This window comes from Mya arenaria, chromosome 17, assembly GCF_026914265.1.
Source record: "Mya arenaria isolate MELC-2E11 chromosome 17, ASM2691426v1".
Taxonomy (NCBI): Eukaryota; Metazoa; Mollusca; class Bivalvia; order Myida; family Myidae; genus Mya; species Mya arenaria.
This window is the reverse complement of record NC_069138.1, coordinates 45,675,032-45,819,210: the sequence shown is the minus strand read 5'-3', so window position 1 is coordinate 45,819,210 and position 144,179 is coordinate 45,675,032. Positions and strand designations below refer to the sequence as shown.

General features: G+C 35.4%; 5 protein-coding genes and 3 long non-coding RNA genes across 13 annotated transcripts in view; 5 read left to right on the top strand and 3 right to left on the bottom strand.

Moving 5' to 3' along the window:
• LOC128223781 (uncharacterized) overlaps positions 1 to 3,689 on the bottom strand; it is a 7,705-nt gene extending 4,016 nt beyond the window's left edge. Inside the window, exons 1-3 of one of the 4 annotated variants that reach the window (XR_008259353.1) lie at positions 3,595 to 3,689; positions 474 to 585; positions 54 to 177 (exon numbers count right to left, since the gene is read on the bottom strand). This is a non-coding gene — a long non-coding RNA (uncharacterized LOC128223781). Of the gene's footprint in view, positions 1 to 53; positions 178 to 473; positions 586 to 3,547 lie in introns of all 4 variants that reach the window. The other 3 variants (XR_008259354.1, XR_008259355.1, XR_008259356.1) reach the window with 3 other exon arrangements.
• A 45-nt stretch (positions 3,690 to 3,734) lies between these two features.
• Positions 3,735 to 10,028, top strand: LOC128223779 (uncharacterized). Of its 2 annotated transcripts, none has more exons than XR_008259352.1 (5): positions 3,735 to 3,864; positions 4,961 to 5,037; positions 5,371 to 5,452; positions 6,230 to 6,360; positions 7,442 to 10,028. It is a non-coding gene; the product is annotated as an uncharacterized LOC128223779 (long non-coding RNA). The 2 variants fall into 2 exon arrangements; XR_008259351.1 differs by having other exon boundaries at positions 3,736 to 3,871.
• Positions 10,029 to 22,154: 12,126 nt separating this feature from the next.
• Positions 22,155 to 46,542, top strand: LOC128223778 (epidermal growth factor-like protein 7). 2 transcript variants are annotated; one of them, XM_052933156.1, is made up of 10 exons: positions 22,155 to 22,310; positions 22,516 to 22,686; positions 38,509 to 38,637; positions 39,704 to 39,822; positions 42,095 to 42,190; positions 43,171 to 43,293; positions 43,813 to 43,901; positions 44,725 to 44,808; positions 45,122 to 45,446; positions 45,831 to 46,542. In XM_052933156.1, the coding sequence occupies exons 2-10, from the start codon at positions 22,532 to 22,534 to the stop codon at positions 45,860 to 45,862; spliced, it is 1,152 nt and encodes a 383-aa protein (XP_052789116.1). In that variant the 5' UTR covers positions 22,155 to 22,310; positions 22,516 to 22,531; the 3' UTR covers positions 45,863 to 46,542. The 2 variants fall into 2 exon arrangements, with proteins under 2 accessions (XP_052789116.1, XP_052789115.1); XM_052933155.1 differs by lacking the exon at positions 22,155 to 22,310 and having other exon boundaries at positions 22,317 to 22,686.
• Positions 46,543 to 73,897: 27,355 nt separating this feature from the next.
• On the bottom strand, positions 73,898 to 75,939 carry LOC128223544 (probable serine/threonine-protein kinase clkA). Its single transcript, XM_052932820.1, has 4 exons — positions 75,914 to 75,939; positions 74,912 to 75,340; positions 74,368 to 74,535; positions 73,898 to 74,030 (listed from the first exon to the last, which is right to left on the bottom strand). The coding sequence occupies exons 1-3, from the start codon at positions 75,937 to 75,939 to the stop codon at positions 74,484 to 74,486; spliced, it is 507 nt and encodes a 168-aa protein (XP_052788780.1). The 3' UTR covers positions 73,898 to 74,030; positions 74,368 to 74,483.
• Positions 75,940 to 80,271: 4,332 nt separating this feature from the next.
• LOC128222925 (uncharacterized) lies at positions 80,272 to 85,692 on the bottom strand. Its single transcript, XR_008259254.1, has 4 exons — positions 85,644 to 85,692; positions 83,242 to 83,280; positions 81,961 to 82,049; positions 80,272 to 80,337 (listed from the first exon to the last, which is right to left on the bottom strand). It is a non-coding gene; the product is annotated as an uncharacterized LOC128222925 (long non-coding RNA).
• Positions 85,693 to 90,335: 4,643 nt separating this feature from the next.
• On the top strand, positions 90,336 to 102,344 carry LOC128223543 (tyramine beta-hydroxylase-like). Its single transcript, XM_052932819.1, has 11 exons — positions 90,336 to 90,358; positions 90,562 to 90,757; positions 91,023 to 91,158; positions 91,603 to 91,698; positions 91,854 to 92,033; positions 92,338 to 92,504; positions 93,360 to 93,603; positions 93,754 to 93,850; positions 94,344 to 94,558; positions 101,586 to 101,842; positions 102,165 to 102,344. Exons 1-11 carry the CDS (start codon positions 90,336 to 90,338, stop codon positions 102,342 to 102,344), a joined length of 1,791 nt encoding a protein of 596 aa, XP_052788779.1.
• Positions 102,345 to 106,791: 4,447 nt separating this feature from the next.
• On the top strand, positions 106,792 to 108,063 carry LOC128224813 (lactose-binding lectin l-2-like). Its single transcript, XM_052934875.1, has 2 exons — positions 106,792 to 107,098; positions 107,556 to 108,063. The coding sequence occupies exons 1-2, from the start codon at positions 106,799 to 106,801 to the stop codon at positions 107,943 to 107,945; spliced, it is 690 nt and encodes a 229-aa protein (XP_052790835.1). The 5' UTR covers positions 106,792 to 106,798; the 3' UTR covers positions 107,946 to 108,063.
• A 15,525-nt stretch (positions 108,064 to 123,588) lies between these two features.
• Positions 123,589 to 126,417, top strand: LOC128223541 (uncharacterized). The gene is made up of 3 exons (XM_052932818.1): positions 123,589 to 123,596; positions 124,317 to 124,993; positions 125,126 to 126,417. The coding sequence occupies exons 1-3, from the start codon at positions 123,589 to 123,591 to the stop codon at positions 126,415 to 126,417; spliced, it is 1,977 nt and encodes a 658-aa protein (XP_052788778.1).
• Positions 126,418 to 144,179: the final 17,762 nt, after the last annotated feature.

The following is a 144,179-nucleotide window of genomic DNA, read 5'->3' as shown; positions in this document are numbered from 1 at the left end:
ACTTTATTTGTGGGTAGGTCACTTAAATATTCATTGAGGTGAAAAGAAATTACCATATGATGTATTGCATATGTTTAACCGCTGTTGCACAATCATCATTTCCAAGTGACTGTCTTCATGTCCAGTACTAGCTTACAAAATCCCTTTCTAGATAGTCAAAGACTTCATCTGATGCATCTTAAAAAGGAAGAATACAACACAATCATGAACACAATAAATGCAAATAATGTTGGGTATGCTTTAAACATGATTCAAATGCAAAACATCTTGGCAATTATTTCTAGAGCAATCTAAATGTCCTACATGAGATTTATTCTCTTATGAAAAAGTGATGTTTATGTACAAGCCAAATATACTAGAAATGTGTCAAGTGGACATTAAGTCTTGTGTTGCTTGGTGAATTGCATATACTGTGAATGAAGATAATTAACAAAAAAACAGGGATTTCTCATAATATGACAAAGTTTTTTTACCAAGTTTGGTAAAGATTATTGAGCCATACAATGTTTTTATCTGGACTGCATCGTCTTTTATTCTGGGCAGCATAATATGGAAATCCAGGCCATGTATACATCTGGGTTTTATCTGTAATGGACCACATTTTCCAAAATGTATGTAGGCAAATGAGTTACATGGAAATAAAAACTATCTATACATAATAATAAGTGATTTGTATACATGTGTTTACCTTGGTATTATATACCCATAGATATATTATATGACATAATATTGGGTTAATACAAAAAAAATGAAAGAATATATAATTAGGTTAATGATAAATCAAGCAAATTTAAACTAACACAAACAATTATAAATATGTATATATTTACATTATTTCACAGTAAAATATAATAGAAATTTATAAACATTGGCATAATGCTTAAATCAGGTATCTATTTCAAGGCAGTTGTCATTAAATCATAAAATTTAAAGCTGCACTCTCACAGATATACCATTTTTACAAATTTTTTGTCTTGGAAAGAGCAAATTTTTGCATAAATATCTGCAAACCAATGATATATGATTGCTGCCAAAAAATCAGATCGTAGATTTCTATATTTCCGTTGGAAATTAATGTTTTATGGCTTAAACCGTTACTAATGGTTTAAGAAAAATGCATAAAACATTACTTTTTAAACTTAAATATAAAAATCTGCTATCTAATTTTTTGTCAGCTGTCTTAAATAACTGGTTTCCATGGATTTTCGCAAAAATTGCCTCATTCCAAGACAAAAAAATTGTCAAAACGTTCAATCTGTGAGAGTGCACCTTTAAGGTCAAAACTAGAAAATGAAACTTTAAACAATAAACTTAAAAACCATGACTTATGGTACAAGTATTTCCACATCGGAGCGGCTGGTTCTTACACACTGACAGTGACACACAATACACTCCACTCCTCTCCATTAACCCTTTATATATATATTACAGTCGAAACTCGTTGGCTCGATATCTCATGGCTCGATATCCTCGTTGGCTTGAACCAGATTAAAAGAACCGATTTTGTTTAACTCTTTGTTCATATAAAATTTGATCGGATGGCTCGATATATTGAGGGTCGATATTTCTCCACGCTCGAAGTCATTTTCGCGGTTCCAAGTAAGAATTTCACAATTTTGTTTGCTTGGGTCGATGTCATTTTCGCGGGTTCAGGTAAGAACCTCACACCTTGATTTGTTTTGTTGGCTTCATTTAGCACACGGCGCTAATCGATAAAAATTAATTCAATTTATTATAATTATTATCAAATTTGAATGACTTAACAGTTTGAATAAACATGCCATCACTTTATCTAAGTTCTTTCCCTAATTGTTATACATGTATAAATTTCAATGCATCCTTATATAACTAATAAGCTATGTTTTTGTTACCCACTGTTTAAAATTACTTGTTTGTTGTTTTCGCATAATTTTTATAATTAATAAAAAACAATCAAATAATATTTTCTAAGTATCGAATAAGTGATGTTACGAACTTTAAGACGTGTAACTATGCCCAATTAATACTCTTCTTTCGCGGAGATAGCATAGCCAATAACAAACGAGGTAAACAAGACTTTTTGTAACGAATAATAAAAAAAATAACATTCTGTAAGCAATCCCGCTTGGCTCGATATTCTCGAGGCTCGAAGTATTTTGGCTGGTCCCTAGAATATCGAGCCATCGAGTTTCGACTGTAGTTTAAAGCTGACGGAGGCACTCCTGCCATGTACCGCTGCCACCATTTAAGTAAACCTGGGAGGAGAAGTGCCCCAGTGTGGAGCTTGAACCAACAACAACTGCTGGAACACTATCATGGCGCTGTAACCAACTGAGCTAACTGAACGGCTGGTTCTCATCGACACGATCTACATCTACAATAACTTTACAATGTACATGAATACATAAATAACTTAAGTATGAATGCAATGTATTCATGTACATTGTAAAGTTGATGTCTACTGTACTACTTTAAAAGACACATGCATGTACCCCAAAATTAGTTTTGACAGGCATGACTCACTAATGCCAGTTGTGAGCTTGTTCCTAGCTTCGATCAAGATATTTCTTCTGAAAATGACATTGAATACACTCTAAAGCCTAAAAGGCTGTAAAATATGCATTCAACATCTTGATAAGCAACTATCTTAAATAAATTAAAATATTAGGATACAGAATGATGTGAAAGAGACTTTAAAAATATCGCTGCATTGTTGGATGTTGGTGCTGTCATCTGATGATCGGTCAGCGGCAATGATTGAGGCAAGCATCAAGTATATTTAAATAAACATTGCACTTTAACAGATTAAATGTTTTGACAACTGTTTTATTTTTTGTCTTTATACAAGCCAATAAATGCATAAGTGCAAGAAAAACAGTGACACAAGACTGCTTAAAAAACATTGGATTGCATATATATTTTAGTTAAAGCTTCACTATCACAGATATACCATTTTTACAACTTTTTTATTTTTTGTCTTGGAAAGAGCAAATTTTTGTATAAATATCTGCAAACCAATGATATAGGATTGCTTACAAAAAACCAGATCATAGATTTTCATATTTCCGTTTGAAAATTAATGTTTTATGGCTAAAACCGTTAATAAACGTTTTAGAAAAATGAACAAAACATCAATTTTTGAACTGGTATATATAAAAATCTGCGATCTATATTTGTCAGCAGTCTTATATAACTGGTTTCCATGGATTTTCGCCAAAATTAGTACATTCCAAGATAAAACATAAAAAAAGTTGGCAAAATGTTCAATCTGTGAGAGTGCAGCTTTAAGAAAATGATGTTTTATGCATTTTTCTTCCAACTGTTAGTAGCACTTTTTGCCATAAAACATTTTTTTTAACGGAATATGTCAGCATGCTTATATCACTTATTTGCATATATTAATTTACACAGAAACTGGCTCATTCAAACTCCAAGACAAAAATAAAAAATAACAAAGTTGTCAAAATACATGTATGTGAGAGTGCAGCTTTAAGGAGTACTTCGTTATATCAATAAAATATACTCGTTAAACTGTCAATTGTTTACGTATCTACATAAATTCAATTACCTTTTGAACTAGAAAGTGTTATATTTTCAAAGAAAATAGCCATATACCTCTGTTCAGTGTCGGTCAAATTCGATGTTTTGAACCCGTTTGAACCTCTCTCGCGCGTGCTAAATACTAAATGACGCAATGTTTTGGACTGGTCTTCATTTTCTTCGATACAGGCACAACCGAGCGTAAATATTAAGCGAGAAAGTCTAGTGGAACGATGCAGGGTTCATTGGGTTTGTTTACAAAAATTCAAGCATCCGGTTAAGAAGACGACAAATAAGAATGGTATTAAGTTGGTAGAATGGAACTCCTTCCTGATTCCTGCACATGTAAGTTGTAAGTATTGACTATATCGGGATACCATACAGGACACTCAAGTGTTATTTTATATTTTCTTAGTTATCATGCAAATGAAAATAATCACTATCATTTAAAAGTTATTCAGGGATAGTTGCAAATGGTTTGTTTACATTAATTAGTTTTATGAATTTAATTGAATACACAAATTTTTATTAGAGCTTTGCACCAAATTAAATTCAGTTCATTTTACGGGAGTAACCCACACTAGCGGATCCAGAAAAGGGGTGGGACCCCCCCCCCCAAAAAAAAAAATAATAATATTCTGTAAAGAATCTCAGGACAATTATTCAAAAAATCTTTTGATCTTTGATATCATAATGGTAAATTTGTTTTACCAAAATGCAAAATGTAAAAAAAAAATATCAAGTCAGAGAATGTGTTGGAACCGGTGTAGCCAAAATTGCAGTCCAGTGTTGTATCCACTGTGCTATGAAGGCTTATCCTAAACAGTTGGAATATTTAATCTTTATACCTAACTTGTAATATATTGGCGATTTTTTTTTATTGTAAATTATGTGGTACTTCAGTTAGTAAGTTTTAATGCATTGTACACATAGATACCAAGTTTATGTCAGTTTTCGTCAATTTTCTTTTTTTCCGCTATTTCATTAAACAGATTACAGCCCCTTTTAAACAAGTCTTTGGGAGGAACTGTTGGGGATTGTTATTAAAGCTGCATTTTCACAGATTTACCATTCTGACAACTTTTTTTTTCATCATGGAATGAATCATGCAATGTTAGTGCATAAATTATGTCCGCGAACCATGATTTAAAACTGCTGAAAAAATATCAGATAGCTGTTTTTCATATGTACGTTCATAATTGTTGTTCTGTGACTTAAATTTGAACACTTTCAGAAAAATGAAATAATAAGCAGATTTCTCAATACATGACTTCTGTTTTATTGTTAGCAATTAAAGGCATTGATTCTCTGAGATAATAATAATGTTAAAACAGTCAATCTGTGAGAGTGCAGCTTTAAGATTCATTTTTCCTAAGATCAGCCAAGTTAGTATTATAGCTAATTTTAGCTTAAAAGTAGGTGAATTTTATATTTATTTCAGACCAGATACTCTTGAGGGACCAATTTAAGGGCAAACAGACAAACGTTTTGATGCAAAGAAAGCATTGGATTTGAAAGGTAGATTTTTAACACATATTTACATGTACTCAATGTCATTTACTAGTATAACATAATGTATTCAAGTATAAGATATTTCAAGTATTTGGTCAGGTTGTTAGGTTTAATGGAAACTGTTAAGCAAATAAATGAAAGTCCATGCAATTTTGCATGCACATGTTTGTTGCATGCAGATTTTACTCAGATGGCATAGGGTACAGTTACTCTTGTAACTTGCTTAAAATAAATGCAAATGATTCTGCATGTGTCTGAAGTCATGTTTTATTTTTCTCTACAAATTGTTTTAAAAAATGCAATTGTTTGATTTCCTTTCTTATGTGTTATGCATTGCAGTTCCCATGGAGAAGAAAAATGGAGAGATTCTAAAAGTATGAAGATACTCCTGTGTATAATGAGGAAATCTTGTCAGTGAATGGTAAGTTCTCTTTGGATTAATTCTATGTATAACAATATAAATATGAGGTAAGCCAAGAAATGAGAATTAACATAATTATTCTGTTCAAACATACATTGACATATTAAATATAAAGACATATGTATGATTTGTCTCTGCTATTATACTCCTACCACTTGATGGTTAGGGTTCATTTGGACAAGTCTTCTATTATCCATAATTCCAAAGGCTTCTGAGATTTCTAACACATATTAAATATGTTGAGGAGAAGTGCTGTGCAAAAAACATTTTTGTTTATGGTATTTTAGAGTTATTGGTCTTTGATTATTTTTCTTTCACTTTTCTATGTTTTTGAGGTATTAACTTCAAACTTCATGCACATATTGGACGTGATAAGAAAAATAGCTGTGCATATGAATCATTAAATTGTGTATGGTAGTCAAAGAATTGTAAACCTTTGATTATTATCTTTATATTTTTTTTATTTTTTTTCTTCTCTTCATAACTTTTTTTCATTTTTTACTTTAATTTAACAAAACACTATTCTGTTTTTGGTATATTAAGGATTATTTTCTTATGTTTATTTTGTGCTTGGCAGTTTTAAAATTATTGCCTAATTGGTTACTGTATGCTTAAAAGCAAACATCACTCTCAGTGAAACCTCTTATTACAATAGGTGATAGCTGTAGTTTTTCATGGAAACAAGTGTTTGACAGTATGAGTCATTTTTTAGTAGCAATATATTATGTACATTTAAGGTATAAGTTCTCTTTTGCTAATTGTTCAGTTGTTTTTCAGTTGTTGCAATTGTGGACCAGGCCAGAGTTGTACTAAACCAACTAAGACACAATGAGATACAGGAATGACACAATGAGAAACAGGAAACAGGAAAGTGATGACTGATCGCCACCTGTTACAAATTCATCTAGGTACAGTTTTTTATTCCAGATTTGATACAACTGTAAACTGTTTTATGCATGCTATGATTATGTTCATCATGTTTGTTTAAGACCCTGATGATGAGGACTAAACTATTGATTATCCCTTGCCAAAAGGCAAAGTGGATACAGTAATTGTGTAATTGTGCACGTGTGTGTGCGTGTGCACGGAATGTAATCTTGAGCATAAATCCCCCAGGTATTAACTTCAAACTTCATATACAGATAGATCCCTATTGAGAAGAAGTGCAGTGTTAAGGGACCATAACTCTGTTTACAGTTCTTTTTGTAATAACCCTTTGTTATATTTCATACTGAGTTTTTGTCTGCAGCAGAACTTGAAAAGTCTTTGAGGTGTTGATCTCAAACTTCAAATATGTACAGATAGATCTTATTTAGCAGAAGTGCAGTGCACAGAAACCATAACTCAAGTTTTTTTTTGTAGTAGTTGCCCTTTGTTAGTTTTCAATGTTATCCTTTGTTGTAATGCACAGTTGTGATCATGCTCAAATATGCTCATTCACATTAAAATTAATTGTCCAGGTTCAAATCCTGTAATAGAAACAATTATTTTCTTTCTGTGTTTAGCAAAGTTTATATGAACTATCTATCAATGTAAAATAAACTAAGATTTGTGTGTTTTTATCGTTTCTTATTTATTTGTATATTTTTTGTTACATATTTTTATGTGCATATATATAAAATCTATATCACAAAAAGTGTGGCTAATTTGTAATATTAAGATATAATATGTATAAGAACTATCATATTTCAAAATCAACCATAGAGCTTTTGCAAGATAGATAATAACTTAATGTATCTGATGAACAATAATGTGATTTTGGGATGCCAGCAATAACTTTTCAAGGTGAAAATATGTTCTTGTCATTGATTTTACATATAAGTAATCAGTATGCAAAGCCCTTTCAAATGATACTTATATGGGGTAACTATCTAATTTTAACATTGAAGCCAATGGCACAAATGAATGAAAAGCTCCTTAATAGTTCAATATTTGAAGCCAACAATGGAACTGTGTTTATGTATTGCTTAATGTTCCTTTTTCTTTCAGAAAACTCCCCACATCCAACAAGAGACAGTCTGACTTCAAAATCTTCATTGAAGGCAACTTAATGGACAAGACATCCGTCACATAAAGATTCACTAAAATTGGAATGATATACCAATTTTAACTTTTAACAGACAAATACATTATAGATTTGAAAATAGATTACCCTTAGATAAGTTGGATGATTAACATTTACCTCAACACAGTACAAAGTGCTCATGTTGAACTATTGTGATTGATCATAGTCTGTCCTTCATTTTTATTAACAGTTTCATACAGTGTTAACACTTTAGTATGGGGACTCATTTTTAGCTCAACTTCGTAGAATATGGAGAGCTATACTACTCACCCAAGCGTCGGCGTCGGTGTCACCCCTTGGTTAAGGGTTTGCGTGCAAGCACACATAGGTTAATATCTCAGCAACTACTTGAGGTATTGCATTGAGACTTTATACAATGGTACTCAACCATCCAACCTACTTATTTAAACAAGTAAGATAACTCTAGTTTGCATTTAATGTAAATAATAGGCCTTTATTATTTGACTTAGAAATTCTGGTTAAGGTTTTGCATGCAAGCACACATTATATCTAAGGTTAATATCTCAGCAACTGCTTGAGGTATTGCATTGAGACTTGATACAATGGTACTCAACCATCCAACCTACTTAATTTTCCAAGTTATATAACTATAGTTTGCATTTAATGCAAATACTTGCGTTTATTATTTCACTCAGAAATTCTGGTTAAGGTTTTGCATGTAAGCACACATAGGTTAATATCTCAGCAACTACTGGATGAATTGCATTGAGACTTTATACAACCACCCAACCTAATTGAATAATCAAGTTAGATAAAAATTCTGGTTAAAATTTTGCATGTAACCACATTTATGTTAATATCTCAGCACATCATGTATTGCATTGAAATCTAATCTAACAGTGATCCATGCATGTTTCGCCAAAACTTTTCAATCCTTTCACTGAAAAGCAGCGGAATAGTCGAGAGCGCTGTCTCTGTGACAGCTCTTGTCTCTTTGGTCTTTATTCATACTGGCCAGAATATGTTTACCAAAAAAATCTTAGTAGAGATTGATAACTGTTCAGGTTGGACAAAAAGCATGTAGGTTGTTTGTTCTAATAATATAAACTGTAAATGCTTCAGAAACTATATATATAATTTTCATGATATTTGTCAGTATTTATTCTCGTCAACATTTAAATAATATTAGGTGAAACTTGTTTATTGGTCAAAATGTGTTTGATTAGAGTGGCCTCAAGTTCCACTTTATATGAATGAAATTTGGTCAAGTTTTAGAAAAAAACTATGTTCTAGTTTTATAGGCCATATTCTCTTCCCAAGCCCTCCTTAAAGAATGAATGTAGGTAAGATGAAACAGGAGTCACTAAATCAAGTATTAAAAGCCTTAAAAATTGCTATTCATAGAGGTATTGTTTCCTCATCATAAATCACAACTTAGCCAGCAAGACTTTACAACAAATAAGGCATAACATGTAAAAAGTTAATAATTAGGCACATATTTTAGTGAATAAAATCTTGTGAACATATTATTGAAACAAATAATGTGTCTGGTTCTGAGGTGAGCAATAAAGCACATTGCTTAGTAACAATTGAGCTAGCTCATTATTAAAAGTTTGTTTTAAACATGAATTAAATGAATGCAAATCATATATTATTATTTTTAATCTATATTTTTTTTAGTTACCTTGTTCTGTTGTTAATTTCCATACTGACTTGGTCAATTATGGCTAATTGTCTAATTATATTTTAACTTCTAACCTAAATGTTTCATTGTACTTTTGAGTGTTCTGTTAACTATATTGCACATTATCCTATATGACAGTATAAATTCAATAAAACCATGGTTATTAAGTTCCATACATATTGGAGCACATGGTAAGCCTCTAGAAATGTCACTTCTTAAACCTAGATTCTTGATCTGTTCGCCACATTGTTTTGTTAATTTTTTGTTTATAAAAACAAATGATTGTTTAATGTCAAGGAAACCTTTTTAAAGTTAAAATGTAGATGTACATAGATAACTGTCAAATATTATTTACCATTTAATAACTGTCTAAAGGCAAAATTTCCCTTCATTTTTATATTTGATTTGGGTCCCTAGGGTCATGGTCACTGTAACTAAAAATAGAAAAATGCTTGGTACTGAATAACTTCAGTTTTAATACATTTAAAACTGAATCTCACAATAAAGGCTGAAGTTCTTGTTGCATTGCAGCATTTCTAGTTAACTTTTTAATTTGACTCTTTTTATTGCTTTCGACAGGCACATATTACATCATTATTGTATTCATTTTTAAGACAAAGCCTCATTTAATTGAGCGTGCTGTCCAAAGACAGCTCTTGTTGACATAATTATAAGACACCTTATGTTATGGTTTATATGAACAATAGCTGTTTCTGTGTATGTTTTAGAAGAAACTTCCATTTCTTATCATATTGATGGACATAGATATACATACATGTATGGGATTATTGACATCAGATTCTTAGGATTAAATTTACTAATGTTCTGTTCATGTTCAAAATAGATACAGTTATGGTAAATGCATAGTCTTGTTTGTTTATAACATAGACAACCATGTCTTTTGGTTGTCCTGGTCTCCTGTCCTGTTATGTGAATTGGGTTTTATGGACATCTTCGATATTGTAGGTCCAATTCTAGTGTCTAGCTGGAAAAGTATTTAGCCTAGGGAGACCTTAGTTTGGGTTATCATGTTGGATATGTCTAAATGTTGGCATGTCGGGAAATGACAATTTTAGGCTATGACAATTTAAAAATGTAGACGTTGCTGGGCAAGGCTCTACACCCAAGTGACTGTCGCATTATATTCTTGAAAAAATGCCTTGGGCTTTTGGTTTGTTATGAATTTTGCGAGTCTGGCAAATATCTGCATTATAAAATTCATCGACATACAGGTGACAGAGAAAAAGGTCAATTTTCAATGATTTCAAAAGATTTATTAACTAAAAGGGGATCATCATAAATGAATACAGAGAACAAGGTTAATTGATTTGACAGAGGATTGATGCAGAGCTTCAAAAATTAAGGAGACAATTTCAGAAAAATGCACATAAATGATTTTTGTTTATTTGTGTTGTTTGATAACTGCTGTGTGTCGATTTTTATTTAATTTCATTTTACCCCCCAAATCACACTTCACACAATACATGGTTTCTACACTTTAGGTTTGTTATACTGTATTATAGTATCTATTGAATACAGTAAAATTTCTGGTCATTGTATTGCAAAATTTGTGCTAATAATTTGCAATTTCAGAAATTCTCATTTTTATTTAATTTTTCAAACATTTTCCCCAAAATTCACATTTCACAAAATTACATAGTTTCTTTACTTTTGATATATTAAACTGTAATATTTATGAAATACAGTAATTCTGGTCATTCTATTGCAATATTTGAAAAAGTTATTGGCAAATTCCAGAAATTCTCATTTCCATTTAATTTTTCATACATTTTACCCCGAAAATCATAGTTTAAAAAAAACTGTGTTTCTATATAATATATAATAATGTTAAATGATATATATTAGCTGCAGTAGTTCTGGTGTTTTTATTGCAAAATTAGGCAGAGTTATTGGCAAAATTCATAAATTGTCATTTTCATTTAATTTTTCCAACATTTTACCCCAAAAATCATTTTTTGCGCCATATAATTGTTCTATGATTTAAGTATATTAAATATGTTGCCTGATATGACATAAATTCATCAAAATTATTTTTGTGCAGTTTTCTTCATTTTTTGTTCAAAAATCTCCGTTTGTATACATTGAATAGAGAACAGAGGTGTTGAAGCACTGCTTCAACACCTCTGAGAATGAGTATAGTATAGTGCACGCTACCACAATGTATATAGACTATAACACAGGTTCAAATTTACAGATAGAGAATAGTGCACGCCACCACAATGTATATAGACTATAACAGAGGAATTGATGTAAAGTTTCAAAATCTCTGGTTGATACATTGCATAGAGAACAGGGGTGTTGAAGCACTGCTTCAACACCTCTAAGAATGAATAGAGTATAGTGCACGCTTCCACAATGTATATAGACTATAACAGAGGAGTTGAAGTAAATCTTCAAAATCTCTGGCTGTATACATTGTATAGAGAACAGGGGTGTTGAAGCAGTGCTTCAACACCTCTTGACAATGAATAGAGTATAGTGCACGCTTCCACAATGTATATAGACTAACAAATCTTCAAAATCTCTGGCTGTATACATTGTATAGAGAACAGGGGTGTTGAAGCACTGCTTCAACACCTCTTGACAATGAATAGAGTATAGTGCACGCTTCCACAATGTATATAGACTATAACAGAGGAGTTGAAGTAAATCTTCAAAATCTCTGGCTGTATACATTGTATAGAGAACAGGGGTGTTGAAGCACTGCTTCAACACCTCTGAGAATGAATAGAATATATACCGTGCACAGTATATACTGGTATAGAATATAACGCCAGTGTATGTACTGTCACGGTGTATCGTGCATATCCATATAGTGTATAGAGTCTATGCACTGTGTTGATATAAGATATCAATCTCAACTTGGTCTAAGCATTCTAGATTTAATATTTTTTTCTAGATTCAAATAATTCACTGTTATAGATATAATCCCATGGTATTTAATTTAATAAGTTGTTATTTTATTCAAAAAGATCGCTGAAATCTTGTCTGGTATTTGAATGCCATATCTTGTCTAGTAAGTGTAAGCCATCTCACTGAAAACAAAACTACTTTTCTGTTAAGACAAAGGATTAAAGATATTCAGTAAAACATCTTATAATTCTCAATTTCTTCTATTTTTAAAGCAAAAATGTATTATTTGCACATTGAACATTTCCAAGAGGGGCCTGTCCAGGTGCGGATTAGCCTTCTAAATTCCAGGCAGTTTTTGGAGCACCTTGTTACCCTTGGAAGGCTGTTTCAGCCTTGACTGGCTTCAAAGCGGAACGAGTTTTTCCTTTATTTAGTTGTTCTTAATGATGGCACATCTACACAGTATGTACAAATGTAATGTTTGCAATTGAACTCTGTGAAGAAGATATTGGTAAGTTGAGGTATACTCATTAAAAACAATTTTTAAAGCTCTGTATTGAATCTTTTCCAATTTTTCTGTGTTGGTCTTGCTTTAAAAATGCCAATCGACAGGACAGTATTTGAAATTGAATCTGATAAAAGATTTAAAAATAATAAGCTTAGTATCGGTTGTCAAGAATTTGCTTAGTCTTTGAAGAATATTCACTTGCTAAATAGCTGCTTTTTTGCACATTTTAGAAATCTCGGCATCAAAATTTAATAAACTATCTACCTCAACACCTAACAGTTTTACTTGATCTTCATAAACAATGGTGTGATTAAGTATATCGAATTGTTTTATTTTAACAGACTTTGAGCCAACTAAAATTGCTTGGAATTTGTCAGGGTTAGCCTGCAATTGATTGGAAGTAAACCAGTTTATCAAAATGTTACTTCCTTCTTCAAGAGTGGTCTAACAACGTCAGGACACACAGAAAGAGTATTGTCATCTGCATAATTATACAAAACTGCATTATTGATAAAATAGAAGATGTTATTTAGGAAGATGTTGAAAACTAAAGGTCCTAATATTGATCCTTGTGGATCCTTTCAGGATGGAGTCCCACTCACTGGTAATTTGACCAAGTTTGACACGTTACTTCCTTTTTGTCAGAGAGCTGTGCATAAGTTAACATGCTGGCATGGGGCTGAGAGACCATATGCGTTAAGCTTATCTAAGGTGAGATCATAAGGCATGCAGTCGAATGCTTTTGAGAGGTCCATTAGAATTGCGTTTACCTTACTAATGTATCTAAAACTAATCCTATCTAATCCGGCAGACCTGCTAGCAACGCTGGAAACAGTAGACCGGCATAGGACTGGAAGGGTCCGGTGACCCAATCATGTTGTGATAGGTCTTTCTTTAACTTAGGTTGCCTGAATGTATGTGGTCTAAAACAGAGGTCAAATTATCCAGAATTTGAAGGATTGTTAAAAGATTATGACATATTTTTTTGTACTGAAACCATGTTAGCAAATTATGATGTTATAGATGTACCTAATTATAGTTTTGTATCACAGGCAAGAAAACAAAAGTTTATTAAACGATCCGGTGGAATCGGAGTATTTTGTAAGAGCCATTTATCTAAATCTGTTTCTGTTGTGGAAACTGAATCTGATTATGTTCTGTGGATTCATATAAAATGAGATATATTATTAACTTTTTGAAACTGAAATTATTGATATGTGTAGCACATATAAAAATGTTATATTATGTGGAAACACAAACGGGCAAACATCAAATATGTGTGATTTTTTAGAAGCCGATGAATTTATTTCTGAATACTTCGATTTTGATGAGGAAGTTTTGGAATACTTCAACCAAGTAAAGAAATTAGATAATGAATTATTTTCTAAAAGACGCGTGTCTGTCGATACAAAAGTCAATAATATTGGAAAAAAGATTATTGATATTTGTAAGAATAATAACCTTTTTGTTTTAAATGGGCGATTTGGTGGGGATAAATCAATCGGGGCTCGACTTTTAAAGAAAATTCCGTAATTGATTATTTCATATGTTCTGCAAATATGTTACGAAATTTAAGCATGTTTGAAATTATACACCTAAATTCACTGTACTCGGACGGTCATGCTATCTTAAAGTTAGAGATATTAAACCAAATTGTCAGACCAAAGCCAGTAGAAAATAATTGTCACGTACATTATAAACATAAATGGGAGGACCAAAATGCCAAACAATTTACCGAAAATATCAACTTAGAGAAAGTTGCCGAAATGGAAAATCTTCTCCGTACCTTAGTTAAAAACCAAGAAAATATTGATAAAATTGCAGACATTTTATCGGATATATTTAACGAATCCGCACAAAAAAGTTTCAAACCTAAGCCAATGTTTAATTCCCAGAACATATGCACCAATCGTAATAAAAGTAATAAGCCCTGGTATGGGCCTCAGTGCAGAAATAAACGGATAATTTATAACCAGGCTAGGAAGAGATATTATATAAACAAATCGCAAATTAATAAAAACTTACTCAACCGTGCGAGTCACGATTATAAACGTACTATGAAATACTATATTAGGCAATTTAAGTTCAATAAATCGTCCCGCTTGCGTGATTGACATACAAACAACCCGAAATCATATTGGTCAAGCAAAACCGCTGATTTGAATGATTTTTACGGTTTTTTTAAGAATAGTACGATGGTGATGATGGTGGGGAAACGGAGAACCTGGACAATATAAATATAAATTTGCTAAATAATGAGGAAACATTAAATTCACTAAGGAAGAAATAGAGAAAATGATCGATAAATGCAATAACGGCAAGGCTTCAAGCCCATCTGATAGCATCTGTAACGAGCATATAAAATCAACGAAACACTTCCTCCTACCGTTTTATTCCAACTTTTTTAACTACATTCTAGATACAGGAACATACCCAAAGTGTTGGTCGGAAGGCTACATTGTGCCAATATATAAGCAAAAGGGTAACTTCATGCTACCCTAAAACTATAGACCAATTACTATTCTTAGTTGCCTAGGCAAACTGTTCACATCAGTACTTAACCAAAGATTGACACTATTCTCAAATAAATATAAAGTAATACTTGAAAATCAAGCCGGATTTAGAAAAAAACCGTTCAACCGTTGACCATATATTTACATTACATTTCCTAACCGAGCTTCTTAAGTCAAGCAAACAAAAATTGTTCGTCGGATACGTTGATTTTAAGCGGTGTTTTGACCTTATTTCGAGATTTGAGCTTTTAAATAAACTAATTTCATTAGGGATTGACGGCAAAATACTAAAAATAGTCCGTAACATGTACTCAAATGTAAAGTCTTGCGTTCAATCTTGTGGGGAAACGTCCTACTACTTTGTGAGTAACCTTGGTTTAAGGCAGGGAGAGAGCTTATCACCGATTCTTTTTTCCTACTACTTAAATGATTTACTGGATTTCTTAAAATCAAAACATAATGAGGTGTTAAAATTGAATATTTTGTAGACGACTTAATTCACTACTTTGATATCCTGGTTTTGTTATTCGCAGACGACACCATCTTGGTTGCTAGGTCAGCGAATGAATTTCAGAAATGCTTGAATGACTTCGAAGAATATTGTAAAACATGGAAACTCCACATCAATATAAATAAAACAAAGGTTATGATATTCGGCACCAACAGAAGAACATGGAGAAACTACTCATTTAAGATTAACGATGAATTATTAGAAATAGTAGATAATTATCAATATCTCGGTATTGCATTTAGCCCAACAAGAAAGTTCAATAAAGCGAAAGACCATTTATTTCAACAAGCAAAAAAGCGCTCCACTTATTATATAGAAGAATATATAATCTCGATCTGCCAATAGATTTACAACTTAAGCTATTTGACCACACAATTTTACCAATCCTTACATATGGTTGTGAAGTAATCGGCTTTGAAAATACTGATGGATATGAAAAAATTCATTTGGATATCTTACGAAAAATTACAAATTCTGGAAAAAGTACTCCAGCGTGTATGCTTTACGGAGAATTAGGCCGATATACTATTAAAATGACTATCAATAAACGAATTATTAATTTCTGGAACAAACTAGTCATTGAAAAGGATTCATATGCAGCACTGGTGTATAGAACAATGGCTCAAAGTGGCTTAAATTTCAATTGGTTAATTATGTAAAGTCGTTGTTGAACAACACTGGATTTACCTATCTATATGATAACCAAGATACGTTGACCAGCACAAATGTCTCTATTATAGTAACACTAACCCTAAACGACCAAAATGAGCAAGTCTGGCGAGAGAAAATGAACGAATCGCACAAAGGAGTATTATACAGTAGTTTTAAAGAAGAAATTAAGCTTGAGAGCTATTTACTGAAGCCCTGATCCCGAGATATTATAGACAAAATCCAAATATAATTAAATTCGCAGAGCTTCTTAATAACATAAATAACACGGTCTTAAATGATCTAGGCAAATTTGCTATTCTTCTGATTAAAAATGTAATTGCCTAACCAACAATAAAAAATAAGGCTCAAACCTACCTGCTGTTAGTATATCCACGCTGGAATGTCATTCACTCTAAAGTTTAAATAAACACATCCATTCACAAATGTATATTGCACGTGGTTTACATGGTGTACTATAGAAATAATATTCCGTGAATGACCCGCACTTCATATCTGTGCCAGATTACACTATTCTTAAAGCGTCATGTTTTCATAGCAGTATTTATAATGAACAATGCATGTATAATTATCTGTTGACGTTGTGTTTTTAATAAGACAACTATTTACTTGCTGAAAAAACCCCAACTAATACCATAAAAATTCTACATTTCCTCTCCAAAGTATTTTACTTCAAAATGTTAAGACAAGTTGTTTAACTAACTTTACCCATGTCACTGAACCCGCAAATACGTTTATAAAGCTTTATTTTAGTTGTACATGTTAACATTATTATATTTCGTAATAATTTTACTTCGATACCATCTTGTTTACCGATGCTTTATTGAATGTTTTAGTCTGTTGTAACAAATGTTACCATGACAAATAAAGGTAATTGTTGTTGTTGTTGTTGCTAAAACTGGTTGCAACTGTCAGTTGCCGATGATCCTGGTCCATCTCGTCGCTGGGGTGTTATTTTCTCTGGTGTGGGGGATAAAAAATGAGTCTGAAAATTTGCTCATGATTGTTTGACCAAATTTAGTTTTCCCGTAAACACTTATTTTTTCATTATTTTACTCTGTGATATTGAAATTGCAGATAAAAATGTAATTATGGTATAGAAAAGGTATTATTGTTTTAGTGGGGTGCGATCCCATGTCGGTAAAGTCAAGAAAAAAAGAAGAAAACAGACGCTTAACGACTAGGTCACCAAGACTTATACAAAAGAAATGGATTTTTTCACCTTTTAGCAATATATTGATACATCACGTAATAACGTCATTCAACCAATCACGTAACAACGATTCGCTCATAGCAATTATTAACGCTTTTAAAAATAGTTGCCTTCAACAAGCAACATTTGCTGATGGGTTCCAGCATTTTGGTATCTTTGTTTCAACACTCCAGATGATTTATCACAATTTATTTCGTAATGTCATACAAAAAGGTTCATTTTACAATAAACATGAGCGGGTCCATTTAAACACAAGTGCTTCAAATATCCGATAAGGGGGGTTCTTAAATTATCATCCTTTTAATCAAAGGCATGTGGTTGAAACGCTGAACAGAACAGGTCTGTCCTGTTGAAACGCTGATATAGTAGACGAAGAAAAAAAAATAAGGATGTAAAGTATGAAGGCACAAAACTTAAATATATTGTATTACTAAAAGTTATGATAAAGAATGTACTAGTCATTTTGACAACCATAATTATAATTTAAAACAAGAAAGTGAAATGTTTTGATATTATCGCTCAGGACAATGATTCATGTGTTATACAGATAACTGTGCATACAATGAAGGCACGTACTGCATTCATATGAAATCTTATCAATCTTATCTTCTTTTCTTACAGGTATCAGATTAACGTAGTTCAAAAATGAGTTTTAAAAATTGTTTCGTAGAATTATTAAATATCACTTATCAACGGACAGGTGCAATATACGGACATCGAATTATGTGGCAGCGAAATATTTTGGTTAATCATAACATGGTTCATATTCTTGATAAAAACTATTATTCATATACCAGCCCCAATAAAAAAAAACATTTTTTGGGTCAAGAAAAATTGAAAAACGACCTGAAACGCGCGACATTTATTTCAATAAATACGTTCTACAAATACGATTGAAATAAACAAAGAAAACATGTGCTTGTACACAGTATACAACCACCAAATAATTAGCAGCATCAACCAAAGCACAGATTATTATCCATTAAATGTATCTGATAATATTTTATTAATCAGAACAGAACAGAAGTTTATTTCGAATTAATATGCAACAAAGGATCTCGTAAAACAAATATATACTAGTAAACACAATATTCTTTCATTGGATCATCATTACAAGGTAACTTATATCAATAACAATTGAAGTATAGCTTTAGAAGTATGAATACTGTTCATGATCATCATTATTGTGAATAATAATGGATATAAACAGCTGTAGAGCTAGTTACTTAGAAATATTATGGAAATGCAGGTGGGTAATGATTACCACAGTTATTATACGATCCAAACATTAACAATATCATTTATTAATAAGTTTCTTCTATAATATGCCTGTGCCAAGAATTTACATACATTGACACTAGTTGGTTTGTATTTAACAACTAACTAGTAAAGTAAATGCTAGGTTTTAATTCTTTTTTAATAAAATTTGATCGGAGGTCATCGAATGGCATAATATACATAATCTTTCATTTTATTTGCCAGTCTATTTTGTCCGTACCTACCATTATAATACGTAGTCTGTGCGCTGATACAAGTTATTGGGTAGGATATTTTCTATTGTTTTGTTATATAAAATATCTAGATATCCAGCCATACAAAACGTACTTTGCAAGTGCAAGTACATTTATATAACATTAAGTTTCGCACTGTTGGTAATATTAGCACGCCACTTTTGTAAAGAACTAGCAATGAAACATTGTTTAAAAACTTGAGAAAATATGTTGACATTTTAATTCCCAGGAATTATCCAGACGTCTAAACTCCATTCTCTTCAAGTAAACGTTTGCATTAGATGCCCAAGTTGTGATGCCTTCCTCGCGTAAATCCACGGATTTACGGTATAAAAATACATGAAGTAAAATATTATTAGACTGCTGATAGGATAGCGCCCTAATTCTCCGTATACAGCAGCTGTACATGTACTTTGCTTAACTCCTAGAAGCAGTTTGCAAAATTAAAGGTGAATCCTTTCGATGTATTTTGATTTTGAAAACCCCCAAGCTAGCATAACTGAAGATCAAACCTACAAATGAGTCAATCAATTGAAGCGCAATTTTTGGAGGTAAGTCACATGATTTTTCTTTGTTACATTCATAGCATTTAGAGGCTTACCGACTACATACTGATTTTTGCCTATATTGAACTCGAATCCCCACGTTTACAATAATTGAAAAGATGGTTTAATTTCTCATTTATCATCTGCAAAAAGCAATATCATAATACATAAATCGTATAGGCTAATACCACAGTCAAAGTTATGTTGAAGAAACAGCTCTAAATATTTTAAGGAGTTTTACATTCAGTCCCATTTTGAAAAAAAGATGTACCACAGAGCATTCCCATAAACAGAATCAAATGCCCTTTTGTGGTCTACAAATGCTCATGCTCATGGTAATCGTAACTTGTTAAAAATGGCATTTCCAATAGCAATATGTAAAACGAAAATTGCATCTGCTGTGCTAGATTCCGTCCAAAAACTAAATGCAAAAATATAATTTAACTGAATTAGAACCGTTTAATTACGGCCGAGATCAGTACTGCAATGGAAACCTCGCAAGCTAATCAGCCAACGTGTAACAACGAGTTTGTTTAAAAACACAAGGATCCTAGACGACTTAAAGGATCAATAAAACTACGAGCGTGGGAGTCCGTAAAGGTTTTATTTGTGGGTAAAAGTCATATATTCAAATGAAACACATGATAACTATCAATTGCATAATTTAGATATGCAATTCTGCAAATGGTCAATGTATCCACGATTTGTCAATACGAAAAATGTTTAAATCTGTTTGAAAACAAATTGACCACTATATAACTAAATCTGATCCAAGGGAAACAACAATTCCTTGTCCAGTTGAAGGCCGTAGGCAAGTTATTACTTCATCAATTTGGTTTTAAAATTTGTGCGGAGTGTAAACCGTTTTCTTGATTTAACTTCTAGTATACCATTTAGACTGTTGAGTGACAATTTGTTAAACTATGTTAAAATTGGCATTCACCACGTCATGATTCGAAAAGAATGATACAGCAACAACATTCTGATACATTTCCAGATTAATGGTGCTTCTTTTTCAATACGCAATACCACATCCACTTAAAGTTGATTCCAGCACATTTTTTATCATCTAATAGCGTCATAGCTTCGACCAACACATTGTATCTAAATCAAACATGTGTGCCATCTGTTTTTTTTCGAAAGCTGTTGCGACTACAAGTAGGTTAATGTTTTTGTGGTTTAGCGTAGTAAAACGTTATGATTTGTACGATTCGAATGTACTTTAAGTCTTTCAAGCGTTGATAACTGTTTAATTTTGCATGTTTGAAACAATTTTGAAGAGCTTCATATTTTATGTAATTGTTTTCCACATAAACGACATTAACATATCGGAATGAGTGTGTTTTTACCACATTCACGGATCATCTTGTCACCCGAGTGCAATAACTCAATTACTGCATATAGAAATAGAAGCAGGTATTGAGTTTTTGCACTAAGGTGACGATCTAATGATCGGGTATTTCCGTATTTATTTTCATTCGTATTTGGACCTTTGAAATTTCGGTCAATTGACCTCCCAGCATTCAAGCCCAAAATAACTTTTACTTATAATTAATTATCAATACTCACTGATTAGATAAAAAAAAACATCACAAGTATTTCAATAAACAAGAAGAATTTTGATGCAAGACATCCAAGACACAGCTTATTATCTTCAAGGGTAAATTTACATTTTTTTATCATAATTTGAATGAGTTAATGGATTGTGAAAAGTTGAAAGAAATGTGTTATTGATAAGTATTCACTTTTCTTACATAAAAAATATCCATCAACCATTGTCCATTGAAAAATTGTAAACATGTATCCTTTAAGACGCGGCCTTCGGTACCATTACAAGTTATCTGTTTCTCTTTCTCCTACGCAGTAATCATGTACATCGCAGTAATCTCTATTTGGCGAGCAGCAAAAAAACAACAACTACAATTTGCTTGGTTGTTTGTTTTGCTACAAAAGAATTAAGTCCAGGGGATTTTAGGGATGCATAATAATTTTTCCCATTTACTTACTCATTGCAGTATAATGTGTTTCAAATACATGTTTACTAAATATTATATCACTGAATTACGCAAACACATATCATTTCATCTAGATGCATGTTTATTTCTTCTAGTTTTATCGCACCGACTTGATGCTGTGCATTAATGTTCTTCTTGCTGTTTATTTGACTCATACGCAGTTCAATCCAATGATACGACTTCTTCAACCCCAAAAAGGTCATCAGCTAATCTGCCTGTATTATTAAATCTATCGCAAGGTTATCGGCAGCATTCACGCCTGTGAGATAAATCGGGGAAAATCGGGGTGAAATCTTAACAGTGACAGTCTCGGTACAATCTTAACATATTTCTTTTCTGCATATAAAACTCGTTCAAAAGCTACACTGACATATAACTAACGTTCGGATCTCCTCGGCCATTTTTATCGAAAACAACCTCGGATGTATGCCGGTACATCAGTTGAAGTATTTCATACGTTTTTGAATTATATCATTTATTAAATCATGTGTTTTATTTATCTAAGTTTTAATTGATTGCAAGTGAAGTATATTATTGCTAACGAAGTTAAGATTCCCAAGAGTTAAGTCATAAAGTTTAACTGCTAAATAAATTTAGGTTGTTTTCGATAACAATGGACGAGAAGCTCCGAATGGATTACTAAAGATCGCCAGGCAACCTTCAGTCACGTGGTTGTGTATCGAATACCTTACCAACGAATAGCTTCGTTTAAAATACGGAGTAGCATGCAGAGTTGCATAGACGGTTAAGAGAGTCACTTGACTCGCTGCATCCGTTGTAGTGAGATAGGTATTTAACGACAATGCACTCTCTGTTTTAATAAATTTGTTTGCGATAAAACAACGTTTAATCGATGGCATTTTATTGCTTGAGTTAAATTTGTAACTATGTGTATTTACAAATCTCGGATAAATAATTAATTGCCAATTGTATATACTGATAATACAACTGCATTGTTAAGATACAGCGTTTACTCTTGATTGTTAAATTACAGTGTGATATTGAGGAATATGCTTAACAAAGCAGTGACAGTGTTTGCGGTGGCGTGCCTTTGCGCCTATGCGTCTGTTTGTCTTTCCGCCTGTGCGCCCGGGGCCGCGTGTCCGGGGGCTGTCGTCGACCTCACCCAGGCTATTGTGGGCACTAACGTTCGGGTTCGGCCAGGGTAAGCGGGACCTTTGGAATAGTGTTTTCATTATTTTTGTTTGTTTTGACTCATTTTTTAGAAATGCTTCGACAGATTGCCCTAACTATAGTATACATTCTTTCCTGTACATACATTTGGTAGTTTGGTTAGGTTTTATTGATTTGTCCTTGAATTATAAGGTTGATTTTATGTGATATCAATGTTTTCAAAGTTTATTGACAAATATATAAAATATATAGCAATACCTTTAGCCATTAAACATATTTAACATTCATTGAGTTTCTAGTGTTCCGTAAAGAATGTAAGAAATTTGTAAAATATTTATCATAATTGCATTATTTATTTTATTAAAAATATTAGATTTCCATAAAAATATATATTTGCTAAACCTTAGGCAAGAGAATGTCTTTGGTACACTAATATCTCCAGGAATATGTTGGGTAGGTAGGCAGAACTTTTTTGGAGAACCTGGACTCTATATAAAACCTATGACATATCATAGGAGACGTTCTCACTTCGAGTGAAAACGGCCAATAAAGTGTATCGTCTTAAAGGGACTAGACCAGATAATACTATTGCAAGAAAACTGTCAAAAACTTACTTAAATATCGTTGTGTACGCATTGAATCTTATACTTACTTATTTATCGCTTTCGACACATGTATCTTTGACATTTTTTGTATATGTTTCCAAATGCGAATTTACTGGGTTTGCTTACCGTATATTCCAGAAAATTTTCAAATAGCGTCGGTATATATTTTTGTATTAATCACGAGATCATCACATGCTAAATATACACTATATATGTCTGTAAACTTAGAAAGCCGAATGAGAATTTTTTTAAACGGGTAATCTCAGCAGCGACTGCGATAAAATATTTTTATATCATGTAAAATAATGTAATATCGGCCTCATACTAGCTCGAAGTGATAATCCAGGTGTCAAGTCCCTTTAAAGTAATGCACTAGTCAATTGTAACCCCCCCCCCCCCCCCCCCCACACACACACACTGGTCCGGGGAATTTGACTTTCTCTTTGACCCGCTTTGTTCGGCGCGAAACCAAAACCATAGCGTTCACTCGGCACGGCGGGGCCACGTGGACGGTAAAAACTCGGCCCATCCCCCCGATATCAGGCTATCCCCGGTATACCCCCGGACCGGGGGCCGTGGTTGCAATTGACTGGTGCCTACTTACTTTGTAGTATATGTAAGCGACAGGAAGAAAACGCTTTTCCACTTTATGCTTGTCAAATTCCTCACATGTTTGGTAATAGTAAAACCTCAAAAAACTATGCAATGGGAAAATACTAATTGGTTGTTGTTGACAGTTCAAAAAGAAAATGTAATGGTTATGTTGGGTTTAAGTTAATACTTTGACATTGGAAATAAGATCTGTGACTTGCATTATTTAATTTTGCTGTATGTTAGAAGCACTCATACGTTGTTGTTATTTCTCATGAAATTGAAACCCGGGTCACTGGTGTGCCAGTCCATCATCGGTACTTCTAAACCGGGGTCGATCCCTGGCCTCGGCGGCTCATTCTTCACTGCGAATAGGCCAGGTATAATATATTATGTAAACATTTATTACGCGTCGCGGGAAAACATGTCTGTTTGACGTAACGCAAACATAGGCAAAACTACGTGATTTCAAATTAATAAATGCAAGTCAGTCAGCAAGTGTCTAATAGTGAAAGCAATATAAATCGTGTAATTGATGCCGATAGGGTTAAGCGTGCAAGCTGCCCATTTAGGCAGTTAATATCAGAACATGGTGTTTGTAACACAACTGTAGTGTATCAATGATAGGTTTAGCATATCAAACAGCTTACATAAAGGTATAAAACTTTCAACAGCAGTTTAATATTTCATCACAATTAAAATGAGACATAAAAACGCCTTTGTGTGAATTTCGCATATTTCGTAAAATTGATTCAAGTCATGCATATGATCTGTAATTATGTACGTTGTGGTGAATTAGCTATTCAAACGATATTGCATGTGCATAGTATCACGGCAGAATGGTACCCTTTTGCATATATTAGCAATTAACTAACCGTGTGAAAAGTGTGGATGTAAAGCTCATTTCAACTGTTACAGATGCACTCCTAAGTTGATTGTTGAGAAGTCTTAATATTAGCTCTAAGCTATCTCTTTCATCCTTTACCCTGTATACTTGTAATATGTTGATATATTTACAACATATGAATAAATACAGTTTAAACCAAGTTAATTGTTTAAGTTTGTAATTGAAATCTTAACTCCTTTTTAAATGAATTTAATCTTAAAGATGCACTCTTACTCCAAAAAAAGATTTATCACTATTTATGCAATTGTTTTAGTATACCAAAACAGATGAATAAATGTCGAAAATGTAGGTTCTTATGAAGGATACCGAGTTTAATTTGAAAGAAAAGTGCAGAAAACACGGTAGTTCTACCTTATAAAACGATAGTAGAGCACAGTAAATCTTTTAGCACTCACCAAACATTTAATATTTTTGCGTTTTAAATACACGGTAACAATCTTCTTATCAGTAAATAATATTTTCCATAAATACATTATAAGAAGTTGAACGTTTATCACTAAAAAATATGTTTTTTGTACATTAGTATGTATTGATTCTGAATAATAGTGTCACTTTAAACAATGCTGTTTGTATAAATTGTATGCAGCGTCCGACAAATCTACAAATCGAAAAAGCTAGAATAATTGTTCTTATGTTTGAACATATAAAACATATATTGGCCAAAATGTCGATATTTTGTATTATATGGATTGTAGGAACAATTGAAAGTTGCAATCCTTAGCATCGTGTTGAATTTGATTTTTCCTTCTGAATCAATAGTATTTTCGAGATATAGCCGAACATACGTTGCATTTAAACCAGTATAGCTTTCGCTCCTGTCGGCAATTGTTTCAATTACGTTTAACCAATTTAATATCTTGAAACGTTTTTAGAATTTAAACCCTCGTAAAGATAAGGAATTCGTATTTTTTTACGTCGGTTTTAATAAACATTCCATCATTAACTATTGAAGTTATTTTTCGGCAATCAAGATTATCGCATAGCAGAAATATTTAACAATTTAAATGACAATACGCACATAAATGGAGCGGTATGCATAAGATAATACGTAACATGCACTTCAATAAAGGACAGTTATTTGGCTTGAAGCCCCATGTTCTAGGTTTTGATGTAATAAAATGTAAAATATTTTCTGAAATGTTGCGAGCATTTATTGTAAGCATTGAAATAAAATTTATATATCTAACCTACTTGACAAATAGTGGAGTAACACAGCATGATTTAAACTAGATATATATATGGGGTTGGGTATTATTTTACTTTGGGTTTTTAATGGCATGTTAACAAATGTCTTGTTACGTCAATCTTCTTCCTTTAATTGATTGTTTAGAAACATGGTTCATAAGGTCCCTGCTCAACCAGAATTGTCTACCACGAACACACAAACATAGCAAACAAACGCGAAAAAACGTACGTTATATTTTAAAATTTATGTATATATTATAGAATTTGCAGCAAAACTGTTTCATTCAGTAGATTTAATTTAATGATACACTGCACAGTTTTGTGTTTACTTTTTCCGACTAAAAATTAAACATTTCAACGGCAGTCTCCAAACTTTCCGAACTTTCATCTTAAGTGCACAAAAATAAACCACATGGACAGCAAATAAATTTCTACACCATATGGACGGTAACACACATGTCTACACCACATGGACGGCAACACACTTGTCTACAACACACGGACTGCAAACAAATGTCTACACCACATGGACAGCAAACAAATGTCTACACCAAACGGACGGCAGACACATGGCTAAACCACATGGACAGCAAACAAATGTCTACACCACATGGACGTCAAACAAATGTCTACACCACATGGACGTCAAACAAATGTCTACACAACACGGACAGCAAAAACTGTCTACAACACACGGACAGCAAACGAATATCTTCACCACACGAAAGGCAAATTAATGTCTACACCACACGAACGGAAATAAATGTCCACACCACACGGACAGCAAATAAATGTCTCCACAATACCGATAGCAAATAAATGTCTACAACACACGGACTGCAAACAAATGTCTACACCACATGGACAGCAAACAAATGTCTACACCACATGGACGTCAAACAAATGTCTACACAACACGGACAGCAAAAACTGTCTACAACACACGGACAGCAAACGAATATCTTCACCACACGAAAGGCAAATTAATGTCTACACCACACGAACGGAAATAAATGTCCACACCACACGGACAGCAAATAAATGTCTCCACAATACCGATAGCAAATAAATGTCTACAACACACGGACTGCAAACAAATGTCTACACCACATGGACAGCAAACAAATGTCTACACCAAACGGACGGCAGACACATGGCTAAACCACACGGACAGCAAACAAATGTCTACACCACATGGACGTCAAACAAATGTCTACACAACACGGACAGCAACAACTGTCTACAACACACGGACAGCAAACGAATATCTTCACCACACGAAAGGCAAATTAATGTCTACACCACACGGACAGCAAATAAATGTCTCCACAATACCGATAGCAAATAAATGTCTACACTACAAGGATGGCAAAACAAATGTCTACTTAGGCGGACGGCAAATAAATGTCTACACAATATGGACAGCAAAAATGTCTACACCACACGAACGGCAAACAAATGTCTACACCACACGAACGGCAAACAAATATCTACACGACACGAACGGCAAATCAATGTCTACACCACACGAACGGCAAATAAATGTCTACACCACACGAACGGCAAACAAATATCTACACCACACGAACGGCAAATAAATGTCTACACCACACGAACGGCAAATAAATGTCTACACTACACGGACAGCAAACAAATGTCTACACCACACATACAGCAAACAAATGTCTACACTACAAGGACGGCAAAACAAATGCCTACACCAGACGGACGGCAAATAAATGTATACACAATACGGACGGCAAACATATGTCTACACTACACAGACAGCATAGCAAATGTCTACACCACACGGACGGCAAATAAATATCTACACAATACGAACGGCAAACATATGTCTACACCACTCGGAAAGCAAACAAATGTCTACACTACAAGGACGGTAAAACAAATGTCTAAACCAGACGGACGGTAAATAAATGCCTACACAATACGGACGGCAAACATATGTTTACACTACACGGACAGCAAACAAATGTCTACACTACAAGAACGGCAATTAAATATCTACACAATACGAACGGCAAACATATGTCTACACCATTCGGACAGCAAACAAGTGTCTACGGCACGCGGACGGCAAACAAATGTCTACACCAAATGGACGGCAAACAAATATCTACACCACACGGACGGCAAACAAATGTCTACACTACAAGGACGGCAAATAACTATCTACACAATACGAACGGCAAACATATGTTTACACCACTCGTACAGCAAACAAATGTCTACGGCACGCGGACGGCAAACAAATGCCTACACAATACGGACGGCAAACATATGTCTACATTACACAGACAGCATAGCAAATGTCTACACCACACAGACGGAATATAAATATCTACACAATACGAACGGCACACATATGTCTACACCACTCGTACAGCAAACAAATGTCTACGGCACGCGGACGGCAAACAAATGCCTACACAATACGGACGGCAAACATATGTCTACATTACACAGACAGCATAGCAAATGTCTACACCACACAGACGGAATATAAATATCTACACAATACGAACGGCAAACATATGTCTACACCACTCGCACAGCAAACAAATGTCTACGGCACGCGGACGGCAAACAAATGCCTACACAATACGGACGGCAAACATATGTCTACATTACACAGACAGCATAGCAAATGTCTACACCACATAGACGGAATATAAATATCTACACAATACGAACGGCAAACATATGTCTACACCACTCGAAAAGCAAAGAAAATGTCTACACTACAAGGACGGTAAAACAAATGTCTACACCAGACGGACGCCAAATAAATGTCTACACAATACGGACGGCAAACATATGTTTACACTACACGGAAAACATAGCAAATGTCTACACCACACGGACGGCAAATAAATATCTACACAATACGAACGGCAAACATATGTCTACACCACTCGGAAAGCAAACAAATGTCTACACCACACGGACAGCAAACGAATGTATACACCACACGCACGGCAAATAAATGTCTACACCACACGGACGGCAAACAAATGTCTACACCACACGGACGGCAAAAAATATCTACACAATACGAACGGCAAACAACATATGTCTACACCACTCAGACAGCAAACAAATGTCTACGGCACGCGGATGGCTAACAAATGTCTACACCACATGGACGGCACACAAATATCTACACCGCATAGACAGTAAACAAATGTCTACACCACACGGACAGCAAAAAATGTATACACCACACGAACGGCAAATAAATGTCTACACCACACGGACGGCAAAAAATGTCTACAACACATGGACAACAAACAAATGTCTTCACCACACGGATCATACAAATGTCTACACCACACGGACAGCAAATAAATGTATACATCACACGGACGACAAACAAATGTTTACACCACACAGACAGCAAACAAATGTTTACATCACACGGACGGCAAATAAATGTCTACACAATACGAATGGCAAACAAATGTAATACCATATGGACGGCAAACACATGAAAACAATATACAGCAGCGTAAAGCCCATTAGGGTCACGGTTATTCAAAATACTAAACGAGCAACAGAAACATCACAAGGGAGATTACTGCATAGGAGGTTTACAAACATAAGGATATTGTAATAGTACCGTGTAACCTTCATCTATTTTGGGCGGAAGTTGATATCAATTGGAACACCTCGGCCTGTATCTGACTCGGAGATGGCCGAGTTGTTATGATTGAGTTGGCATTTAAAATCAAAATTTTCAAAATGGTAAGCAGGGCTATTATAATTTAAGGTTTCATCATCAATTAAAGTGTACAGTTTTATAAAACAAACTAAACTTCATATTTTATCATGCAAGGTTTTAACTATTGAAAACATTGTTTTGCAATTTATGAACTAGTCCCTAAGTTGGAATATTTCTAAAGTAATATCAAATACAGTCGGCGCCCAATAAGACAGCAAGTATATGTACACGAGGGGGTCATAATCATAATGATAATCAGTGAAAAGTACATGAGACCTCACTGCGGGTTTAAATTACCTCCTGGATGATCAACATCGCAATCGTCTCAAAATGTATTGAGTATAAATTGTAAAGATTATACGGTAACAAAAACAAGACGTCACAAGCATACACTACAAAGGACAACAGAACAATACAACTGTAAGGCATCACAAATAAATGCTCGGGCAACTACTGTAAATAAAGCAGGCTTTGTTACTGAATAAACATCCTGATATCATAAACAAAGCCATTGCACTTCGGGTTGCATGTTGAAAAGATTTTTGAAAAATCATGTGGTCTCATGACGTTGGGGGGAAACATGAAACACTTATATCCGGCTTGGCGACCACAAACTAAATGTATACGCGGTTTGGCAAGTATCGAAAGCTTTGTCTGGAGATATTATATCCACAATATTGTATTCCTTTCCGAAGAAATTATTTAAAGAGGATTGTATTTAACAAAACAAGGGTTAATAGGAAGCAATAATTTCCGTACTCAAGATTGATAAAAATATTTTAATCTCAAGAAAAAAACTTTTATTTTTATCTATCTTAGCGACTTATATAACGGCTAAAACTTGATGGTTTCATAATTTCCCCGGCATAAGTCCAACAGTTAAATGAAAAATCAGGCCAATGTCCATAGCAAATGGAAAATCAGGAGTGTGTTGTTAAAGAATAGTCTGAACCAAATGGTAATGGTTTCTGTAACTATTCCAATATTTTTTTGTTTTACATAAGATGGCAGAGTTCATTTAAAGCGGATCACACAATTTCGACAAACGCCCATAGAAAGAGACAATTGAAGATTGCTAGCAAAGATGTTCAGCCTACTTCAGGAAGTTTGTCTCTATATACCTTGAACTGCCGCTCAATCAAAAACAAAACACTTTCTATATATGATTTCATAGTAAATAAAAACATTGACTTGCTTGTTCTGACTGAAACCTGGTTAGGAACTGCTGTCGACAATAGTGTAATATCAGAGATCCTCCCAGATGGGTACAACTTTTGTCATGTCTCTAGATCAGAGAGGAGGGGTGGTGGTGTAGGACTTGTATACCAAAATACCATCAATGTTAAGTCTGTACAATCGTTTACACAGGCAACACATTTTGAGCATATGGAATGCGACATCAGTACCAATAGCTCACATTTTATCTTGTGTTCGTTATACAGACCTCCTGTGTCAAAGGGCAACAACTTTCACATTGCAACATTCTTCGAGGAGTGGTCATCATATTTAGATGAACTAGCTTTGAGCCCAGATGAAGTCATCTTAACAGGTGATCTAAACTTTTATCTCGATGACTCTACCAACGTTGACAGTCAGAAGTTCCTTGAGACTCTTGAAGTACATGGGTTTTCCCAACATGTAGTTGGTGCAACTCACAATCGTGGTCACACTCTGGATGTACTCATAACCAGACAAAGTAGCTCTCTACTCCAAGAAACTCCCGTGATAGAGAATCCAGGCCTATTTGACTCTAAAGGCTGCCCATCTGGTGATCATCTTGCCATATGCACCCATCTACAAACTCAAAAGCCAAAAAGAGAACATAAAATTGTATCTTTTCGTGCCGTCCGTGATGTATCTATTGACGATCTTGTAACAGATATCACCAATTCACAAACGCTGCAGTCCATAGAGGGTACGACTGAGGAACTTGTAGAGAGGTATAATACAGGCCTCCAGGAGCTGTTAGATAAACATGCCCCATTACAAACCAAAGTGATAACCATCAGGCCAAACACACCATGGTATAATGATAGTCTCCGTGCTGCTAAGAGGAACCGTCGTAAGGCTGAGAGAAAGATGCGAAAATCTAATTTGACAGTTCATACAGAGATATACAAAGAAGCTTTTATTATCTATAATAAACTTATGCTACAGACCAAAAAGGATTACTATTCATCCAAAATTGAAGAAAACAGTAACTTGGAAAAATTGGAAAAATTATCAGTATCCGTAACAAGTTGAGTGAGAATCAGACTGACAATGATGTCCTTCGGGCTGATGTTAAGTTCATTGGAGAGCGCATGGAAGCCCTGGCTCCTGTTACCCATGAAGAGGTTAGGAAAACCATCATACATGCATCTGCAAAGTCTTGTGAACTGGACCCCATTCCAACATCTCTGTTGAAGCCCTGTCTAGATAGTCTCCTCCCAATCATCACAGCTATAATGAATCAATCATTGTTGAACTCTGAAGTACCTACTCAATTTAAGCAGGCCATTGTACGACCCTTACTAAAGAAACCTGGGTTGGATCATGATACATTTAGTAATTATAGACCTGTATCAAACCTCCCTTTTCTGTCTAAAGTGCTTGAAAAAGTGGTAGCAAGAAGGCTGGAGGATCACTTGGACACTAATACATTACATGACAATTTACAATCTGCGTACCGTGCACGACATTCCACAGAGACAGCACTTCTGCGAGTCCACCAAGACATAGCGACCGCACTTGACAATAACTCATGTGTGGTTTTGATAATGTTAGATCTATCTGCCGCCTTTGATGTCATCGACCATCCTATTCTACTTAACCGTTTGGAACATGCCTATGGAATATCTGGCTCTGCCCTGCTGTGGTTTCACTCTTATCTGAGTAATAGGTCTCAACGCGTTGCAGTTCGGTCGGCTGTTTCTGACGAAACCTCTTTACATTTTAGCGTTCCTCAGGGCTCGGTACTGGGACCGAGAAAATACTGTATGTTCTCTAGACCAATAGGGGATATATGTAAGAACCACAACATGCTACACCATGGTTATGCTGATGATACGCAATGCTACCTTGTCATTAAACCAAAAGACAGTTGGACTAGTGTAGTACCAGCAATTGAAGCGTGCTTGTCGGACATCAGTTCCTGGATGCACCTGAACATGCTTAAGATCAACCAGGACAAAACTGAACTCATCATCTTTGCACCAAAACATCAAGTAAAGAATTTTTCTGGCTGAAAATTACAATTTGACGGAACAATTGTTCATGAATCATCATTTGTGAAAAACTTAGGGGCCTTCTTTGATAAAACTTTAAGCATGGACAAACAGGCTTATGCAATTTCAAAATCCTGTTTTTTCCATCTGCGTAATATTGGGCGGATTAGGCCATTCATTACCATAAATGCCTGTAAAACACTTGTAAATTCTCTCGTGACCTCTCGGCTGGACTATGCCAATGTTTTGCTATGTGGTGCAAACTGCAAAGTAATTGACAAACTGCAGCGCATCCAGAACACTGCCGCTCGTTTAATCACGCTTACAAAGAAGCGTGACCACATAACCCCGGTTCTATATTCTCTACACTGGCTCCCGGTTCCGTACAGAGTACAGTACAAAGTCATACTGTACTCTTTCAAAATCAGGCATGAACTTGCTCCTGTATACATAAACAATCTAATTAGTGAATACCAGCCAATACGACTTCTGAGATCAGACTCTGCTAAGCTACTGAACGTTCCACGTACAAAAACTAAAACATATGGTGAAAAGAGATTTGATAAATGTGCAGCCAATCTTTGGAACAGCCTGCCAGTAGAAATTAAACACATTGACTCCCTGGCAGTTTTCAAAAAGGCTTTAAAAACTCACCTATTTAAATTGGCGTATCAGTGAAATGATGTGGACTTTTTAACCTGTTAATTCGCGTGTGCAGCGCTTAGAGACTTGTTTTATAATGCGCTATACAAATATTTACATTCATTCATTCATTTCATGTCAAGGTCAAGACATACCGTTACTTCGCTGCATCTCCTATGTTTTGAATATCTGCCGAAACAACATTGACCCGAGTGGCAGTATTTACCCACCGTCTGCAGACACCTGCTCCTTTATCAGAATGAATTGCAAACATTTACGCTAAAATCGGATGATTGATACATCATATAAACATATTTGTTGAATCACGCTTGGTGTATGTTAAATTCTTAGTGATAAGAACTTTCAGTAATAAAGTTGTCATCACACACGTGAATAATTGCATTTGAAAACATGACCAGTATAATATGTTTTATAACTCTTTCCGGTAGTTAATAGAGTTAATAACATTTTGACATTTTTCAAGGTTATGAAATTTTAGCCACATCTCAATTTCAAATCAAACGTCAGGGCGAACAGAGCTGGAATACAATTTCAACGACGTAATTTCTGCAATAACGCAGATTCCCATTTGGAACTCCTCAGCCATTTTCCACCGAAAAACCTCGGATGTATATAAACGGTTTACAATGTCAATTTTGTTACAACTTAACTACCCTGCAAGTAATTCGCGTAGTGATGTCAATTTAGCAGTTAAACTTTATGACTTTTCTCCTGGTTATCTTTATTAACGAATATTTCACTTCACTGGCAACCATTTTATACTTAGGTAAACAAAATACACTTTAAAACACTACAGATTATTAACACTACTATTTATTTTTTACGGACTACTTCTTCTGATGTACCGGCATACATCCGAGGTTGTTTTCGGTGGAAAATGGCCGAGGAGTTCCGATTGTATGTTTGCATATACTGTAGCGCCCTTTTCTGGAAAACGATTAAATGTCAATTTATATCATTTTTATACTATATTAAAAAGAAAAAAATGTTTTTTTAGTGTAAGATCGCAATATAGTTCATGAACGCCAAAAGTTAGCCACGCCACTCGCGAAACATTACTGTCGGTGTTCACACGATGAAATATATTGCACTGAAACAAACAATTATCATGTTCATGACTATTTTATATTCAAGAAAGTTTCCTTCAAAATTTGAATAATCTTTTAGGGATATTAAGGTTTGGGGATATTTTTGGGTTAAAAATCGTAAGAACTGAAAAGGGTCTAGCACCAAAATGGTTTAAAGTATAAAGGGTTCTATAAAAATTGTAATGTAACAAATCAAATCTATATATGTATGCCTTTCACTCGTTTGCCTTTGTGATATTTATTATATGATATTACCTCATTTATCCATGTTTGTATTAGAATGAGTGAAATAAAGGAAACTTGACTTGACTTGACTTATAACCATGTTAAATAGATGATATGTTATATTTAATCGATATTCTATTATGTTACATGTTGACTTGCCTGATTGATACGCGAACTTGTCTAACTGACATGTTATTATGTCCAATTAACATGGTATTGAGAGCTTGAAATACTTGAAAATTGCCATGTTTCCAGACTCTTGATTGATTGAAACACTTAGAGGAAGGATTTTGTTTGTTATTTTGAAGGCTCTGCACTTTTTGGGACTCGATACTATATGAGTGTATTAAGCTTTACGTATTATAAACGATTGACTTTTCTCATGACCTGGCCCCAATATCACGAAAATACTTAAGTCAAATCTCAAACTCAGTCTCAACTCATTTTACTACATAGCATCAAAAATTGTCAAAAATCGTATTTATATTTTACACCTTTTAAAAGCGCATTCTATCATAGAGTATGTTGATTGACGCCTTTGATCAAATTCCAAGGGAAAGATATTCTACAGCCAAAAATGTATTTGAGCACTATTCTTTGTTCTTAAAATATACTCAAGCATATTTTTACGCTAGAATAAGACTTTTATTGAAATATTGACAAAATCTTTTTATCTAAACATTCGATGAGAAAATACGTTTTTAAAAAGTATAAAAACATGCAAGATTTTGAATCATACTATGCTTTTATGTGGTAAATTGAGTTGAGATTGAAATTGAAATTAGATTTGAGTATTTTTGTGATATTGGGGCCTGGTATCAATATACAGTTTTTTCTTCAAAATAAATACATTTTATCTACACTTTCAACCTTCAGTTAAGATTCTTATTTCATAGTTGTGATTCAAAATGAGTTTTTGAAAATGGCTGCATTGGACTGGGTTTATATCGCAATGGCTTTTAAAAGCTTCGCGCAGGAAAAACAAAACAACAACATTAGAAATGTTATGACGCGTAGGATTCGAAAAGATGATATACTATTCAAAATATGTTTGATATCAGATATTCATGAAAATGCTACTGTGCAGGTGGACAATTGTGTGAGAAATTTGTACGAATATTTGACATACCAATGCAATATATGTTTCCTGTCCCGATCTGTTTCATCTCCAATGATAGCGTTTGATCAAGCTCGACATAATTGAAAGGGTTTAAGGTTTAACAGTTTCAACACATCTGTGATCAGTTTAGTTCTGATCTATTGACATCATTTGAACTTGCTCTGCTATTGTCGTCTAAGGATGACTTTAACACTCAAAACAAACGCCTTAAACAGCCAATATAATCAGTAGAAAAAAACATGAACAACGCAGACACTAACGACGACGAAAGGAAACGCTTGGAGGTGGAAGTACCTTGAGCCAGAGCACTAACACAGGAACACTTCAGATCTGTGGTCTACCTTAACGATCTCGGATTTGATTTGTTTTATCTTGTATAGTTTTCATCGTCAAGACTATATAGATAGCTATATATCATATGTCATAATCCGTTCGACGATGGCGATGACAATTAGTGTTTAATTACTTCGAAATGGTGATTAACGCTGGTAACACAAGGAATAGGTCTCCTGGTTTCTTCTTTCCCTAGCGTGGTGCAATTGCAGATGTGCAGTTGATAACATCAATTCATTTGTCCTTGACACGTGGTTGGTACAGTTTTCGTGTAAACATATCTAGGCTGTTATCAGCTGGCGTCATCATAGATTAGTTATTTATTATGTCATTGGAGACAGAGCACATCTGTTTCCGGTTTACTGTACGAAATGAAGTGTTCGTCTATTTAAAAAATTATCACAATACGTATCTACACAGTTCGCTTGTTCTTTGGGATGTGTGCTTAAGTGCCGAAAAGGCAACTTTAAAGGGGCACAACATAGCATTTTTTATTTTATTTTAATTTTAAATGTACTATCATAAATATCTCATCTTACTTTTACGATAAAATAAAAAAGCAACTCTGATGTATAGATAAAAACATAAGCCTTTATAAATGTTTTTGTTCTAATTAATAGCTTAAATTACCCAGTTAAACCATTTACCCAGATTAATGTATAGATAAAATCATAAGCGTTTATAAATGTTTTGTTCTAATTAATAGCCAGTTGGTCACGAATTACCCAGTTAAAAACGCATCAAAACATACCTAATATCTCGTTATCTGTACCTAAATTATAAGCATTTTTGTTTTGATTATTAAAGTTAAATGAGTTAAACACGGTAATGCATTAAAATGAAACCTGTTTTTGCAATAACCTGCATTGTGTGGGTTTTATGTAATTCATGCATGTGTGTAGCCAGCGATTTGGACCGACTGCTGATGATGGTTTTGGGGGCGTTGTGTTGGTCGTACATGGCAAACATGTTTCTTTATTGAATGTCAGCTAAAACCGTTTAAATTTAACCCCTCGAAATTCTCATAAGAAAATACTACACTATGTTAATGCGTTACACTATGGCGTTCGACGTACCTTAATCACTTTGTAGGTAAACTTCACCGTGGGACATTTACTTCTACAGTTTTGAGTTAAAACAGAAAGTAACTGCCATTATAAACAATTAAAATCAAAGTGTTGGAACCTCTCTATGATGCATGTTCTGAATCGTATGCGCAGACAAAGATGTAACGTGTGGGAAAATGCCCTTAGTATGTTAACAAGCAGATACACTGTAATTGTTTAAACACCTGCTATCCCATACAATGTATTGGCAGATTTAATTGCAAATTTATGACCACATACAAATATACAAATAGATTTATACTCCCAGACACCGCATGGACACAGGGGTGGTGATATGTCTCGTTTTGAATAAAGTATATAAAATGTAAAACAAACCCTTCGAGTTAAATTTCATAATTGAAGTTGTAAGATAGATACGTGGCTATTATTACTTAACCATGGGTCATAACTGTTGTTGGAGCGAATAGAGTGACAACCAAACCCCCGTAGCACAACTCCCCATGCTTTCCAATATGTAAAAGTAGATGCAGCACGTTTGGAGCTACATGCGACACAATACTTATTACCAACTGTGACGCGACGCGTTGTTGCCAATGCATCTTAGCTATCTGTGTTTTCTGTCTTTCAATAACATCTGTATATTCCAGAGTAAGTGAATACGGGGTCCGTCCGTATAATACCCGAAATAACAATTTTAATTCAGGCTATACGTACACATCGACTCGGAAGATATGGTGTCGAGGCTCGGCAAATTACAAGTAATGGAATCACAGAAGGGAGCAGTCTGTAAAAATCAAGTAAATTATGACCTCGAGGGAGCCATAAGGTTTTGTGCATGATTTGTGTACTTGGGATCGACTATTGTGCTCGACTCCTCGACATATTTAGGTTTCGATGCAGCGTGGGTATGTTTTATATGAAACTAGAAGGAAAAATGTTCGGGATCAAGCTCTGACCTCGAGAGACCGCCCGTTTCTCGAATGACAGCTTGTTCGAACGACCGCAGTTTTACTGTACTGTTATTTCAACTTTTGCAGACGACTCGAGGCACGTTCCTGTGCTAGAACAGGTGCATGCTAAATACTCTGTAATCACATAAAGTTCATTTCCATATATTTCAGACGACACGTGTGCACGTCAGAGCAGGTGGTATCGAGGCCCGTCAAGGTCCAGGAAACTTACAGGAGACCCATCTACACACCTCGATCTCGGGATTGTAATAACTCTCCAACCAACTGTCCACAATTTGAGTATGTGACGTTTCCTTAGATAGATTCCTTATACACAATATATTATATGTACGGAACATAATTTTGCTGATCGCATAAAGGCAAAAAACTAAACATTATATCTTTGAAGTTGAGATTAATTGAAAAATGCTACTGTAAATATTGTGTCTTGTTTTTTTTCGTGTGTGTTTGTTATATGACCTGTTACCTTTGTGCCAACAAGAGTACAAGAGGAGATCAGCTTCTTACCTTTCTTATTTATTCAGTTTGTATTACAATATTAGACAGTCAATTTCCTGTAGAAAAGAATGGTAAAGGAGCACTAGCATGTTCTAATGGCTATTACAATAATATGTGCTTTACATTATGCACCAAATATTCTCTTTGAAACAAAGTCAAGCGGTTCCAAGAGTTGAATAAAGCAATTATATTATTAAAGAGTTAGACAATAAGTCTAAGGAGGATATAAATCTATCATCAAACCCCTTGAAGCTGATCGCACAATCGCACAGTAAGCATTAACTGGGGTTGCAAAGGCTCCAGTTGACTTCATTTATCTTGATCGGTGGTTGACTGCATTTTACAATTACAAAAACTGTAATGACAAGTCTATTCAAATTAAATCAGGATAACTATGACATACAATCTTGGGTAAGTAATTTGTGAGAAAAAAATATGAGTATAGTTTACACAAACACGAACCGGCTTCATTTATGTAGATACAATAGCATACGTCTACAATTTGTTTCAGTTGGTCATATACTGTTCTGCTTACACGTTGTACTAAAAGCTCTTTTCGTTCGAGTTTTTATTTTTCAAAGCAATATCATATAAGTTAATTATGGGAAAAGCGCCTTGGCATTTATACATTTATATAGTAATACTATTTTGCTACATTTCTTTGGACTCGTTTTATAACAGATTCCAGTCAAGGTTGAAACTGTCTTAGTGTCAAAATTTCTATATTTGGCATACATTTGTGATCTTCTTAAGTATGTAAGATTTTTAAAGCCAAAACTAAGATCCTTTATTAGAACGGAGCCCAGTCCCTGCCGTGTCATCATTATTTAGCTGATACTCATTTTAGTGTGGCGTACGAAATGGCAAACAGGACGGTCCTAAAGTTACAGAGGAGTTCTAGCTTCACCCACAGCTGTTGTCCGGGTTGGGGTCAGAACCAGCAACAACGCAAGGGATGCATGGCACGTGAGTTAACTCCTTTTCCCCTCAGAATCTTTTAACAACGTTAAAGTGAACATTCATTTTCACTTGGACAGCGTAACATTTAACAATGATGGTAAGCGTTAAACCTTAATGTGAGCTTTAAACAACCGGGTCAAGATGTGATTTGTCATCCACCGCTGTTGTCCGGGGTTACATCTACAGGGGCTCCAGGTTGTGAGGGGAACTACTGCATGGCCCATGAGTTGTCTCCGCGTTACATAAAAAATTAAAATACAAAATATCACCCACAGCTTTTGTTTATGTTTGGACCTACAGGAGTAAAGGGAAGGGATGCATGGCACGTGAGTTAATTCATGATTGCCTATACGTGTTAAGTTGTGTGTCCGTTTCTGGTGCTATAATTGTCTTGCTACCATTTAAGTAGTCACTAGTAAGGGTATTTTCAACCTAATATATCCGCACAGATTCAATTGGAATAAAATCAACAAATATGCTTGATAACCATGGAATGTTCTTTTTTACAGAAGAACTTCTATCTGGAAATCTGTGTGATTTTAATAACTACTGCGTATGACGTTGCTTTTTAGCTATTTATTAGACAGGTTTTAGACTGAATGAAAGTATCATGGTTATAATATCCTGAAAGAATGTACAGATATTTGAAATATTAGTTTATTTAACTTTCTCAGATTTCAAAAGAGAGAGATCTCTTGTCGATAAATCATGAAACGCATTACACGGTTAGTTTACCGATATTTGAGCCTGCAAATTGGGTAATCGTAAACACATGAGACCCGCTGCTGGATGGAGATGAAAGAAATATTCAAAAACGTCCGGTATCAAAGAGGCACTTTAACACTTGATACAGTGTTATACGATGATATATAGTCAATATCCAAACCTTCACATAGGTGATTAGTCGAAAAACATGAATCTCAAAATGAATAAAATGCACTGTTTATTACTTCAATGCCATTTAATGTAAATTAATTCAATACAAATGTTTATAAATAAAAACCGAACCAAATGAAAAAGAGAATAACCAGTGGGATTTTCTTCGTATTGAATTTGACGGGTGCAATATGCTCAATGAAACTCATGTTTAAAGGGATATCGTATGTTTACGCCGTAAATTAGGGCGTCCACATGACTGAATTGCATTTTGGTACATTAACTGATATACAAATAAAAGGCCCGGTTAGCGTTTAAAATCAGAATTGCTGTTAGTTTACACGCATTTCTCTTTTGCACGATTGTGACGAAAGTAGAATCACTCTCTGTGTAGACACCCACCCCGGGTACTATCAGGGTCTATGAGAAAATACCCCTATGGGGATCGACACGAGAACTTCTTAGGTTAGAGGCGGGCACCTACACCACTAGACCACTCTCTCCCTCTCCCCCTATACATTGTTGTTTGCTTTTATTAGTCCATATGGACATAGTTAATTTACCAATCATAATTAGCAGTTGGACTAACCCATGCGTGAATAAAAAATTATGCCTATATATGTATAAAGCTTGAAATCTTGCAACTGATTACTAATAAAGATGATAAATAACTTTCTTTCCATTATCCAGGGAAATTGACATAGTGAACTAACTGAGCTCTTCAATCCATGTCTAATTATTTCGAAATTGACCAATCTTTATCAGTTATTGGCATTTAAATAGTTTGAATTTAAAACAACTTTATCAAAAAGCAATTCCATCGGGGCAACGGAGCTTGTGCATCTTAAAGTGACAATTATGTATGCCCTGTTTTCGTTATATATAGAAGAATTCCAATCTGGGTGGGATTTCCCTTTAAGATTGGAATAGGTGTTTTTTATTTGTATATCAGAAGATATTATAACAAAATACGGATTAAATACCTTGAACATGACAAACTGGCAGCTGCCTTGGTGGTAGCGATAACCTCCATCAACAATGATGGCTTAGATAAGTACAGTGAAGTAAACATAGAGCCATATTTCTCCTTAATCATTCATCATAAAAATAATTGTGATGCATTATTTTGGCCATTAGGCATATATTTGCTGATATTGCCATTAAACTGAAACTGAAACTGATTATCGAATTCCTTGAAAGATTATAATTCAAATACAACACACTAATTGTTTAACAAAGGTCAGCAATTGTTCATGTAATACAGGGTTGTCTTACCACTATCATATTATTGCGTTCAGGAGTATTAGAAGGGTCATCTGCCATAATATGTTTTAACTGTATGTTTAATGAGTTTTCTTTCTATTCGACTGATATCAGAAATGCTTTCCCGTTTACATTCCAGCCATCTGCACGAATGGTTGTGGGCAGTTTGGTGTTTGCCTGAAACCGGAAATGTGCTCGTGTCGCCAAGGTTACACTGGAAGTATGTGCGACACAGGTAAAACATTAACGCATACTAATAATAGAAACAAAATAATTATAACAGTGAAGAATTTATAACAGCCTTCTGAATAAATGAGACGTTGATTTCGTTTTTAAAATCCAACAACAAGTGCTATTTATCTGCACGACTGCAGCATAAGAAAGTCTAGCATATTTGCCAAATGAACTTTTCCAGGGAAACTATTCGACGTTAATGACTTGGTTTTTAAGATCGCGAGGTATCAACACTGGCGTAAACGACCCCCAAAAACCATTACTGCCACTTTAACAAATTACAAGCTGTTATATCTGCAAATGATGTATTTCGGAGGAACTCTATGTTGCACTATGTGAGGTGCATTAAATCTTCACTGCGCACTCAGCGTTTACCCATAGATTATGAGGATGTTTAAATTGAATTTCAATTACCATTAAATTAAATATTGTCAATGGATTTGTTTGGGGAACAATCTAAATCACGTTGTTTTTTCTGTGTTTTTGTTGTTATTTTTAATAGAATAAAGACGTGTTTGTGTCAACGTCCTTGTCGTGGGCGTCGGAATGATGTTTCTTGCTCCTCGTTTACTATATATGAAATTGAAATATGTTATTACTACAAGTTTCATTCATAAATAAATTCATAAAACGTTATTTTAAGTGGATCTTCGTTATTACCGCGTTAAACATATTCGTTAAAGATGGGAAACAACGCGAGCAAACGGTTAAATATAAAAGGTTTTTTTTTGGCATATTACAAAATCAGTTTGTCAAACAAAACGTTGTGAGCATGCCTTGTCGCCAAACAAAGGTCGTCTAGGCATGACCTATAACGGATAATATTATAGTTCGTGGCGAACTGCATGCGGTGCCGATTTGTATGCAGCACTACATAGCATTTACTCTTGACATTATTTGAAAATATTTGATAACCTACTGACCACTGGCAGAAGGTCGGTCCACAGAAAACATACTCGTGTAACCATTTATTCCGCTCAGATATTGACGAGTGTCAGAGCGCGGACAACGGATGCCATCAGATATGTAAGAATACAGCCGGAAGTTACATGTGCGCGTGCCAACAAGGATTCATTCTGCAGGCGGACGGCAGAACATGCACATGTAAGCGCGTTCACATAATTCATGTAACAGATAAGTCTTTAACAGCAGCCCTTTTGATTAAGTATATGAAGGCAGTACGTTAATGTCTAGGCCCTTAATCACAATACTTCTAACACGTTCCCTTAGAAATGCCTCAGTGATCACATTCAGTGTGTTCGCAAGCCATTTATACAGTCCAATTATACTCTTTAAATAAAGTTAAAGTCTCAATTGGTTTTAAATACGGCCCATAACTTAACAATTGGCATGTGTCCTGAACTTTAGATGCAAAGTATAACGTCACAAGTGCGCTGATGTGCACTTAGTCTTCTCAAAGCTTTGATTTACTGACACAGGTTGAAAACTTATAAAACATTAAAACTCGTGTTTGTGGTGAAATTGTGCAACTGTAGGTTAATTATAAAGTCGTAACGCAATTACGTAAATTACTACACTTCAGAATGTAACACAGTTTAATATCTCGGCGTACGAGTTTCTATTAATCTCTCTCGTGGTAAGCTGTTGCCTGCTGTGTTTCAGACTGTTTCACGTGTCAGCAGGAATACCAGGCTCTGTTGTCTAGCGTGGCCCTCCTACAACAAGAGTTCAAGGCAAACGTTCACACGCAGGTAAACAACATCAAATCATATTACATTGACACCATGTTAACGAGGTGCAGGTGATATATTATGAATTCGAGCCCCGGCAGAGACTTTTCCCTCAAACGTATGATAATAGACTCTGTTACCGGTTTCTATCCAAGAAACAGACCCCCGTGTGATCGGGAAGCTACCATGCCTCGTCTCAATGAAGCTATCGATCCACAATATTGTTTAAAAGTAATGTATGATTCCACAGAATTCTTTTATTAAAGTGACACTCGTGTTTACAATCAGTACATACACATTTATGACAAACATATATTTTGACTAATAAACCATTCACTACTTACTAGATAGTGAATTTATTGAAAATATTAATTACTGGTAACAGTATTGTAAACGTGTATTTAATGGCTAAAAACGTACAAATATTAAATGATTGGTAAGTGCTAAAAGATTTACAGTGATCAACTATCGTCTCATGAGGTAGAAATACCGTATTTCCTGCACCTTTCTTTCAAATTCAACACGGTATCCCTCATACGAACCATTGTTTTAGATATTTATTTATCCTTAACGGTAAATTAAAAACAACTGTTTAAATTGTGATGTAACTTATTTGGTGGTAAGAGTGCATCTTTAATATATGTATGGCTTCACATTTCCTACATAATTTAATATAACACTCTACTCACGTACCGGCTATCAATCCGTTCAACTTCGTCAATAAACTGGATCAATGAATCAGAGAAATAAATATTCATATAACGCACAAAGTCCTTTATGAAGAACAGAAACTACGTTCTAATAAAGAATCAGAACGCGTTTTTTTTTTTCAAAAAACTTTCAGACAGAGTTGTTGGCCAACCAGTCAGTGCTCTCGGAAGAGATCGCCTCCCTGAAAGATGACCTCGACAATGTTACAGCAGAAAATGTACGAAATTCAGTAACGTTTTATTGAATGTCTTAACGCGTTAAACATAATATGAATAGATATAGATTTTGGATATTGGTGTTATTATGGAGTCTTGTGTGTTTGTCAAGTTGGCTTTGAGATCAACAAAAAAGTTCATTGTAATTTCTGGCTACTGCCAGTCTTGAACTATCCTTGTAGATTGAATCACATTTTTGTGAAGCCTTTGTCGTAAATTAATAAGGCTTTAAGGGCAACATTTTCATACGTTTTGCTATGAAACCTTGATAACATAATATATTTATTTTAACACTGTGCTCTCTCTTTGTTTCAGTTGATTTTGAAATCCCAGCTCGAGGATTTGCAATCAAACTATAATGAAACACTTCTGGAGTTAGAACGACTTCAAAACATTACATCAGAAATAGCTACTTCAAAATCAGACAAAACTTCGCAAAAACCACAAACTTCAACATATTTTACATCTCTTAGCACTACTACAAAAACAACAACTTTACCACCACCAACAACAACATCATCACCACAAACAACAACACCAATGCAGACCACAGAAGAGCCAGGACTGCAGTTTGATATTTCAAACATTATTTACTCGCTTAGCAACCAGATCGGTATGCTGGAAGAAAAACTAGAATTGTGTAAGTGCGCACGCGCCAAATCTTAGTTCATGACGTAATAATTTTATGACGTATTTACTCATAATCATAATTTGCGTTTAGATCTTTCAACTTTGTAACGTTAAACAGTGGCTTCTTTACAGGTAAAAAATATAGGCTTTTATAAATTGGATTTTCAATTAATTTCTACGTGACCACAAATTGGCTAGTTTTAAAAGCGCCAAAAATAGCATATATATTCTATCAGTACAGACATTATATGTTTTTTTATCATATGGAAGTTGAATGAATTAAACACAATCATGCATTAATATTGAAACGTTTTTATAAGCTTGTACCTTTAAGAATGCATATGTCTGACATGCATTTCGTTTTAGAATATTGATTAAACTTTTATCGTTGCAGGCAAGTGTTACCCCCCGGAACCCTACGGATGAGAATTGGACGATTACAGGGAAATGTTAAATGTTTTAAGTTCTGCTTATATCTATTATTATATTGCTCTAATGGGTTAGATTGGTATTCATTTAACGGTCGAGGTATATAGCTTACTATATTGTATCGAACAATAAATGTGTCAACATATAGCTACTCTGACATTGTTGCCAGAGTTGGATTTTCCATGTTTGTAAAGGAACATTCCTAATCGAACTGTGACTGCTATTTATATACATTTATATACATTGGATGTGTTGTGTGCTTCCGATAGGAACTATATTTAGAATCTGGAAAAATAAGGAAACGGAAAGCAAATCAACGATTTATCAACCCTCTTGTGAAGCTTCAACTGACACGGCCTAACTGTATATGCTTATATAACAATGTGTCATTTAATAAACGACGCAAATCACATTTAAACGTGCCTACTCAATTCGATATGCAATAATTTTAATCGTGTCTGTGTAGAAAAATGCAAGTTTTGATACGAACGCTTCTATATTGTACCCAAAATATAAAAAAATAACAAAAAAACTTTTTTTTGAAGCTATGTTGCCTTAAACGACGCAAACACCTGTACTTATGTGTCTCTGACCTCTCCCGGGCGACTGATACAGTTATAATTAATAAAAATCCGTTGTCGTTTTTGCTTTAACGAAAAATTAAATTTCGATTTATAGATCTGTTTTGCGCGCTCGTTCCTTTTTTCCGCCCGTTATTTGTAGAAGAAGAAAAACCAAATGTGTGTGGCCTTAATTACTGTTTCCAGCAATGATTCTTCCATCCGTGTAATGAAACAATGGAAATATATTCTAAAAATAAACCAAAAGCTTGATTAAAGGCACTATGATCAATACCAAAAAACATCAACCAATAGACAATATGCTACAAGGCAACAACAGAAATGTTACAACTATCAAATGTCATCATTGGTCCATGTCTGGCTACACTATGAAGTTTCGTTGTGGTTTTTGTGGAATATTCCAGTTCCAGTATTGCAATGGAAACTACAGGTACAAGCCCAAACTAAATTACTGTTCATAAGAACATTGCAAGGACACATGGGACACTCAACGAGACACATACAGCGTAACCGTATCACAGACAGACCTAACATGTTTCAAAATAGCTAATTGTTATTATTTTATTATACACTGAAAAAGCAGCGAGAAACTTCAAGCCAAACACGATCACATCTCGACATGAACAAGTCTAAACGCTTTACATTCACTGAACGGGACGCACACAATGTCACCGATTTAATAATAACAAACAATACAAAAACACTGAAACTTGTGGCCACTGGTTATAATATCTCAACATTACACTTATCCTAACGTTTTTCGAGAAGAGAAAACGGCCTAATAATGTTTTCATTTTAAAATGAATTAATGTAGTCGAAACAACAAGGAACCATACACTCAAACAAAGCACTATGGAGATACGCTTGACTTAATAAGCGACGGTTTTAGCTTATAATCATTGATTATTTTTGCATGGTTCTAATGCTGTAGCGACTCGTAGTAAGTGACGTTGTCCGATCTTGCGCCCAAAATTGTATATACATGCGCATCTGGCTGTGCTGCATCTGATACTGTTGGAGCCTCCGTTTTCATACACAGAGGCGCCTTCTTCAAACGTAACTCAAACTTTCATACATAACGATAGCAAATTATTTAATAAAGTATACTTTTACAGGTAAACATGTTATATAGCATAAGTAAAGATTTTTAAACTTAAAAGGACAAATTTCGGCTATGCTCGTAAGTTTCGTTTAAACACTACGGAGCTAGATGTAGTGCCCATAAAGTTGGATGTGGGCCGGGTTTGAAGAAAAATTGTGTCACCTATTTTCGTGATCCCTAATTGCGCACGCCAGTGCTCCGGCGACCGTATCTCCGGGGTCCTAGCGGCTTAGCGAGTGCACCGAGACACCGTTGGAAAGGTACTATCCAGACCTTTTCGGCGCTTCCTCGATAGTCCAAATCTGCCTACGGGCGGCTGAGATATGGCCGCTAAAATTATCTAACCGAGCGGCCATTGCAATCATTTAGAAGACAATTTGTAGCGTATAGGTGTTTGTTTGTTAATGCAAATTCTTGTCCCCTGACAAGCAAAGAGATTTCTTTAAAGTTAAATCACATTGATTGTAAAATGGAGTTATAACTAGAATAACATTTCGGAAAGGTGTTACATATGGATACATCAGGGACGCAAGAAATTAATCCGTCAAATGATTTAGCCATGTTTAACTCTCAACTTACGACGAATGTATACTTAACTTTTGCACCCTCTTCAATGTCCATATGTTGTAACATTTTAATAACACATTGTTTCGTTTACCGACGTCATTTAAACATTGCCTTTTGATACTTGTTACGACATGATGCGAGCTTCTGAATGTGTTTATTCTGCTGACGTCACGTATTGAATATGACCAAATATGTTTTTGCAAAATATATTGTTTGCAGATTTGTTATTAATAAGTGATTCTTTAAAACCATTTTGCGATCATACCATAAACACAATCATAAAAGTAACAACTTATGTATTATCTGTGTCATTCAAATTACACGAAACAGTATCATGTTTAAACTATAATTCGAACGGAACGGATATCAAAGTGACCAGCACGAACAGCGACATTACCTTTTTAGAACGAACAGAAGTACGAGCCCGATGATACCGAAGAAAGCAACTGCACCGACAACACTAGATACAATAGCAACGTTTGAAGTTGTACTTAACTCGTTCTCTGAATCGGGTCCTAAAAGGGAAGTATATTTACTGAATGATGTGATCAGATATAAATCATCTCAAAACATAAATTTGGCAAAATGTCATGCTTATACAGTCTTAAAATCCTACAAGAAATACTTTTATTGTATATTAGTGTAGCATTCCGACCATTTGCTTACATGTATCGGCAGTTCAATGTGCATTAAACGACAACGTGAATAACACTTAGATCGAATAATGTTTATCGTAGTTATTTATAATGGCATGTAGTGTCATTAAATTGAATATATGTCTGTATAATAAGACGTACAATTATCATATTGTAACACAATTACGTAATCTTATTAAGATGATACTGTTAACCGATACTTTAAGTCTTACCTAAGATACAAGTTGGCCCATTATTTTGAAAACCTGAGATACAGCCGTTCAAGCATTCTCCGGAAATTTTGTCACAGCTATTGTTAACACATTTATCGTCACACTCAGATAGACAGTCATGCCCAAAGAAGCCCTTTACACAATTACCAATACACGTTCCGCTATCATTACAATAGTGAAGGTTACTTTCATCCGTTTAAAACATGTATCAGGACAGCGTTTGTCACAAAAAGCACCATACATATTATAATTAGATTTACAACCGTTTACACAAATTCCAGTTTGTTGGTAGCATATGTTGTCAACACGTTTTATACTGCAGCTGTGATTGCACGACACCTCACCATGAACGTCTATACCAAAATATCCTACGGAACACTGATCACATATTACGCAAGAAAACCTGGGCTTACATCCTAAGAGGCATGCACCAGTTATTCCAAAACATTCATTGGAAACACAACTCCCTGGACATGTTAAGTTACAATGGACACTATAATACCCCGGCGTACATTTGTCGCAAGTTGGGCAATTGAAATTGTGTTTACAACCGTAAATGCATTCTCCCGTTTTAGGAAAACATAGTCCATGTACACAATTGTTGTTCTCGCAAGTGGTTTCCAAACATCGTCCAGTTATATGATCACAACTGACTTAGCACTTTTTGTCACATAATTATAACACAGGGCAAAAACCAGAACAGCCTATTCCATACCAACCGTCCGTACATGCAACATGACATCTACCATCAGTCTTGCGACATATTGCGTCACAACATTTATGCGAAAAGCTACAGAAACAAGCTAAGTAGCAAATAGTTTAAACATAAACCCGGTTTAATGGCACTGGGTAAACGTCAAAGACATAAAATCACAAACAAGAAACATGGAAGAAGAGCACAAAACCCCACAAACAGCAGAGTGCATACATACTATATATATAAAAAATAGGTATGTTTATCAAGAATTGTTAGGTACCGCCTTGGAACGGTCGGTAAAATGTAAATTTACTACAAACAACCCTTTCAGCAGGTAATTCTGCACTTCGAACCGAAATAACCGTCAATACATTCCACGGGCAATTACCATTATTATCGCATTCGACGGGACAACCGCCGTAGCTTTTCGAATGACAATCGACGCCATGATAACCATGTATGTGCTCATAAAGACAGGATCCATCGGTTTTCCTACATGTCCCTGGACATCCGCGCCCACACGAATAGCATATAGAGCCATAATAACCGTCTTTACATTCACTCCTACAATATCTATTTCTTCGATCGCATGCTCCTTCACAACCTGACGCACAGTATTGTGAGCATTCATCGCCCAGTACCCATTTTTACAATCCACATGACAAGTACCGTTGGATTTATCACAAATCTCAGGACACCCTTTCAGACAGCGACCGAAACATGTATATTCTGGAGGATTAAATTCTGAACTATAACGTCCGTTTTTACATTCACATTATCCTGTAATTGAATTACATGTACCATTACAGCCATCACTACATTGACCTCCACATGCCATGCCAAAATATCCATCCTTGCACGGGCATTCACCTGTTATTGAGTTGCGGCTATCAGAGCAACCACTTGCACATTCAGTTGTGCATGACCCCAGTAGCGCAACCTGCAGATACATTGTACTGCAATTCTTAGTTAGTATAGTATTCGGAATTTCGGATGGAAAATTGTTATTTTTTAGAAATGTTTTAATAATTCAGTGGATATAACATACGTATCCATTGCCCGGGCCTACGTAATGCATCAATTTCTAAAGTACCCATTATACAGTTATGCGATTTTGGACCACATATTATTGTGTTATCGTATAAAAGTGCTTTCTGCATAAGGAAAGATTACACAAAATGATTTATAGCAAAACAACTAATATACACATATTCGTTGGCATCGAAATATTGATAGATAGACAATTTCACTTCAGATTAAAAATGATATGTAGAATGGAAATAGAAACTTTATGATTTTGTTTGCAATAATTTTTCGGTAATTTGATTTACGTATTACTTATAAGCAATTTTGTAACATGACAATCTTTTTTATCATTGGATACCATAAAAACAAGTTCAGCCTTTAGCGCCTCATAGATTTTCAAACTCGCTATCAAGTGTTCATACTGCACTCACGCATTTTTAATCATTCCTTTATAACCGTGAACGTCATTATGACCGGCGATTTGTATAATAATGTGTTAGCATTGCTTTAGTTTTGTTATTACTTTTAAAGTAACGAATTAACTTGCTTTTGGTAAAACTAACTTCTTGTTTACACTAAAGTGGAGATCTGTCAGCTTTTATCTATCAATATTTTTTTATTAAACTATATACAATGATCTAGATAACTACCTATAAATATTAATTTGTTATGTTTTGTTTCAAATGAAATAAACTAAAAAAGTGAAATATTGACAAGCAATGGCACAAATTCCACGTCGCCACATCTGAAGCGATCTTGATATCTACAACAATTAATGTAAAAAAGCGAAATGCGGTAACGATGACCCTGGGCATTAAGTTTGTTGCATGTGCTTACGTTTTCTCATGAGGTGAAAACGTTGACACAGAACGAGTTTTATGTTCATATTTGTCTAGAAATACCCTTGATCCTTTTTGCGGGCTGTCGAGACATGGAACAACGGGCTCAATGTTCGTTTTGTCAGGTTGTAGCAAATAAATACATATTATATTTCAAGCAACGCATCACGCACATTGAATGTACTGAAAACGCTCAAACTCAACGAAAAACTATGTCGAAAATAACAGGACAGACACTACGCTGTTATGTCAAGAAGGATCAACGGATGAATTGGTCGGGTATATTGAAACCGATGCTACCGTACGCCTATGAATGCATTGCGTGGATATCAGTCCGCCTCCTAAGTCCTGTTCATACGTCAAAGTATACGCTAAATCGACCGACTGGTTATTGATGTTGCACTAATTTAAAATTCACTTGAAAAGGGAAGAACTTAGGCAATTAGCATTCAATGCTTCAAAGAATTGTAAGTTCATTGGCAGACAGAAGTAATGCCATTCCCTCATTAAATTCTTTTAAAATTGATAAGTGGCCTCATGCATTAATACGTGCGAAAATGAGCTGGTTTTGTCTCTTGTAGAAAACCAATGTACCTTTTTATGAATTATGATATTGACTCTGCAAATTATAACTGCTGTAGCATGAAAATATTTTTACAAGAACTGGTAAGCTTCTAGATGGAGCCATGACATGAAAAGCCACACCAAGGGTACAGGTATATTTTTGTTTTATTTTAGTTTTTTATCAAGAAAATACGTATATATAATGATTTATATTTCCTTAAGGTTTACAATGCCTCTATGATAAGATGTGGATCGTTTTTTTTTTATTGTAAATGTAATTGTGAGAAGGGCGTAGTTAAAAATACATATACATACGTATATATAAATCTTTATAAATGACTATTTCAAAAATTTACACCCAATTGTATACTGTTTTAAAACAATCTTAAACATCTTCAACTACCAGTTATATATGACGTGGGTTAGGAAACATCTGCGGAAAAGTGAATCCTCACATTATTAATTGAAATTTACAATATGTCACACGCTACATTAATTTATTACAGGTTTATTATAATGATTTCGGTATTTATTTTTCACAATTACGTATATTTGCACACGCAACTCTTTCACCAGGTATTCAAAATGCATACACGAAGCCAAATAATAACGTAGAATAAAAACTCAGATAAGCAATGCTATGAATATCGGTCTTTTATCATGATAAACAGATTAAATATGCAAGTAATAAAAACTATGTTATATACTCAAACCTGCTTCAAGAGAGGAGACGAAGCACAGAAATAAAAATATTAAGTTTCCATTCATTATAATGGTTGTTGATAACATTTATACATCATAAGTATAATGCCACAGTTAAGATGTTAACTCAACACCTCAAATATTGTTTTCCTAAATTGATTATTTGATTATCTTTCGTAGATATAAGGTGATTTCAAATTAAATGGCATTCTTTTGAACAGGAAATATTAATTATAGATGAAGGTTTGTCAAATCGCGCAGTTACTGTAATTTTTGTTGCTGTTGTGTAATCTCTTACAGTCCATATATGTATATTTAACCTGTCACTTGCATACAAATCAGTCCAATAACCAGGTGCCGTGTAAATTTTAGTTTATTAGGATAGTTGACCACGTAATGTTTATCTACTGTCAGTTGGTCATGTTACCGCGAACACGGACTACTTTTCTATTAAACAAAAAATGTATCGCTATATGCTGTTGTGGATCTGTCAGAATTATCTGGGTAACGCTGATCGCACGGCGATTTTAAATTATGTTTCTTAAAAAATTCTCAACATATTTCGTTCACTTTGACATTAAATCTGTACAGCTCGAGAAGTACGTCGGCCCTCATCGGAACAAATACAATATGCCATATATCGGGGTGAAATTCGCGTAATATAAGTATCCTATTGCGTATTAACATTTGCTCCTGTAATGTTCTTGAACGCGTTTAAACTTTGATTAAGAAATCGAATGTTTTTAATAAAAAGGTAATATTGATAATAACTATTATTAATGGCATGTGATAAAAATTGTTACGTTTTCCTTAATTGATATCATGCTGTAGAAATTTCGAGAAACCTTTATCATTTTGTGTTTGACCTACTGCATCATTTAGTCCTGGTCTATTTTCGGAATGGACAAAGAAAAGACTAAAACTAAATTATTCAAACTAAGGTCCTCTTGGTCTTAAGTAAAATTTGTGTCTTCTGCACCACGGACGGGTGGATGTGTCAGATTTTAGAAAACATGTAAACATAATTCATAATTGCAGCGGATTGTGTTTACATTGTAACAAAAGTTGTCAACACGTTTTATATGAATAACAAACATGTATTCAAACAGGTTGATATATAGCTGACAATAATCTTTATAAGGAAGTTTGGTAATGAGAAGCGTTAAATAGGACAAACGTACTGAACAAGGTTAAATTATTCCTTTAATACCTCACAGGCATCGTTTTTACAACTTATATCTATTATGTTCCTATTTCGATTGGTTTATATTTAGAGTATTCACATTGTTGAAAACGACATATGATAGGAAAAAAATATTCTATTTGAAAGACATATTGCGCAGTTTAAACGACCTTGAGTCTTGTAGAGCGGCAAAAGTTTATATCGCTGCTTGACTGCGAATGGAGGAATGTAGATATTTGGCAATAATTGAGTTATTCGGATCTTTTTAGTGTTGTTAATGCTTTTTGAAGTAGTTTATATTGATTGAGTTATCAATTTGGAAAAAAAAACTTTTTTTCCATTCTCAGACTTTTCTGCCGTAAGTGTTGTGGTGATTGTGTAGAGTACACAATAAGGCTGGTGTGGGATCATATCTATCATTATCAACAGCAAATTGTTGAATGTAGACTCCAAACATGGATTTCAGAATTTTGACGTTTGTGTTGGTAACCGGTGTATATTTTGCATACGGAAAGGTTAAGTATGCAGTTGGTCCCATTTCAGTAGTTTCACTGGCAATGGATACAACCCAGTTAATATTGGGTTTTTTAGAGCCTGACGCCGTCACTGCGGAAGAGCTTGAACAAATGAAAAACGAAATAATAACTTCGTTTAACCAAAAGATTGACATTCTTCAATCAGAATTATAATCGACATTTCAGGAAGCAATTATTCGTGTAATTATAAACGAAGTGAGCTTCAAAATTAAAAGCGTCATGACAGATTTGAAAGACTACATTGAAGCGGAAGCAAACACACAAGATGCCAAGAAAGAGGAATTCTTGACACAAGCAGCACTTATAATGGCAGACTTAAGAAGCCTGGCCGACCAATTGGAGGCAAAAGTTGGTGATGATGATTCAACTCTTTTACAGGTCATTGTTGTTAACTCAAAATGCAATATGACTGCATTTAATAGTTTTAAAGACTTTTACATTAACATGACTGTGGATGCCATAACTATTGAATTAACCTATAAGCATTTGAAATACAGTAGTTCTCTAGATTCCGAGATAAACCGGTGGAATAAAGATGTACATAGTATTGAAGATTCGTTCGAGACTCGTGATACTTATTGTAAAACAAAGTTTGACAATTTTGATACAATCGTCGAGAACGATTTGATGGATTTTCATACTATTCCTGAGCTTTCAAAAGTGTTTTGGGATAAATACACTTGGTATATAATTGATTTCTTTATTCTGACAAAAACTCATCAAAAGCTGTTGATAGATGGAAACACTTCAAATATTATTTCGGTAATAACTGATTCAGTCACGGACGATGACTATCGGAAATACGTGGTACATACTAATAGAGAAACTCGGGAGATTGCACTAAAGTGCATAGTTCTTACTACAACTACGACACCTACGGCTGATGTATTTGCAATAGATCAAAGTAAGTATCCTTAGACCTTATTTCTACACACTATTCTGATCAGATGAGTTCATATAGTGCTTTATAAAGAGCAAAAAAAATCAAGTATTTGCTAGCAAGTATTTATCAATGTTATACAGTTATATGAAGCCAGGGGATCCGACATTAATTGGTTTACGTTAAGCCATGAACGTAATGCAATAAACAACGTATTCATAGATCGCATGCGTTGAACGCACACGTGCATCTTAATTAATATCAAGGGTATGCGCTGCCTTTTTCAAAGGACTTTTAAACGTTTAATACGGTAAGACATGGAGAAGATTTATTTCGTTTGAAATGTTAACGGATTGTACAGTACAAAAGTTGATAGTTGGCTATACATCCGATAACTGCAGCCAACTGAATAATTATACTTTGGTTTAAGTGGTTATTTGGAACATTTAAATGATTTCATCGTTCAATGGTCATTTTTGAATATTGGCCAGTCAACAAACTTTGACCAAATCAAGAATGAACCACTATTATACAACTGGCTGCAGGTCGCTCAAGACGTTATGTACCTGCTTCGTTGCAGACGAGTTTTATGTTCATTCGGTCTGGGGTTAGCCTTGGTCATGTGTGACATTTATGATATGATAAACTGTATGACCGCATTGTCAATAACCAATAGAAGCGTCCCTTTCATTTAGATTCTCCTGCAAAATACCACGTTTCAACAGCTGAGCCGGGAAGTGCAAAGATAAAGACGGTTTTTCAGTATATCCACTCGCTTCCTCGGACCTGTAATGCACTCAAGGAACCAGAACTAATCGATCTGACGTATGCACCCTTTTTATTGTATTGTGTGCACCAACTTTCATAAACTTATACAGCAAAATTAATTAAATGAAACTGATTTTACGTTATTTTTTATGACCTGGATGGTTGACGCGCCATACATCCGTGCTCTCGCCCGTCAGTCCTGTTTTCCGTGTCCTGGCTGTAATATGTCATGCAAGGCTTTGAAAGTGTGGTCGGTACATAAGGACAACATGGTTCAAGGTCACGCTTACATGTTTATCACTTTTCCGTGTCCTAGCGTGTTCTTTTTTATCATACAGTAATTGACACATGTTTTCGGTACATAAAGAGGACATATGATATTTGCAGGACCCATCTCGAACACAATATACAAAACTTGTTGTGTGGGGCAGGTACACGACCATTGTCACTACATTTTACTTCATAACTTCCACGCACATGGGTTCAACAATCAATCATTGGATCTCGAATATGCTTATATTTCATGTTCGCTCTTCTTCGAATTCGTAATTGCATACTATATTGACCATGGTGTCACATCGAGGGTATTTGTCTCTTACTGTGACAGCTTTGGTTGTTTCTTAATAATATTGATTTATAGAAAAGTAAGGTAAAAAGCTCAATGTTGTGTTGTATCTTAGCTTACACAATTTGTATGATCAATTTTAGCATAAGACGTTTATTCCTTAAAACTCAACACATTCTTGTCCGAGTTTTGGTCTCGGTGTATTTTAAACAGAATTGTTTCAAATAAAACACACTGAATGAATGAGAAAAATGTACACAAGGCATGTAGTGTAAATATAATTCATAAATGGAAGGTGGAAGTATGTTTCAACACACAGTTCAAGAACAATGTTAGCGAAAAGTCCGCATAAAAAGCTAGAATTGCCAAATATATCGAGATTTTGCATGAAGCTGATGAGGGCTTTAGTTCGTCTCCATTTGTTCAATAATTTAAGCGATGCAATCTTGCAAAACTGTACAAACAAAACCTGTTGTGATACGATAACATGGGTTTATCAATTTAGTTAATCACAGTTTAATACTACTATTGTGACACATGGCAACTATCAAAATGCTGAAATGACAAACACTGTGTAGTGATATAATAAGTATTCGTATATTCATATTTTGACATAGTTTATGTTTGTTTCATAAGTAGCGATGGTCCCATTTTGAGTGGAAGCAAGAACAGTGTAAACATCATCATGGTTGGAATAATGGTTGGGTACGGTTATGGCTACTAAGATGTACGAGTCGCTAACTTTAGAAAAGGAATTTCTTAATGTTAACAAATGAAAATACGGTTATAAGACGCTTTGAAATTTATCATTTTACAGGTAGATGGCACAATTTCTTACACGGAATGTATTGCAATCATTCCCATAGCTTCAATTGTTTGTCACTTCCGATTTCGTTATCATTATTGTAAACAATATCTATTCTAAAAGTAACAACACAATAGTCAAGACAAGTCAATATAACAATATAACATCGAACTTGTAACTATGGTTTGTATTAAATCATTTATATGTGCGTTTATGTTTGTTTGTATATTGATTTGAACATGTGTTTGTTTATATGTTAAAATATTTGCTGTAAATTTGTCTGTATATTTGTATTTCGCGTTTTTAAGCTCGATGCATTTCTTTAAAAGAAATGCTTCCTTAATTTCGAACTTAATGATGAATATCCAGAAAAAGTTTTTGTGAGTATTGAAACCGATACTTTACAAAAAACAAAACAAACAACATTCACAATTAAGGAATGATATGTCAACCCTATGAATATGTATTACTGATAAAGTGTTTTTTTTTAACATCTGCATTGGAATGTATCGAAGTGCAACTGAGCAAAGTGTATATAACTTTAACACCACGTATTTTCATTCGAATGGTTCCTTTCCATAATATTTTCAATAGCGTCTAATCACCTTTAAAAAAAGAAAAATGATTTGTAATTCTTTTAAATGAAATATATGCATATTTATTATATGATTTTCGATAGTTGATAGAGATTTATCAGTGTAATAGAAATTAAATTTCAAATCTGTAAAATAGTATTCAGCGCGCACAGGGTTCGGACACATTTTCAATTTCATTTCCAAAATGACGTTACGAGCGCATACAAATCGGCGCATTTGTCTTAAAAGTGTTAATAGTTGACTTTTTACTCCAATGTTAAGCATATAATAATCAGAAAAAAATGTTTATTTCAGTGTAAGATAGCAATATTTTTCACTTCGTTAACATCAAAAGTGATTATTTCACTCGCGGCTACGCCACACGTGAGATATAAACATTGGTGCTCACTCGGTGAAATATATGAATATTCTACATTTAAACAAACTCTGTATAAAAATGATTGAATACTATTTTATTGCATGAAGATTCATTAACTCAATGTATGATAAAAAAAAACAAAAAACAACGGAACAATTTAATATCAAGACTTGCAAAGAAATTTGGCCACGAGTTTCTCCAACATCAGGTGCAGCCGTTTTCCATCACACATAATCAAAATGATTACGTTACAAGGAATTCTATTTACAAGGGCATATAAGTGAGAATAATGCGATCTAGACCTTTCAGAACAGTGGTTTCTACTGAGCTATGAATAGTGGTGTGCTCCTTGTGCTACTGTGGTGTGTTATTGAACGGATTAGTGTATTTGTTAGAGCTCAAAGGAAGAACTTGCCAAGGACTCTGACAAATATACCCATATGGCCATTCCCAATCATTAACGTCATGCATAAACTAGGCTGGAAAAAAGTGTGGAGTCCGAAGTACTGCATGCGTACTTTCATTATATCTATTTACACCAATAGTTCATTGTTTTGTTTTCCAGAACTAATTAATTCATAGGTTTTTGTTTTACTTTAGTGTTATTATTCAATTTTAACAAACAGTATGCAACTCATTACAATGAAAACATATGTAAACATATCATAATGACATTTTTAAATGTACTTGTTTTTTTAAATATATTATACTAACATTTAAGTATTTGAGAAATTGTAAGGTTGTTTTCGTTAAAGTTTATTTTGTTGTCTATAAAAGCCGTTTAGCGCTTTATTTGTTCTCAGAGTTTTATATAGTTCAAAAAGAATGTTAAAGTTGGTATAATGTTTCTGTTTTTCATGGTATATGAAACTTTTTAAACAGTATTAAAAAGATTGTTATTTATGTTTGTTTTAAGCTAAATTTAATTGAGTTGGAATAATGATGAAATATGTTTTATAAATTCCATAAATTAAAAAATGAAACACCTTACAATGTCGATGAGCGGTTTTCGTTCCCAGCTGATACAAACTATATCATGGAACTGCTTAAACGTAAACTGTGAAATAATAAAATAATGTTTTGTTCAGTTGATTTGAGATAATTAATTTTCAATTAACGCGATGATTCGCCATCCGAGCATATCCAAAGATGTTGCGTTCATCGGACATTTTCTGAATTGCCAAAAATATACGAAGCTGAGATGTATTAATTTTTATTTTAAGAAATAATGTGTAAATAATTGTTGATGTACATTTTTAACTTTCAAATTGTATGTGTGAACTATTTTTCATCGTGTGAGATGGTGAATAGTGAGATAAAAAAATGTTTTTATGAAAGACTCGGGAATATGTAGTAAATCCCTACATGCTTGCTTGTGGTACATCTCTGTCTGCATGCATAATTGAATGCTCCTTAGTGGGACACCTTTGTATTTGTGTATGATTGAGAGTTACTAAGTGGGACCATTTTGTTTCTCTGCCTTATGTAGTGTTAGCTAATGGAACAACTTTGTATGTTTGCAGGATTGATTCTTCGTTATTGGGCTAACTTTTTTATGTTTACATAATTAAATGTATACATGCATGACTGTGGGTTCGTTAGTAGGACAACGTTGTACATGTGAATGATTGAGAGTTCGTTAGTAGAACAATTTTGTTTGCGTACTTGACTGAGTATGTGTTGGTGTAACCGCCTGTGTGTGTGCATGGCTGAGAGGTCCTTAGTTGACATATTTGTATTGTGGCTTGATTAAGAGTTCCACTAGGGGATAAAAGTGTAAGTATGTATTGTTGAAAGTAAGTTATTGGGACAACTTCATATGCGTACTTGGTTGCATGTTAGTAAGTGGAACAGCTTTGTATGCAATGTTAAGTATTTTAGAGGAAATAATTGTATTGTGACTGTTTTTGACAAATAATTATTTTGTATTGTGAAGTTGCTGTAGAAATAAGGCTTTTTAAATAATTTGCAGTGAAGTTTGGTGGTGTAACTATATATATTTTTATATGGAATATATCATAAATATTATGCATACATGTACATATTCTAAATTACGATGTTGAGACAAAATGCTTCAATCAAAATTTAAAATGATTTTTCCCAAAACACAATGCATTAACTTTTTATGTAATAGGTTTATTCAGATACAATTAAGAAACAAACTATTGTTATAAACGTTGTGAAACATACAAAACTATTAAACACACAGTGTTAAGAAACACACAGTGTTAAGAACTATATTGTTACATTTATATCCAAGTTTTTAACATTACCTGCTATGTTGTTATCAAATACGTAAACATATAGTATAAGCATTAGACTTGTAATTTACTGTGGTTATTTACTAAGTCAATGTCCAACTTCTAATTTTAATAGTGAACTATATTATTAAAATACTTTTAACTTGTTAACATAATATATAATATCAGTTCTAATTGTGTACATGTTCGAGGAAATAATTTGATAAGCATTGCAATTAGTTTTCACATGTGTGTACTTGTATATTGGCTTTTATATGACGATGAGGTTGCTATACATAAGGTAAAATCCTCTATTCCGTTCTATGAACGATGTTTGTAAATGATGTTGCCTTCAACTTTAATAACCAGAGCTTTCGAAATAAACAGTGTTGCAAAACATGTATAGTCTATATTTATTTGATACATTAACGCATTTGTTGTTTAAATCTAGGGTAAACTGATCGTCAGTCCGGCACGATTTAGGGCCGAATTCAGAACAATCTGGGCCGAATTCAGAACATCCACTCTCACTCACACTCCAACCACATTCCCGTAAGGGACACGCAAGTGATCACTTGAGTGGAATAAGGGGAGTGACACTCAAGTGATCTGTTCGTATTCACACGCCTCGCTAACACTCCACTTCATCAAGCGACCAATACAGTACAAATACATGTATGTTTTCATGATCATAACGGATTATCTGTTTGACTATGGTGGTGTCATACACTGTAAACATATGTTTATTTGAGATTAGAGTACCTTATTATTAGATATGGCGACAAACAAATGACAATAATTATTATTCTGAAACTGAATTAACATTTTCAAGCAATTGGTTAATAAAACATAAATAATTTGGATTGTAAATAACTGTTGCAAAATGCATTAAAATGCATGTTGTTGTTTTTTTTTTAATATTTAGCCGTTTTCCGTTGAATCACGTGATTTGAATATGTATTCGTATACAATCTTGCTTTTGTAGTCTGCATAAAGCGGTCTTAACGTTTGAAAATAAAAGATGAAAGTTGAAAAAATAAAAATAAATAGCACATGGATATAATTAGCGAATGAATGTACTTCTAATTAAAAAAACAAACGGAAAATTACACCTCGCAGTGAAAACTAACTCAAGAAATGAACGGACAACTGTTGATGAAGACGATAATAATAATAATAATAATAATAATAATAATAATAATAATAATAATAATGATTATTATTATTATTAGTATTAGTATTAGTATCCAACTGACTGTTTGCTGGGAAATACATATCGATTCTCTGATCACGCTCTGAAATGAACATGTTGCGCATTACCATGTACTTGAAGTAAGCGGCCTAGCGGGGTGAAGTTAGCGGCCTGGCGGCCTAGCTGCCTAGCGGCCTGAACTTGTTTCCTTTTTCGAAGATTTTATTTGCGTTCTTTTCTACAACAATGATAAATGTTTTTATTCACAAAGCAATATCTTTTAGCGAATATCAGCATCCCCCCCCCATTTTTAAAGCTGCTGGATTGAGTTTAAGGGAACTTTAGGCCGCCGGGCCGCTAACTTCACGCCGCTATGCCGCTGGACTGCTTGATCGACTTTTGAAAAAAATGTTTATCGCTCCAGAGTGATGAATATTGCACACAAACTAATTATTTGAGCATTGTTTTAGAAGAAATCTCATGTAAAAATGCTTTGAAGTAGAAAACAATTTAAGGCCGCTATGTTAATGTATAATAAGAAACATTCATTTGATTTATCATTGTTTTCCAATCAAACGCATAACAATTACTTTGAAATAGTTAACAAACTTAGGCCGCTAGGCCGCCATCTCCCAAGGCCGTTAGGCCACAAGACCGCTAGGCCGCTAAATTTACGCCGGAAGGCCGCTAGGCTGTTACTTCACGCCGCTAGGCAGCTAACTTCAAGAACATTAAGCTGCCTATTCTCTCAGCCGTCGTTGAATTGCAATCATCAAGTTTACTGGGCGTTCAAGATCAGCATGAAAGAAAACAAATATGTGATTGGCCCATCCATTTTAAAGTCCACGTTATTGAAGTTCATGCACTTCAATATATTTTCCCGGTCTCTTAAATATTGTCTAGGAATGAGGATGTCACTTATTTGTTCCACATATCTGATATATTCACTTGTCATGTACATTTATCACTCACACTCATTCAATTCCTATTCACAATCAATCATCGAGGGAGGTTCAAGTGGCCTAGCCGAGCACTCACAAATGCCCCACTCACGCAAAACACTTGTGAGTGATAAAAGTACATGACAAGTAGAAAATATTAAATATATCAGATATTTGGAACAAATAAGGGACATCCTCGTTCCCAGACAATGTTTAAGAGACCTGGATAATCCATTTAAGTGCATGTACTTCAATAACGTGGCCATCTTTTTTTTCAAAAGAATGCGCCAATCATATATTTGTTTTGTTTCGTAATGATCTTGAACGCCCAGCAAAGTTGATGGTTGCAATTCATCGATGGCTACAAAGACAGGCAGCTAAATGTACGCGAAGTTAGCAGCCTAGCGGCGTGTGAAGTTGGCGGACTAGCAACTTAAATTTGTTCTCTATTTCAAGGTTATTGTTTATGCGTTTAATTGGATTATGGTTATGATTGATCAATGTTTTTACTCGTACATTAACATAGCGGCATTAAATTATTTTCTACTTCAGAGCATTTATACATGAGTTTTCTTCTAAAACAATGCTAAAATAATTGTTTTTATATGCAAAATTCATCACGCGGAAGAGATTTTTTTCTCAAAAAGTCGATCAAACAGTCCCGCGGCCTTGCGGCGTGAAGTTTGCGGCCTGGTAGCCAAGCGGCCTAAAATTCCCCAAAACCCAATCAAGCAGCCAATAAAAAGGGGAAAATGCTGATATATGTTGATTTATGTATAGAAACATTTAATTTATCATTGTTTTAGAAAAGAACGCATATAAAAAGCTTTGGAATAGGAAACATTTTAGGCCGCTAGTCACATGAGGCAGCTAGGCCGCCAGGCCGCTAACTTTACGCCGCTAGGCCATTTCAGAACGTGGTCAGGGATTTGATATGTATTTTCCAGCCTACATTCAGTTGGATGATTATCATTATTATTATTATTATTATTATTATTATTATTATTATTATTATTATTATTATTATTGTTATTATTATTATTATTATTATTATTATTATTATTATTATTATTATTATTATTATTATTATTATTATAAGTAGTAGTAGTAGTGGTAGTGGTAGCGGTAGTGGTAGTGGTAGTGGAAGTGGTAGTAGTAGTAGTAGTAGTAGCAGTAGAAGTAGTAGTAGTAGTATCATCAGCAGAAGCAGCAGCACCACCACCACCTCAACTACCACCAACACCACCACCAACACTACCATATCATCATCATCATCATCATCATCATCATCATCATCATCATCATCATTATCATATTATTATTATTATTATTATTATTATTATTATTATTATTATTATTATTATTAGACGTCTATAGGGATACATGTTTGCAATCGTCAATGGGGAAGTGTATACGGATAAATTTTAGTTATGAAAACAAAGAAGATTTGTTAATGATATCAACTCTTATTCAACTTTACTTAAAATGTGTCGTCAATAACCATTTTGATGCGTGTAAAACTTCCAAAACGTCATATAAAACGAATAAGCCTAATGTTTAAAACAGGAAATTAAAAAAAGTTATTCTCTGTGTTTTTTGTATTGACTGGTCGCCGGTCATACGAGTTCGTTATTTTAGAAATTTACTTTCTGTGAAATCGATTTATAAACACGCTGTGGTAGTAAATAAGCATGTGAGAATTTACGGGCATATTGTGAATAATAGTTTAAATTATGCATTTGATAACAAATATAAGTGCCTTAACACGACATTAATTGACTATTTTAAATTTAAGTGATATAAAATGGGAGTACAAAGCTTAATTCACACGATTTTACTAACAAATATAAGCCGCAATAACAAAATTAACACAATATAAATTTAACTGATATAAAATGAAAGTTCAAAGCGTAATTCACACGGTTTAAAACAAACATTAATGAATAAAAGTAGGCCGAAAAGGATTAGGCCGAAATGATATCTCGGCCGAATCGACCCGACACCAATAATTTTATCGGTGATAATGCAAGGTACCAGTCTAAATAATTTACGCATGCCGGAGACGACCGAGTAACTACGATCTAGAAAGTTGAATAAACCGTCATAGTCCGGCTATGTCCGTGTTTATTCGGAATGTTAACAATTGTTAGAATATTTAAACGTATGTTTATTGTCATTATGATAACAAATATATATATTAACGCTTAGACATATTCCGCCGCGTCTTTGATGTCTTGCATCAATATTCGTATTGTTATTATTATTATTATTATTATTATTATTATTATTATTATTATTATTATTATTATTATTATTATTATTATTGTCGTCATCTCCATCCATTTCCCACTACATTTCTTCAGTTGTGTTTCACTCCGAGGTGTAATTTCCACATTGTATAATGTAAACACCACCATAGTCAAACAGATAATCCGATATGATCATGTAAACATACATGTATATGTACTGTATTGGTCACTTGGTGAAATGGAGTGTTAGCGAGGCGTGTGAATACGAACAGATCACTTGAGTGTCACTCCCCTTATTTCACTCAAGTGATCACTTGATTGTTCCTTACGGGAATGTGGTTGGAGTGTGAGTGAGAGTGGATGTTCTGAATTCGGCCCTTAGAGTCGAAGTATTTCTCATCTATAGTCCGTGCTTATGCTATCGTTGCCAAGTTACAACACACAATTGTGAAGATTACGTCCTAGCGGTTTGAAGTTAAGGGCATAACGGCCTAGTGACCGTTAGCTTAGCGGCGTGAAAATTACGTCCTAGCGGTATGAAGTTTGCGACCTAGCGGCCTAGTGACCGTTAGCTTAGCGGCGTGAAGATTACGTCCTAGCGGTATGAAGTTTGCGACCTTGCGGCCTAGTGACCGTTAGCTTAGCGGCGTGAAGATTACGTCCTAGCGGTATGAAGTTTGCGACCTTGCGGCCTAGTGACCGTTAGCTTAGCGGCGTGAAGATTACGTCCTAGCGGTATGAAGTTTGCGACCTTGCGGCCTAGTGACCGTTAGCTTAGCGGCGTGAAGATTACGTCCCAGCGGTATGAAGTTTGCGACCTTGCGGCCTAGTGACCGTTAGCTTAGCGGCGTGAAGATTACGTCCCAGCGGTATGAAGTTTGCGACCTTGCGGCCTAGTGACCGTTAGCTTAGCGGCGTGAAGATTACGTCCTAGCGGTATGAAGTTTGCGACCTTGCGGCCTAGTGACCGTTAGCTTAGCGGCGTGAAGATTACGTCCTAGCGGTATGAAGTTTGCGACCTTGCGGCCTAGCAGCCTACTGATTTCTATTTCAAATCAATATGCGTGTTATTTCAAAACAATAATACATTAATGTGTTTGATTTATAATTGAACATACTATAGCATATATCAACGCTCAAACAGTCTTAGCATAGCAGCGTGAAGTTAGCGGCATTGATGCCTATCGGCCTGATTTCGTTTTATATCGCAAAGCATTTTTATAAGCTTTTTGTTCTAAGAGTCGAACAGCCTAACAACGTTTGGTAAGCAGCCTAAAATATTTTTCTATTTCAGAGCTTTTAATAGGCTTTTTTTCTTAAACAATGATTGATAAATCAATGGTTTTGGTTCAAAAATCAACTTCCATTAGCAAGTATCAGCATTTCCCCAAAAATCGATCCAGCAGCCTAAAATTGTATTCTATTATAAAACAATTTTTAATGCATTTTCTTCAAAAAGCAAGTTTAAAATAATGCTTGTAATGCAAGCCTTGTCGTCCTAAATCAATTTTTAACAATTTTGCAATATGGCGATCAAGCAGCAAACGACCTAGCGGTGTGAAGTAAGCGGCCTAGCGGCCAAGAGGTCCAGTGACCTAGCTGCCTATCCATGGGACTATAATTGTTTTCTATCTCAAAGCATTTCTTACGCGTTTGCTTTTAAAACAGTGATAAATTTCTTGTTTGTTTTCACAAATTAACGTCAATATGAGCGATTATCACCATTTTCCCTAAAGTCGATATAGCAGCCAATATTTGTTGTTGATTTGAAATAATTTGTATGCGATTTCTTAAAAAATCTATAATAAATTAAATGTTTTCTATACACAATTTATTGATTACTGCATAACGATAGCGAAGTAGAGCGATAGTGTTGTTCGAGTCTGGGCATAACTTTGCCATGTGCAGTAGGAGAATAGTATATAATGATTTGTCACAAATGATTATTACATGAAAACGTGTCGCGTGCAAGACAGGTTCGACGATGTCATTTCCGAAATGATCTTACAAACGCATATATGTGTCTCTGTTTTCTCAAAACCCTCAATAAACAGTCATTTGATGTCATTTAAGGCCTTTAATAAAAGAAGATCTCGTTCAAACCAAAAAAAGATATTTCGCTCGTAAGATTTAGCTATCGGTGCAATATATTATATTTTATACAGTTAAAATACACAACATCATTAGTTGTTTGAGAAACATTAAACTGATGATGTTAATAAAGACTGTATATCATTTATATGTTCTTTGTTCAATTCGATTCGCCCTACTGGCAACATATCGACAATTTCACTTCGGTATCTGAGAGTGACATGGCAATGGTATGTAGCCTTTATAATATCGGCTGGTCATAATTGGGAAGTAATTATTATTGTGATCTTGATTTTATTGATATTTATATTTATTATATACCTATAAATATTCTGTCAAAAATATTGCATTTTTTATTGAAAATTACAAATGATCGGACAAAAAATCCCGTGTTACACAAGTTTCCGTATTAAACACTAGACAGGGACTACTTTTTCGATCGTACATGTTCAGAAATTTCCGCCAATCCGAATCTTTTTTTAGATTAACCTGGTTTACTTATAATGAAAATAAATCGTTGCAATGGTATTTTTTTCAGTTGTATATGACAGCAATTCTTAATAAAGTTAAGTAAAGTTTAGCAATAAAACGTTGGCAGCACAAGGTTAATCGGATGACATCTTCGCCCCAATGCAATCCAATATCGCAAACCACACAGAAGTAAATTCCTTAAACACGGTTTGTCAACTTTTCACTTAGTTCGCTCTTTTACTGCACCATTTTTTTCCACATAACCTTACAAACACCTGGTAACATAATTTATGGGTTAAATATGTCCAAAATAAGTTTCATTACCAGCCTGATCGATTCAGTTGTGACCATGTGACTTATACCATTTGTGACAAGATTGAAATATAAATCCACTGACTTTTTATTTTTTTAATCACCTTACCTTTCTTGGTTACAATAGTAACGGGCTTACAATCTTGGGCACATTTCATTACCAGCCTGGTCGCTGATCATACATAATAACCCTACAATGGAAACTACAGGGACATGCGAAGTTGCCAAAACATTAACTTATTCTCTGTTTAAATGCCCTTGCCAGGTTAAGGCCACATATTGTAAACATCAATAACGTCGGAGAATATTTTCAAGGAGGATTTTTCTGATACTGCTTATATAGCTCACCTAGGGGGCCTGGAATCAAGTTCAAGTCTGTAATTGTGTCATATATTTACTAGCAAGCGTATCAAATAAAAACAAAGTTTACATGTTTTGTAACACTGTTTATTTGAAAAGCTCTGGTTATGTATAATAATATGACAATCGAAAATCGTTTACTAACACCCTTCAAACGGAACACATTACTGCGTATTGCACAAAATGGAGAGTGAAAGTTACATTCTTACTAACTTATTGTCTTAACTAAGACCTGGCATTATAATTTATTGCATTTTTGTTGATAACACATTTATCATTTTTTCATAACAATTGGCTTTACATGATGGAAAAGGCCCAATCTCAACATTTTGTTTTAAAAACGTCTTAATTTTAAGTTTACAATGCAAAATTGAGATAAATTTTACATTTATTCACAAAATTAGTTCAGACTCAAAGAATAATTCACTAGAAGGCATCAGTTCTGGGCTAATTTGAACAAGCTATACTACAAAATACATCAATCGTCGTTCACGGACAAAAATACAGTTCTATTCACGAACACCTAATCAGACACACATGTATGCTACTCACATTTTACAAAAGACCACCTCTTACTATTTTGGTTTCAAAATATATATTGCTGCTTAAAGACAAACAAATAGTGCTAGTTTTATGTTTTTTTCTTTAAATATGGATGTGTTTGATTTTCTCTTCTGGGTACCGTGTCTCAGTAAAAAGGCCCTTTTGAAGACACGTTTGTAAAATATTTAAGTAGATTGATGTTTTTGTAATGAAACGACTCTACAAATTATTTGAGTAAATCTATCAAATTGAATCAATAAATATTGAAAGAAACAACGGTATTTTTTACAGTACTATTTGAATTGAAGGAAAGGTTCCGAGCTGAAATGAAACGCTATTAAAATATTTTGAAGCAATGAAACAAAGAAACATAACACGTGTGACGAATTTAACCACAGCCGTGTAAAACAGTTGACTGTAACTTAAGAAGTTGTTTCCCTTTTTATTGTTATTGCCAAATCGTCAAAACTTCAACTGTTTTGAAAACTCTTGAAAACTTTAAAGGTAAATAGTGTTATTTCTTCACATAAAAGAAACATATTAAGGACTGGAATACTTTTGTAAAGTTTTTATTATTGATATGAATCGCTCTTTTGTTTATTTAACTTTTAATAAGCGTTATGCATAATCTGTATCGTTATATTAAAACGCAAAGTGAATCTCGCTTGCCAGAATCATCTTTGATAGTAATTTAGTTAAGAATAATTTTGTCCAATCAGAATGCTGATAATATCGTCATTCTATATACAATTACCATACAGTTGTCATCAAGAAATAATTGATACTAATCAACTTGAACTGTAGTTGCTTTTCTAAATATTAACTGTCTTTACCGAAAAGCTCTGCTTTGACGTATTGTGTAGTTAATAGCTGACGAGTGGACCGTGTTCTTGTTGAAAGATACGATAGTTCATTTAATGCCTACACTTCTATGCTCTTGCTGGAAAGCTCAGCTATATTGTGAGGCATAGTAAGTTGGAATTTCAGCAATATTTCAGAGAAAGCTCTGATTTCCTGTTTGATATATTTTGAGCGTATTTATAGCTTGTAAAAGCAAAGAAAGTGAACGTATTTTATGTATATACCAAGAAAGCTCTGCTATCTGGTATTTCATAATTGATAAGCATTTAAATTTTGATAAGCATTTAAATTTTGAAAGTTACAACTAAGTGTTTTATTCAAGAAAGCCCAGCTTTCTGGTAATTCACCGAGATCATCGGCAAAGCAGTAGATTTAAAGAGTTTGAAATTCATTTTAATAAGTTGATAATAGGCATTTTGCTTAAAGGAAAATTACTTATACAAAACTTCTTTTATAGTTATTTTGTGATTATTTATTTGGAGCTTAATCAAGATCATTTGTACACAATCAAAAGTTTAAGTCACCTTGAGGAAAAATATTATATAGTTTCATCTTTTGTCATATATTTAAGAGTTCTGCCATTAGTTTGATAAAATAGTGTACAGCCGCTCGGTACACTCCGCACACGTTTCAAACGGTGGCAGCGATGGGTTATTGACAACTGGCGGAACGGAGCTGCCTTACCCTTGAGTTTCCCAGACCAAGACTCGGTACGAGTCTTCCCGGAGGGGAAAGTAATGTAATGGTCCGCGGTAAGCGGCGGATGTGCGTTCATAATATAACATTCCGTTATAGACGAAAGAACGTTCATAGTACGTATGCTTTCTTGGTTAGTAATATGCAAATTAGCAAAGCCCGGGCTCTGTGTCAATAGAGAATCTAGTGTATATAAAGACCAGGGTCGAGCATGCTTTTAGTGATGTAAACTTATCTTCTTCAACTTTTTGCCATTTTTAATCTCAGAATGATAAACAATGCAATTACAAAATGCAAAAAAAACAAAACACGAAAGTATAATCTAAGTAAGATCGGAATTATGCGCGACAACGTCATTTGCGAAATTAGCATAGAGACTTTCTGAATAACTTAAATTCTATGTAGCTTTAAATACTTACGATTTGCATTTGTAAAGAAGATTTTGGTTCAAACAGTTTTCCCGGTTAAATAGGAATAACACATATTTTATCATTTTTTTTTTACTCTGTTATATCGAAATTACTGAAACATATAGCTATAGTATAAAACATAATTTGGTTTTAGGTGGATGAGAAAACGCGCAGGTAAAGTCAAGAAAATACAGATTCATCAACACCTGATATTTACACCTCAACTTCCATTCCTTAAATGAACTGCCTTTCGGCAATTGCGTTCATCAATCGATGAACGCAACATCTTCGGATATGTTCGGATCGTAATTCATTGCATAACAATATACATGAAAGCTATTGATCTTGTTATTGTTTGTATTGTGTCTGCAGGTCCCGTAAAATATAGATCAACATTTTTAAAAGTGTTAGTTTATTATATTTTAAATATATTGATACCAGAAGTGTTTAATTTTACGTTTTAAAGTGATTTCAAATGGTTGATCTTTTCCCGCGTTATTGTGACGTCATTTGAAAAAAATGTTTCCGGTTATAGTCGAGTCGTTCTATTTACAGAATGGGTAAGAACGGATTACTGAAAGGTTTTCTTAAATAAAATGAAGTATTTTTTTAACAATTCTTGAATGAAATAATGAACTATTGGTGTAAATATAAGGAATGAATTGCGGGGTTGATGTCATTATCGGGGATATGAACGCAATTGGGTTGGTCAAAGTACGCGTGGAGTCCTTCGGACTCCACACACATTGACCAACCCAATTGCGTTCATACCCCGATAATGACATCAACCCCGCAATTCATTCCTTAAATGAACTAGCCCAGGCGGACTTCGATACATACATTCATACTATCACGTGATTATGTAAATTATCAAATCATGCAACAACAAAGAATGGAAATTGTGCGCTTCAAAGGAAATATTTAATTAAATATTAACCTTTGCTGAAGAGTTCCAGGTTTTAGTATCGTAAAGTCATATCACAATGACTTTACTAGTGCTGAGCTAAGTCCCTTGATTAGATTGTAAAAAGTAAGGTTGACTTATATCTCAGATGTGGTTACAGCACGCAAGTGCAACTATTTCAGTTGTATGTTTGTAATTATTGAATTACTAAAATGATAAGAAAAAAAGGGTACTCCAACTCACCTCATTGATTTAAAAAAAACTTACAGAAGAATCAAATATAATAAATACAGTAGATACATACAGGCCATAATGAATTCACTACACTCGAAATCAACTGTTCACGGAGATAAGCTCTCTTATGAGATTGAATAACAAAATAGCTCTGCACTGATTTACAATTGTTTGGATATATTAAGTAGATCTTATTACACACACGAAAAATGACTGAGATGCCGGTTCATCAATCAGAATTAATTGTTCGGGAGTTACACCCCAAACAAAAGTAGTTTAACGTTGATTTGAGTTCACATGAAATGCTCTTACATTATTGACTTAACAATAGAGAAGTCATGTTCCTTTGTCAATATAAAAGACCCAATTGTTGAATTCTAACCATTCCTGTGTCCTGCCGGCGTCTTTGGATATTCATCAATCCTGTCATAGCTGTCATTCTTTTCATTTTTTTAAACGACGAACCTCTGATCAATGTTTTTCGTCGTAAAATTGTGCTCACATTTAAAACATCCAAAACGTGTTTTTATTCAGAGAGCAAGTACCTAGTACCTACTATTGAGTTTTGTAAGTCATTCCCATCTACTTTTAATATTTTATGATGTTAAAGAGTCTTTATTTTTTTAGTATTGTCAATGCTGTATTTAGCGGGATGTTCATCATAATCATATTAATAAAATTAAAAATGAAGCTGTCTTGTTTCACCAAAACACCGTTTACTACAAGCATATATATAAAAAATTAGGTGTGGAGGGAAATGTTTTCCGGCAGTTGCTTTTCGGCCAACTTCACATGCCTGTACAAAGTAGACTTTATATGCGGAACGTAAATTTATTTGCAAGCATAAAACATGTTAACTCATGAAGATGTTTGGCAGAGACATCCCAGTTAAGATATCTGCAATGTCTTTTTCAGTCTGGTGAGTTCTCTATACATGTATATACTAGCGGTAATTCCGTGATCAGTTTTTACCCAATTACCACAGAGTGAACATTGTTAATCCAGAGGTCTTTGTTAGCGGGTATGATTGGTATGTTACATCTGTCGCCTTGGCAACAGAATGTGCACTTCGTGCCTGGCCGTTGAAAGTGTCCTTGCGTGCAATGATCATCATCCGACGTACTCTGCCACCAGTCCCGAAGACATGTGTCATGGTTACCGCATCTAAAACAGAATCATATTATCAGACAGAGGTTCAATGTTACCATAGTTTATAGGTAATAAAACTGACATTATTCCAGTTAACATACCTTGATTGCAATTTTCTAAAGAAAACTGATAATCAATCAGACTATCGTATTGATAGTATCCATATTTAATGAAACGGTAAACCCACAACTAGCATTTAAACGTCATAAAGAAGTTCTTCTTCACTCAACGCAAAATAAGGTTATCACTTGTATGAATTAGAATACTTCAAAAACTACTGAAGAAACATATGAAATGTAAAGTCGAAACCTGATCTGCAAGTTGATATATAGTATAAAGGAAATGTGTGAAATTCGACCGCAGGTACTGAAATATGACTTCGATGTACCGAACATTGGAATTGAAAAATAGACATATAGAAGCGGAATTATTTCATAGAGAAACGGAATGAACAAATTCATCGGGAACTGAGTTCGACCAGAAAATCGAGTCACCAGTGGTCGACATTGTGAGTTTCGGCTGTACTACAACACTGATTTTTTTCAACCCAATACAGATATCGTTTGCTTTTGCGGCTAATTTTCATAACATGACCGTATTTTTTAACCTATTTGGTCGAAGTTAAATATTGTAAAAAAATTGTAGATATGTACAGTTTTGATGGTTAATGTTGACACAATCTCCGTCAGTTTTGATAGTGATGGAGTGTTATCTTTAATGTAAAGGCAATACATACTTTCGGTCGTAAACGTTAGTATTGTCTGAGAGGACCTCCACAGTGTTAATACAGAAATTGTCTGGCGGAGAGCACGTGACATCGTGGTAGTTGGACAGACAGGACACTGATCCAGGAACGTCGCATTTTTTACAGATAGCTGAGAATACATCATTTCAATATTTGGAATATCATAATGTAAGTGACAGTTCTTCGCTTTTCACAGCACACTTAAGGCTTGTATTTTCCATTCTTTTATTAAAGACGGGAAAAACTGCTTTTTCAACGCTCGACTTTTGTTAGAAGTATTGTTTTGAAAATATAATTATTACACGAATGATTATCACATATATATACTGGTTCGAGAGCAGTGTCCGGCAGATTTAACAAATCGGGGTGCCACAGGGGCCGTAATCAATAAGAGGCATTTTTTACTGACAATAACATTGAAAGGAAAAAAATAAATGAAGACAATATCGGATTATTGAGTTGCTTACTCGAGCAGCTTGAAAGTGTTTGATTGATGCTATCGCGTGGAAGGCGGTAACAAAACATGTTGTTCCCTGTATCACAGCACGTGTTGATGTCAGCTTGCCGGTCTCTGACCCACTGCTCAGAGCAAGATCTCACTTGACACGCTACGTACTGCTCCCAGGATGCCCAGTCTGCAATATCAGAATGTACATGTACAAACAGTGAGTTCATTTTCTTATAGAAAATCAATTTGTTTATCGATTATCGATAACTGGTTGCAAAATGAATACAGTGACATCACAAAGTGCACGTGTTTTTTGTAGGTGTAGTTGTGTACAACATGTGAAGATGCGCATGTTGTATTATCAAATTGAATACATGTGTATTTTAGATAAGATTTCAGTATCTGAATTTACCATTAGTACATGACCAGATAAAAGGCAAATAGTTCTTGCATGCAGCGACGACGAAAAAAACATTTCCCAAAATAAGTAAAAAATGTTCTGAAGTGATTTGATTTTCCAATTAGTATGTTCAATAGAAAAAAAATACGTTTTGCGGTACTACTTCGTATTGTTCTTGTTGTTGAGGGTGCTATTGTTGTTGTAGCACGCATTGTTGTTGTTGTTGTTGTTGTAGTTGTAGGAAGCGTTGTTGTTGTTGTTGTTATTGGTGTTGTTATAGCACGCGTTGTTGTAGTTGTAGGAAGCGTTGTTGTTGTTGTTGTTATTGGTGTTGTTATAGCACGCGTTGTTGTAGTTGTAGGAAGCGTTGTTGTTATTGGTGTTGTTGTAGCACGCGTTGTTGTAGTTGTAGGAAGCGTTGTTGTTATTGGTGTTGTTGTAGCACGCGTTGTTGTAGTTGTAGGAAGCGTTGTTGTTCTTGTTGGTGTTGTTGTAGCACGCGTTGTTGTAGATGTAGCACGTGCTGTTGTAGTTGTTTTTCGAAGGGTTGTCGTTGTTGTAGGAAGCATTGTTGTTGTTGTTGTTGTTGTTGTTGTTGGGGTAGGGTGTGTTGTTGTTGTTGTATATGGTTGTTTTGGTCTCTCAGTCGTTGTCGGCCTGACTAAATTTAAATATATAAATATCTATAAGTTTTGGAAGCATTAAAGACTGTCCTGCAATATTAAGGAATTTTAAAGCTGCACTCTCACAAATTTACCGGTTTTCCAACTTTTTTATTTTTTATCTTAGAATTAGCAATTTTTTGCGTAAATACTTGCTAACCAGTGATAAAAGACTGCTGACAAAAGATCAGATCGCAGATTTTCATATTTCCATTCCAAATTTAATGTTTTATGGCTTAAACCGTTACTAACGCATAATGCAAAAAAACATCAATTTTGGGACGGAAATATGAAAAGCTGCGATCTGATCTTTTGTCAGCAGTCTTTTATCACTGGTTTGCAGATATTTACGCAAAAAATGCTCGTTCCAAGACAAGTAAAAAAAGTTGTCAAAACGTTCAATCTGTGAGAGTGCAGCTTAAATGAACTGCACATATTATAGTATAGTATTACCATGTGTCTGGAGGAGTGATCTTTTTATTTTTACTGGTGGTTGTCTCTACGTGGAAATATTACATTTAGCGTTCATTTTCTATTCATTCATCGAGGGAAAACTTGTACAGAAAGAATGTTTAAAATAAGTCAATATTGCGGATTCATATCAGGGCAATCAATCAGTTAGAAAACACTTGGTTGACTTACAGACGACTAACGACTAAAACACTTGGTTGACATGCAGACGACTAACGACTATAACTAAATATGTTTATTTACCTGTTTTGTTAGGAAAATATAATTTATTTACTGGTTGTCAGTTGAATTTGTATTCATTTACATGTATATGTATAACTGCAGTTTATTAATACTATACTAGTAGGCGAATGCACATCAGAAAACGCTGAGCACCTTTACTTACTTAGCGACGTTGGACAAGGTTTAGTGTTCACTGAAAATATAAACAGTTGCAATATAGCCAATAAATCATCACTGATTCGTGCAGTTTTCATTAGAAAGGTATTTTTTACACACAGAGATAGCTGATAGTCTGCGATGTTTCTTGCCTTACTTAAGCAATTTCCTTTACGTTCTAGTGGTGTTGTAAATAAAGCGTACGCATGACAATACTTAGCATGATAGTCGTGATAATACACCGACTCACAATATTCTCGTTTTATACCAAAATAACTGCTTTAATGAATGCTAGTGCTGTTGTAAACAAAGCGTACGAATGCCCATATGTTGCATGATATTCGTGACGATGTTGGTTTTTTATATCCTGCTCGGTCACTATTTTCTACCATGTATCATGTCACAACCTACCAATCAAACAGTTAAATGAATTACTGAAAAGTTATAAACAGTTTTAAAATTGTCTGATAAAACAAAAACAAATGCTTAATAAGCATTTATTAAGCCTTCAATTAAAACACCACATGGTTATTTAACATATTTATCAATTCAGTCAAGTAGTTTCTGAACTTAAGTGTGTTGTACACTAAAATACCAACTTGGGCTACAGATTTGTATATATTTAAGAAATATAACACACCACTGAAGGCCATATGACATTATAAGGACCGGCCAGTCAGCCTCCGTAAGTGTATGTGGACCGAGGCGTAAGCCGAGGTCCATTCACCTTCGGGGCCTTTAATGAAAAGCCAGTTTTATGACGTCAGCGGTCAATATTATATTTTTGGCCGGTCCGGACCTCGCCTAAAAATGTAATATGGACCGCTGACGTCATACGATTGGTTAATGCGGCTTGCTATTTTCACAAAGGCGAAAAATTGTCGCAAGTAAACATAATCAGGTTTGTTAAATAAAACACATTTAAATCGCTTTAAATATTGTCTTGTAATGAAAAGTGTTCGGTATAATATAAGAAATATAACACACCACTTCGGGCCATATGTCATTATAAGGACCGGTCAGTCAGCCCCCGAAGGTGAATGGACCTCGGCTAACGCCTCGGTCCATATACACCTTTGGTAGCTGACTGGCCGGTCCTTATAATGTCATATGACCCTCAGTGGTGTGTAATATTTCTTAAATATATTTGCTGCTCCTATTTGTACGACAACCGCGTGGACACGTGCAACACTTAATGGCCTTAATCGTCAACAGCATATGTATTATCAAAGGTAATATTGCTGTGTTCTCAGCGTTTTACCAACCTAGGTGATGCACGCTCCTGTCTCCGGCCATAGGGTTCCAGTTGCACAAGTTCCCATCACAGCACGTTGCCGTCCAGTCCGCGGGATCGGGATTTAGTGTCTGGATTCTCTCGAGGACGTTACAATACTGTGACGAAATAACATTTGCTTCTAATAACAATAAGGTTGACAAAATTAATTTAAAAAACTGATGACAAGTCATATGCACTTCCCATGGCCAGTCTAAACGTACGTTCGAACCCCGTTGACTCGAACTCCAAGGGACCGCCGAAAATACATCGAGCCTCGTGAAATTTGAGCGAAGCGGAAATGCTTACCTTCTAAATCAGTAGAAAAAAATCGATCCTTTACATCCATTTAGAGCCAACGAGGAGATCGAGTCAAGCGAGTTCGAGCCAACGGGGTTCGACTGTATTAGCGTTTGTTAAGAATACTTCACGTTTCAAAACGATAGTACTATAGTTGTGGTAATATGTCGTGTACAAGCATTTCCTCACAATATCTGGTACTGACTGCCGTGCCATTGGCTCGTAACATCACATATCAAACCTGGATTAATGTGATATCAAACGGAATATTGAAAAATGACTTTAGTATTGATAAAACAGTTTATAAACCTTGAAACATAAAGTACATACTGCGAGTGACATGCACTCCAAACGGTAACTTGTGAATGGATGGAGATGCAAGCGGTTATTGTTTTTGGCGGATCCACATTTCTGAAAAAGAGTGGCCTTAAACAAATGACACATACCATTTTAAGTCTAACGGTGTTAAGATATCATATTCCGGCTTTTCTTAATGTGTCCTTTTTATATAGGAGATAAATGCCACTCTCATTTCGAGTTCTATCTTCATATACAGAGTATGTTACTCGGAGTGTGCCTAACCATGGTTGTCTGCTTGTCTTAGTGGATGTTGTATTGAAAATGATAGATAAAACCCGTAATTATAAACATTCTGGTTTCCCCAAGCTCATGTTCCGGTACTAAGAGCAGTGTATTGTTTTAATGGACACACTAAATAGCATCATCTTCTACACTAATAGTATCATCTGCTACACTAATAGTATCATCTGCTACACTAATAGTATCATCTGCTACACTAATAGCATCATCTGCTACACTAATAGCATCATCTGCTACACTAATAGTATCATCTGCTACACTAATAGCATCATCTGCTACACTAATAGTATCATCTGCTACACTAATGGTATGATCTGCTACACTAATAGTATCATCTGCTACACTAATAGTATCATCTGCTACACTAATAGTATCATCTGCTACACTAACAGCATCATCTGCTACACTAATAGTATCATCTGCTACACTAATAGCATCATCTGCTACACTAATAGTATCATATACAACATGATTTTCAATGACCTATTAATTAATTAATTAATTAATTAATTAACTAATTATGTTGTTTTTTATCTTTACCGGAATGTGGAAACCCAGTTATGTAAATAACTAAAATCAATTAAGCAGCGAGTACAAATTGAAACCCTCACGTGAGTATCTTTCGCGCATTCGGTGGTTTTAGAGCACGTGTTGTTTCCATATACGTCCTCGCAGTTAAAACATTTCCACGCCCTATCGCCATTTTCTGAAAAAGTATAAGGTGTAATTTTACAAAAAAGCTTTCTGGTCCTAAGTCTGGTTCAAAAAACTCATTTTGATAGCTGGTAAATCCTTTTCCTTTTCTAAAATACCACAGTAACCCACAGTAACCCACCATAGGTTGTTTGTAGCGTTAGTTGTACATATGCGCGGTATAGCAAGCTCTATTGTTTTGGCTCTTCTTAACAAACAATCCTCTATGTATTTTATTGAATACAGAAAGATGCATCATATGGGTTGTTGCTGCTCGATATATGCTATACAAATAGAGACGATATTAATAAGCATGCATATGCAATGATTCTAACCGTTGTAAAACCAGCCATAGTATGTCAGATATAAATACAATCAATTTGTTCATTATAAGTACATGAATGTAAAACAAGCTTTGCAGTAAAACATTTAATAAACGGAAAATACATGTAAATATGTAGGAAGAAATGACCCATAACGCTGTACATAATAATGTCAAATCAGTTTAGGTTGCACGTGTCTTTCTAGCCACACGTTCTCCAATAGAGACTGCATGTCTTTGTGTATGTTGTGTATGTAAAACAGTCCTTACCAATATAGACACTGTTACGTTATTTTTAATTGTAGATATCGTTGAAGGTGTGTGTGTGTGGGGGGGGGGGTGCGTGCGTGCGAGTGCGAGCGTGCGTGCGTGCGTGCGTGCGTGCGTGTGTGCGTGTGTGGAATAGTCCTACCCAGAAATAGCCCATACCATTGTAATCACTGCCACACCCCTTCAGGTTACACGTGTCGTTATAGCAGCACATGTCACAGACGGGCAGCAGGTCCTCTTGTCGTTTACCGCTATGCGGAATATCCACAGGCTTTCCCATGTCTTCCACGCATTTCAATATTGTACACAGCTATACATGTAAAAATAAGGCTTAAAAAGAGTTCCTTTTAACTATTTATATATTATTATATAAAATATAGAATTTTAACAATCTACATTTGTTGACAAAAATAAATGTCCAAACATTTAAATTGGCAAATATAGCTACATGTATTGAAAGTGGGGTTTCTTTATGATTTTGCTAGATTGACTAATTAACAATCGTCGTTGAATGACCTCGTTTGAATAATATTTTTGGAACTTACAGACATATTCCTGCATCCGGCTTTGAATTGTTGAACTCCACTGCCAAGGTTTATATATCTTTCTATGTAGCACGCCTAAAATGTACATGTGCATAAACGATATGGCAAAGGATGCCGGGTTGACTTCAGGATGACGTCTGGTTTCCCTCCCGGATGACCGTCGGCTTTATAGTAAAAAAGTTTTTTAAACGCATTTCCTCAAAGTCAATTGACCAAATCTAACCGAAATGCGACGTAATGCAACCACTCTTCGACATATATCCATATTTCTGATCTTAATCTGACTGATTTCCGATAATAGAAAGAAACCCAGGGTCATTTCTACCCGTTTGATGAAGTTTGCAACTAATGGGATATAGATTGCCCTTTGTTTCATTCTTCTAGGTCTAAATACTCTAAATAAGCAAATTTAATTGAATAAGCATGTGCATATATCAAGAACGATCGTTAGCCACTGAACAAAATGTCACATGTAGAAATACATTCGATGGTAAAATATGTACTCAAAAACACATACAATTAAATATATTATACAATATCATGTATTTTTATACCTCACGTGACTTTCATTTTATAGAATTACCTTAGTCATCATTATTTAGTTTTTCCGTATTATTTTTCCTAAGTGAACTGCCAGGCGCGTAGCTAGGGCTTATTTGGGATTACGCTGATCGAAATTAGTTCATTTACGGACAACATGTTAACCGCTTCACCCCCTACCCTCCCTTCGGTTTAAATTTCAAATTCGGGGGTTTTGGTATAACAAAAACTGCCAAATGTGCCCATGTTCAATCCTCATTTACACGACACAAGCAAATCCGTACTGTGCGTTTTACCCGGTGATATAAATAGTAATGTTACCCTCGCGTGGGTCTTATAATAGTCACTAGGAATTTCCAAAAGATAGAGTCGACTTTTTGCAGAAAAATATATTTTGGACCAAAACTTACTCCGTTCTGAAAAAGCACTGATTGTGAACTCATCAACAAACTTGTTATTTGATAATTCATTATTTTTTAAATTAATGTCATTATGTCTGTGTTGAATTTATTCATAAATGTACCAGTAAATTTGTTAATTTGAAAATCCGTGATTGATAAAAAAACACACCTAGTTTTATAGGTCTGTATATATTATATTTGAAGTGTGATGTTAGTGGAGTTTTATGTTAGAGTTTCCATGGTTCTGGTCTGTAAATGTTGGTTTTTCTGTTTCACGTTATTACCGCATTCGGAACTCCTCGGCCATTTTAAGTGTGTTATTGAACGAGGTATTTGTTTAAACTTACGACTACTGGGATTTTTTTGTAGTTTTTATATAAATATTAAAAGACGGAAAAAATTTAAAAATATATATTTTAATAACCAGGAAACAGTTTGTCATATGACGTACTAATTACACCGGAAAAACTTATTTATTTCATAGTTGATAATTGATCTGATCGACTTTGTATAATTGAATACGTTACTAGTTTAAACAATAGTTTTCGGTAAATTAAATAATTATCAAACCATGGAGGGTTATAGCATATAATGTTTATCCTCAAAACGTCAATAAATGTTAACCTTGGCTAACGCCTTGGTCTCACATTTATATTCTCGGGTTGACAATATATGCTATCACCCTCCATGGCATCTGATATTTATATAGTGTCTCATAATTTTTACTACTAACACCGTGTGAAAAACATGGTCTTACCTCCGTAGGCCCGCATTCCTTGAACGTGTTACATTGCGACAATGACTCCACGCCATCTCCACAATCCAAACATGCGATAGTTGATACAGCTGAAACAATTTTGCCTTAATTAGTGAACTAGAATCAGTGTACAATGAAAATGGTTTACTTGAATGCAGTCACCTGTGTCTATGCGTATAATAATATATCCATTCCGGTGTATGATAATATATTTACACCTCAACTTCCATTCCTTAAATGAACTGCCTTTCGGCAATTGCGTTCATCAATCGATGAACGCAACATCTTCGGATATGTTCGGATCGTAATTCATTGCATAACAATATACATGAAAGCTATTGATCTTGTTATTGGTTGTATTGTGTCTGCAGGTCCCGTAAAATATAGATCAACATTTTTAGTGTTAGTTTATTATATTTCAAATATATTGGTACCAGAAGTGTTTCAATTTTACGTTTTAAAGTGATTTCAAGTGGTTGATCTTTTCCCGCGTTATTGTGACGTCATTTGAAAAAAAAATGTTTCCGGTTATAGTCGGGTCGTTCTATTTACCGAATGGGTAAGAACGGGTTACTGAAAGGTTTTCTTAAATGAAATGAAGTATTTTTTTTAACAATTCTTGAATGGAATAATGAACTATTGGTGTAAATATTAGGAATGAATTGCGGGGTTGATGTCATTATCGGGGATATGAACGCAATGGGGTTGGTCAAAGTACGCGTGGAGTCCTTCGGACTCCACACACATTGACCAACCCAATTGCGTTCATACCCCGATATTGACATCAACCCCGCAATTCATTCCTTAAATATCCATTCAGGTGTATAATAATATATCCATTCAGGTGTATGATAATATATCCATTTAGGTAATATATCCATTCAGTGTATGATAATATATCCATTCAGGTATATGATAATATATCCATTCATGTGTATGATAATATATCCATTCAGATGTATGATCATATATCATTCAGGTGTATGATAATATATCCATTCAGGTGTATGATAATATATCATTAACACAATGGAAACAATTGACCTAATCTTTAAGCTTAATTTATGTCGAAAGGCATACAGATCAAGGACATTAAACGAGAAACTGGACATCAAACACGCACGAATAACAAAATACAGTTACCACAGCAGACTGTTGAAGTTTGTTTTGTCAAATACTACAGGAGGTAAGGTTAAGGTTAATATATTGAAGATTTAAAATTTAATAAATAGAAAGAAATGGTGATAATAGTTTAGTTATAACAAAATAACATGAGCTTACTTTGTATTTTCAAGCAGCAAAAGACAAGCACCGACAATGCTGAAAAGTCACAAGTTGACTGTTAAAACATATACTAGTACGAGTGATTCTGCAATTGGGTAGAAGATTTCAAACGTTAATCTTATCAAATATAAAGGTAATAAAACGTGACAATGAATACTCCAAACTCCGTTAGATTCTGTAGAGTAGATAAACGTTCTACAATGTATTCACATTTATATTTGACTAACAAAGATACCAGGTATTTGACTCCTGGAGTTCCTAGCTACCAGCTCTGTCCACCCGACTAGATCGCATTGATCTATGTATCTGCCTCCTTGACCCGAACACCATGAGACCCCAAGATATACCACGTCCCTGATGCTATTCTATCCAACAGTATATATTGGGCGTACTTGCCTGGATCATCACACCACCCAGATGACAGTTATGAAGCTTACTAGAGTTTCCAGCCACTAGCTCCGTTCACCATATAAGATCGCAATGCTTTATGTGGCTAATTGAACTGGAACACCAGATAACCCTATAGTTCCTGGTACCATTCTATCCCACAGATCGCAATGCCTTGGATCATTGCGTGGCAGCCAGAGGGTGAAGAATCTTTTTATAGCCTTCAATCGACGCTATCCGGTGTGTGTATGTGTGCGTGCGTGTGTGCGTGTGTGCGTGCGTGGGTGTGTGTGCGTGCGTGTGTGCGTGAGTGTGTTTATTTATACTCGCACTCGGGCCTTGCCCATTTGTCGAGTGCTCCAATAAGATTGTTAGTCATTTTTACGTTTTTGGAGCATAGTACACAGACAGAATGTAACCCTGGTTAGAGCTACCCTGGTTCTTTAACGTGCACCAGTGTATAGCACTGGACCCCCAATTAAGCCCATCCCGGAAGCCGATTAGTGTTTTAGTGGTGCGGCGGGAATCGAACCTGCGACCCATGGATTAACTGTCAAGTGTGTTACCACTAGACCACGGAACGGCCACATGACATTTTCAGTGAGCGACGCGGTTTTAATCTCCCGAGCGGCCGAGTTCATTATTAATATGGGTAAAACGGGTAAATTCCACTTTGCGAAAACTTGTAGGAAGACAGCTCTATTTTTACTTATACTCTTAATTAAAACAATTCACTGTTAATAAATAATGTTTAACATAATTCCTTAAATTATTCTTGTTGCGAATAAAGTTCTTGTACAAAATAAATAAGTCTGTAATGTCTTAAAACAAATCTTTGAAAAACTCCGCCAGACATGTTGCTTTCTCCACAAAAATGGCTGATTTAGATCATATGGCGGTAATCGTGCAAAGATGGTGTAACGCTTTACTTGTAAATATTAACAAGGAGACCAGAAACAACATTTTACAATGCATTGGTGGCACAACTGATGTATAGGAAACACAGCGTTCACAAAATCTAGCCCAGGGATTCGAATATAGCAGATAACTTTCTAAAAGGTGCCAGAAGGCAACCCATTGTCAATAGAATGCAAAAAATACTTGACGGAAACGCTAAAAGCTACAAAACGATAACACGTTTGATATAAAAACCGATTTTAACGTTGTCGACATTAGGCTCAGGCAAGCTATACAAGTATATCAAGTATCAGATTTGGATTTTTGTTTAGAAACTTTACATTAAACAAAACATATGAGTCCATTCTATGTGAACCTACATTCCCTGATGTTTTACGCGTACGAACCTCTAAAAACGATAGACAAGATATGATTAAGTCACCATTCGCCATTTTCCTCCATATTCAAGTAATTGGCACCACAACGGAAGATGGGTAGCGCCGGAGATCCTATATACTTTGGAGCATATTCAACGTAAAGCAAGATGTTATGGCTCCAATGATTCTCCGCCATGATCAAGGTGTTAAATTTAGAGCTTAGCAATATAAATCGAGACACATTTAGAATACATACATGCGGAATACAAAACTTGAAATAACTTGTTAAATAGAACCTTTTTTTCAAGAAATAGATTTTGTTTACTGTTGTTTTAAGTAGTGTTGTTGCTGTTGCTGTTTTACGAAACCACTAAACCGGTGTTAGCTTTCGCGCGAATGTCTCCATACTAGCCAGCGCGCAAATAGATACTGTATGCATTTAAATGCCGACCGTTTAAATTTGAAAAACTTTCTACATGATTAAGTTATAATATGTTTGGCGATCCCCTTGGTGGAAACATTAGCGCAAACACTAATCCAGTGTTGCGTTGGTATGTTAAATTATTAGAGCCACAGTGTGTAATCATCGAACACCTAGAAAACAATTTAAGCCAAAATATCTCTGCTCATTTATTTAGCTTGTTCTGAAAACATTTAAAACATATATGTATTCAAATCATATTATGATATAAGACAAAACTATACTTGAATCTATTCATGTATATAAATGTAGGATACCTTTTGCACAGTTCATTATGCCATGTGTTGCAAATGTCACTGCAAGCCTTAATGAGTAATGTTCGTATTATCAGGTCAAACTAAGTACGAGATAAGAATAGATAGTGACTCTCACTTTACATAAAATGGGTTAGGAAGGCCACTCATTTCACCGTTGGACACCTAATTTGCTTTGATATTTTCAAGCGTTCAACATATTTTTCTAGCAAATATGTTCTTGTGTGCAAGTGAGCTTGGCAGGGAACAGGGAACCTTTCGATGCGTCTTCATTGGAATTCTTAGTAGGGTCTGGTACGGAATTTAGCATCAAAACATTTCGTTATCTATTAGCACTTTCAAAAATGCGTTGAATCCACATGCTTTATAATTAGATTTTAATAGTACAATTGATAATACAATATGAGGAATAATAAGGGGGCGAGTTTAGAAGCCAACATTTTAACAAATACTCTGTTTAAAAGCACAAGACGAATGCCCAACAGACACTGAAAGAGAGACACATACACACAATACTGACTGTCTACGCATACACATCAAGGGGGAAATCGTCCAAGTTTAGATTTTATTTCAATATAAGAGAAAAAGTAAAAGAAATATGCCCAAAATGCACCATTTCGGACTAAAAATTGCTAACATTTACTTGGGGGAGTAGCCCGAACCCCCCTGCCAACCAAATCAATATCGGTTCTGAGAGAGGGGCGCAGGCCAAAAGGTTGATCCCCTAACTTACGCCCCCTCCTCTAACGTAGAATCCTTGATCCACCCCTATACATAAACATACCTTTCACAATGATATACTAAATTTCCTTAGGTAAAATGTATCAAGCTCCAAAACCGCTTTATCATACATGAAAGGACAACCGTGTTGTGAAAGAAAGACAGAAAGAAAGTTTTATTAGTCAAGGCTCATTTTGAGCATCTGACAAAACAATGCAATAAACTATATGAAAGCAACTGGTGAACTAACATGTTGATCTAACCGAACGTTTGACAATCCAATGCTTTTTAAAGTGGTATGTACAAAATGAACCAGCTAAAATTTGAAACATTGTCAGCATACATATTAAGCTAAGTTCTATACAAAATATTTGAGATATTCGAATGAATAGACATAACAACTGTGCTTAGCCCAAATCTTAGACAGAATCGAAAGGGTCCAAACGTCCCAAATATAACGAAATGGGTGTTCCCTTAAAACATCGATGATACGTCCATTAACATTTGGGCGCGCCTCAAATAAGTGTATAGAAGCGACCAAAACATGAATTTACCGATCTAAAATGTAAGGGTGCACCCAAGATGTTTTATGACATTATTAATGCAACCACTATATCTGTTTCAGGCAAATCATTTGTATAAACAATAAACTATGATTTAATGATATTTACAAATAATCGGCGTGGAAACATGTACAGTCGAGTAATAACCATGAAGTTTATGAAAACAGGAATATAAACATGCAAGCACAGTTACAACATGCACAGATATGCCATATTTGCCGAGAAAATGCGAAAAATTGTGGATAAATTCAACACGTTCATTTGTAAACATTGCCTCCTAAGCCACATCTGTTCAATAACTTTTTTATCTTTAAAGTTATGATACCAAACTAAGATGTCGATCGAAGAATATATTTTCCACCACATACTGGACGCATACATTTTTCAAAATTTAAAGAAAAAGTCCACTTACCAGGCAAAAGTTGGTATCAGAATCGGCACTTTTCATTCCAAATACGCCATTTTGTTTGTAATGAAACATTTTTTCTCAATTAATGTTTGAAGGAAACGAAATTACATCCTCTCCCTCGGCTGAAGAAGCGTTGACCATCACTATCAATGAACAGGCTTAATCAAATCGAGGCTACTTTCTTTATATTTCGGTTCCGAACCACCTCTTTTCCGTGTCATTATATCTCTACATTGAAGGTTATAGGGACTAGTTCATGCTAATATATCTCTACATTGAAGGTTATAGGGACTAGTTCATGCTAATATATCTCTACATTGAAGGTTATAGGGACTAGTTCATGCTAATATATCTCTACATTGAAGGTTATAGGGACTAGTTCATGTTAATATATCTCTACATTGAAGGTTATAGGGACTAGTCCATGCTAATATATCTCTACATTGAAGGTTAAAGGGACTAGTTCATGCTAATATATCTCTGCACTGAAAGTTAAAGGGACAATCTCAAGCTAATATATCTCTGCACTGGACGTTAAAGGGACAATCTCATGCTAATATATATCTGCATTGGACGTTAAAGGGGCTATTTCATGCTAATATATCTCTACACTGGACGTTAAAGGGACTATCTTCATGCTAATATATCTCTACTCTGGGCGTTAAAGGGACTATCTTCATGCTAATATATCTCTACTCTGGGCGTTAAAGGGACTATCTTCATGCTAATATATCTCTACTCTGGACGTTTTAGGGACTATCTCATGCTACTATAGTTCTACAGCGGAAGTTAAAAGGGACTATTTCATGCTAATATATATATCGACACTGATGTTAAAAGGACTATCACATGCTACTATAGTTCTACAGCGGAAGTAAAAGGGACTATCGCATGATAAGCCATCTCTACACCGGGCGTTTAAGGGACTAACTCATGCATATATATATATATATCTACACTGATGTTAAAAGGACTATCTCATTCTACTATATCTCTACACCGGGCGTTAAAGGGACTATCTCATGATAATCTATCTCTACATCGGGCGTTTAAGGGATTAACTCATGCTAATATATCTCTGCACTGGACGTTAAAAGGACTTTCTCATGCAAATATATCTAGACACTGGACGTTAAAGGGACTAACTCATGCTAATATATCTAGACACTGGACGTTAAAGGGACTATCACATGGTAATATATCTAGACACTGGACGTTAAACGAACTATCACATGCTAATATATATATCTACACTGGACGACACTTAACGGCACTATCTCATGCTAATATATCTCTACATTAGGCGTTAAAGGGACTATCTCATCCTAATATATCTCTACATTAGGCGTTAAAGGGACTATCTCATCCTAATATATCTCTACATTAGGCGTTAAAGGGACTATCTCATCCTAATATATCTCTACATTAGGCGTTAAAGGGACTATCTCATCCTAATATATCTCTCTACACGAGGCGTTAACTGGACTATCTCATCCTGATATATATCTATACTAGGCGTTAAAGGGACTATCACATATTGATACATCTATACACTGGACATTTATGGATTTTTCGCATGTTATTATATTTTAATAAAATGTTCATAAATACAACTATACTGTAAAAATTATCATTTGAAACAACAATAATTTTATTTCCATTCCTTTTCTATGGTGGCATACTTCTGCCACCAGATAACCATATAACTTACTAGTTAGTTAAGTGGTTAACTAGTTTAACTAACTAGTTAGTTATATGGTTATCTGGTGGCAGAAGTATGCCACCATACGATTCAATTTATGACTTAAATAATGCTGTTAGTTTATCAATGACTTAAATATGTCCGTGAAATTGCGGCCTGAATTCATGTATTTATTTTGGCATTTGTCATTTGCTGTTTGGTTCTTGTTCAAATAAACAAATAAGTAACATAATTTGAACGTATGTTGTATATGGAAAATGCGAGTCTCACGGAAAATCTGATAAGAACTTCCATATTGAATAAAACTAGAATGTCCCTTCATATTTCACCGTATGTTTAATAAGTATATTTTGGAGGAATATTTGGTTTATGTAACTTTGATCCAAATGGTATACGCTTATTGTATACTTCACGTGAGGCAGATAGTACGCCTACACACTATTTGATGTTTTCCCTTTCAACGTTCATTTACAAACGATCTCACCATGCAGTGTGTTTTGGCCAAATAGGCGTGGGCAACCGCCGCCAGCGGACAGAGACATCTAGTACTTTGATGTGATTTGGTCAGCTTTGGGGACATGTTGACAGATCGGTGACGTTATACAGTATTTATGTAAACGTAATGTTCTATCTCGATTACGATTTGTAAGAAACAGAAGATTGGAACACTGGTTATATATGGTTATTCGTGATCGTTATTTATCCGAGTAAAAAAATTATATTGCTTAAAGCTGCACTCTCACAGATAAAACGTTTTGAAAACTTTTTTTAGTCTTGAAATGAGCCTAAAAAGTGCGACAATGCATGAAAACCAGTCATATAAGACTGCTGACTAAAAATCAGATCGCAGGTTTTCATATGCATGATAAAAATATGTTTTATGCATTTTTCTTCAAGCGTTAGTAACGCTTTTAGCAATCATTAATTGTCGAACGTAAATATGAAAAACTACGATCTGGTCTTTTGTCAGCAGTCTTATATCACTTGTTTTCAGATAATTTCGCACAAAAAATTGGCTCTTCCCAGACAATTTTTTTTACAATTTTTTGTCAAAACGGTTAATCTGTGCAGCTTTATAATTACATTTTTTGCAATATTGCGTTATAAACCTAATTTTCGACAAGCTGTAGTTGCATTATTTGACAGGAACTGTTCCTAGCTAAAACAATGAAAAAACAATGAACCTTTCAGTGACTTGATTCAAACAACAACAATAACACTTGACCCTTGCATAACCCTCGTGCGTGTGTTATAAGCGTTTATTAGTCACCCCTGTCATTACTTGCTTTACCATTATGAAGATGGACCGTGCATTCGTCTGGATGTAAGGGATGTTAAAAAATAGTGTTATTATGCTTCCGATTGAATGTGTGTTTTTTCTTAAATAGATAAAAGTTTTAAATGTCGAGCATTCTAATTTTACATCTTAAAAAATAAGTACTATTTATTATGTGACTTGGCGTTTTTGTTATTTTTATGATTGAAATCGATGTCATCCTTGCATTAAGTTAACCATGATGCTTTTAGGTTGTCTGCTGTTATTGTATATTGCTTTTTGTCACCTGCGTCTGGCTGGAAGAGTCTCTTGCAAAGGATTCCGAATGCCGACTACGTCACAAATCCATGTGACCCGGCGCAGCCATGGGAAGGTATAGGACATGAAAACCCGGCAGGATACGGAGCCAGGAACCAGTTTGGTATTGACTTTAAAAAACATGGAATGGTGAGAATGTTTGGATTTATACTTCAAAATTACTTCAAGGCTGGTGCCAATATAAACAAATTGTTTTCATTTTCAAATTAGTATCTTATAAAAATGATAAGGTACCTAAATGATAATGATAACTGATGATGATGATGATGTTGATGATGATGATGATGATGATGATGATGATGATGATGATGATGATGATGATGATGATGATGATGATGATGATGATGGCGATCAGGATAAGGATGCTGATATGTATCTCACATAACAATCTCAGGCTTGGAACCCATCCATCTGCGCGACAGACTCAGATGGAGACGGTCGTACGAACGGGGAGGAACTGGGAGATAAGGACTGCACGTGGTCGCCTATCAACAACGTGACGTTGGCGACCGCTGGCGTCACACACCCAGGTACATTAACTGAACAAGATGTATTCTGTCATAGTAACGGTACCGTTCTAAGGCGGAATTCCAAATTAGTATTAATAAAGGTTTTCTATTGCTTATGTCCATCTGTATTTGTTGTATTGTGGCGTTGTGTGTTTCGTGTTGAGTGTCTTGCTCGACCTTGCAGTTTGCGCCTCTTTACAGGGGTACGGTTATTTAATTTGGCTGCATGACTCATCACTGTAGTTGACATTGAAATTTTTGAATATTGATTTTATAAATACAATCAATAATATGTGCGCTGATCAGCAGATACGAAAAATAACTATTTTGACATAATTTGGATGAATTTCAAAAAAGTGCTGATCAGTGAAGAAATTAGAAATAAATAAATAAAAAATACATGTCATACAGATACGATAACTTATATTATCAAGCAGGAATCACTGTTTGTTTCTTTGTCTGCAGGTATCTGCGAGCCCCTGGGTTCAGATATCTGCAAGAACAGAAACTACTGGCTCAACTGTGCACCAGACTTCAAGTGTGACGTCATTAATGAGAGTGGTATGTGAATGACATTTACTTATATGCTATACTAAACTTTCTATTTATATGTATTCAAGTTTGGTGCAATACTGAGATTTGTTTTCATATGACGCTAACAGCTTCTAGAAAATGTAGAACAGCCTTGTTTATATAATTATATGTTTATCATTTAGACACTAGAAACATGACCGTCCGATTCCCTAAATTGGCCGTGCCGGTGAAGGCGACCACACACTACTGTATGATCTTCCAGTTCCCGCAAGATGGCGACTTCCACATGGTTGCTACTCAACCGTTGCTTGACAATAAAAAGGTCATGCACCACATTCTCTTCTTTGGATGTGCAGAAGACCGTGAGTGTTTTTTTTTTCGGAAAAAACTGCCTTATCTAAAAAAAACAATGCCTTACCAAAAATGAAAAGCGTTTAGAAAGAATGCATAAAATCGTTAGTAAAACATGCACGTGTCCATAAACTTAGATCGAAACAAAATATTTTTTAAAAATCCAAGCAAAAATATATAAGCAATGTGATAATAACTTTAATGCTATCAATTTATCGCTGGAGATAATTGAACTCTCCAAAATTGTATGTATACTAGATAATCATGCATCGTTATATAGGTTTCTAAAGTACCACATGATGCCGATGTTTTCAGAGCAGCCGGCTCATGAGGTGGGCGTGCCTTACGAGTGTGAGCTGAACTTTGACCGAGCATGCAGGGAACAGCTCTCTGTGTGGTTGCTGGGCACTCAGGGACAATGTGTACACGAGCATGCTGGCTTTCGGATAGGACAAAGGGGTTACAAACTTGGGGGAATACAGGTAATGGGATAGGGCAGAAGGGTACAATAAGTGGGAATCAGGTAGTGGGAGAGGTTCAAATACTACAAATTAGTGGGAAATCAGGTAATGGGATAGGACAGAAATTAATAAACTTGGGGGAAATCAGGTCAAGGGATAGGACAGAAGGTTATAAACTTGGGGGAAATCAGGTAATGGGATAGAACAGAAAGTTATAAACTTGGGGGGAAATCAGGTATTGGGATAGGACAGAAAGTTATAAACTTGGGGGAATTCAGGTAATGGGATAGGACAGAAAGTTATAAACTTGGGGGAAGTCAGGTAATGGGACAGGACAGAAAGTTATAAACTTGGGGGAAATCAGGTAATGGGATAGGACAGAAAGTTATAAACTTGGGGGAATTCAGGTTATTGGGGAGGGCAGAAAGTTATAAACTTGGGGGAAATCAGGAAATGGGATAGGACAGATAGTTATAAACTTGGGGGGAATCAGGAAATGGGATAGGACAGAAAGTTATAAACTTGGGGGAATCAGGTAATGGGATAGGACAGATAGTTATAAACTTGGGGGAAATCAGGAAATGGGATAGGACAGAAAGTTATAAACTTGGGGGAATCAGGTAATGGGATAGGACAGATAGTTATAAACTTGGGGGAAATCAGGAAATGGGATAGGACAGAAAGTTATAAACTCGCCTATTTAGTTGTTATACATGTATAGTCAATCATTCATCCGATGCCGTGGATCGACACAGACCCATATGATGATCATTCCTATAATGACCACAAATTGCATTATTAGGTCATAATGCGCTTGTTCTAATGTCAGGATAACGTACAGAGAGACGGGTTCTATTTTTGAAATGATGTTGCTAGGTTCACTGGGAGAATGTTCACCTGTTACCCACTGAGACTGACAGTTCCGGAATGACCTTCTTCTACACAGAGCGACTGCGCGAAAACGATGCGGGTATTTTATTTGTTGGACAAAATTACCTCACAATACCACCATCACTGCCGAGGTTTACCGAAATGGGAAAGTGTCATTCTGAATGTACACGGCGGAAGTTCTCAGAAGCAATTAATGTGACCTACGCTCTGAATCACATGCATTACCTTGGTATGTACTATCCTGTATCTAACGCGTACATACAACAAAGAGTTATTTGTTTCATTTAATACAAATGTCTTTCAAATTGATACTATTGTAAAAAGTGTCATCTCAATCCAATTATGTTATGCATGTTCTGACTGTTTCTTATGCTTGCAGGTCGAGAGATGAGCGTGCGGGTGTACCGGAGTGACCAGCTGGTGTCCAAACTGACGGACGAACACGACTACCAGTTCGACACTCCACACCTCTACAGGTTAACTTTGATTTAAATTTAAAGGACATCTCTGTGTATTCTAGGGTCTGACAGACAATGTTAAAATTATCTTAAGTATGTGCGTGTGTGTGTGCCTGTGCGTGCGTGTGTACGTGTGTGTGCGTTGGTGTGTGTATGTGTGTGTTTATTCAGGAATAAAGCATTCGTATAAGTTACTATTTAAAGGATATAAGTAAACCTTTATTTATAACTATTTGAACATCTGACATGGAAAGCTTTTGTAATGCAAAATAAAACCAAAAACAAACACTAATCACATAATACATGAACATAAACTTATTTTAGATAAAAGTCAGGGAAATAATCATAATTTATATCATTAAAGCAATACTCAGTCGTTGTTCATCAGTTTGAAAAATCACCGTTTCTAATTATATACCAATCATGTATGAACTGTTTTAATTCGAATTACTTTTGTGCAGTTTTTGCAAGATTTGTTTTCGGAGAAATGGTCTAACTTTTTTCATTTCAGTTATAATGAACCAGTCAGAATTCAACCTGGTGACGAAATCCGAATTACGTGTGTGTATGACTCGATGTCACGTGATAACATCACTCATGCCGGAAGTGGTTATCAGGATGAAATGTGTTTTGGATTCCTCACGTATTATCCTAAACAGGCAATCAGCGAAGGATCTTCTTCTTGTGTATCATGGAAGGACATTCCACTATGTTTGATGGAGCTAGGTATTCAACGCTACTATCATTGTGATAAAATTTCGTGTGAAACTCCATCTGGCATTTACAGTGTGTGTATACCACGTGATAAATTACGTCATATATGCCACGTCGGAATGCAACATTTTGCTTAAAATAAAGACTTAAATAGAAGATAACTTTTCTTTAACTACACCAGTTTAAATAAAACAAAGGTCAGTCTACGCCGCTTAAAGAGCCCCGGCTTCGTTTTATTACCGAAGTTTGATGAGGTGATTAGTTTCATCAAACACTTCGACAAACCTGTTTCCAAAATAATGTTTGACAGTGCTCCGTCAGATGGCCGTATTGTGAAAAGGTTTTTCGAAGTGTTTTAAGAAACTAAACTCTCAATCAAATTCTGGTAAAAGACCGAAGGCGGGGTTCCGTCAGCGGCATAGACTACGCTATTTTTCCTTTAAAATGGTGAAGAAATAATGAAGTTATCTTTGTTTAAAGTCTTCATTCGAAGCAAAATATTGCCTTCCGACGTAGCATTTATGACGCAATTTATCACGTGGTATACGCACAGTGATTTAGCAAATGCTAGTTACATGTAACTGTTAAATTGAGAAAGCTTTATAAACGTTATAAGTTTTAGCACAACATTACGTTGCGGTGGTTGAAATACCATTAATTAATGGATACACAATATATATGTATATAACTATATATATAAATCAAAAGTATCATTTATATTAAATACACAATGTCCAAGGCCAAATAGACCCGGTCATGATACATACACCACAAGGCAACACATTACATAAAACTCAACCTATCGTTATTTGTATAAGTTATATTATAAAGTAAAATTTGGAGTAGCCGGCTTGGCACGTTCCCGGACAACTTGTTCCGTTTGTGGAGTGTGTGTGGTGTTTGTATTTATGTATGTAGCGTTTATGTGTCTAAGTATTTATCGTTTAGGCCCATGCACTGTGGGCTTGTCTCTGTAGTTTTCATTGTCATATTGGTGTGAAATCACTGGGTCTTTTAAAGCTGCACTCTCACAGATATACCATTTTTACAACATTTGAAAAGAGCTAATTTACGCGTAAATATCTGCAAACCAATGATATAAGATTGCTGACAAAAAATCAGATCGTAGATTTTCATATTTCCGTTCGAAAATTAATGTTTTATGGCTTACTAACGGTTTAAGAAAAATGCATTAAACATCATTTTTTAACTGAAATATGAACATCTGCGATCTATTTTTTTGCCGGCAGTCTTATATAACTGGTAACCATGGATTTTCGCAAAAAATTGGCTCGATCCAAGACAAAAAATAAAAAAAGTTGTCAAAACGTTCAATCTGTGAGAGTGCAGCTTTAACCTCACTTGGACCATTTATTATAATTAAATTAATGCCAGAAGTATTCTTAAGTGTATACTTCTATATTTCAGAGAACAACGTAATGGGGTGCAATTTCAAAAATATTCATAATCTGTCCAATCCTGTCACGAGGAGTATTTACGATTCAGTGACGTCACAGTGTCAACCTTTCGGACCCTGCCAACCAAAGTGTCTTCCGGTTGTGCAAGACCTTCTACAACAGCCATGTTACATTGGAGATATGTGGGATTGGTCACGTGACAAAATTCTTAAGCGTGATGTCAATGATAACTCAACTGCTGATTGGTTGAAATTTTACGCATCTGTTGATTCTTGTACGAACCAAGCATCGTTAAGCTCTTCCCAACGATTTCAATCTTCATGTACACTGCATACAATGTTGACATTGATAGTATTTTATGTCTCTTTGTGAAAATTCAGCATTAAACATGGCAAAATATGTTATTCTTTGTAATAGGACTGTAGAAAATATTAATCAATTAATACTATTGTTAATTAAGGATTTAAGAAGCTCATCGTTAAGACTATATAAAGCTCCCGTCCGCTCGGTATCTTACGGAGAATTCCGGACTCAAGAGGGTCGTATGCGATATGCAGAAATTAAAAAATAATGGCATTATTCGGTTCGCAGACACATTTAAATTGTTTAATATTCATATTAACGAAGGCTTTGGGAGAACATTTTGTATTCGAAGGGAGGGCAGTTTCAACCACCATTGTTAAAGGTGTACTATTATTCCCAAATAAGATTTAACACATTTAATAAAAGTGTTTAATTATACCAGAAAGAATGAGCAAATGTCGAAACCAATGATGCTTATGGGGTATACCGAATTTAATTTAAAAGAAATATGCAGAAAACATGGTTTTGCTACCTTACGAGACGATAGTAGATCGCAGTAAATCTTTTATCATTCACCAATCATTTAATATTTTGCGTTTCAAGCTATTAAATACAAGCTTATAATATTGTTAATAGTAATTAACATTTTCAATAAATTCATTATTTAGTACGTAGTTGAGGGTTTATCACTAAAAAATGTATGTTTGTTTTATATGTGTATGTATTGATTTTGAATATGAGTGTCACTTTAAAACTCTCCTTGTGTTGTATGTGTTTCCCAGGGCTTCTAATTCTGTTGATATTCAGCGCCTTGTATGTGTTACGACGGCTAGCGCAAAACAGATTTCTATACACAAATCCTGTCTCCATTCCAAAATTCTTGAGGAGATAAAACAAATCATAAACATGTCGAGTTCGTCTTAAAGTCTACTCCCTTTTTTAGAGAAACGACAAAAGTTGTCATCAATATATAACGTGCACTTGTATATGTCTTTATTAAACCTCACTTTTGTCTACAATGGTAAAATCCCATCACCCTAAAAAGCAAGGGGGAGGACGTAGTTTCGTTTCATGCAAACATTAGGCGAGAAAAATGTTTCATGACAAACAAAATGGCTGATTTAGAATGAAAAGTACCGACTATGGTACCAACTTTTGCCTGGTAAGTGGACTTTTTCTTTAAATTTTGTAAAATGTATGCGTCCAGTATGTGGCGAAAAACATATTCCTCGATCGACATCTTAGTTTAGTATAATAACTTTAAAGATAAAAAAGTTATTGAACAGATTGTGGCTTAGAAGGCAATGTTTACAAAAAACGTGTTGATTTTATCCACAATTTTTCGTATTTTCTCGGCAAATTTGGCATTTCTGTGCATGTATTAACTGTGCCTGCATGTATATATTCCTATTTTCCAAACTTCATGGTTATTACTCGACTGTACATGTTTCCAGGCCGATTGTTTGTACCTTAACCACCCATTATGTTTATTGCAAACGTATTACCCACTTTTTGGTGAAATGCAAACAAACTTCTGCACAATTGTTTAGCCTTAAGATGATAGGTATTTAGTTCTGAAAATCGCTCATGATAACGAGTCTTTTAGTTTAGTATGTGATGTATATCATAATTTGAAGTCAACGACTTTTTCACCTTTAACGTATAAATACGTTATACAGAAAATCACACAAGATATAAAATCAACACGTTTATTTGTAAACATTGCCTCCTAAGCCACAATCTGTTGAATAACTTTTTTTATCTTTAAAGTTATGATACCAAACTAAGATGTCGATCGAAGAATATGTTTTTTGCCACATACTGGATGCATACATTTTTCAAAATTTAACGAAAAAGTCCACCCACCAGGCAAAAGTTGGTATCAAAATCGGTACTTTTCATTCTAAATCCGCCATTTTGTTTGCATTGAAACATTTTTCTCGCTTAATGTTTGCATGAAACGAAATTACGTCCTCCTCCTTGAAAAAGATATATTTTGACTATCAGAAACATTTTCAAACTTTTTAACACGTGACCGAGCGAAAATTTACTGCCAGGTCATGTGACCGCAATGATATTTTAAATGTCATATCAGGGTGAATAACTGCTTCAATATTTTATCTAAATCATGACATGATTGCCTCCCTTATACACATACTGCATTGACGTTATTGTTCAATGTGTACACAGAAACATCAGACGACAGGAATTGTCAGCAAGAAAACATGTCTCGATGTGCAAGCATTTCTGAAGATGATTTAGACATCTGGATGGAAAATGAACAAATACAGTAAAAACAGTTTTAGCATTTATGAGTTTTAGCATAATTAATGGTGAAATTGTGTTCTAGATATTATTATTTTATTATGTTATGTGTTGTTTACCTTGTTAAACTTGTTTAATGAAATTTAAAGCATTTTAAAAATGTTATTTATTCTGTTCGTTAAAATAAAATAAATATAATATGGCAGCGTGTGTGACATCGATATTGTCAACCCTCGGGCAATATCAATATCAATGTCACACATGCTGCCATATGATATACAGAGGATATTTGTTGAATTCAGTGAAAGATCGTATTCTATTCGTCACAGAAAAAAATATTTTCATGAGTGGCGTAGCTACGAGTGGAAAAATTATTTTTTGTGACCACGAGTTAAATAAAATTTTCGCGCGAGCAGTCCGTCCACTAAAAAAACAGTTCCACACTGTATGGAAATGATTGTTGCAATTGATTTTTTGTTTTAGATAAAACCCTACTACCATCAACGAAATCATTCTTAACATTTATTGATGCACAAAACAAGTACTTAATCAAAAGCCTTTCGGAAATAAAGAAATATATCGAGTAGAAATACAATTGAATGAAACTGGAGCATTTGGCAATCTTCGTACATTCAAGAACAATTTCAACATATTTAAATCAACAAATATGGACTTATAATACTGTGTGTATGCGTAAAATCAACAAAAGTCTGTGTTCAATGTTTTTCGTAGTGTATATCTATTTACTGTCGCTCTCAGACTCTGGATCTTACGGTATTTTTTCGGGGTGATTTCATGCTGTGCAGCCGAATGAAGTTTTGTTGTTGAGATAGCGAATTAGTTTCATTTCTATTAAAGTTGAGTGTCACGTTTCCGTTAATTTTTGGGTTTACAAATAGGAATACCACAGAGGAAATGTCGAGGATGTGCCCGAAGATGCTTTTGAGAAGGATGGAGCGCAGACTTCGGAAGTTTTCTAGACAAGATGTCGGAAATCACCATGGCCTGGTTGGTTTTCAATTTGCTATAATTGTTCAGGTTTTTATAGCCGATTATCTGAACTATTTAATAAGGCGGGACTCGTTCAGCTTTGGACAAGCCTTTACAATTGTGAAACTTTTCTTTTAATGAACGGACTACTCGCGCGAATAGGAGGCAACCTTGACATAGCGGTTATGCCGCAGTTACTTCCCTTCGCAAAGAGGCCACAGAAAGGGACTTTCGTCAAATAAAATTTACTCCAGCAGGGGAATATATTGAAAAATCTCGTGGTCACAGAAAAATAATATTTCCACTCGTGGCTACGAAATATATTTTTTGTGTGACCACTCGTGAAATAAAATATGATCTTACACTTAATTCAACAAATATCCTCTATTTATTATACCTCACTTCTATAGAACATATAATAAAAACGCCAGGGCAATATTTTCGACAATCACCCCGCACTATCACCCACTGCCGCACTGTTACCCTCTGGCGTCATTATATTGACAATACGCTACTAATACACCACCATGTTGGATTTTTATGTGAAAATAATGATTAAAAAAAACTGGCACTGCAACTTAAAAAGACGCTTATTATTAAACCTCGCTTCTATGGAACATATGAAATACGCTACGAATACGGGATTTACTGATAGTATTTTACTTAAAGTCTGTATCACCTGAGCGCTTTGTTTTCTAGCCGACAATTGTTGCAAAAATGGCAGCAAGATTTGCAGCTGTCAGTAAAAATGATTTATTGACATTAGAAACATTTTTATTCTCTTGATTTACATGTGAATTTTAATCGGATACTTTAAAATTCTACAGTTTTTGTTCTGAATAATGAAATAGATGTTGACAGTCTTGAGTGTGAAGCTTCGCCTCGGTCGACAGTTTTTTCCTCAGGTTGACAATATATGAACTGTCACCCTCAAGGTTGTCAAATTTATATAATGCAAATCCAAGAAAGTTAATATCAACCGAGCCGTATCCATTCAGTCTGCATAACAGTTCATCGTGATTCAGCACTTTTCTTATTTGTTGTAGAACTTGACGTTACGGGGATTTAATAAAAACATTTTTTTGTTATATTCCTGACATAATCTTTAAAGGTGTCATTTACGATTAAATAATTAAAGAGAAAATAAAAGTGCGTATATTCCAATGATAGAGTCTAATGCCTGATAAAAACCTGAGCAGATGCATGACTCTTTTTGAGGTTTTAGACTGGAGAAATAACGAGAGAAAGACTGAACATGCGTCAATACTTGTTGTCTTATTACCTCCCTTTTCTTCACTTGAATATAATTAAGCTTTCAAATATTTTATGGTAATAAAAGTATAAGTTTGATTATTTAGTTTAAATAAATATTTGAAACAATAATGTCTTCCTTAGAAAATGGAAATCATGTGTATATAAAGCAAGTTGAAATTTTATAGTTTTTGCCGTCTCCGTGGCCTTGTGGTTAAGGCGCCCGCCTACGGGGCGGGAGGTCGTGGGTTCGATCCCGGGCCGCGTCATGCCGAAAGACGTTTAAAGCTGGTACAAGTAGCTCCCTTGCCTGGCGCTTGGCATTTAAAGGGTAGTGCTTGGAAAAGTGGTGTACTTAGTACTGACTCAACCCAGGAAAGTTGTATCCCGTGTATCGGTGCTTTACACGGAGCACGTTAAAGAACCAAGAGGTCTCTTCGCATCGCAAAGAGCTAGGTTATCGCACCCGAATATCTTGTATCTCACTCTGTTTCTTCAAGTCTTCCAATGTCTGGATTTGACTGCGAATTGCTGTCACTTCTATCTCATGTCACTTAGGCATTTAAAACACAATTTAAGTCGTGCTGGCGTCACGGCGGGGTCAAGCCTTAATGCAGCCAATGGGCGCGGGCAGACCTTGATAAACTCAAATAAACAAACATAGAGTTTTTGGTACTAAGAAAATCACGTGATATGCAATTTTCGGAATGCATTAGCAAGCACCATCCCCTATGAATTAAGCCAAGACCATTTATTTCGCGAAGAGTTATTAGAAGATGATAGACTTTATTTTCATGAAGTTTTGTGTCCAGAGGGTTCTGGTGCAAGCGAGATAGAATTTAGTCAGTCTGATTCAGAAAATGATTCTAGCCATGAAAGTAATTCTGTCAATGATGAATCTGATGATGATGAATGTAATACAGAGACTGTTCAGTGTGAAAGTTTTGACCATGACTTAGAACCCTCTGAAGATGATTTAAGACAGAGAAAGAAAACTGATGATTTCTTTGCTCAGACCTGCAAGTGTAAAAAAAACTATATGACAAACCATGCAGTCAAGTTGTGGATGGTAATGGTATTTCTGACTTACGTATGTATTCAGCTTGTATACAGACAGATGAACTTGATCTTGTTATTAAATCAGCCATGTTGTGCCACAGAAAAAATGGTCAACAAACTGACAGTAGTAAACATAAACGGCAGGCGAGGTTAGGCTAAGTCAGAAGTTTTATGTTAAGGGAGTTGAAGTTTGCCGTGAAGTATTCTGTTTTGCATACAACATCGGAAAGGAGAAACTAAAACGAATTGGTCGGTTTCTTGACAATGATGGATTGATTGCTAGGACTCATGGTAATACCAAAAGACTACCTCATAATGCTATCACATTTGAGGAAAGAGAAAACATAATAAAGTTCCTCATCTGCTATGCATCTGACAATGCAATGCCCCTTCCCGGAAGACTTCCAAACTACCGCAATAGTAAAGTGTTGTTGTTGCCATCTGATAAGTCACAAGCAGACATTCATGTGGAATATGAAAAAAATAGATGGTGCAAGAAGTATAAGTCTTAGTACTTTTACCAGAGTATGGCGGGAGTTGTGCCCACATACATGTATTGTCTTAGCGAAACCAAACACAGACTTGTGTTTTAGATGCCAAACCTTTTCTTGTAATGTTTCACAAACTGGTGCCCTTTCTGAAGATGATAAAATGACACTTCTTGATGAATATGAAAGTCATGTTGAAAGTGCTAGACATCAGAGGGAGCAATATAGAATGCAGTGTGATGACTCTAAAGTTACATGTAGTGAAAACATTACAGTTGAAGGTGTGGTTTGGTTAATAAATTTCTATGCGCTATAGTTTTAGCTGTCTTATGGCATGCTTCAAGATTTTCTAGTCTTAAAATTAAAATATAATATGTTAAATTCTATTGATTTATATTAATTGACATGCTGGATATTGAGTTATCATTTTTTAGAATGTCCATCTGCATCAATAATAGTGACTTTTACATTTTACCGAAGCCTTTTTTCATGCCTGTTATGCTTGTATATACATGTAAACTTTGAGCGTATAAATATTCAAAACATGGATAAAATTCTGAAACAGAATGAGATACCCATCAGATCATTTTATATTACTTATATATTTCCTTGTAGGCCATCAATATAAATTGTGAAAAATATATATTTTAGGTGCAGTATCATGTTCCTTAGATGCAACCGTCCACTACAGCAGGGACTTTGCACAGCAGGTTCATATTCCACACCATAGCCAACAGGTTAGTTAATTTTGTTCTATCAAGTACAAGGAAATTGATTTTTTTACTGAAGTTATCAATTTATTGCAAGAGATAATCTTTTTTAAAGGATTTATTGTGCGGTAATTTGCATGATGTATCATACTTGTGAGTGCCCTAGGTTTAGGTTGCAGTAAATGTTTGTTTCAACTGAAATGGCTTCATAGTGTATTTATTGAATGTAAAGTGTTTATGTAAGAATTATTTTTACATGATTAAGAAATTTAATCTTTAGAATAAAATGCTTGTTCTAATTACCAAATACTGTTGTCAAATTTATGTTGTCAAGCTTTTATCTATTACAGGTTGGACACCTGTATTTCAAAACTGCCAGGAGATGTGAGGTATTTGGAGTTTGCTGTGAAGGCATTCGGAACTCCTCGGCCATTTTTTTCAAAAACAACCTCGGATGTATGCCGGACGGTTTACATACTCAAAAAGAGGTACGTTTAAGTCCGCTGCAAGTAGATCGCATAGTAATTTTATTTAGCAGTTGAACTTTATGTCTTAACTCTTGGGAATCTTAATTATGTTTGCAATAATACACTTCATTGGTAATCAATTTAAACTTAGATCAATAAATACATCTCTAAAACACTAAATTTAAATAACGATATAATTCAAAAAAATACGAACTACTTCAACTGATGTACCGGCATACATCCGAGGTTGTTTTTGAAAAAAATGGCCGAGGAGTTCCGAATGCTGTGAAGGATCTGGTAAGCTTATTCATTATGACTCACTACTCTCGAAGCTTGCCGGAGATTGCCGAGTTGTTACGATTGCTTGTCTGCGATGTTGTAATCGTTGGGTAAACTATCACGTGACGATTGAGGTCATGATATTTCCCGCACTCCGGGTCGGGCGTATATTGACACGCCGCTTGCATAATAATTGACCGGCTGACGTCATATTAAATATGTAAGGAACAAATAAAATAAGGTATTAACAGAGGATGTGCGCATGGTAATATACCTCCGTGACTTGGAGCACCAAAAATGCACCAGAAACAGTGATATTTGATGTGGAATCAGTGGACTGCATTGCTAGCCTAGATTGAGCATTTTGCATGTAAAAAGACGATTTGTTTTTCACTGGAGTTGTTTTCATTCTATTTATGGACGTGTAGAGGTACTTTACAAGAAATTAGCACCAGCAGATCCAAGGGGGGGGGGGGGGGGGGGGGGGGGGCAAAATTGTCCAAGTTCACATTTTATTTCAATACAGGAGGGGAAAAACTCACCATTGTGAACCCGAAATTATAAGCATAATCGTGGGCAGTCCCCTTTACCTCAAATCCAACACTTTACAATTATAAAAAAATAATAAATTATTTCGGTTCTGAGCGAGGGGTGCATGTCAAAAAGGTTACTCCCCTAAGTTACGTCCCCTCTAACGTCAAATCTTGGAACCGCCCCATATTAGTGTCAGCCCAGCATTCTTTAACATTCGTTTCATCATGGACGTGGTTGTCGGTAGACGTGGGGCCTCGGAAGACGGGTCCTCGGTGAATGGATCCTTAATAGACATGGGTCCTCGGAAGACGCGAATCTTTGGCAGACGGGTCCCTGGTAGACGCGGTTGTCGGTAGGCGTGGGGCCTCGGAAGACGGATTGTCGGTAGACGCGGGTCGTCGGTAAACGTGGTTGTCGGTAGATGTGGGGCCTCGGAAGAAGGGTCCTCGGTGTATGGATCCTTAATAGGTAGGGGTCCTCGGAAGACGCGGATCCTTGGCAGATGGGTCCCTGGTAGACGCGATCCTCGGTAGACGTAGGTCCTCGGAAGGCGGTTCGTCGGTAGACGCGGTTCGTCGGTAGACGCGGTTGTCGGTAGACGTGTGTCCTCGGAAGACAGGTCCTCGGTGTATGGATCCTTAATAGATAGGGGTCCTCGGAAGACGCGGATCCTCTGCAGACGGTTCCGTGGTAGACGCGGTTGTCGGTAGACGTAGGTCCTCGGTAGACGGATCGTCGGTAGACGCGGATCGTCGGTAGACGCAGTCATCGGCAGACGCGGTTGTCGGTAGACGCGGGGCGTCGGGAAATCGGTTCTCCGTAGGCGCAGATCCTCGGTAGACGCGGATGCTCAGTAGACGGATCCTCTGCAGGCGTAGGGTACCGGGAGACGAACGTCCTCGGCAGGCGAATCCACAGAAGACGCCGGTCGTCTGTAGACCGATCCTCGGTGGACGCAGTTTTTCGGTTGTCGGACCTCGGTAGACAGATATTTGGTAGACGGATCCGAGGTAAACGCATGACCTTGGCAGAGTGTGGACGCGGTATTTTGTATGTGGACGGATCCGCGGTGTACATATCCTTAATAGACATGTGATCTCGGATGATGCGGGTCCTCGGCAGACGGAACTCTGGTAGACGCGGTCCTCGGAAGACGCGGATCATCGGCAGACGAGTCCCATGTAGACCGGCGGTCGGTAGACCTGGGTCCTCGAAAAATGGATCCTCGATAGACGCGGGTCCTCTGTAGACGCGGGTCCTCGGTGGACGGGTCCTCGGTTGATAATAGGTTCCTAGGAAGACGGGTCCTTGGATGGCGCAGGTCAACGGTAGACGAAGGTCTTCGACAGATAAATTCATAGAAGACGCCGATCGTCTGTACACCTATTCTCCGCAGACGCTGGTCTTCGGTTGTTGCATCTCTGTAGACAGATGCATGGTAGACGGATCCGCGGTAAACGCGTGACCTAGACGCGGATACTCGGTAGTCGGACTTGGGTACACTGTGCTCGGTAGGCAGATCCGCGGTAAACGATTGATCTAGGCAGACGGATCATCGGAAGACGCGGGATTTCGGTAGTCAGACCTCGGTAGACGGTGCTCGGTAGACGGTGTTCGGTAGACGGATCCGCGGTAAACGCGGGGCCTAGGCAGACGAATCATTGGAAGACGCGGTTACTCGGTAGTCGGACCTCGGTAGACGGTGCTCGGTAGACGGATCCGCGGTAAACGCGGGGCCTAGGCAAACGAATCATTGTAAGACGCGGTTACTCTGTAGTCGGACCTCGGTAAACGGTGCTCGGTAGACGGATCCGCGGTAAATGCGGGACCTAGGCAGACGGTGCTCGGCAGACGGATCCTCGGTAAACAGTCCTCGGTAGGCGGATCCCCCGTGCACTGTCGACCTGTAGCGTAAAGCATATCATTGTCATATGAGCGGCCGAGAAGTTATTGTTCTTTCCCTTCCTTTAAAATGCTCGGAATCTTTTCTCTGCTGCCATATCATATATAATATATAAATTGTATACATCAGTTGCATGTAATGTAATGTAAGGTATAAAAGCAGAGTACCTCACACTTTGCAAATACGTGTCTTCTACGTTTTTTATTGGTTTGAAAGACTTTACAAGCAAAATGAGTTTCGAAAATTGATACACAATAGTTGTAATAATATACTTGAATCAAATCGTTCAAATACATATGCTCGTCAGCTAAAACATTTATGGAAACATGTACCTTTTCAAAATAATCAAGAACGGTTGAATAGTAGTAATCATTGATTGTTTAAAGGTTTTCTGCATTGCATTGATGAGTTGAATTATTAATGAGTTCCTGAATATCAGAATGTAACGTTCGATATTTTCAAACATTTGTGTTTTGTTTAATTTTGATTTAATATTTATTTATTCTTAACATCCACATGGATACGCATAAACAAATATCACAACGTTCACCATTGCAGTGCGTCCATTTTTGCGCTAGACAGAGGATGCTGTGCGTATATATATTTACCTCCATGGTTGTGTTAAGTGTCGCATCGAACAGTTTTGTGCAATTCATGCCAATTAGTAAATTAGAATCGGGCTCTGAACTCGTGTACAGCAATCCCTCAATTTGGGCAAGAAATCGGATCAAGGAGCAGTGTCTTCTTCACTGTAAACTCGACGAGGAATGTGAAGTTACTACATTCAACGCCACAAGCAAGGGGTGTAACTTTTACAGAGACGTGGCGATCAGCCTTCGAAACACGGACACAAAGGACGTGATCACAGGATGGTGGAAAGTTAAGGTATAAATATAATAATGCCTGTACATCAACCAAAATTGAGTATAAGGTGCCCTTTGATATGTTATTTATCAAGATATTTCCCAAAACACCGTTTGAATGGTTTGTACTGAAATGTTGTGTTTCAACAATATAGATACTTCAACATCATATTTTATATATAATCTAATAGTTCGCGTTGTTCGCGAATGTGGCGAAGTTCACTTTTATTTTACTTGGTACCCAACTTGCCACACTAGAGTTTGAGAGACACAAACACATTTTAAACTTTTTTTGTAACTTTAATTTGTTCCAATATAAACAAACACTGATAGATTGTTATTCAAGTAATAACAAGTTATGATACTATGATCTGTCCCATAACGTAAATATTAAACGCGTTCGATCCTGTGATGTAACCCTAACAACTCTCTAGGTATGGACAATTATTGACAGTAACACATACCTATATTCTTTGTAGTCTTGCCCGCCTGGCTGGGAACAGTTTGAGAAGTCGTGTTATTTATTTCCAAACGAGACCAGAACGTGGGAATCGGCATCGCAGCATTGTGCACATGTCGGCGGCTACCTGGCAACTGTTAACAGTCAGCGGGAACAAAATTTCATTACTGGCACCAGACTATATCAGAGAGATCGTCTCTTTGTTGGAGGAAGAAGATCCAAAGACGGTAGCTTTCAATGGGTAAACGGCGAATCCATGGAGTTTACTCTTTGGAGGAAAGGGGAGCCGAACAATCGCGGTGGAATAGAGGACTGTCTGGTTTTAGGCGGTTCAACGGAGGGTCTGTGGAATGATACACCGTGTAATCTTACCATAACAACTGTATGTGAAAAGGCAATGTTCGTGTAGGTGTAAAAATGTGTAACTTTATATTCGTTTGTTTTCAATGTGTTTTTTTTTAAATTTTATTTTGCATTTGTCAATTAATTTCTCGTGTGTATTATAAATAATAAATATTGGAATCCGATATAGTGGCTTTCGATATACCACTTTTTAACTGGAATCTGGAAAACCATTTAGTCTCAGTTGTATACCTTTAAATTTGCCTCACGTGTAGTTTCCGTATAGATAGCAATTTGCAATAGAACTAAACAAGGGGTTTGTAGAGTAAAGGTGTTAATACGCATAGTTTTTTTCATACATGCGTAAATATCTGCAAACCAGTGATATAAGACTACTGACAAAAGATCAGAGAGCGACATATCTGAGATTGCAATGCCCATTATCAGATGAATTGCATTAGATATTCATAAATAATTATATATTTTCAAAAAATACAACAATGTCTTAATACTAGTTATAAATACTGAACTTCAACTATTCCAAATATGTCGAGTTGAGTGCTTAATTATTATACAGCGTATTGGCTCAGCCTCCACCCTTTGGCTCCAGCTCCCTGGCTTTTGGCTCCAGCTCAACCTCAAAAAGAGTATAAACATGCTTATTCCGGTAAACAGGCGGTCATTTGTATTCCCGACAAAATAAAAGCACTCGATAATACCGGTTTTATCTTAAATGAAAGCTTCTTGAGTGAAATTCAGCTAAAAATTGGTGAAAATGTTCTACTTTCGTTTGTAAACATGCATGTGTTTGATGGGAGAATCGGTTTTATAACTCCATTAACAATATGTTTACAAAATTACTGAAATACGTGTGAAGATTGAACATATTTATATGGCACTGCATTCCCCGATTTCTCAAATAAGCCCACATAATTGTGATATTAGATAAAATAACGAGTCATACTTACGTTTTGATGAAATCCGTTCTTTTGCTCTAGCTCGGAAGTGTCATTGGCTCTTTTTTTATACACAGCTCCTAAAAGAGCTGGAGCCACTGTTTCGCACTCGTGATATAGTGATCGTGTGAAACGTCATAGTAGAATACTTGGTATACATGTAATATAATTTATAATCACCGGGCCCAATTCTCGAAACTTCTTAAGTCCCTCATAACAGGATTAAGCTAAGCTCACTATTTTTGGTGTTCAATAAATTGCATAATATTATCTTCTTTAAGAGTTTTTATACTTTAGAAAGGAAATGTCATTATGATAATCACAATAAACCATTTTTCATTTATCAAAATTCAATTCAAGTATGTATTTTGGCTTATTGAAATAAGCTACTTAAGCCTGTTAAGCTTAATAAGTTTCGAGAAATTGGGGCCAGCAAGATAATCACGCATCGATCCGATATGACAAATTATGTGTATGAGTATATTTATAAATACGATGACAGTCGAGCATAATACTGGCCACGTGCTCAGTTACTTCGTGGTCAGCAATCGGAAAACCTCGGCAATTTTCAAACATATATGACCTCGGCAATAATACGGGTCTTAAAAGATAATCCATCATGGCGGCGCCCATATTGAAAACGTGTTGTATGTGTATTCAAAAAAGCGCTCTTCCCGCGAGGTCGGAGCTGTGTTGCATGTATAAGCTCTAGCCACAGTTTATCCACGTAGGACTGTACCATTTAAGGAACCATAACTGATTTAATGAGCCATTCGCAGTTAAGCCGTGTTAAGGCGTGTACTTAGGCCTTGAGACAAACATATGACTACTGGCAGGATCAACCAGGTAGCTATCGTAGCTCGGTCACCGTGCTCTTGCGAGCGCGGGACCTCGCTCGGGCGGTCGGAGGTCCGAGTAGCTACCTTAGTGGACGGCTCGATCGAGCGTCGTCCGTGTAGTGCTTAGACACCAGTTCGGCTGTGTGCACCGGCGCTCGGCGGACGACATGCGGAGGCTCCAAGCTGGGGTGCCTCAACGCGAGTGTGCCGAGCAAATACCGTCCTTACGAACACCGTCCCGGCTACGGGTAAACCGGACCGGACTCGCACGACACGTCGGGCCTGTAATATAGACAAGAGACGTTTGTTAGTCCAAAACCAATGCGTCGCTCTTGGATGGCGCTCCTTATGGTGACTCTGGACAACTTTGTGCTGATCGGACGGCCCTAGCGCCGGCGACGTATCTTTCAAGCGTTTGCCCTATCAACTTTCGATGGCACCTGATATGCCTACCATGGTGATAACTGATAAGTGATAACGGGTAACGGGAAATCACGATTCCGAAGAGGGAGCATAAGATACGGCTACCACATCCAAGGAAGGCAGCAGGCGCGAAAATTACCCAATCCCGACACGGGGAGGTAGTGTCGAAACATAACAATATGTGACCTTTTCGAGGCCTCGTTATTGGAATGAGTACACTTTAAATCCTTTAACGAGGACCAATTGGAGGGCCTGTCTGGTGCCAGCAGCCGCGGTAATTCAAGCCCCAATAACGTATATAATAAAGTTGCTGAAGTTAAATAGCCCGTAGTTGGATCTCGGGTGCAGGCTTGCGGTCCGCTTCACGGAGGTCACTACTCGCCCTGACTTCCAGGCCGGTGTCACCGTCCCTTGGTGATCTTGATTGAGCGTCTCGGGCGGTTAGAATAAGAAAAATAAGATAGAATAGATAGAAATTATAACACGGTCATTGGTATATCATAAACATGTATTAAAATGGAGAAGAAATGGAAAGAAAATATAGCTGTGCTACCCCGTTGAGACTGAAAGATTAGCCTTTCGGCTTATGTGGCGCAGCCAGGGACGAGAGCCCGCCGGCACAACACAAGACCGGATGAGGTACGACAACTGTACAAGATCCTCATAAGAAGGGCTGAATGGATAACTCTCTCTTGAAGAGTACTAAGGTGGGATCATCTACCGTATTGACCTCGGGAAGAAAGCGAACCTAAATTGACCCGAAGATGGTTGGTAGAGGTTGAACTGAACGTGGATGTTAACAGTTTAGTAAGGTAGTTTGATGCTGTTACTTCATGGTGGATTTTCAGTAATTGCAGTTTGAACCCTCTGAATTTATTCAATTTAAGTATCTCCCAGCAAGGGATTTAGATTAGACCATCTCGATATTATCCTCCTATTTCTTCTAGTAGGGTTCCACGTAGTCCAAATAATTGTATGTGGACGGATTTTTGTATGTGGCAAATCCTTCTCGTATTTAGAGATTAGAAGAATCCCGTATTGAACGTCTATTATTTTAGACTAGGGTTCCACGCTGTTCCACGCTCAGGCACAATATTCGAGATTCGACCATACCATGATGATAGCTGTGGTCTAAGTGTCTGTGGACGCTGATCTTAGTTAAGTTCCGTTTCATGAATTCCAGCATTCTATTTGCTTTCTTAGTTTTACAGTCAATATGATTGCCCCACGACATATTTGATTGGATGTCGACGCCAATGTATTTCGTTGAGGTTTCTTCTGCTAGTTTTTGAAAGTTTTTTGGTTTTCTGGCACGGATAATCCTAAGGTAACTGCATTTTTTCCGGTGGAATTTACATGCCCAATTTACCTTCCTAATTTATACATATGTTCTTACAACTGTAGGGGGTTGAATAATACAAAAAAGCGCCTTGACATATTTAATTTACTTAGAGAAAAAAAGTTTGATATTGTCTGTGTTCAAGAAACTCATTTTATTTATGAACTTGAGAAATCAATATACATGTATTCAGAATGGAATGGAGAATGTTTTTAAAGCCATGGGAAAACAAATGCTAGGGGAGTTGCTATATTATTTCGAAATAATTTAGACATTAAAATTAACAGTGTAGTTAAGGACAATAATGGGAATTATCTCTTGTTAGAATTATTGTATAATGATATGTCTTTTCTGTTAGCTAATATATACGCACCAAACACAGATTGTCCAGATTTTGTTAGTATGATTTAATAAAATAGATATATTGAGTAATATTGATAGGTTTATTATTTGTGGAGACTATAACTTAGTGCTAAATCCAGATTTAGACTATGTAAACTATAAAACAATAAACAATAATGTTAAAGTCAGGAACAGATTGTTAATATTATTTCTGAAAAACAAATACTAGATCCATATAGAAAACTACATGGAGAGAAAAGAACCTAAACTTGGAGAAGACTAAACCCTTTTCAGCAGGGTAGACTTGACTTATTTTTGATATCAAATAATATGATAAATATTGTGAGGAAATGTGAAACAGATATTTGTTACAAATCAGATCATTCAATTATTGCTTTAGAATTATGCTTTTCTTTAACCAAACATGGTAAAGGACTATGGAAATTTAATAACTCACTTTTATTAGAAATCGAATATTTAGAATGTATAAAAAGAAAGATTGATGATGTTATTTTACCATATTGTATTCCTGTATATGATAGTGGTTTTGTGGTAGAAATGGATAGATCAGAAATACAATATGTAATTAATGATGAATTATTTTTAGAAACTTTGCTCATGGAAATTAGAGGTAAATCTATATCTTTTGCCAGTTACAAGTCTAAAAAAGAAATAAACAAGAACAAATATTGCTAAATGATATTTTAAAATTACAAAGTAATATTACAGAAAATAATAAAGAACAGTTAATAATTTTAGAGACTGAGTTAAATGAATTAAGACGTAGTAAGCTTAAAGGCTTTGTAATCAGATGCAACTTAGAAAAGAAAACTATTGCTGATAAACATATCCCATTTATTGAAAGAGACGATGGCACTTTTATATATGAACAAGATGAAATTTTGAAAGAGTTTTACAAATTTTATGAAAATCTTTACAGTGAAAGGGAATCTGTTGATCTTGATCTACAAGAAGAACTAGATAATGGGGATATAATGTAGTAAACAAACATCAGATAAGCTCCTTAGAAGGCCTTCTGACATATGATGAAGTATCATGTACTTTAAAACATATGAAAAATGATAAAAATCCAGGATGTGATGGATTCAGAGTAAATTTGTACAAAATGTTTTGGAAAGTGTTGTTAGAGCAATAAACCATGCCTTTAAGTGTAATTTGTTTTCTAGAAATATAAAATTGGGTACGATTGTGTGTATACCAAAGGAAAATAAACCTAAACAATTCTTGAAAAATTGGAGACCTATTACTTTGCTTAACGGCATTTACAAGATAGCTTCAGGTAGCATAGCAAACAGATTGAAAAGTGTATTGGATGTTTTAGTTTCTAAATACCAAACTGGATTTGTCAAAGGTCGGAATATTAGTGAAAACACTAGATTATTGTATGATGTAATGAAATTGTGTGATGATAAGAAAATTCCTGGTCTCATTATGCGGATTGATTTTGAAAAGGCGTTTGATTCTATATCGTTTGATTTTATCGAGAACGCCTTAGCATTATTTAAGTTTGGTGATACGTTTAAAAGGTGGATTAGAATGTTTTTTTATATAATACTGAGGTGGCTGTTCAATTAAATGGATACTTGTCATATTTTTGAAGATAGGTAGAGGATGTAGACAGGGAGATCCAATTTCTCCATATTTATTTATTTTATGTGCAAAATTCTATTAAGATAAGATATTGTAAAGATATAACAGGTATATGTATCGATGGGGAGGAATATAAGATTTCACAATTTGCAGATGATACATCTTTATTAATAGATGGTACAGAGAAAACAGTAAAAACTGTCAAAGAGTAGTTATATAGATTTTCACAATTATCAGGTTTAAAAGTAAATTTTGATAAGACGAAGTTAGTTTGGATTGGAACACTAAAATATTCTGCCAGATCCATTAAAACAAAATTCAAATTGTCATGGGATGAAACTAGATTTAAACTACTTGGTGTACATTTTGATGTAGATCTTAATAAAATGTGTGAACTAAACTTTGATGAGAAACTGTTGAAAGTGAAGAATAGCATTCGATATTGGAAAAGAAGGAAATTAACACCTATAGGGAGACTTACTGTCGTAAAGTCAATTGTATTACCACTGTTTACACATTTATTTATCAGCTTACCAAATCCATCAAACGTTTTTATGAAACAACTCAATGATTTATTCTCTGAGTTTGTATGGGATGGAAAACCTAAAATAAAAAGCACAGTGTTTGTGAAAGATTTTACAGAAGGTGGTATGAATATGATAGATGTTGTGAGTTATATGTATAGTTTGAAAATAAAATGGCTTAAAAACTATATAGTACATAATGAAAGTAAATGTTTCAAAGTGATAGCCAGTTTTTTTATGTGGTTAAGATGTCTAATTGTGGTAAAATGTTTTGTCAAAATATTTGCCAAAAATTGTCAAATAATTTATGGAAAGATGTAATAAAAGCATATATGCTACATATAGATAAAATATGTGTAGACAAAGTAAAGCAGTTTTTGCATATGCCTTTATTCTATAACCATAACTTTAAAAAGGGAAACTATGTATTTATACCTGCCTTATATAATAAGGGGTTACACTATGTAAAAGACTTACTCGATTTAAATGGTAAAATGTATAGTCTCAGTGCTTAAGAATTGATTGTTGGCCAAAAAATGAACTGTTTACTTTACAATGGGCTCAAATCTGCAATAGATTCATATATGAAACAAAATATCATTGGTTTAAGAGACATTGACATTGCTCTTTGTAAAAACCCATGTATAAATTGTTATTTATATCCTATTTTAGTAAAACATGACCTAAATAGATTTCTTTACAAAACGTTTATTAAAAACACTGATACACCAACTAGTCAACAAAAGTGGGTGTTGTTATATGAAAATATCAATATAAAATGGAAAGTTGCATATAGCTATGTATTCTATTGCACAAGAGACTCGTATATGCAATGATTACAAACAAGAATAATTCACAGAATACAACAAACAAAATCGTTGCTTTATAAAATGAAATTAGTTGATGATAAGCTATGTTCTTTTTGTGAACGCTGTGAAGAAACTCTCCTTCATCTTTTTGGGGATTGTAATAAGATACAGCTTTTGCAACAACATATTTTACAAAAAGTGTATTTCATTGATCCAAATATTGTCATAGATAGTATGTTTGTTTTGTTAGGGTCTGGAAATAACAACTTATTAATAGCAACAATAAGTTTGACTTATTCTTCCTAGAATTTAAAAAAAAATCACATTTTTGTGTAAAAGAAAAAAATAGTTCCAACAGTGCCAGGGTTTATTAATCGCCTAAGACTGTCTCTGGATATTTATAATAGCACAACATTATCAGATAAGAAAAAAAGTGATTGGACAGTTGTAGAACGTTTTCTATTGTAACTACTTTTTCGATAAAATTATACTAAAATAACTATAATAATAATTGACAATATGTGATATACTTGCATGTCTATTTTTTTCTTTCCTTTTTTCCTTACTTTGAAATCATTGATTTTGTACAGGGTTTTTAAAATGATACAGTAGAATACGTATATATGAATGTTACTTTGCATATTTTGTGTATGTCGTTTGTACCTACTGTTTGAATAAACGAAAATGTCCAAAAAAATAATAAAATTACCTTCCCATTCCGCTAGCTTGGTCAAGTCATTTTAGAGATGGAACTGGTATTCCGCTGTATGTATCTGACGGCAGACAATGGTATCATCAGTCTAAAGTTGGATGTGAGATTTTCCGAGAGGTCGTTAATGAACATCAGGTACAGTGGAAACTCACTAAACCGGACGAGGTCCGGACTGAGCAAAATTTCCGGTTAAGTAAGGATTCCGGTTTAGTGAGGATTTGATGTACGGATTAAGTTTACTCAAAATATTAACTGAGTTAACATTTAAAGGCTTTTGTCCTCTAGGGACAGTTCAATTCTCCGACGTTTAGACGGAGGTTGAGACATGATTAAAGCACTTGCAAAAGTGCTAAGCATAATTTAACATTTCTGCGTTTTTATAATCATCTCTTTTCCAAGTCTTGAAATAAAACAACTGGCGTTATTTAATGCTTGTTTAGTATGTTTGATAGTTTAATTAACGCACCGCTCTAATTTGATTCAATCATAGAAGTCTTAAGATAAAACAACCCTCCAAAATGATCACTAAATAACCGTTTCTAGTTCTTTATTTTCTGCAACAAACAAATTAATAATCAATTTTCTTTTCACAAGTTTGATTATCGCGCGACAGTCAATCCACAGCGCAATCATCATTATCGATTATCGAGGTAACACAACAATCACAGGTGTAATATTTAACGATGCACCGCCTGTCAAAACAAAGTGACCATTCGGAGCTCCTCGGCCATTTTTTCAAAAACAACCTCGGATGTATATGGACGGTTTACATACTTAAAAAGTGGTACGTTTAAGTCCGCTGCAAATAGATCGCGTAGTAATCTTATTTAGTAGTTAAAATTTATGACTTAACTCTTGGGAATCGTAATTATGTTTGCAATAATACACTTCACTGGCAATCAATTTAAACTGAGAGCAATGAATACAACTCTTAAACACTAGATTTAATTAATGCTTTTATTCAAAAAAATACGGACTACTTCAACAGATGTACCGGCATACATCCGAGGTTGTTTTTGAAAAAATGGCCGAGGAGTTCCGAATGCAAAGTGACATGCGATTCGCGAATTCCTAATACACAAAATTATTTTGACATGTTATAATAACAAATAAACGTCCGGTTTTGTGAGGTAAAATTACGTTGACAACTAACAAATTTTCTCGATTTTTTGTCCGGTATCCGGAATTCCGGGTTTCCGGTTTTGTAGGGATTTTTTTACATTGAAAATAGAAGGGGAAAACCGGGACTCTGAAAAAGTCCGGTATCCCGAGGATTCCGGTTTAGTGAGTTTCCACTGTATAAGCATGACCCAAGGACTGACCCATGCGGCACACCGCTGATGACTGGGACCGTTTCTAAAGATTTCCCTTCGGCGACTACTTGTTGAATGCGTTTGAGGAGAAAAGATTCAACCCACTTGTGTGTGTTACCCTGTACACAGTAGTGGTGGATTTTCTGAAGCAGCCAACGGTATGGAACGCGGTCGAAGGCTATCGATAAGACTAGAATGACCATGACTAAGTGGATACCTTGGTCCAGCGAAGGCGGGTTGGTGGAAGCACTTCGAACGAAGACGACAATCCGCTGCGACCGAGCAACTTGTGGATTATGTCACGCGGCAGTAGCTGAACAATAGCGTGTTCTCAACAACAGAACCAACAAAGACGTTGACGGTAAGATACACAATGTTATAATGTATATTATTATACCTCACGTGACCTGCCCATGTTAATTTCTCATATACCAATCATGGGCAATTTCGTACTGTCACACACTGACAGTACCGTTTTGACCGGTTGATATGATACTGTCACAAGCTTGCGCGTCTAAAAATAGGCATTTTTTTGTTTCCCAAGTCTGAGGTAGTAAGCGCTTATTAAAATGTGTTGTAAATCTGGTTACAACCGGTGTTTGCATTATTTCTAAACGACATTTGCAACAAAATGACAGCTAATGTAAACAAACAATAATTACAGAATAAATTGATTTAACTTAAGTTGTGCTATGGTAAAAAATCGTTATATATGTATATAAATGTGACTGTGTTCGGTATAATAAAAAAGATATTGCATGGCTTCCAGTGTGACAGTACATATTGTCAACATGAGGGAAATCCTGTTACCCGAGGCGATACCAATGTATCCACTTAGTCATGAAGATATCATGACAAGCTTTACAATGTTAAATACATCTTTACTGAATATATATAATTTTATGTAAAAAGGTTCGATTTTGTGTCAAACATTTACAAATATATTAAACTATAGGTGGCATCACCGCATGAATTCAAAGTTTGCTGTCGATGGCGGTGACTTGGAACGAGGAAACTCCATGAGATCGACGCAGCTCGACAAGACCTTCACTGAATGTTGGGACCAGTACATTGACGGAATCATGAAGACATATCATTTCCTCCAAACGGTTGGAGGGATTTATGGCGTCAGAATGTGATGAACGTTTTGGAGTTGAGATCACCCATAATTGTTATGTGTTTATTATGTGACGTGGTTGATTTCATAGTAAAAATCAGTTAGGAAATAAATATTTTAAAACATCGTATTTCTCTTTCTTTCTGAGTCCATTTTGTCTCTTGAAGAAATAACATGTATACAACATCGATGTCGTCTTCTATATTTAAGAAACATATAAATACCACTGAGGGCAATATGACATATTAAGGAGCGACCAGTCAGCCAACGAAGGTGTCATGATATGGACCGAGGCGTCAGGGGCTGACTTGCCGGTCCTTACAATGCCATATGGCCCTAAGTCGTGCGTTATATTCCTTATATTATACCGACCATAATAAGCTCATAATTTGCACAAAATTAAAACGAAACCGTAGCCAGCCTGCAGCAAAAGTGTTCTTAAACCGATTGTCGAATATGTTCGTTTAATAAAATTATCAAATAAAATATAAATCATATTCACGTGTGTACAAGTAAACATAGGGCACTGCTGCACCACGGAAGTGTCGACAGTTCATTTTCTTTGCACCACCGATAAGTGGTGGAGCTGGCGTTTAGAGGCCGAAAAGGTAATTGGGCCGGGTTGACCCGGATTCTGTCCAGCGATTCGGAAACGTCATGTAGGAAGGAGAAGATCTGTGTTTCAGACGCCTGGCCATAAACCCATGCTAGCTATCAGTTAAAATGTTGTGGGTGTCCACGTGTTTTAATGAATGACTGACGATACAGTGTTCTTGCAGTTATACTTGTGAGCGATACTAGCCTTTAATTCGCAGGACCTTGATGTGCAACCGTCTATCTTCATGTACAATGCCTTGGCTGAGAGTGGAGTTGAAAATGATGTCTAAGATTTGGGCTAGTTCGAGCTCGCACTTCATGAGGAAGGTGGATAATATGTGGTCTGGACCGGCAGTGCCGTAATATCTCAGGGGACGATTTGGTAGGAGGCCGATTTGGTAAGGGGCCGATATGTCTCGCTACCAAGATTAATATTCTCAACCTTTTTATTAGACGTGTATTAAAAAAATGAAAACATCCTGTTTAATAGCGGTGTGTAAGTCGGATACTGACGGGTCGGATACTGACCTTGTTCATCAAAAGACTTCGGGCTCTCGGTGTCACATGAAAAGACCACGTGCTTTCGACGTCACACGAATCCCGTACATGACTAGCTACCGGTATCAGGTACACATTTTTATACTGCATAATTATTACTTTGTGGATGGAATGCTGCATAATGACTTCAATCATGTTTTTTTTGTCGATTGTACCATCATTGCTATTAGAGACAGGATCACGGACTTGTACATGTAACTTGTGGTTAAATTAAACTTTTTTTAATTTTACGTTCACTGCAGGGGCGGCTCCAAGAATTGACGTTTAAGGGGATGTAACTTAGGGTAACCAACCTTTTCACAGTCACCAATCCCTCGTAAACAAATTTTAAATAACTGTTTTCGCGCTCCCACCGTTACCATTTTTACATGTTCAGAGTCAATACTATCCATCTATCCACTAGCAGATCCGAGGATGTAGGGAGGATTTTGGGGGTATTTGTGTGGTCTTATACATGTCCATATTGTAGAGAAATAATGCATAAATTACACCAAAATGCTCCACTCTCACAGATTGAACGTTTTGACAACTTTTTTTATTTTTTGTCTGGGAACAAGCCATTTTTTTCGAAAATCCATGATTGAGTGCTGACAAAATATTAGATCGCAGATTTTTATATTTCAGTTCAAAAAATGATGTTTTATGCATTTTTCTGAAACCGTTAGTAAGCCATAAAGCAATAATTTTCGAACGGAAATATAAAAATCTATGATGAGTTTTTTGTCAGCAATCTTATATCATTGGTTTGCAGATATTTACACAAAAATTTTCTCTTTCCAAGACAAAAAATAAAAAAAGTTGTACAAATAGTATATATCTGTGAGAGTGCAGCTTTAAGATAAAATAACGACAACATGGCTTAAAGGAACCTTGCCCCAGATTGCCTTTCTGGTCTCCATTTGTTAATTTTTACAAAAACTAAGACATTATTACTTATTTTTCAGCACTGGCAAAATATTCTCACCATCAAAAAAAAGTACACCAGGATAATTTATTATTGATCAGTTTTCAGTAAACAATTGTAAAGTCTGATTCCCAACACTCCCCAGATTAATTTCCATGACTTAGCAACCGGTTAATTACATATGTATGGTTTTTGGACAGAAAAGGGCTCAAATTTTTATCATTATTATTTTATTGTTAAAACTCTTTAAACCAATAGAATGCATAATTTATAATCAATATTTATCTTTCTATTAAAGATATTTTTGATGATAAATATTCTTAAATTATCAGGAAAGCCAAAATGAATTGGCTATTATTTGCTTGTTTTTCAATGATTGAGTACCGACTTCTTACTTCACAGATACACCCTGGCAGTCTTTGATGAGATGTTTTTCATAAAGGCTCAAGTTTGCCAAAATCGTCTTATCCAGATCAGTTCTTCAAATTTGACTGCAAGATTTATTGTGCAGGCTTGACAAGGTATTTATTTAATAAAAATGCCTTGGTCCTTATTTGAACAATTAGAAGTTCAAAGCTTATTTACATATCCCCATACTTGACCAGAAGACAAGTATCAAAATTTAAATGCCATGCCAAGGAAAGTAACTCTTTTGAGGCAGGAAGAAGATATAAATTGTCTTATCTCCCTTGTTTGATTATGGAGCATCAGTACTCCGGCCACTCCTGGTGGGACTCGAACCCAGGTCCCCTTAGGGAGTATACAGACTACTATAAAACTAGAAAACAACTGTTGAATATTTATATTTCCATTAAAGATGTTTTGATGATAAATATACTGAAATTACCAGGAAATCCAGAATACAGACTTGAATGAGTTGGGTTTCAGAGAGCCTCAGTCCTAGACCAGACTGGGGCTGTATGAGCGAAGCGGAGTCTGAAAGGTTCGGACTACCTTAATTCACTATTTAAACAATTCCATCAGAAAGAGCACACATCAAAAACTGTTTAAAATACTTTTAACTCCTTCTTGTAGGACTGCTATTCAACAAAAATAACACAAAGTTATTGATAATTAATTTTATGTCACAATAGGAAATGACAAAATCAGGCGCATGCACTAATTTGGGAGCGCAGCAAGTGTAAAACATAAGTATTGTGTTAAGATTCATGTCAGCATTTTATGATTGGTTTGTATTCATGGCGCCACAGACCTATAAACCACGGTCTGTGATGGCGCGCTTCATCAAATTTGCTTGTGTGCCTCAATACTGCATTTATGCAAAAAATACACTTAATCCTTAAATATAATAATTAGAATAGTTTTGTTTTTAAAGTGGCCAATATTTATTTACTGTGGAAAGAAAAAAAGACTGATTTATCTAGCTACTTTCATATATATTGTTTTTCGATTTTCAAATGTTTTGTTCTCTTGAGTGAAAGGATTTTTTGAGTGAAAAACCAATGATTGTTTATGCCGATTTTTCATAAAAAGTCCCAGAATACTACTTAATTTTTTCACTGAGTCCTGAATTCTCTTATACACAAGTCATGCCGGAACAATATTAAATGTTTTTTTACGATTCAACATCAGGGTGGCATATCTAAGGTTATTTACCTCCTCAACAGGAGTATGTGTGTGTTTTTTTTTCTCAAATGTTTTTTTTCTATTCAGTAATTCACATTCTCGTATTTGAAGAAAATATCTGTGATCTTGGGACTTCTCAGAAGTGGTACCACTCTGTGTTTATATCACTTCTCCAGCTTGCATCATCATTTGGATACAATTCATGTATACCTTCGATAGAAACATGTAAAATCTTGAAATAAATTCAAGTTAAATTAAAACCTGCTTATTTGTCAAATATGATAGCTGAAGCACCAACTTAAGTATGCAGAAGTCACAACATCAAAATGAATTGGCTATTATTTGCTTGTTCTTGAATGATTGAGTACCATCTCCTTACTTTACAGATAACTTGGCCCAGCCGGCCTTTGAGGTGATGTTTTTCATAAGGGATCTCAAGTTTGCCAGGGGATTAAAAGAGTGACTTATCTAGATCAGTTCTTCAAATTTTACTGCAAGATTTATTGTGCGGGCTTGACAAGGTATTTATTAAATAAAATTGCCTTGGTCCATATTTGAGAACAATTTGAGAAATTCAAAGCTTATTTACATTTCCCAATACTATTGACCAGAAGATATGTGTCTTAATTTGAATGCCATGTCGAGAAAAGTAACTCTTCTAATGCAAGTAGGAGATATAATTTTTCTTATCTCCCTTGTTGGATTACGAAGCGTCTGTACTCTGGCCACTTCTCGTGGGACTCAAACCAAGGTCCCCTTAGGTAATAGACAGACTGCTGTAAAACTAGAAAAAACACCTACTAAACTCCAAACTAAATTAATATCCAAAAATGTATTGAAGCACACATTTTTTTATTATTATTTTTTTATTTGTATCCTTCTTCAAGAATTATTCCAACAGTTAATATTTATTAAGAAGTTATTGAAAACCCACAGAGTTAACAATATATCAAGAGTTCTTCAGTAAACAACTATAGAGTCCAGGTCCTTGAACAAAGCAATATTTATTCTAATAAATTGTGAATTATGATAGCTGTGGTAGATAAAGCTTTGTTTGATCTCATTGTGTCCAGCGAGTTCACTGGGTGGGGTAATCTAGCGGTAGGTTTCTTGCAGGTTTAGGCTGATTGTCAGGAGAGGTGACGCTACTTTTAAGTGTCGGGAAGTCTACGTCACAATTAAAAACTTTAACCTTTATTTACCTCAACTGCATGAACTGAAATAAGCAGGCAAAGAAACAAAATAAAGAATAACAGAACAAAATGAAAGAGCTTGGAAAATTTCATTTACGAACATTATCCTAATATTATTCATTTTTGAAGTCAACTTTAGAATGTACATATGTTCTGAAACCATTGCACATTGCAGGGTAATAATCACTCCTGGGTAATGACCAGTACTAATAGAGCAAGCATTGTTTGATGATGCTTCAAACAAGGATTGAACCCAGGACCCTCAGACCCGGATGAGATCATGTGATTTTGAAGTGCTCCATAGATATCCTCATGGCCTCCTGTATGTAGACACCAGTACAAAAGGTATACTCTAACCTTGACTTTTTGATCATGTGAGTGGGAATTATTTCCACAAGACTTGAAAAATGCCTGTGCAACTATGGCAGTTTGCACATAAATTATTCAACAATGTCTACTAGTGTATAAAAATGAGGTGAAATAAAACTATTCTATTGCCTTTTAAAATAAATTATCTGCCTTGATGCCCTGACAGTAAAGTCATTATTATTTTATTGTGGAACGTTATCTATATTACTTATAACCAGTAATTCATATGACAAGACCAATAACACTGGGGCTCCTCAGGGCCTGTATAGGTGGCACAGCAGATCTTTATCTTGGCAATTCATCAATAACTTACACCTTTTAATGGCATTCATTTGATTTGCAGGTGAAATAGACCGATGACAGATAGAGATGTCAATTGTTTTATTATCCTTATATAATTAATTTTGATACACTTTTAATAAATACCATTAATGAGTTATATTGCCTTGCCAGATTCACCTTAATTAAGTATGATATTTCTGCTCCAGGGATTGTTGACCAACTATGCTGATCTGCCATGGAATGGTAAGGACTTGGTATAAATATAATAATCAGTGCTAAGGACATGTATCCAAATGTATGTAAGTGTCCAAAATGAGGCAATATAGCTGCACCAATAATGTAAGAAAACTGTTCTTTGTTATTGATATTGCAGTGAATGCTCCAGGCTACAAATTTATACAATGAATACATATACTAATGGTAAGATTTAATGATGTTGAATCTTTCAAAATAAGTGGTACAAAACAGTATGAAGTTTAGAGAGAGAGAGAGAGAGAGGGAGAGGGAGATGGAGATGGAGAGAGAGAGAGAGAGATGGAGAGAGAGAGATGGAGAGAGAGAGAGAGAGATGAGAGATAGAGAGAGAGATGAGAGATGAGAGAGAGAGAGAGAGAGAGAGAGATGAGAGAGAGAGATGAGAGAGAGAGAGAGATGAGATGAGATGAGATGAGAGAGAGGAGAGGAGAGGAGAGGAGAGGAGAGGAGAGGAGAGGAGAGGAGAGGAGAGGAGAGGAGAGGAGAGGAGAGGAGAGGAGAGGAGAGGAGAGGAGAGGAGAGGAGAGGGAGAGGGAGAGGGAGAGGGAGAGGGAGAGATTTAAACTCACATCCTGCTTAGTGACCACCATCTTAACTCACACATCCTGCTTGGTGAACTACTATCAAGGTCACACATCCTGCTTGGTGACTACCATCTAAACTCACACCCTGCTTAGTGACAGCCATCTAAACTCACACCCTGCTTAGTGACAGCCATCTAAACTCACACATCCTGCTTAGTGACTGCCATCTAAACTCACACATCTTGCTCGGTGACTGCCATCTGAACTCACATATCCTGCTCGGTGACTGCCATCTAAACTCACACATCGTACTTGGTGGCTGCAATCTAAACTCACATATCCTGCTCGGTGACTGCCATCTAAACTCACACATCCTGCTCGGTGACTGCAATCTAAACTCACACATCCTGCTCGGTGACTGCCATCTAAACTCACACATCCTGCTTGATGACTGCTATCTAAACTCACACATCCTGCTCGGTGACTGCTATCTAAACTCACACATCCTGCTTGGTGACTGCAATCTAAACTCACACATCCTGCTTGGTGACTGCCATCTAAACTCACACATCCTGCTTGGAGACTGCTATGTTTACTGCCATCTAAACTCACACATCCTGCTTGGAGACTGCTATGTTTACTGCCATCTAAACTCACACATCCTGCTTGAGGACTGCCATCTAACCTCACAAATCCTGCTTCATGACTGCAATCTAAACTCACACATCCTCTTCAGTGACCACCATCTAAATTCACACATTCTGTTTTTAGGACCACCATCTAAACTCACACATCCTGCTTGGTGTCTAAACTCACACATCCTGTTTGGTGACTGCAATCTAAACTCAAACATCCTGCTCGGTGACTGCCATCTAAACTCACACATCCTGCTTGAGGACTGCCATCAAACCTCACACATCCTGCTTGGTGACTGCCATCTAAACTCACACATCCTCTAGTTACCACCATCTAAATTCACACATCCTGCTTTAGGACCGCAATCTAAACTCACACATCCTGCTTGGTGTCTAAACTCACAGATCCTGCTTGAGGACTGCCATCAAAACTCACAGATCCTGCTTGGTGACCGCCATCTAAACTCGCACATCCTGCTTGGTGACTGCCATCTAAACTCACACATCCTGTTTGGTGAATGCCATCTACACTCATGCATACTGCTTGGTGACTGCCATCTAAACTCACAAATCCTGCTTGGTAACTGCCATATAAACTCACACATCCTGCTTGGTGACTGCCATCTAAATTCACACATCCTGCTTGGTGACCGCCATCTCAACTCACACATCCTGCTTGGTGACTGCCATCTAAACTCACACATCCTGCTTGGTGACCGCCATCTTAACTCACATATCCTGCTTGAGGACTGCCATCTAATTTCACACATCCTACTTGATGACTGCCATATAAATTCACATATCCTGCTTATTGACCGCCATCTAAACTCACACATCCTGCTTGGTGACTGCCATCTAAACTCACACATCCTGCTTGGTGACCGCCATCTTAACTCACACATACTGCTTGGTGACTGCCATCTAAACTCACACATCGTGCTTGGTGACCGCCATCTCAACTCACACATCTTGCTTTGTGACTGCCATCTAAACTCACACATCCTGCTTGATGACTGCCATCTAAACTCACACATCCTGCTTGAGGACTGCCATCTAAACTCACACATCCTGCTTGGTGACTGCCATCTAAACTCACACATCCTGCTTGGTGACTGCCATCTAAACTCACACATCCTGCTTGGTGACCGCCATCTTAACTCACATATCCTGCTTGAGGACTGCCATCTAATTTCACACATCCTACTTGATGACTGCCATATAAATTCACATATCCTGCTTATTGACCGCCATCTAAACTCACACATCCTGCTTGGTGACTGCCATCTAAACTCACACATCCTGCTTGGTGACCGCCATCTTAACTCACACATACTGCTTGGTGACTGCCATCTAAACTCACACATCGTGCTTGGTGACCGCCATCTCAACTCACACATCTTGCTTTGTGACTGCCATCTAAACTCACACATCCTGCTTGATGACTGCTATCTAAACTCACACATCCTGCTTGAGGACTGCCATCTAAACTCACACATCCTACTTGGTGACTGCCATCTAAACTCACACATCCTGCTTGGTGACTGCCATCTAAACTCACATATCCTGCTTGGTGACTGCCATCTTAACTCACACATCCTGCTTGGGGACTGCCATCTAAACTCATCTAAACTCACATATCCTGCTTTGTGAACACCATTTAAACCTTCATGTCGTACTTGGTGAGCACCATTTAAACCTTCATGTCGTACTTGGTGAGCACCATTTAAACCTTCATGTCGTACTTGGTGAGCACCATTTAAACCTTCATGTCGTACTTGGTAAGCACCATTTAAACCTTCATGTCGTACTTGGTGAGCACCATTTAAACCTTCATGTCGTACTTGGTGAGCACCATTTAAACCTTCATGTCGTACTTGGTGAGCACCATATAAACCTTCATGTCATACTTGGTGAGCACCATTTAAACCTTCATGTCGTACTTGGTAAGCACCATATAAATCTTCATGTCGTATTCAGCTACCATCTAAACTCCCATGTGTTCAGAGTGGGGGTCGAATATGGGATGCATTGTTGGGCTACATGTAACTAGAAAATTGATTTGTATTAACATGTCATTATAAGTTGGATTATTTCCCTTCCAGGAGGACTGTGTTCTAGTGTGGACAGGTAAAGTGCTGCAAGTTACTGTAGAGACAGCCCTACTTGTCCGGTTTTGATGAATGTGGTGACGCAAAATACAATTTTATTTTATGCCTTTGGAAATATCATTTTATTTTCAATGCTCTTATTTTGACTACAGGGATATTATTACTGCTCGATATTGGTTTCCATATTGTGTTTTAAAAGTTGAATTGCATTCACTAACCCGGTATGAAAATTTAATTCTGTGATCATTCTGTGAAGTAATCTTGCATTGAAAATATCTATGTTGTTTTTGTGTTATAGCTTTAAAAGTCTTTTAGCGTTATTTTAATAATTAAACAAAAAAATAATACAGTATTTAATTTATCATAAGTGGCTAAAATAGACCATGTATCAAATATATACATGTTATTAAAAAGGTTTAATGTACAACATTCAAACTCTGTCTCTTGAAGAATCAATCGTTGAATTGCGCAAGCACTTCCTCTCATTAGTCTGTTTAATGATGTGTGTAATTGAAAATAACTAAAAGCGTGTTTGACATTTGTAATGGAAAGATGAATTTGCTTGAAATTAATTCCGGACCCTTTTCAGAACAAACCATGTGTTGGATCAGTTTACATTAAAGGATCTGTATGGCCTTGGGTACCGGTGAAGTAACGCCATGAATGAATCCCTGGTCTGACTTGGTGAACCATTGCAGTTTGCAGAAAGGTAACAAACAAATAGGAAACAAATATGTAGCTGACTTAATTTATTACAGCTCAATATGTCCATAATTGTACCTCTAAATAGCATTATCTTGAGGTATGTAAGAATTGCTCTTGTCATGTCCTGGAATATCTGGAGGTATGTAAGAATTGCTCTTGTCATGTCCTGGAATATCTGGGGGTATGTAAGAATTGCTCTTGTCATGTCCTGGAATATCTGGAGGTATGTAAGAATTGCTCTTGTCATGTCCTGGAATATCTGGGGGTATGTAAGAATTGCATTTGTCATGTCCTGGAATATCTGGGGGTATGTAAGAATTGCATTTGTCATGTCCTGGAATATCTGGGGGTATGTAAGAATTGCTCTTGTCATGTCCTGGAATATCTGGGGGTATGTAAGAATTGCTCTTGTCATGTCCTGGAATATCTGGGGGTATGTAAGAATTGCTCTTGTCATGTCCTGAAATATCTGGGGGTATGTAAGAATTGCTCTTGTCATGTCCTGGAATATCTGGGGGTATGTAAGAATTGCTCTTGTCATGTCCTGGAATATCATGGGGTATGTAAGAATTGCTCTTGTCATGTCCTGGAATATCTGGGGGTATGTAAGAATTGCTCTTGTCATGTCCTGAAATATCTGGGGGTATGTAAGAATTGCTCTTGTCATGTCCTGAAATATCTGGGGGTATGTAAGAATTGCTCTTGTCATGTCCTGGAATATCTGGGGGTATGTAAGAATTGCTCTTGTCATGTCCTGGAATATCTGGGGGTATGTAAGAATTGCTCTTGTCATGTCCTGGAATATCTGGGGGTATGTAAGAATTGCTCTTGTCATGTCCTGGAATATCTGGGGGTATGTAAGAATTGCTCTTGTCATGTCCTGGAATATCTGGGGGTATGTAAGAATTGCTCTTGTCATGTCCTGGAATATCTGGGGGTATGTAAGAATTGCTCTTGTCATGTCCTGGAATATCTGGGGGTATGTAAGAATTGCTCTTGTCATGTCCTGGAATATCTGGGGGTATGTAAGAATTGCTCTTGTCATGTCCTGAAATATCTGGGGGTATGTAAGAATTGCTCTTGTCATGTCCTGGAATATCTGGGGGTATGTAAGAATTGCTCTTGTCATGTCCTGGAATATCTGGGGGTATGTAAGAATTGCTCTTGTCATGTCCTGGAATATCTGGGGGTATGTAAGAATTGCTCTTGTCATGTCCTGGAATATCTGGGGGTATGTAAGAATTGCTCTTGTCATGTCCTGGAATATCTGGGGGTATGTAAGAATTGCTCTTGTCATGTCCTGGAATATCTGGGGGTATGTAAGAATTGCTCTTGTCATGTCCTGGAATATCTGGGGGTATGTAAGAATTGCTCTTGTCATGTCCTGGAATATCTGGGGGTATGTAAGAATTGCTCTTGTCATGTCCTGGAATATCTGGGGGTATGTAAGAATTGCTCTTGTCATGTCCTGGAATATCTGGGGGTATGTAAGAATTGCTCTTGTCATGTCCTGGAATATCTGGGGGTATGTAAGAATTGCTCTTGTCATGTCCTGGAATATCTGGGGGTATGTAAGAATTGCTCTTGTCATGTCCTGGAATATCATGGGGTATGTAAGAATTGCTCTTGTCATGTCCTGGAATATCTGGGGGTATGTAAGAATTGCTCTTGTCATGTCCTGAAATATCTGGGGGTATGTAAGAATTGCTCTTGTCATGTCCTGGAATATCTGGGGGTATGTAAGAATTGCTCTTGTCATGTCCTGGAATATCATGGGGTATGTAAGAATTGCTCTTGTCATGTCCTGGAATATCTGGGGGTATGTAAGAATTGCTCTTGTCATGTCCTGGAATATCTGGGGGTATGTAAGAATTGCTCTTGTCATGTCCTGGAATATCATGGGGTATGTAAGAATTGCTCTTATCATGTCCTGAAATATCTGGGGGTATGTAAGAATTGCTCTTGTCATGTCCTGAAATATCTGGGGGTATGTAAGAATTGCTCTTGTCATGTCCTGGAATATCTGGGGGTATGTAAGAATTGCTCTTGTCATGTCCTGGAATATCTGGGGGTATGTAAGAATTGCTCTTGTCATGTCCTGGAATATCTGGGGGTATGTAAGAATTGCTCTTGTCATGTCCTGGAATATCTGGGGGTATGTAAGAATTGCTCTTGTCATGTCCTGGAATATCTGGGGGTATGTAAGAATTGCTCTTGTCATGTCCTGGAATATCTGGGGGTATGTAAGAATTGCTCTTGTCATGTCCTGGAATATCTGGGGGTATGTAAGAATTGCTCTTGTCATGTCCTGGAATATCTGGGGGTATGTAAGAATTGCTCTTGTCATGTCCTGGAATATCTGGGGGTATGTAAGAATTGCTCTTGTCATGTCCTGGAATATCTGGGGGTATGTAAGAATTGCTCTTGTCATGTCCTGAAATATCTGGGGGTATGTAAGAATTGCTCTTGTCATGTCCTGGAATATCATGGGGTATGTAAGAATTGCTCTTGTCATGTCCTGGAATATCTGGGGGTATGTAAGAATTGCTCTTGTCATGTCCTGGAATATCTGGGGGTATGTAAGAATTGCTCTTGTCATGTCCTGGAATATCTGGGGGTATGTAAGAATTGCTCTTGTCATGTCCTGGAATATCTGGGGGTATGTAAGAATTGCTCTTGTCATGTCCTGGAATATCTGGGGGTATGTAAGAATTGCTCTTGTCATGTCCTGGAATATCATGGGGTATGTAAGAATTGCTCTTGTCATGTCCTGGAATATCATGGGGTATGTAAGAATTGCTCTTGTCATGTCCTGGAATATCTGGGGGTATGTAAGAATTGCTCTTGTCATGTCCTGGAATATCTGGGGGTATGTAAGAATTGCTCTTGTCATGTCCTGGAATATCTGGGGGTATGTAAGAATTGCTCTTGTCATGTCCTGGAATATCTGGGGGTATGTAAGAATTGCTCTTGTCATGTCCTGGAATATCTGGGGGTATGTAAGAATTGCTCTTGTCATGTCCTGGAATATCTGGGGGTATGTAAGAATTGCTCTTGTCATGTCCTGGAATATCTGGGGGTATGTAAGAATTGCTCTTGTCATGTCCTGGAATATCTGGGGGTATGTAAGAATTGCTCTTGTCATGTCCTGAAATATCTGGGGGTATGTAAGAATTGCTCTTGTCATGTCCTGGAATATCTGGGGGTATGTAAGAATTGCTCTTGTCATGTCCTGAAATATCTGGGGGTATGTAAGAATTGCTCTTGTCATGTCCTGGAATATCTGGGGGTATGTAAGAATTGCTCTTGTCATGTCCTGGAATATCTGGGGGTAAGTAAGAATTGCTCTTGTCATGTCCTGAAATATCTGGGGGTATGTAAGAATTGCTCTTGTCATGTCCTGGAATATCTGGGGGTATGTAAGAATTGCTCTTGTCATGTCCTGGAATATCTGGGGGTATGGAAGAATTGCTCTTGTCATGTCCTGGAATATCTGGGGGTATGTAAGAATTGCTCTTGTCATGTCCTGGAATATCTGGGGGTATGTAAGAATTGCTCTTGTCATGTCCTGAAATATCTGGGGGTATGTAAGAATTGCATTTGTCATGTCCTGGAATATCATGGGGTATGTAGAGGTTGCTCTCATTACATCGCGGAATGTCTAGGGGTATGTAAGAGTTGCTTTTGTCCCGTCCCGGGACATCTAGGGGTATGTTAGATTTGCTCTTATCCCATTGCAGAATGTTTAGGGGTATGTTTTAGTTGCTCTTATCCCGTTGTGGAATGTCTAAGGGTTTATAAGAACTGCTCTCGTCACATCGTGGAATGTCTAGGGGTATGTAAGAGTTACTCTGGTTTTGTCGCAAAACGACATGGGGTATGTAAGAGTTGCTCTCATTCAGTCGCAGAATGACTAGGGGTATGTGAGTGTTGCTCTCGTCACATTCCGTCTTATCAAGTCCGAATCAGTTCTTAAAATTTTATTATTATGTACATTATTTATAATCAGCATATTTGCATGACTGGTGTCTATTTAGAATACAATTTTTTTTTGAAGATTGGCAGTGTATGATTATTCAAGAATATTTAAATTACCAAAATATTAACTTTGATAATATTCAAAAGACAAATTGTTGCCCTAACTTTATTTTCATGCTGAAAACATCAGAAGATGACAGCTGTCTACATTTTAATTATTTTTGTCATTAATGTAACCAAAAAACAGGTCACAGAATTTTAATTTACATTTTCCTTGTAATACAAAATTGTTCACAACTATTTTATGCAATTTGATACGAAATATAACGGATGACAACATTAAATTTAAATAGGACAATCAAGAATGATAAATGTCATCTGTTATGAGCTCTATATAAACAATAGTGCCTTTCTGTGCATTTTACAAGAAATATTTAGCTTTAACAATTTTATTATGTTATGAGCATTCTTCTTTGAATACATTGCCCCCACTCTAAGATTTAATCTGGTTTTCCGTTGTTTTTGTTTTATTATTGCAAAATGAAAAAGCTAGTAAATGATTACATTTACGTGAAAATCCTAACACATTTTTACGAGCTTTGTAACACATATAAAATCTGTCACGGGTCCTCATATTATACACAATTATATGCGAAGAGTTAGGGATATATGCTAGTTAGCAACCCATTGGCACACTTAAGCTACATACAAACCAAAGACAGACCCAACACAGACCCAGCCGGGGTGGTCCTGGGAGGAATTGCGTCGACAGTCGCAATTCATTGGACCAGCCTGGACCCAACACGGCACCACTACGGATGAACATGGAACAACACACATTCTTTTTGTCACCTGCTTTTATTTTTTATAATACATTTACAAAAGACAAATTTCCTGCGGCAGAGCTTCCTGCATTACACAAATGTAGTTAGTATAAAAATTTATATGATTTTGATTCCATTCATAAATAAAATGATAACTGGGACGAAATTTAGTAAGAATCACAAAATGAACACTGTACATTTTTATGGAATAGACACCAGATGTTTCAAAATGTATTTGGCAAATACAGTATTTCCTCAAAACAAGCTTTAGAATTGTCAATAACAGCTAGTATGTGACCATAAATACCGGTACATCATTTAAAGATAAAAAGCAACATTCTTGTCGGCCATAACACATTTCAATGTTTTGTAAGCAATGTGATCCATCAGTAAGTAATATTCAATATGCGTTGTACACATAGATATCAATTTTATAAAAGTTTTTTGACAATTTTCTCTTCTTGCAATTGTATCATCTGATGTCTAGTCCCTTTTACAAAATTTGCTTCACTTAAATTATGATGTCACACCCAAAGTGATGATGTCATAATTTTATAACATATTAATGACGTCAATACAGAGAGTGTTGAATGTTTTAAGAATGTTTTTCATGCAATCAGATGAAATATCATGTTTTCCACTTAAGATATAAAAATTAAAATTCCTCCATTCAAATAAATAACTTGTATCATCACAAGAACAAAATAAGTGTATGATTTGCTGTACACATGTGTATTACAGAACAATAACTGGGTCCAATTGTAGAAAACTGGATAAGTTGTCAACAGTCATTTTGGATAATATTGCTTGAATTGGATTGAATATTCAATATATATTAATCAAGATGTTAACCAAACCAAAGAATTAACCTTATTTTTACAATTGGCTGCCAATGGTTATATAAAACTGGAAAGAAGGTATAGATGTGTAAAAATTTAGGACTGATCAATTTCTTGGGTTTATGTTGTATGAATGCAGTAGGGCATGCGAGCAATTCTCTATAGCGCGTTAGTATCTTTTGCAAGTGACTATATGTTCTTTAAGAATTGTTACCAACAACATTACTATGACAATTAAAATTAAATACCAATAATAGCTGATATTTGTAACGTCATATATCATTGGTTAAATGACTTTGCACTATTCCAATCAGAGTGCAATATTGAAATAAACTTTGATGTCATTACTTCTTGCATGTTCTACAATATGAAAGTCAAGTTTTATCTATACAAAAGACTAGACGAATGTAAATATATAATGATTTATAGACAATTAGATGTACTCAAACACAGTAGTGGGTGGTATTTAGTCAAGAACATATTTTCAAAATTAAATATTACCCCTCTTACACATTACATTTTTATTTCAATTTAAACTGGACAATTAAGCAAATGATTGGTTTCATGTCCAGAGGCGGCTCCAGGATTCCACCTTAGAGGGGGCATAACTTAGAGGCATATCCTTTTTACTTGCACCCCTCCCTCAGACCTGAATTTTTTAAAGTGTTGGCAGTGAGGTTTGGAGGTACTCCCTCAATAATATTTAACAATTTCTAGTCTGAAATGGTGCATTTTGGGTGTATTTTATTACATTTTTCTCTTTATTGAAATACAAAGTAAACATGGAACGATTTTAGGGGGGGGGGGGGGTGCATCCCCCTGGATCCACTAGTGATGACCAGTTAATATTTAGCATTATTTAATAATTTTAAATGATTGGTGAGTTTTCAGTTGATTTGCCGTTACTGCTAATTAGAGAGTTAATTATTGTAATGACGTACTACATACAAGGGAGAGAAAAAAAACTATTTTTATGCAACAATTATCTATCTAAACTAAATAATTAATATTATATTTATCAGGTAAAGAACATTCTAATTGTTTAAGTCAATTAAGTTATAAGTTTGGATGATTATTGTAGAATTATTTTTGGTTTAAAATATAACTGTTCCAGGATGATGTTCTTAAAGTTCAAACACAATTTTAAGAGAAAGGTTACTTCCTATCCCCCCCCCCCCATTCCAATACCCCCTACCCTCAGTTTTGCTGAAAGTTAAATAGAGTCATTGTCTCTGATATTTACTTGTCTCTCATAGTTTATACACCCTTTTAACATGTTCACTCTATCTCTCTTTCATAAAGCCGACTGTTATCCGATATAAAGCCCAATGTTTGTTGTAATTGCACAGAGTTTACACAACTTCCTACCCTTAACACAACCTTTACAATAGATGTGCCCTCATCAACAATGCTGAGTTATTTAGAATAAAATATTTCTGATCAGTATTGAAAACTTTGAGTCAAAAGTAAACATTTCTCATCCATTTCCGTTAACTATTGACTTTTGTAGGAATCCTTTTACTGTGTTTCATCTACAGATAGTTAACTCTATTATGATATAATTCAAGTTACTTAATTTTTGTTTAAAAAATTGACTTCATTTTATATACAAGAAATAAGTAACAAATTACGTATATTCAGTGGCACAAATTAATCAGCCAATAAGGTTTAAACTGTATAACCCACCGCTCTATCTGGGCAACTAGCTATAGCAGTTTATTGGTTAAAACTCTGCCACCCCTGAGGTGTAAATGGACTGATCCAGAGTGAGTGGTACTAGCCCATCATGGTGTTAGTTTGGATCGACTCATTGTCGTGGACAGATGGGGCTACTTTCTGTTCTTCATTGAAAATAAAATTAATGTGTTTTTGTTCATTCTGTAACATTCGGAAAGGATTGCTTTTACAATAATTGGTATCAATGGATTTTTGTTTGATGGATAATGTAATTTGTATTAATTTCTGTGCAACTAACTGTATAAGTGATGTAGGAACATGCTGTAACTATTAATCTTACTTTAGAAAAAAAAACTCTGAACAGTTTAAGATACTAAATTTGTACGTTTAAAATAACTACAGTAATGATTTTGAAATTTATATAAAACATGCATTAAACAAAAATGTGATGAAAAAGTGAAAAAAAGAATGATTGGTGAGTGTTATGCATAATATATATGCATTTCGTGTCAAAAAAATAAAGAAATACGCTAAGTGATTATGTCTGAAATTAAAGGAGGATTTTGGCGCTTCAACATGGAGAAAAAATTCAGTACATTTTTCTGGATTTTAATGTTTTTCTTTGGATTATTTGCGCCTGGCTACACATTGGAACTTTGTAAGTTTTTTTTTTGTTTTCTTCACCTATCTTGCATGGAATATTTTTATATAGTAATGATATGAATCTATTTTTTATTTTTTTAAGTACCTCAGCTGGTTTAAGGTTTAATAAAATTAATCTTATTTTGGACCAGTGATTTTCTATAGTGCAAGGTCAGTGTATTTAATGACCACTGACCACTGGCCAACACAGATCTTACATACCAGAGAATTGAAGTGTGTATGGTTCGGCCTTTGTGAAGACTTTTAACAATAAGAAATGAATATTTTGAGTTTGAAATTTCCCATTAGTTCACACGGTGCAGACATTAGCTTAATCCAATTCATGTTGTCATTGTTATCGTTAATTATTTGGTATTTTTACTTATTAAACAATAATGCCATTGAGGCATATTTGTGTTCCAAAACATGTCTTTGATAATTGTTTCAGTTCGCGGAAAGTAAATTCTTCACCTAGGCTCTATTTTCCAATCTTGACATTGCGATAATTCCAAACGTTTTCTTGGATTCCAAAGTAAAGACAATATTTATGTGCAAAGCATAGATTTAACCAATTACCTATTTTTCTGTGAACAGTTTTATGATTCAATTTCTGTCTCATTAAAAATAGATTAAGACTTTTTTATATGTAAAAAATAATACTGCTCATTCTTCATCTTTTTGGATAATTGTAAAACATTCTCATTTAGTCTGAATAATACCCCCAAATTAAAGCATACACAATAAGCCATATAACTAATTCTTTTTTTAAATAATTAAATATTATAACAATATTTTTTTTATAAAAAATGCTGGCAGAGTTCATAATTATTCTAAAATATATTTTGATTAATGTAATATAAAATATACCCCAACCTTTTAGTAAAATATATTTTATGACAGATAATAAATTTAATATTCTTTGATGTAGAATTCTAAATATGTATAGAGGGCGCTAGATAAGATGATCACTTATAAAATGAATTAATTATCTAACTCCAAAGAAGTGCAGTCATTAAATTTTAAGTAGCTTTTGTCTGAGTGCAATATATTTACTCATATACTTGAATACATAATGAGGTTTACCTTCATTTACATATAGATATCTTTTGTCTAAATATGCCTGCATACTGTTGTACAATTTAAGGTCCTTCACTTTTCAAATACCTTCGTGTATAATCTTAAAATATTGGAAAAGTCAGATATTATAGTGCCTTGACTTTTTGCAAATCCCATTTTTTTGATTTGCACAAAAATTGTCAGCAAAATCTTCGAAACTTTCTTAATAATTAGTTTATGAGGACTTCAAACAATTGTCATAAGAAACGTAGATAATCAAGGAGATTTAATGAAAATATTATTAATTGATGTAAGAAAACTGACTTTTTTGTTTCTTTTCAATTCTTCATTTAATGAATTATCATGCAAGTATTTCTCATTTAAACTTAAAAAAATGTTTTTACAAACTGAATCATTTTACTGAGGGTTTAGATTTAATTAGGAATATTTTTATACCAACGTTGAACTAAGATAATTATATTGCTAACCACAACTATTAAATCTGCCTACAAAAAGTAAACAGTGTTCAGTAGAGAATAAACAATATCATATTTTATCCAGTTTTAATTGGCATGTTTTATCATCAGGTGATCATATGAACCTCATTGTGCTTCGCTTTCATCAACGAACAAAGACTAGATCAAACATTCCCTTCAAAACTAGTCATCCATACCAATGATCATGAAAATATCACAGATCAAATCCATGGATTTTTAATTTCATTTCTCTCAATTATACTTGTCCATCTCATGGTGGCCATGAAAATATAATCGAAAACATCATTATATGGGGTCGTTGGGGACATCAGTGATGTTTTGTGATTGTTTTCACTTTTATTCTGAGTGTTATCTGTTCCTTCTTTCAGATTAATGTTTTTCTAATTAATTCTCTATTATTATTTTTATACTTCTTGCTTCATCTGATTATAATATGAAAGTTTGATGAGAAAAGTACCAAAACATGCATCAGGCCAGCATTTATAAGAGACTCCACAGCCCGGAGCAAAGCATTAAAAAGAAATCATGAGTGCATAACAATGTCATCATTATAGTTTTTTCGCATGTAATATTTATTAATTTACAAGAGTCTCTGACGTTTATTAAAGCACTATAAATGAATTCTCAGAGAATTCAAGCAGAAACAGGGAGTCAATGGGTTTAGAGTTACGTTTCCCAAGTCGGAACAATCCATCGAATAATCAGAAAAATAATCACATTGTCAACTCTGGTCCCAGGTGTTCAACGGATCTTTCTGCGTATATTGACTTTTAATATTAAACTATTGATTCTTGAGCTTGGATAATTGATGCTGATGGCCCCATGGACATTATACCAGTAAATCTCTGTAAATCATGTGGGGATCCTAGGGGCACTATTTGATGTTGTTATGCTGTGTGTAAGAATTATGATGTATTGGACTTCGTTGTTTTGTCACATTGTCAAGGTGGTCTGAAACAGTCAACAGTTTCTCTCTCATGATTCCGAGTTTCAGAATGATGTGTAAGGGGAAAAATCCATTTTTGATTTCATTTGATTTTAAGATAAAACATGAACATATAAGGAAAAGTATGATACTTATATTGCCAATTCAATAGTTTGATATAAATGTTTCCCATTTAATATTGTCTTTGTTTTCCATTAATGTCTATCATTTTGTCCTCAATGTTAAATTTTTATGTGTATGCAGAAGATCCTATTGTTACCTTAAAATTGTTCTATCAGTTTATTTCACATACTTTTTGGTTACACAAAACTGAATACACTAAAAGAGTATTGGATGCTTAAATTTACAATTTCATTGGTTTGAGGTTGGTTTTTGGCAGTGGTCCTTAATGAGATTAATAAAATAGCATGCTTTGTTATTTTTCGTGTCAGAGCATCGATTTGCCAGAGAATATATAATTGTAACATATATGTACGTCCTGAATGGTTATGACGACTGAAGCCTTGTAGAAGAGGAGACAAGACTTGCCCTTGTATCAGCATTCACTATGAAACATTATATTTAGATAAGTCTCTTTCAGGAGTGTTTTACGAGTTCCTTACGATTTTATTGCTTATTAAAACATGCTTATACCAGGGCTTAACGTTAGTTAAACGGTTTTATGAATTAATTTTTGTATTAGATGGAAGGAAAGTTCATAAAAATCCAGCTCCATTTATATTATGGTGAAGGTTAAATACATGTTTTATATTTCCATATCAAAGGGAGATTTCTCTTAATAAACCATTAAACCATAATCCTAGGTTAGGCTTTCACTTTTGTGTCATAAACTATCAACAGGTGCTCCATATGAAGGATTATACATTGTAATTATTTATTAATTAATGTGTCATTTTAACCTTTGGAAACCCAGTGTTAATGTGGTAAAATATGATACATTATTGTTACTTAATGACGCTTTGGCAAAAATCGGGCTGTTAAAATATGACTTCTCTCAAACCCATCTATCTTTAAAAAGCATTAGGCTCCATTTTTTAGTTTTCATACATCTGTTTGTCCACTGGCCTCACATCTGCCCTCAAAGGCTGGCCAAAATCACCTCCATTTTTTCGAATATGCTTTAGGTTTTATTGATTTGATTTTAATTGCATTGTTGTGAATCATACAATAATTAGGTGAAGAAAAATTTGTCAACATTTGTGTTAAAATGAAAGCCTAATTTCTGCTTAAAATGCTTAAAAGTCATTTATCACTAAATAATGGTGAACAACAGCAAGATCAGGGAGTGATAATGCTATCATTCTAGTAATCTTTCAGACCTTTATGTTTTTTCAATTATAGGAGTATTAATGTGTTTCTGCTTGTAGAGATCAGTGGTGAGGTCTGTTCAACAGCGAAAAATTTGTTGTATATTCACGAACATTTTCTTGTATTTATTCACGCGCTTAGTTTAGCATTTTATGAAATCAATGTTTGATACATTTTGAAGGGTAACTACCAACTGTGTGTGTGTTTACATTAGTAAGCTGTTTTTATTAAGATCAGGTATACAGATTTGACTTAATGGGTTTTGAAATTGAGCATATAATTTAATAAATTGTACTTAAGCAGAACATGCTCAGAAGACAGATTTCATGGTATTTTATTTCTACGGTTTGCATGATTTTTTTGGGAAAAAATGCAAATTGCGCAAAAAAATAATGTTTATTGTTGTTTAATGATTTGCTGCCACGGAGTGAATAAAATTGTCTACAAAGTCTGTTTTCATGTGATAATAATAAATTCAACATAATTTGTCTTTCACGAAATTATAACTAGGAGTCATCATCACTGACAGGTTAATGAACACCAGAAAAAATAGGGCTTAAAGATCTTTATTTGTGGAGAAAAAATCCTCATAATATTCATATACTTGGCATTAGCATGAAGAAATATCTTGATAATGTGTATTCTTGCAGACATTATCTTAAAAATGCGCAGGTATTAATTGCAGGCATTAATTGCGATGAATGAAAATTTGAATTTGTAATAACATAAAATGCTTCTGTTTCGCTGCAACGAATGTTATTCTGACAATAAAGCTGTGTTGCAGACAGATTACAGGGAAAAAATGGTAATAAAGCATATGAAGAAGTCAATCTATTTTTTCATTACAGCGCCAGAATGCAATCATTTTGTAATGTTTTAGAACTGTTGTATGTTTTACCTTTCCGAAAACTTTGATCTTAAGTACACTTAAGAGAGCATTTTGAAAAGGTTTCTAATAAATCAAAAGTCATTTATGCAGAAAGATTGTTCCTGTGTTTTAACCTTGAAGCACAATGTTCTTATATATTATTCTGTTTTATTCAATGAACTATTCAGATGCTATATAAGAGTCATGATGATTCTTAAAAGACATGGCATAGAAGTGTTCTCAGTACCTCACCCCTCTCAACTTTTCTGAGGAAAAATATTTTTAGGATGCCGCGTATTGGATGTTTATGTGTAAGCGACAAGTTTGGTCATCACTTAGAAAAATGCAATAATCTGCATGTTTGGGAAAAGTACTTTTGAAATCCCGTATGATGTGTAATCAACAAATTTGGTCATCACTTTGTAAAATGCAACATTCTGCACGATTTAGCATGATTCCGTAAAATACTGGTAAACAATTTGCATGTAAGCATTCCAATGGTAGTGCATTAAACATTTTTTTTGTGGCAGAAGAAATATTTCATTTGATATTAAAACCCCCATCAAGGTTTACAGATTTCTCTGGTTCTTATAGCACCATTTCCTGGGCTTTTCCAAGGAGTATATCTCTGGTAAGGTCCACTATCTCTGCTATCTAACAAATGATATGTGCCTGGCACAAGGATAACACCCTAATTGGCCTCATGGATGTCTTCATATTTAATTAATTCACTTGTACATGTTTCCAGGAACTCACAGCACACTTCTCTTGATTTATTTCTTTAAAATTCCACTAGGTTGATTTACTGGTTTGAATGTAATGAGTTAGTGCATTCAGGTCTTTTGGTGTTGTCTGTATCTCACAAAAAACCTTTCTTAAGGCATTTCAAGGCATTCCAGTGGTTTTAATACGCTAATTTTATTGAATTTTCCGTGCATGCAATATATTAGAATTTGAAGGCTATTTGAAGTTACAAGTCTTGTTTTATTCATCTTCTCATTTCATTAATTACTTCAGGGGTTATTGTTTCTGAGATGTGTGGTTCCTTATCTGCATTTTATTATGCTCATGTTGGCAATGTGTTTTTCAAACATTTGTTCAATTCAGTTATTTTACTTACGTCTATGAATAAAAACCTAACAGCAACTGACAGGTCGGCTTATTTGAGCTTACTAAAAGTCATTTACTTTCCAATTTTTTCAACTTTCTGACACATTTTTTTTTTAATAATTGTTAGCAACAGAGCTCATCTGTATAAAGCTGTTTTCACATTTTATACATTTTTTGGGATGTGTGAAATTCCTGGAATCTCAACTCCTGAACTTGATTAATTTCTATAAAATTCTGCACATCAGTAGGTTTTTCTGTTTTATAACATTGAAATGAGAATTGTCTTTCGGAAAATGTTGAAAATTGATTCTAATGCATTTCTAAATATAACTGTTGGTAATAATTATCATGCTTCATATCGTTAAATGAAATGAATTCCCGATAGTGATGTTTATTGAATCAGAAAGCAAGCATGAAAAAAATATTTACTATTTAGAGCTGTTATATTTTAGATCAATAATCTACTGTGTTATATGTATTCCAATTATCAAGATGGTATTAATTAATAACTATTTTTTACAAAAAAGACATAAAAAGATAAATGGCATTCTATGGTCAATTAAAGTCAATAATCAGGTTTAAAAACTACGGAATTGTTCAGAAAATTAGTGTATTATACATAAAATGCAGAAACTGTATGATGGAAATCAGGAAATTGATACAAGATCACTTTATTGCTCCATAGACAGACCAATTTTCCAGTTGCTTTGCCCCAGTCAGATGTTCAGGCATGGATATTGTTTCAGACCATCAGAAACCCTTGAAAAGTGTTGAAATGTTTCTCCGTGCTTTACCTCCATATGCCCCCCTCCGCTTGTATATCAGACCATGAAAACAATGTTAAACTGGTTTTCTAGTGATTATCGGAGGTAGATCAAGCAGTCTTCCATGTTTCTGTGCTTGATTCTTGCGCCTGGGTTTGAGATAACGTGCACAATCTATGTGCATTTCCTAAACGTTGCAGATGAAAGGTTTTTCACGCTGCGGAGTAGCATGGCTGATAATTCATCACCTCAATGTTTTAAAAACCATCCATCATTACTGTCTTCTTCTGTAATCTCCAATAAAACTGATTTTTACCAATTACTACAGCTAAGGAGCCGTTTAAACCCTTAATACTTTGTTATCTGCAAGTTTTGCAGCTTGTCATTAATTTCAGCCGAAAAACAGCAGATATTGCGAATGTTGTGATTAATCGGAACAACAAAAACTTAAGATTCCTTTCATTCTCTGAAACTGAAATATTCATTTGCACTAAGGCCAGATAAAAATAACATAACGGCTACCAGACTGACCCTATTTTAATGTCAAGACCCTAATAAAATATATGGTAAAAAAAGGTTAAAATAGTTAAATATATAATTTATTAGTATCGGAAATTTAAAGCATGTGGCACTGTTATTTGTACAAGGTGATTCAGTTTACTTGTGTTCTATTTTTTTCTTGGCAACACTAATGTCATAATGACTGTTTATGTTTGTATGTACATCCATACAAATACTTTGTGTTCCCAATAAAATAATTTTTCCAAAGGGCTAAATTTATACAGAGACCATTTTGTTGATTAGGTTGGGGTGCTTTAGGCCCCAAATGAAGGTCAAAAGGGGTGAAACACCCTGTCTGAGGTGATCTGATTGCTTAGACAGTTAGAGTAGTCAGTAAAATTAATAATAGTTAATTAATTGTTAATAATTGTTTTTCCATACATACCTAGCCTGTTTATATTGTCAGCATATAACAGTAACCACAACATTATTTTTACTTGGCCTCATCCTTTAACTGCAGAGGTGAAGCAACTATCTGCCTTTAGTTTCAAGTACAAGTGATAAAGAATGGTTGTACAAGATAGAGGTTTGTTTGCAGTTTTGGGTGCAATGTTGTTATCCCCAGTAATCTTCTGACAGTGATCCTAATGATAACACTGTGCATCCAACTCCGATTTATAATTCATTACTTTCAAACAGTCAAATCAGAGATATGCACAAGCGCTTTCAAAGGACCCACCCTTAAATTGTCCATGTGAACTTTTTATTTCAGTATTGGAGAAAAAAGTAATAAAATACGCCCAAATTGCACCATTTAGACTAGAAATTGTTAAAATATTCTGTACCCCCAAACCCCCCTGCAAACACTTAAACCAAATATATTTCGGTTCTGAGAGATGGGCACAAGTCAAAAGGTTTTTCGCTAAGTAATGCTTCCTTCTAACTTAAAACCTGGATCAACCTCTGATATGTATTTTAGGCACTCTATTTTGGTTATTGGTGTACTTGTCTGAGTCAAGGTATATATTGGGCTTTGACATCACACTTGATTGTCTAGAGTAATGGCCATTATATTATCTTAGTGACACTGTCGTTCCCTTGGAATGAATTCATTTGATAATAATCCAAAGATTATTTGTAGCCTAATAGTAGGAGTTAAACTACAGAATCTGATATTGTAACATTTATGAATTTCAAACTTTTTGACGTTAGTTTTTTGTCAAAGGCTTTTAAGTTTTAAGACTTAAATGCAGCAAAAGAGCCAAATTTGAAGTAATATGTCAATTAGTAGCTATTTTCCCCACATTTTGCGGCAATCCTGTGCAATTTGACAGTAATTCCTCTGAATTGACACTGCAGGGATTTCTTGTTTTCCTGTGACATTCTCACATTAGAGCATCTATGCATTTCCAATTTTCACAAAAGTAAGTGCTTATTATGACACATGGGGTCTTTGTTTTTTTAAAGGTCTAAATAAAATATTTATACTCAAGAGTGCATGTTTATATACAATGGTGTGTGTATCTTCATGTAGTTTTAATAAACAGGAAGCATTCATCAACAAACACCAATTACTTTAACTTAGTTTC

Excerpts from the sequence above, each read along its gene's own strand:
- LOC128223778 (XM_052933156.1), top strand. The coding sequence starts at position 22,532 with ATGCTTAACAAAGCAGTGACAGTGTTTGCGGTGGCGTGCCTTTGCGCC. Across the intron at positions 38,638-39,703 it reads ACCAACTGTCCACAATTTGA|TGTGGCGTACGAAATGGCAA; the intron begins GTATGTGACGTT and ends TACTCATTTTAG. Across the intron at positions 44,809-45,121 it reads ACAATGTTACAGCAGAAAAT|TTGATTTTGAAATCCCAGCT; the intron begins GTACGAAATTCA and ends TCTTTGTTTCAG.
- LOC128223544 (XM_052932820.1), bottom strand. The coding sequence starts at position 75,939 with ATGAACGCTAAATGTAATATTTCCAC. Across the intron at positions 75,341-75,913 it reads GCTAAATGTAATATTTCCAC|CAACAACAACAACAACAACA; the intron begins GTAGAGACAACC and ends CTACCCCAACAA. Across the intron at positions 74,536-74,911 it reads AACAACAAGAACAATACGAA|ACTGGGCATCCTGGGAGCAG; the intron begins GTAGTACCGCAA and ends CTGATATTGCAG.
- LOC128223543 (XM_052932819.1), top strand. The coding sequence starts at position 90,336 with ATGGACCGTGCATTCGTCTGGAT. Across the intron at positions 90,758-91,022 it reads ACTTTAAAAAACATGGAATG|GCTTGGAACCCATCCATCTG; the intron begins GTGAGAATGTTT and ends TAACAATCTCAG. Across the intron at positions 93,604-93,753 it reads GAATCACATGCATTACCTTG|GTCGAGAGATGAGCGTGCGG; the intron begins GTATGTACTATC and ends TTATGCTTGCAG.
- LOC128224813 (XM_052934875.1), top strand. The coding sequence starts at position 106,799 with ATGCTGTGCGTATATATATTTACCTCCATGGTTGTGTTAAGTGTCGCA. Across the intron at positions 107,099-107,555 it reads CAGGATGGTGGAAAGTTAAG|TCTTGCCCGCCTGGCTGGGA; the intron begins GTATAAATATAA and ends TATTCTTTGTAG.
- LOC128223541 (XM_052932818.1), top strand. Across the intron at positions 124,994-125,125 it reads AAACTCAAACATCCTGCTCG|GACCGCAATCTAAACTCACA; the intron begins GTGACTGCCATC and ends ATCCTGCTTTAG.